The sequence below is a fragment of the Neofelis nebulosa genome, chromosome 6 (assembly GCF_028018385.1).
Source record: "Neofelis nebulosa isolate mNeoNeb1 chromosome 6, mNeoNeb1.pri, whole genome shotgun sequence".
Lineage (NCBI taxonomy): Eukaryota > Metazoa > Chordata > Mammalia > Carnivora > Felidae > Neofelis > Neofelis nebulosa.
The window spans coordinates 25,452,551-25,596,729 of record NC_080787.1 but is presented as its reverse complement, the minus strand read 5'-3'; the positions used below and the strand labels follow the sequence as shown (position 1 = coordinate 25,596,729).

At 41.4% G+C, this 144,179-nt stretch overlaps 1 protein-coding gene and 1 long non-coding RNA gene across 5 annotated transcripts; both read left to right on the top strand.

Moving 5' to 3' along the window:
- The first annotated feature begins 58,075 nt into the window (after positions 1–58,075).
- On the top strand, positions 58,076–118,861 carry LY86 (lymphocyte antigen 86). 4 transcript variants are annotated; one of them, XR_009262816.1, is made up of 6 exons: positions 58,077–58,294; positions 91,595–91,681; positions 93,328–93,456; positions 113,951–114,003; positions 117,271–117,405; positions 118,484–118,861. XR_009262816.1 is itself a non-coding variant. In XM_058733104.1 (5 exons), exons 1-4 carry the CDS (start codon positions 58,168–58,170, stop codon positions 112,615–112,617), a joined length of 387 nt encoding a protein of 128 aa, XP_058589087.1. In that variant the 5' UTR covers positions 58,077–58,167; the 3' UTR covers positions 112,618–112,626; positions 113,951–114,003. The 4 variants fall into 4 exon arrangements, 3 of the variants coding, with proteins under 3 accessions (XP_058589086.1, XP_058589087.1, XP_058589085.1); XM_058733104.1 differs by lacking the exons at positions 117,271–117,405; positions 118,484–118,861 and adding an exon at positions 112,574–112,626; XM_058733102.1 differs by lacking the exon at positions 117,271–117,405 and having other exon boundaries at positions 58,078–58,294.
- On the top strand, positions 60,522–64,372 carry LOC131513831 (uncharacterized). The gene is made up of 2 exons (XR_009262817.1): positions 60,522–61,379; positions 64,038–64,372. It is a non-coding gene; the product is annotated as an uncharacterized LOC131513831 (long non-coding RNA).
- Positions 118,862–144,179: the final 25,318 nt, after the last annotated feature.

Below are 144,179 nucleotides of genomic sequence, written 5' to 3'. Positions count from 1 at the left end.
CTCGTATTAGTCTGAATACTCAGAGAAACAAAATCAATAGGATAAGCACATATATAAAGAGAAAAAGATTTATTATAAGAAATTGATCCATGTGATTAAGGAGGCTGAGAAGTCTCTCAGTCTCCTGTCTACAAACTGGAGACACAGACGAGGCAGTGGTATAGTTCCAGTCTGAATCTGAAGGCCTGAGATCCAGGTAGCTGTTGTCGAAGTTCCAGACTGAATGCAAAAGAAGACCAATATTTCAACTCAAAAACAGGCAGAGAGAGCAAATTCTCCCTGACCCACCTTTTGTTCCATGAAGGCCTCCAATGGATTGGGTTAGGTTTACCCACAATGGATATACACTGTACTTTACTAGCCTACTGATTCAAATGTTAATCTTGCCCAGAAACAGCCTCATAGACATACCCAGAATCATGTTTAACCAAATATCTGGGCACCCTGTGGCCTGGTCAGATTGACATCTAAAATTAACCGTCACACTTCCACTCTGGGTGCCCAAAATTCCAGACGCTTGTTTTCCCAGTCTCCACTGCAACATATATAAATGCTAGCCTATGTTCCAAGGGAACATCTATTAAAGGACATGTAGTAGTTTTCCTCTATTATAAAAAAGATATATGAGAAGATATGCTCCTCATTACCCTTATGGCTGTGATTATGTGATCATGTGATCATCCCATGCCATGGGATGCCCAGGGATGCTACAACCAGCTATGACCATTGGAGAAAATAACACTGACTTATAGAGGAATGGTAGAGAATGAAACACATCTGGATCCTTGATGACATCATAGAGCTGCTAATGTTTCCTCTAGAACTCATGTTATATGAAACAATTTAGGTCATTACTATTTCAGTCACCGTTAAGTAGGGATGCTAAAAGCACCCTTAATTATCCATGTATTGGCCCACTAATCTGAACTCTTGGATATGAATAGGCACATTCACAAGAAGATAGGTAATATAATGCCCATTGCAATATTATTTTGTGGTAGAAAGAACTTGGGGTGTCCTAAGTGTCCACCACTTGGAAATAGACTATTAAAATGTCTACAATAAAATATTATGTAATAATCAGTAGTAGACTATATTTACATAAGAAATTTGCACAGATCTCAAAGATATAAAAGTAAATGTAAGAAAGTAAATAATAAGTAAGAAAAGTAAAACTTGGAATGGGATATATATCACAATGCCATTTATGTATATAAAGAATGCAAACACATAAGACAGCATTGTAAGTTTGCCAATAATTCACATATATTCAAGGAAAAATGTTTGAGATATTACAGTGCATGTTTAAGAGGGAAGGATCTACTTTCAAGCACACTCATGTGATTATTAGCAGGCTTTACTTCCTTTGGGCTGGTGGACTGAAGGCCTTAGTTCTTCACTGGTTGTTGGACAGAAGTCTCCTTCAGCACCTTGCCATCTAGGTCTTCCCATAAAGCAGCTCTGAACATAGCAGCTTGATTCCCTCAGAGTGAACAAGTGAATGGGAGAAAGGGTGTCCAAGATGGAAGCCCTGGTCTCACTTTTGTCATATTCTTTTTATAAGGAACAAGTCACTAGGTCCAGCCCACACTCAAGAGGAAGATGCTGCATACACAAAGGAATGAACACCAGGAGGTAGAGATCACAGAACCGTTTTAGAAATCCTCTACCACAGCCCTCAATACCATGACCAGTGGCGTTCACTTATGAACTGAGGAGTAGGATTAAATCAGCTTCATATAACTGAGGTCCAAAAGTGAAATAAAAGAAAAACCAAATGGCAAAAAGAACCAACGTGCTTTTGGCTTTAACGTATTTGTAAGTCAAGCAGTAGCTAATTGACATTAAATAATGTCTGGAAGACTGAGTAACTATTGGTGCCAAAATGTTGACTATAGGCATGTAAATATTAAGAGGCACAGAAAAAAAAATGTAGCTTTATTACTTACGATCAATACAAAGAGACAGGCAGTGAAAGGGGGGGATATTGGTATAGCTTCTATTAAAAACAGCAGCTCAAATCCAGATTGAAAATTTTAAAAATTCTGGGTGCTAAAACTTTTTGATGTAGATTTGGGTAACTTTATAACAGGAGAAAAACTTATCATTCCTTCATTTAGCAGAGGGAGAATGAGGTCCAGATGGCCAGTGATTTTACTCCAACTATGGCATGTTCCTCTTTCTTTGGTCAAAGCAATTCTTTATCAGACAGACTCTCCTGCCAGAGTAAAAATGTGATCTTTACCATTTGCAAGCAGCTTCCAGTCTGACACTAACTGGGCTAGGCTTGGCACAGTCTTCCTTCCTTTTTCCCCAGCAAATTTGCACCAAAGAGTTAATTGCATTAAAAATGTTCCCTATTTTACTTCTGTCTTTGCTGATGAATAAACTTTCAAAAACAGTCTCCATGTTATATCTCAAACCAGGGCAAGACTTCTTTTATTTTGTTTCAACACTATTTTCTTAAACCTCTCTCTCCTTTTCATGCTCCTCATTGCAGTGTAAGTCCATGAAAAATTAACACTGCTGCTCAGCAGGGAAGCTAGCTCTTTTTAAAAGAATGCTCTGGCAAACCCCAACACCAGGACATGCATCTCCTAGCAGATCTGCCTTAGAAAAGCACAATGTGTTACAGAAGTTTCTCCCTAGAGAGTGTGAATCTCAATGGCTGTGGCAATTATACTAGATTTTCTTTATGTTTTCTCTACCATCCCTTATTTAGTTCTTGATAGCATACTTTGGGTCCAAGAACTTGCAAAATTTAAGGTAAATCACTGTAATGATGTAAGAACCATGCTTTCTTGGACTCCATGGAGTCACTGGAAGGAACGCTAATATCTCAAAGCCCAAACTCCACAAACAAAATGACATTTTCAATTGTTAAATAAAACAATTGAGTTTTATGGGTAAGACATTTGTCCATACCAGAGTACAAAATATCAGCATCAATCAGAAAAATAGGGAGTGTAGTAAGTGGATCTAAGAGCTTATCAATGTCATGAAAGTTCTAGGCAAATACATGGCTAGTGTAGCATTTAATGAAAATTAAAATTGTTTCTCTTCTTAAAGTGAAAATTATAATTTTAATTCAATGCATCAGGTTATTTTTACTCACATTTACAAATAACCATTTTGATCAGAATTTTTCACTGAAGAATTGATTGAGGTTTTCAATTCATGAAATCATAATTATGTCACATTATAAAAGAATTCCTCTTGGTATAATATATAAGAGCAGCCCAACTAAACATCACTTGGTAGATTTGATCCTGTGGCTAAATAAAATCACATTTTTCCATTACAATATCCATCCCTCTTACTTCTCCCATCCTAGACTTTTTGACTTAGCTCACTTCAGATTCACACCTGCTAGATATCATCTCATAAAATCACAAAACTACAAGATGGCTCAACAGCTTTGAGATAGAAGACAGCATGGTCATAGGAAATTGGCACTGGTTGACCACCAATGGAAAACCTTACCCAAGTGAATTTGCTTTTCATTATCTTCATATGCCTCTCTCTTCCCTTTATAGCAGAGCCCACTGGACTCAGCACTCTACCCATCTCCTCCATGTGTTCTTCATCTCTGCTTCAACAGACAGCTCTTAAAATCTTAGTGCTCAGAATCAAGTTAGATACCCAGCTTGGTAAATAAATTTTCGCTCTGCTCACCATTCTTACCTTCCTATCATTGCCCTCTAGGTCTGATATTTTGCATATCCCATCAATAACAATTGCAATAACAGTAACAATAACACTCCAAATGTAAGAGTTCCAACAATTATATTCAAATCAAGTGCTTGATTCTGTCAAGCTAGCTCATTCCCTAAGGCTTCCTCAAAGCCCCTAATAGCACTCAGACTTTAAATGAATGGAATAAACTTTATGTAATTTTTAAGTTGATTTTACACATTAACATGCAATGCTACCTTTTCACAAAATACTTCACCTGTTCACCACCGGCTTTCTTAAGGTTTGCAGGTAATAAAATGAATGAGTATAGGACATCAATTTCTACGATGTGTATGAATTTTGAAACAGCAGTGGTAATAACCATGCCTCTTTGATGAACCAAAAGAATAATCACAGAAACTCTAATAAATCCTCTCTCCCCCTTTCCAAGGTTGTCTATTGCTGGGCTAAATCTCTCAGAATCAGATCCAGCAACCTCTATTCCTCTTATATGTGCCTCAATCATTATATATAGAAAGAATCCATTAACTATCCACTCTATAGGATGCAAAGTGTAAGATGGCTACTAAAATAGCTCAAACCCAGTGCCACACTAATGGAGATATAGAATTCAGAACCCAAAAGAGGATAGTTACACCATGTGGTCTTAGAACATCATATAACAGGTAGGAGGGGAAAAAAGCCATTTAAAATACAATCTTTAAAAATAGTCCTTTAGTCAAAAAACTACTCTGCCCTAAATCCACTTCAAGACTCAATAGAAACTCAAAGGGAACTAAACGCTAATGGATTCTCAAAAGAAAAACACATTATAATTGAACCATCATATTCCTTGGCACACATAACAGCTGGTCTGACCTCACATGGAGTATTAAGTTCGATTCTGGTGCCATATTTTAAGAGGGACAATGATAAACTGGAATACATTCAGAATAGTGCAGCCTATTCTGGAAACTATTTCATATGATAAATGGCTGAAAGAATTAGTGATCTATATCCACCAGTGAGGGAAATAAGATAACTGTCTGAAATAAGAGGAGTGGTTAGCAAGTGGGACTAGAATTATAAAGAGTGGCTTTGAGCATTAATCAAGGAAAGAAGCCTAAGCAAGTAAATGCAAATTAAAACAATAGTGAAATACTATTTCCACATTCTTGCCCCTCAGGAAATTGGGATATACACAAGCATGTATATATTTTCCAGTGGAAATAGCTAGTGTTTCACTGGTAGGAAGGATAGGAAAAGATTTTCTGGTGGTCAATTTGGAAATAAGAGTCAAAAGACTCAAAACTGTACATACCTTGTAACCAAATGTTTTTGCATCTGAGAAGTTATGTAAAAGAAATGACCTGAAATGTTTTCAAAGACTTTTGTAAATGAATGTCATCAGAACATTAGTTATGTTTACAAAAAAAAGGGGGAGCAATACCTAAATACTCAATAAGAACCTTTGAATTTTCTATACTAACAATTGTATAGTGTTTACAATGTACAAGTCACTGCTAAATATTTTCCTCATAACTCTGTAATCCCCACAAAAGCCCTAGGAAGAAGATATTGTTATCCCCATTTTATAGAAGAGAAAACTGAAGTAAAAGATGTTACATTTCTCAGGGTCTCCTATTCAATATGTGGCAGAGTCAAAATTCCAAAATAGGTGTTCTGACTCAACACTCTACACTCACCAATGCTATGTTAGCTTGGTAAAAAAGTCATGACATGTTAAAATATGGAATGTCATCCTTAAAAGTGAAATAAAAAAAAAGGAATACGATGAGCTCACCTGGTATCAGTCATCAATATCTACCTTAATCCCCTTTTTAGAAAACCAAGACCACATTTTCCCTTCTCCAGTCTTCTGACACTGTCCTGTTCTCCTAGTTTTTCAAAGATCTCACCCCAATACCCTTCCAATTCCTTGAGATGAAATTCTTCCAGGCCAGAGGGTCAGCCCATTGGAGTAAGAGTTTGCTCACAGTCTCTGGCTTTTACTTTTCTCTTTCAAGTGCTATTGTTCCACTGGATCAGTGGACACAAGTCACTGTTTGTTCAAAACAAAAATGTTTTCAGGAAAATTCAAACATAAGAAATTAATCATGGGTAATTTTTTTCTTTTCATTTTATTTTTTTTTTAAATTTTTTTTCAACGTTTTTTATTTATTTTTGGGACAGAGAGAGACAGAGCATGAACGGGGGAGGGGCAGAGAGAGAGGGAGACACAGAATCGGAAACAGGCTCCAGGCTCCGAGCCATCAGCCCAGAGCCTGACGCGGGGCTCGAACTCACGGACCGCGAGATCGTGACCTGGCTGAAGTCGGACGCTTAACCGACTGCGCCACCCAGGCGCCCCTCTTTTCATTTTAAAGTAATGAGGAAAAAGAAATTAGATGGTGGGTGCACTTACCAAGAAGAAATTTTAAAACAACTTAAGTCAATGTCAAACACCTTTCAAATGAGGTCACAGTCTGTGCATTTTTCCTCTTCAAGCTGAGTTGTTCCTTGTTATGCTGCAGAGACAAATAAGAAACACTTTGGATGACAAAAACCACAAATACAATTGCTATTTCTTTTGTATTGGAAAATATCTTGGTTTAATTTTTGACTTACTTGTAAATACAAGCGCATGTTTTAAACTCACGCAATTTTTCTCCACCAATTCCCATTAAGGGCTACATAAAAGCATAAATGACCAGACGGAGGGTTTTATAAATCTCTTTATTAATACCAATCAGAAGCAGAAAAAATATAGAGGAGGAATTTCTTTGAATAATGCAAATTAGTTTGTTATAGCAAAGTAAGTATCATGTCAAGAACTGTTCTGCTTACTCAGTATTTCTCCAAAATCTACAAGTTTGATGAATAGTCTGCGAGAGCTGGTGAGAGCCAGGAGTTGTCTGATCTTTTAATTCTTTTGGCTTGAACAATATCTAGATTTGTGGACAGTCTGATGTCCTGCCAAAGACTTATGTGACTTCCCAGGAGAGTCTTCCATCCTCATGGTTACTCCTGGCTGTCAGGCCCTTATTTCTACAGAACTAGTTGCAAATGTGAATCATATCATAATTCCCTACATGCCCTTCTGTTCTGTACCAAATCAATCCACATGTGGAAATGGTGCTTTCCTTCATTTTCACAAAAACAAACAAAATTCACCAAACGAGCAAGTACAACCATGCTCATGCCAATGCATGACATGACAGATTCTATTAGAAGTTGAGAAATATCAAAGAAATTTAGATCATAGCAATGCAAACAACAGAAACTGAGTAGAGTATAATCTTTTTTCCAAACCACTTTTGGTCATCTGGTCATGAACTGTTCACCAACACAAAACTTCTGCTTGTCGACATCTTGCTAATTCTCTTCTCCTCTACCTCTTTTCCCAAACCCTCTCTCGCAGCAATATCAGTGTTATACCAAAAATGGGTTATTTCTAGCACAGAAAACTTAGCTCTTTCATTTCCTTTTCTCCTACTAACCCCATGTGACTTATTATATTATTTTTTTAACAAAGGAATTTCCTTCTACAGGAATGATAATGTTGCTATTAATAAGCTTTTATTATGTTACTTCAGTCGTAATCATAGAATCTTAGAAGTTATTTGGGCTAAGCCCGTAAACTTACAGATGAGAAATCCCTAAAAGAACGACCAACTGACTTACTCCAAGGTCTATACCTTAGTAGTGGCAGAGTTAACAGAAAACAACCAAAACAAACCAAAACAAAAACATGTTCTTCTGATTCTGTCTGGTGTGTTTTCCATCACTAAATACAAACACTAAGACATCTTAATATTTACTAATACTAACCAGTGGAAGAAAATTTTAAATTCTTTTATCTATCTATCTATCCATCTATCTATCATCTATCTAATACATTGTAAGAAAGTAGTACATTTATTTAATGTTCAGCCAGTCCCAGGAACTTTTAATCATCAAATACTTTTGAGCATATAGTTGTGCTAAATGTCAGTGTAGACACGAAGGACTTAAAGTTGAGCAAAATGTCTTTGGCATATAGATCCTCCGTATCATGACCCCAAACTTCCTTTCCTAATTTATGGCTATAAATACCATCTATAGGTTGGTAACTATCCAACTTCAGGTATCTCCACTCCTGACCTCAGAAGAAAACTCCATACTTGTACCCCTAAATGCCTTCTTTACCAAGCCAGCTGGTTGACTGATAGGCAAAATAGAATTCTTGAACCTTTTCTCACTCTCTCCTTAAATAGTTCTTCTTTTGAATTCTCCATTTCCGTAAATAGCATCATAGCTGCCCAGTTACTCATGCCAAAAATCTTCTGAATTATCTTTGACTTGGTTCATTCAATTATAACCTACGCCTACTCTATCAGCTCCTCTTCCAAAATACACACTGAATCCATTCTCTTCTGTCTCCTCTATAACCATCCCTGTCCAAGCTCAATGATCTTGTGACTAGACTACTACTACTCCTTATAATTTTTCCTTCATTGCTAACCCTTTTCTGTTATCTATAAGGTAGACAAAGAGATTTTTTAAAAATATAAATCACGTTATAATAATCTTCTACTCAAAATCCTCCAATCTCTTTCCATGACATTCAGTATAATAATCAAGTTCTTTTCTAGAGCCTACAATGCCCTTCTTGATCTGGCTCTCCCTTCTTCTTTGTGGTTAAATATATCACTTCTTTCTTTCTGAGTTTTATTTTATATCTTAAGAATCCTGGGTGAGGGGTGAAGGAGGGCTCCAAGATGACAGCATAGGAAGATTCTGAACTCACCTTCTCCCATAAACACACCAAATCTATAGCTACATATAGATCACTTCCTTCTGAAAAAAAGATCTGAAAAGTTGATGAACTTTTAACCACAACAAAGGATAAAAGGTCACATTGAGATCAGTAGAAGCAGCAGAGAAATGGTCTCATAAAACACCCGACCCCTGGTGTTGCAACATACAATAAGGAGGGATCTCTCCAGACAAGTGCTTCTCCAGGAAGAATGAGGGTTTGGGCACCCTAGCCCCTGGAATCTGCATCAGAGAGATGAGCCCCAGAATGACTGGCCTGGAAAACCAATGATCTGGGGCTGGATACTGGGGTCCCAAAGTGCTATAAGAACTCCTCTTGGAGGGTTCAAATGTTGTCTTGCTACCCTGAGACCCAACAGTTTGAAAAGTACCTAGCTTGAAATAGTACCCAGATTATACTTGAAGAAGATTTCTTTGCTGATCTGAGAGCAATGGCTGGAGGGGTAGAGGGTGGATGAAATGCTCCTTGGAGATGGAGGGACTGGTGGAGACCATTGTTGCACTCTACACATAGCAGGCTAGCACAGGGGGATGAGCTCGGTCACAGAACCCTTCCAAAGTAAGGGGTAGTGATCCCAGCACTTGTTGATGTCAGAGAATGCAGGAAGTTGTAGTGCTCCCCTACCTCCTGGCTGGAGATGGAAAACACTATAGTAGTGCTTTCTCCCACTCCCAGCCTGAAGACAGCAGAGGCACACAGACTTGCTACTCTCTCATGGCATTACTGAGGCCATCAAGCAGCACACACAAATCAAGACATTTTCCCATTGCCTTTCTGAAACTAGCTAGCATGCTCTGTCCTCTACAACCTCCCACTGCCTTGCTAAAGCAAGCTGGCATGAGCAATCCACACAGGACACAATGTTTGATAAGCAGGCCCTGTGGCCAAGAGGGGCTGGCATTCCACATCAGATAGGCAGTTCTTGGTAGGCCACCACCCCCAGGTCACTTCACTGACAGGTCTTTGCATACTCTCAACAATGGCAGCATATCAAGAATAAATCAAACAGTTTAGACAACCACAAAAATTGAGAGACAACCAAGAGCTAAGGCAAGGTTAAATGAAAAGAATCATCACCACCTAAGGCTACTCCTTCAAGACTGAGAGAAGTAACTGTTTTTGCCTAATACATACAAACAGAGAGAATCACGCAAAATGAGAAAATGGAGAAATATGTTCCAGATGAAATAAGATGACAAAACTCAGAAAATGGCCTTAATAATATGAAGATAAGTAATCTATCTGATAAATAACTCTAAGTAACAGTCATAAAGGGGCTCCCCAAACTCAGAGGAAGAATGCATGAACATAGTGGGAACTATAACAATGAGAGAAATTATAATAAAATACCACGCAGAAGACACAGAGCTAAGGAGTACAATACCTTAACTGAAAAATACACTGGAGGGGTTCAGCAGCAGAGTGGGTGAAGCAGAAGAATGGAGCAGTGAGCTGACAGATAAAGCAATAGAACTCACCCCACAGCAGAACAACAAAAAGAAAAAAGAATTTTTAAAAAATGACAATAACTTAAGAGACCTCCAGGATAATATCAAGTGGAATAACATTTGTATTAAAGGTGTCCCAGAAGAAGAGAGAGAGAAAGGGAAAGAAAACCTATTTGAAAAAAAAGTAATGGCTGAAAACTTCTCTAACCTAGAGAAGGAAACAGACATCCTCACCCAGAATGAATTCCTAAAAGAAGATGAACCAAAACAAAGCCACACCAAGACACATTATAATTAAAATGTCAAAAATTAAAGATAAAGAGATAATCCTAAAATCACCCATAGGAAAAAAAATTGGTTCTATACGAGGGAAATCCTATAGGATATCAGCATATTTCTCAACAGAAATTTTACAGGCCAGAAGGGAGTGCCATGACATATTCAAAGTGCTGCAAGGAAAAAAAAATTCCAACCAAGAATACTCTACCCAGAAAGACCATCATTCAGGTTTGCAGGAGAGATCAAGAAAATAAGCCAGCCACACAGGAAATATTAAAGGGAATATTAAAGACTTGTTTAAGCTGAAAAGAAATGGCACTAATTAATAACATGAAAACATATGAAGGTAAAAATCTTACTGCAAAAGGTAAATATATAGTAAAGATAGCGATTAATCACTTATGAGGCTACTAAGAAGGTTAAAAGAAAAAAGTACTAAAATTAACTATAACTATAATAATTAGTTAAGGGATACATAAAATAAAATGATATAAAAATGACATAAAAACATAAAATTTGGCAGGGTGTTAAAATGTTAAGTTTTAGAATTCATTCAAATATAAGTTGCTATAAGTTTAAAATAGTCTGTTATAAACATAGGATGATACATGTAAACCTCACAGGAACCACAAAGCAAAGAATTATAGTAAATACACAAAAGAAAATGAGAAAGGAATCTAAACATAAACTAGTGAAAGTCATCAAACCACAGAGAAGAGAGAAAAAGAAGAAAGGAATGGAGAGAAACTACACACACACACACACACACACACACACACGACAGAAAACAATGAACAAAATGACAATAAGCAAACACTTATCAATAATTCTTGTATAATCACTTGGAATGTCCTCAAATTATTCTTTTAGCTTCATCCTCAGGTTTTGGTATTTAATATTTTTATTATAAATCTGTTTTATGTCTCTCTGATAGTTCTTCTTTGAAGTTTTTCTAGACTTGCTTTAAGGACTATTAAATGTCAATTTTTGCAAATGCTACATGTACTCTTGAGAAGATGTATTCTCCAGTTACTGGATACAGGACTCAATATGTATTCATTAAATCAAGTTCTTAACTGTGTTTTCTAATCTTCTCTATCCTTTTTTATGTATTCTTAACCAATCAAATGTAAGAGAGGTAGTTTGAAATCTCTCACTCTGGCGGAAGATTTTTGTATTTCTTCTTGAACTTGTGTGGATTTTTGCTTTGTGTATTTTATATCCACTTTATTAGTCCATATACTTAGAATTGTTATGTATTACTAGCAAATTGACTCTTTTAACATTTCGTAATTAACCTCTATAGACTTAATAATTTGTCTTTTGTTTGACATAAACAAAAGGATGCTGAGATGTTTTGTTTTGTTCTTATTCATGAAGTTTTGGACTTCTGTTTGTTTTGTTTTTTGGTCTGCTTTATTCTTTTCTTTTTAACCTTTAAATGTCCTTAATTTGTAAATGTATTATTTCCAAAAATCATATAAGTGGATTTTGATTCTACCCAATCTGATTAAGCTCTGCCTTTTAATTGATAAGTTTAGTCCTTTATATTCATTGTAATTATGGAAATATTTGGACTTATTCCAACCATTTCAAGCATACTGCCTTGTGCTTTTTGGTTATTCTGAATTCCTCATGCTTTTTTTTCCTCTCCTTTTATACATTTATTTTTTTTTAAATTTTTTTTAATGTTTATTTATTTTTGAGACAGAGACAGAGCGTGAACAGGGGAGGGGCAGAGAGAGAGGGAGACACAGAATCTGAAACAGGCTCCAGGCTCTGAGCTGCCAGCACAGAGCCTGACATGGGGCTCGAACTCAGCGACGGTGAGATCATGACCTGAGCCAAAGTCGGACGCTTAACCAACTGAGCCACCCAGGCGCCCCTCTCCTTTTATACATTTAGATTGATTGAGCTTTGTTTTTTTCCTTAGTCGATCTTCTCCCTCTGCTAATTTCAAAATTATAAACTTTATCTTCAACTTTTCAGTGCTCACTCCTTAAATTTTATCATGTAAACTTTACATCAAAAGTTAATCAAATCTTGGGGCGCCTGGGTGGTGCAGTCGGTTAAGCGTCCGACTTCAGCCAGGTCACGATCTCACGGTCCGTGAGTTCGAGTCCCGCGTCAGGCTCTGGGCTGATGGCTCGGAGCCTGGAGCCTGTTTCCGATTCTGTGTCTCCCTCTCTCTCTGCCCCTCCCCCGTTCATGCTCTGTCTCTCTCTGTCCCAAAAATAAAAAATAAAAAATAAAAAATAAAATAAAAATAAAAAGTTAATCAAATCTCTACCCTCCTACCTGAATGGACAATTTTCCAAAGACATATAAAGGAACAACAGGTACATGGAAAGGCACTCAACATCACTAATCATAGAGGAAATGTCCATTAAAAGTACAATGAGATATCACTTCACAACTATTCAAATGGTTCCCATTAAAAATTTAAGAGACAAGTATTGGTAAAGATGTGGAAAGAAGGGAACCAATTTTGCACAGTGTTGGTAGGAAGTAAATTGGTACAGCCACTATGGAAAGGAGTATGGAGATTCCTTTAAAAATTAAAAATAGAACTACTATATGATCCAGTAATCCCACTTCTAGGTATATATTCAAAAGATTTGAAATGACTATCAAAAAGAAATACCTGTATACCCATCTTCATTGCAGGATTATTGATAACATCCAAGACACAGAAACAACCTAAGTTGTGGATGAGTAAATGAATAAAGAAAATGTGATATTAGTATGTATACATATAAATTCATTGGACTATTTTTATCCACAAAAAAAAAAAAAAAAGAATTCTGCCATTTGAATGGGATGGACCTTAAGAGCATTATGCTAAGTGAAATAAGTCAGAAAAAAGAAAAAAACTGTATCATTTCACTTATATTTGGACTCCAAAAGGAGCCAAACTCAGGGTGCCTGGGCGGCTCAGTTGGTTAAGCCTCCAACTTCAGCTCAGGTCCTGATCCTTCATGCCCCATGTCAGGCTCTGTGCTGACAGCTCAGAGCCTGGCGCCTGCTTCAGATTCTGTGTCTCCCTCTCTCTCTGCCCCTCCCCTGGTCATGTTCTGTCTCCCTATGTCTCAAAAATAAATAAACATTAAAAATAAATAAATAAATAAATAAAATAAAAAGATCCAAACTCATAAAAACAGAGTAAATAGTAGTCACCTGGAGCTAGCAAAAAAAAAAAAAAAAAAAAAAGGAAGTGTTGGTGAAGGGTACAAACTTCCAGTTATATAAGATCCATAAGTTCTGGGGATCTAATACACAGTATGGATTATAGCTAATAATACCGTATTATAAACTTGAAAGTTGCTAAGAGAGTAAATTCTAAATATTCACAGCCCACACACAAAAATTATAATTATGTGAGGAAATGGAAGTGTTAACCAACTTCACTGTGATTATCATTTTGAAAAATATACATATATCGAATAATCACACTTATACTTTAAACTTACACAATGTTTATGTCTTTATATCTCAGTAAAGTTGGAGGAAAAAAACTCTACCTCCTCCTGAGAAATATAAAAACCTTAACTTCAATCTCCTCCCTCACCAGTTATATGCTATTGTTTTCCATTATTTTAATTTATCCAGTTTTTAAAGCCTCACAAATAAGACATTACTAACATTATTACTTTAAACAGTTAATTATTGGTATTCTTCTGGTATCATTTTCCTTCTTTCTAAAGCATCCTTCAGACATTTAGTGTGAGTTTCCTAAAGCTAAACTTTCTCTATTCTTGTTTGTATAATAAAATGACATTATTTTGCCTATTTTCAGATGTAGTTTTTTTTAAGTTTATTTATTTATTTTGAGAGAGAGAGTGCAAGCAGGGGAGGGACAGAGAGAGATGGACAGAGAGAGAATCCCAAGCAGGCTCTGCATTGTCGGTGTGTAACCCAACTCAGGACTCAAACTCACGAACCATGAGATCATGACCTGAGTTGAGACCAAGAGTAGGATGCTTATCTGACTGAGCCACTACCAGACATAGTTTTATTGGGATTAGAATTTTAGGTAGTTATTTGTTCCTGTCATTTTGGAGATTTTGATTGTAAGTTTACTGTCCTCTGACTTCCATTGCTGCTGATGAGAATTCTAATGTTAATTTTCTGTATTTTGTAGATGACTTATCTTTTCTTTCTGAAATCCTTTATGATCTTCTAAGATCTTCCTTTTGTGTTTTATATTATAATCTATCAATGAAGTACTATAATAAAACATATTTTATTTACCCTCTTTGTTACTCCTATATTCATGGAAGAATAGCTTTTATCATTCTGGAAAACTTTTAGACACTATATTTTCAAGTATTGCCTCCCATCCTCTCTATTATCATTTGAACTTTGATTAGACATATGTTAGAACTTTTCATTTTATCCTCCATGATTACATACCTCTTTTCTATATTTTTTCCTTTCTTTACTCTGTGTGGGTAGTATATCAGAAACACTCCTCCAGTTAATGAATTCCGTTAGTTTGTATATAACATGTTAGAAATACACACTGAGCTCTAATTTCAATTATTCTCTTCTTTATTTCTAGGTTCTATTTGCTACTTTTCAAATCTTTCTAGTCGTTGTTGATTGCCTTTTTTTTTCTTAACTCATTTTTGGGATTCCATTTTTTTTATTCCCTCAAAAATTTCATATTTTATTTTCTGTCTTTGAGCAATCTAATAGCTAAAGTAATTGGGGTCTAAATCTGTTGTTTACTTCCACTAATTCTTATTAGCTGTGGCTTGCTGTCTGGAGTGCTTGTAATTTTAATTTTGAGCTTATATTTACACCATGGGAATTCAGAGGGGCTTGCAGGGGAAAGTTGTTCTCCAGGAATGACTTATGGGTACTTTTCCAAGGTGCTGGGAGGCCCTCAGATGAACACATGCCAGTGTCCATGACATCTCCACTCACTCTTAGATCCCACTGTCACTTTAAGTTGAAAACACAGTTGCAATTCAGGAACTAAAATACTCCATCGCTGACAATTATCAAAACCCTTTCATTTAATGTCAGATCTCGTCTCCTCTAGCTACCTGAGAAGGAAAGCTGGATCTGAGTATTGTCCCTCTTCTCCTCCACCCCCACCCAAGGCATCCTCCTCTTGCGAAGTTTGCCAACTTCAGTCTTTGATCTCCCTGGATTAGGACCAAGGGGGGGGGGGGATTAGGGAAAAGGAATCATGCAGCATCAGAGCCATTTTTGTGCTGGATGTGTGGCTGGCTGCTTCTTTCTCTCATAGGCACTTTCGTGGGCGCTTGAAAGATTCTCCCATTGGATTTTTCCAATAACAACTCCCAGCACATGGATCTTTCTTCCCAACTCAACTGGCTGCTTCCCCTCAGCCCTGGGTCCTCTGGCAAGTTTGCCTTGCACAGACTCTCACAGTTGGAGTCCTTTATTTCCTCCACCCAGCCCTCTGAAGCAGACCTTAAAATGGCTGCCAGCCAGCTCTTCCTCCCACACAGACCGCATCTCAGCCATGAAGGAGCATCTTATGACCCTCCAGGGAATCAGGGTGACTTTCCCCATGCAGCAGCTCCCCTTTGCTCCACCCTTCCAGCCAGTGTCTCTGTGTCTCCCAGTTCTTGCTGTAAATATGGGTTGAACCAAAACACTGTTGCACTGCAATAGGCTATCTTTCTCCAGAAAGGCTTTGCTTGGCGTGTGGCAGAAGATAAAATACATGAAAGCAATCTGCCTGCATCCTGGCAAGAACTGGGCCCTTTTGAACCCTTGTTGGATGTTCTGTGAAGGCTGCCCGCTGGCTGTTTGCCCTTACTCCCGTGGCTTAATCTTTGGGGTCTCAACTGACAGTCCAAAGTGTTTACAAGACTCCTCCTCTTTGGTGGTCTGAACTGAAAGTTATGTCCACCCAACCCCAGGAGCATACATACCAGCATCTTTGCTCAGCTTTTAAGCCTCTTAGCAGCTGCTTTTGTTTGGTTTCTTGGCCTTTCATTTTTTCATATGCACAGCTTGGAAATCAGGAAATGCCTTGAAGAGAAATTGCCTGCAGACTCAACTCTCTTTGGTTCCCTTTACTCTGTGTTCATGGCCCATCAAGTCCTGGCAACCTTATACTCTAAACTCCATTTTTTTTTTTTTTTTTTTTTTGTCTGTGGCAAGCTATGAGCTGCCACTTTCTGTCTGGGTTCTGTACCCACGACAGGACCTGAATCAGCAAATGCTCCAAGGGGACAAAACAACTGTAAAGAAAGGATTCACTCACTTCAATGCATTTGTCTCTTGTCTAGCATCTTGATCCTTTGAATCCTGGCAAACTTGATTGCTCCTTGATGCTTTCAGACTATTTTACATTTATCTTATTCTGCTTTCAGTCTTCAGCATGAGGGTTATTCTGATACAAACTACTCCTTCATAGATAGAAATGGAAATCCCCTTCAAGATTTTTTCCCCAGGAAATGGGCCTGGGGGTGTATTTTCTTATTTAATAAAAATGTCTTTCAGTTGGCTTTAAATGTGGAAGAAATTTGACACAGAGCAAAATTCTTGGTTCACAAACACCTTTTCCTCAAAATTCTGTGGATGTTGGTCCATCCTCCTTTTGCATTTAATGTTTCAGAGGAAAACTCTTATGTGAGATGGATTTTTGTTTCGTTGTAACAGGTGTTAAAATTAATTAAATTAATATTTTGGGCAAGACACCAAAAAGAATGATATCTACAAAGCAATGTCTACATAGTTTTTCTGAGTAGGTGGTTGAGAAGGGATTTCACAATTTGAACCCTCTCCACAACCAGAGCACAGGGGGATGGGAAGTTGGGATGATTTGTGACGATGAAGGAAGATCTTCCCTGACACTGGAATGCTGTGAGTCTCAAACTCTCACTGGCTGTCTCACCTCAAGTGTTTGCGGGGGGGGGGGGGGGGGGGGGGGGGGGTGGCGGTGCTCAGTGGACCACTCAGAAACCTTGAGATGCTCCTAACCTCAAGGAGACCCTTTTCACAGACCCTTCTAGTAATGCTTATATATATTAACCATGTGTAAAAATTAATAAATATCATATGGTCTCAACTAAACTAAACATGCACAGAAAAAATATTTTAAGGAATCACAACAAAAGAATTACAATGTACTTGGGATCTGGGTGATTTTTAATTTTGTCTTTATATGGTCCCTTATTTTCCAAAAATTTACAAAGATATGTATTACTTTATATAATCAGAAAGTGGTTTATTAGTACTTAAGTGTAAAAATTTTAATATACACTATGTATGTTATATACATATGTATTGTTAAACATACAACTAGGCAAAAAACTTGAATAAACCTCCCCACCACCACCATCACAAAACAAAACAAAAAGCAGTGTTTTTCTCTGGGTAGTGATTTTCCTCTATCTGTATTTTCAAACTGTTATATAGTCAGGGGAGGCGGGGCTTTAAGAAAATACCAGTTTCAGAGGCATGAAAGGCCCATCTGTGCCTCAGGTAGTCTGACTGGTGTTCTTTCCCACCCCACACCCAAAATTGGACCCAGTCAGTCCTAGTCCTGTCTCTTTACTTGGCCCCGTGCTGGGCTCTTTTCCCTTCCCTTCACAACCTCTCCTACTCCCTCCCCCTTCCTCCTCTGGACCCTGTGCTGTTCATGGTCAGTCCTACTTAACAGGCCCTTGGTACATATCCTCCAACGTTTCATTCAACGGTTTCACCCTTATTTTGTAAGTCCTATTTCCCCCCGTTCGGGAATCTCTCCCCGGAGGGCAGCCACAGGTGCCTTTTCTGGGCCGAGCTCAGGTGGGGCTCTCCACTGAAGCGATTAAATTGAACAGGTGCCTCTACTCAGCCTTTTACCGCTTGCACCACGCCCCATTCCATGGAATCCCCAGCCCCAGCTTTCTTTGGAAAATCAAACAAGGCCAAAAGGGACAGAGAAGCGCACGGGTGTGACCAACACTGGCCCTCCCCCAGGTCAGTAATTAGTGAGGTCGGGGGAGGGGCTGCCCGCGCACAGTCGGTCCTTAATGGCTCCTGCCCCAGAGACTGCCTTCAGATCGACAGCGGAGTGAATCGCCATGAAAAATTCATCAGCCTTTGCAGGTCCGCGGCCCAGATCCGGGCGGAGCACACGATCCCGGCAGGAGCAAGGGCCATTAAAGCAGTCGTCGCCGCAGAGGGGAGGGGCGCACGCCGGGAGGGAACCCTGAGCCCGCAGATGGACGCGCAAGGGCCGCGGGAGCCGGCTCAGGCCTCCTGAGAGCCGGAGGGCCCAGCTCAGGCCGCAGCCTCCAGGGCCGCCGCGCCCACCTGCCCAGAAGCGCACACGCCTCCTGGGAGGAGCAGGCGACTTGGCCCGCGGGGCCAAGAGCCTTGGTAATTCTCCAAAATACCAACGGGAAGCACGTCCTCGGCTCCCCGGACCCCTCGAATGTATGTATGATTAGGCCCGCCCGGGTGACTGAGCCTCCCAACAGGGACCTCCTCCCTTGCCACAAGCTCCCGAGGCCACCGCGCATTGCCCCTCGGGGTGCAGGGTGGCCGGACCCCAGATGTGCTTCAGACCAGGAGCTGGGGCGGTGACAGAGGGTGGCGGTCCAGAGTTGGAGAAATGCAACAGTGCCGCAGGTTTCTGGAGGCCTCTGCAGCTCCTGCCATCTGGGCACTGCGCAGACAGACGCTGCGTGGGTCCCCGGAGCTCGCCACCTCCGCGTAGCGCTGCCAGCCACGCCGCTGCAGCTTCAGGAAAGCTCCACGTCGGGGACTGCGGGGAGGAACGCCGGCCCAGGCTCGCCTGCTCCCCAAAGTCTTTGCATTTTGAAGTCATTTTCCTAAAATCAAACTTTAAATAACCACGATGACTTGCCTACGGGCCACGGAATACCAAGAGGGGCTATACTCCGACCTCTCTGTGATGCACAGCATTTTTCTGCTGTTTTGCTTTTGAATCAAATGTGGTGATTAGGAAGTTTTAGATTCAGGTCAGGTTTTCCCTGGACCTCCAGGCTTGGGAATGCGCTAGATTTTAGAGCAACAGCCCCATCTGGTGGTTGTGGTCAACAGGTGCGGGCCTTGTGTGGGGAGACGGGGAGAGTGATGTAATGGTCCACATTTGTCCGTTGGAGAGGCCTCTGCAGCAGGCCCTGCGCCGCCAGGCGTTTTATACTTCAGTTTTTCTTGTAAATGAGCCAAGGGGTCTCTCCACAGGGCCAGTGTTATATGTTGTAACTGAAATTTCCCTCCTTGGCTGTAATCTCTTCTAGAACTATCAGATTTGAAACTGACGGGGACATGGAGATTAAAATCCAACTTCCAGGATTCACAGCCATGAAGTGGGGTGCTCGTGACCTCTCCCATGTCCAGCCAAGCCAGGATATGAAGCCATGCCTCCTGATTCCATACCGGGGAAATGTTTCACTTTTCTATGCTCTTGACCACAACCAGCTCATCATCCTTCGGGCTTGAAGAACAGACCCCTCACTCCCTGAAAAAACTGGGGTACACGATTCCATCTAGGGTCTCCCACAGTGCCTCATCCTCCCCGGCTCCCTTTCTGTCTCACACTCTGACCCCTCCCCCGTTCCTCCCCTCTTTACCCCTCACCCTAATCTTGGCTGACATCCCGAGCTGCGTGTTCTTTTCCAGCACCTCATCGAGCCAAGACTAACGGGAGGTCACCACGCTGGGGACCGGGCCAGCAGCAAATTGCGCCTATTGGACTTTAGAGGAGCCCTCACTACCACTCAGTGCTTTCAACGTTTGTTGACTCCTGCATTGCAGATATTCCAAATGTTTCCTTCCTGTCTTCAGCTCTTGCCCTTACAATACCTCACAGTTTGCAAGACAAATTCTTCTTTCCGGAGATGAAGTTTGCCTCATGTGAGTGTCCCCAATGTTGCCTCTTTCTCACTTAAAATGTTTGCATCATCTCCTACCTTGTCATTCTCACTTACCTCAGGGGATAAAAGTCCTTAGTCTTTTCCAAACCAAATGCATCTACTTTTACTGCTACTATAAAATATTGAGCCCAAACAAAACAGAAAGAAGGAGGAGCTTAGAGAAAATATAATAAACAAAAGGAAACTTCAAGAAAATACCAATAATACTCTCAGGAGAATGAGAAATAAGTGTATACTACATACCTGAAGAGAAGATACCACGAAGAAAGGAATATTCAGAAGTTTGAAAGGACTTCTTGGAGATTAAAAAATATGTATATGATATCAATGATGAAAGGTTCAAAGGCAGAGTTAGAATAGAAAGTTTAGAATAGGGAAGCTCCCAGAAAGTCAAACACAAAGACCAAAAGATTAAAATTGTTTTAAAATAGAAAGAAAACCGCAAGATCTGTCCAAAAGACAGAGCAGCAATGTAATTTGAGGGGCTTGGTGCTAAAGGATAACATGAGGTCTCTTGTTTACAAATCGTTAAGAATTTCAAGATGGTGATAGTAAAGCGTCAACCCAAGCAAAGGGCTGGGGCACTGGGCACTGCTGTCTGGTCCTTGCTCATTCCTCACAGTTCAGGGATCTCAGCAACCCACAGTGTGAGGAATCCTCCTGGTCGGAGTTTTGAGGCACAAGATCACTGCATTTCAGACTGTTTTGGGGTTGATGGGAGGTGAGGGTGCCATATCAGCTCTATGGATGTGAAATTGCACAGTCTAGTACAGGAGCCTTACCCACACATAGATATTGAGATTCAGGTGTGGCTAGTCTGCTGGAGATGTGCTCTAAGTGCAAAAAAACCCCACTGGATTTCAAAGATTTATAGGAAAGAAAAAAAGGAATGTCAAATATCTCGTTAATATTACATGTGGAAGTGGTAATGTTTTGGGTATGTTGGGTTAAATAAAATATATCATTAATTTCACTTGATTCTTTTTATTTTTAAAAAATGTGTCTGCTAGAAAAAAATTTTAATATGTCATGCTGTATTTCTGTTGGATAGTACTGGTCTAAAGAGGCTTATTACCAAAGCACACTCACAAACCTAGTTACTTGTGTGTTTTATTTCCTGCTCTCTTATGCTCTTACAGTCATGGCTATATTCATCAGCTTCTAAAGAAAACAGAGGGGTACTTGGGTGGCTCAGTTGGTTAAGTGAACGACTTCAGCTCAGATCATGATCTCACAGCTCATGGGTTCAAGCCCCACGTCGGGCTCTGTGCTGACAGCTCAGAGCCTGGAGCCTGTTTCAGATTCTGTGTCTCCCTCTCTCTCTGACCATCCCCCGTTCATGCTCTGTCTCTCTCGGTCTCAAAAATAAATAAAACGTTAAAAAAAATTTAAAGAAGAAAACAGAAACAACTGTAGGTATTTCAAAATGAAGGAGATTTAATATGGGGAATTAGGTTACCAAATTGTTATAAAGACTGGAAAAGCAAAAGAGGAAAGTGGTTTTTCCAGAAATCCAAGACTGCAGAAGGCTGCTACCACCCTCTGTAGGAGCCAGTGTTCATGTAGCCCACACCCCTCACCCTATGCTGTTGTGGGCAGCTCCACAAGCTGCTGGCTACTCCCAACAGGAATCTACTCATCTATAGCTGCTGGTAGTAGTATTGGAACTGTTGGCAGTATCGGAGGAGCCAACAGTCATCCTCTGCTGTCACTGAGTTGGAATCTCTGACACTGTTGCCGAGAGAGGGCCTGCCATAAACATAATGACTTCTAGCTTTTCACACCTTCTAATTTCTGTGAATGGCTCCAGTTGGCGGACTTCAGTAGAATTCAGCTAGCAAAGGAGTTGGAAAAATGTAGTTTGTAAGCTCCCAGCCCTGGAGGTAAGAAAGAGAGGATAGTAGGATGAGGCACAGAGATCTTCTGTAGGTTCTCTTCTAGAAAATGAATCCGGTAAAGGTTGTTGAAGGGATGAAAGGGAAGTCTTTGGTTGAATGGGAATGAATTATTGATAGTGAAACAGAAAACCAGAGGGGCAAAAATAATTAAAAGTAAGTCAATTACAAACTCCGGGAAAAAATAAAGTTGGACATTAAAAGAAATATTAGACCGTACTACTTGGTTCGGTTATAAACAGTGTTTCTGTGGTCATAATAATACAAATTCTGATAATTTACTAAGCACTATTTATAATTTTATTGGGATGTAGGGGCAAGCAAGACAGTACATGTGAAAAAAGTAGGTGACTTTGAGCTCCCAGTCTTCATCTCCAATGATAGTAATTTAATGCATACATTCAAACCTAGGGGAGACAATCAAGAAATAGAAGTATAAGTTGGCTGTTTATATGTTTGAAAATATATCCTCAAAAAAAACCACAACTGAACAGTTAAAATAGGGAGTAGGAATCTGAATGGGGGATATGGGGCAATAAGCCTTCCAGATATATAGATAGCTAGATAGCTAGCTAGCTAGATAGATGATAGATAGATAGATAGATAGATAGATAGATATAGATAGATGATAGATAGAGATAGAGATAGAGATAGAGATAGATAGAGATATATATGTATATATATTCCTTTGAAAGAGATAAAATTCAATAAGTTTTTAATTTCATAAATAAGAAAACCCTCTGCACCATAAAAAAAAAAAACACTCCCACTTCTCATAGAGCATTTATTGTGGACACAAAGAATGATGAAAAGAAAATGTCATTACTGTCAGAGTAAGGCCATGCTTGACAGCACTGAGTGTCATGATTTATTTAGGAAACAAAAATTTGATCAAGCAAGAATTAATTATTATCTTTAGCCACTATTCTTTACCATAACTCCACATAAGTTTTGTTATTCTTTGGGGGAGCAATTGTGGTTACAAGTACAGTAGATCCTTGAGCAACATGGGTTTGAATTGTGTTGATCCACTTATAAACATGCATATTTTTCAATAAATACAATACTGTACATGTATTTTCTCCTCATGATTTTCTTAATAAGAGTTTCTTTAGCTTACTTCATTGAAAGACTACAGTATGTAATACATATTACATACAACATATGTGTTTATTGACTGTTTATGTTATTGGCAAGGCTTCTGGTCAACACCAGTGTATTAGTAGTTACATTTGGGAAAAGTAAAATGTTATACACAGATTTTCAACTATGCAAGGGGTCAGAACGCCTTACCCCCACATTGCTCAAGGGCCAGCTGTACTATTTTGGAAGGATATATGGAGCATATTGTTCTAGTCTTCAGCCAAGCCAAGATTATTAGATAACTTTGAAATCTGTGTCAGTTCTTTGAAGCAAAATTGTATCTGGAGAGAGATATTTACTTGCACCAAATATCCACATTCTTATTATTAGGTAGAGCCATGTGACATGTTAGCCAATAGGCTATGAATGGAATTGATTTGTGTCCCTTCTGAGTCAAAGCACTTAGAAGCCAGTGCTTAACATTCCAGCCCTCTCTTCCTTAGCTTTGGTGATTGTTGGGAAAAGCATTACAAGATGGTGGCAGCATCTTGAGTTACTGAGTCACGACGTAGAGGATGGTTGCTCTAAGAGTCACCCATCATTCAGTGGAAGTTGTGTGGTTGAAAAGTAAACCCTTACCGTTTTAAACCTCTGAAATTTTTGGCATATGTGTTAATGAGACATAACCCAACCTATCCTGACACCATGTTCTCTTGTATTGTCTTACTATATAATTTTAAAATGTGCTATTTATAGACATCACTTACTAATCCATCATCATAAATCCATCACAAGATGTATTTAAACCATACATCTAATAGGAGCAATGGACTTATGCTGACTCTCATACACTCCCTTACACAAGGTTTCTAAGATGACTTTCTTTATAGCGATTGTTGGAAAAGGGAAGCACACCAGGTGGGCACATAACAGACCTTTTCTCTGTGTGAAGTTCACTCACCTTTGAGGGAACTGAAGTCACAACTGAAGGGCCATCATGTTCTAGCTAACTGAGGACTCACTAAGAAAACAGAACAAAAGGGGTTAGACTGTAGACTGAGTCAAATGTTTCAATCAATCAGTCAATAACATTAATTCAAAGCCTGCTGAGTTAAGTGTGTTGAACCAAGTATAACATGAGACTAAAAATTAATGGGAGACATATTTATTTCCCCAACACAGGAAAGAAAAAACACCATGGGAAAGCAATGTTAAACATTTATATAAAATGGCATCTCAACAAATGCACAATAATATACTTCAAATTGCATGCTCGTGCTGTGGCCAAGGAATAAGGAGATGGGAGAAATCAATCAATGGAGGATGGTGTTTCCAGCTGGGCTTCATAGGAAACAAAGACAAGGATTAGTAGAAAAGTGAAAAGAATATACACCAGATGAAAATATTGGCACATGAGGAAGTGTAGGAAAGAGCAAGGAATGTGCAGAAGACAAGAAGATCAGTGTGGACAGAGGGAGCGTTCCCCTAAGGGGATAAGAAAATGATACGTGGTAAGGAGACATTAGTGAGGGACTTTGAAAGCCAGTGGTGTAAAGCATTAAAAAGAATTGTTTGGGGGCTTTATATTAAATGATCTGGAAAAGAGAAACAAACACTATAGACTGAGGAGAGAAGACCTGTTAGAATTTAATGCAATGAGTCAACTATGAAATTATGAATTAATGGTTTGGGGTTTGGAAAGAATAGAAAAAATCCCCCCCCCAAAAAAAAACACTCAGAAGGATTTGAAGATTAGATGTGAAAGTTAGAGAAACAGGGGCAATATGACTAATCCAAGGTTTCAGGTTTGGGTAAACGGAAGGGTGTCTGCTTTGGGGCAAATAAGGAGCCTCCAAATTCTACACTAGTATTTTCGTATAATCTCAGGGAGAAAAATTAGACCCAAGGGATAGATGGAGAAGAACAGGTGGGGAGGAAATGGGCCCCAATCTGTTAGCTTTTTGGGGTCAATGATCGTGTTTTCTTATCTTAGGATCTTCTTTGTGTATTTATTACAAAGGCCAGCACCTGGAACCAAATAAAGACTAGTTATTGAGTGAAAGAATAGATTGGTTTAAAATGATTTAGCTTATCTGTATACCAGACATGTCAGCATGATCTCTAACCTTTCACTACACACTGCAATGTTGAGGTCTCTATTCAGGAGTTACCAAAGGATTTCTTATGAGAAACTAACTCTCAGTGGGAAATAAGCCAGGTTTACCAAGATTGAGCTCATAACAAAACCTGAGTCATTAAAGGGAAGTTATGATTCAGGGTAGATGGTTAAATTGTTTCTGTACAATTAACTGAGCACAACTCTGAATCCTCCTCAACTTTGAGTTGAGTAGTTTGAGTAGTTGATAAACTCTTACTGTTTCAAACTCATGAGATTTTTGGCAAATGTGTTATTGAAACATAACCCAACTCATCCTGACACGATGTTCTCTTGTATTGTTTCACTTACTATATAATTTTGATATGTGCTATTTATAAAAAATCACTTACTAGGGGCCTGGGTGCCTCAGTTAAGTGTCTGACTCCTGATTTTTGTTCAAGTTATGATCTGATAGTTTGTGAGATCGAGCCCTGCATCAGGCCCTGCAATGACAGTGCAAAGCCTGCTTGAGATTTTCTCTCTCTTTCTCTCTCTGCCCCTCCCCTACTCATGAGGGCATGCACACTCTCTCTCTTCCAATATAAATAAACATTAAAAAATCACTTATTAATCTACCATCATAAATCCATCACCAGACATATAGACTGAAAGGGGCTGTACGAATGAAAGGGCTGCTTCCCCCCCCCCCCCATCACAATGGAGGATAAGTACAGCTGTGTGTCCTGGGTTGGCTATCATGAAAGCATGAGAAACTACAGTACCTAGAAGGGCAGTGATGAGTGAAAACATGCTGGTCACTTGGGAGAGCAACATGGAAACTGTGGGAGGATTCATAAGTTCATCTTAAAATTCTCCTGACACCTCCCAGAAGTACTTGAAGAAGTGGGAGATATTGCAGGGAACAGAGGGGCAAGCATCAGTAAACTGAGGCCATATTGACAAAGTCAGGACATAATCAGAGCCTTTGGCCAAAGTTCTTGAGACTGTAAAGGTGTGCAGTGGAAACACTTGAAGGTACATTCCAGACAAGAGGGGCCCCTTCTGGGGCGCCTGGGTGGCTCAGACGGTTAAGCGTCCGACTTCGGCTCAGGTCACGATCTCGCGGTCCGTGAGTTCGAGCCCCGCGTCAGGCTCTGGGCTGATGGCTCAGAGCCTGGAGCCTGCTTCCGATTCTGTGTCTCCCTCTCTCTCTGCCCCTCCCCCGTTCATGCTCTGTCTCTCTCTGTCTCAAAAATAAATAAACATTAAAAAAAATTAAAAAAAAAAAGAGGGGCCCCTTCTGACCTGGAAAAGGAGAAGGGACAAAATAACCATGCAAAGCTTCTGATCGATAAAATGTACCCCGTATGTTACACACCAATCTCTTGCCATCATGAAAGGAAATGTATGAAGAATTGGAAAACAACGGACTGCACCACACAGAAACCATTGTACAGACTTTTACTCCACTCCAGTGTTAACATCGCAACATGCCTTGCCCTTTTCTACCTGTGTCTGCCCACCATCCAGTCTCTGCATCTTCTTTACCAATAGAGCTTCTGGGTGATAGTGTGCACAGCTAGTGCTTCCAGCTTGTGTGGGTGGGTAAGGCCACATGAACACATTTCTGGGAGGATGCAGAGGTCTCTGGGTGATGTTTCCTTAGCAGCTTCATGAAAGGGGGCAGACTCCACTGGGACACGCCTCTGCACTGCACCCTTTCTTGCACTGAATGTAGGTACCCAAGCTGAGCTGGAGTTGCCCACCTTGAGACTAATTATATAAGAAAATTAATACTCCAATCAGAGTAAGCCACGTGATGGGTTTCTGCCACACATGGCCAACACCACAGTTCCTAACTGATCACTGCCTTTGCCTCTTTGCTCAAGCGGTTACTCTCTGTACTGCTCTATTTCTTCTTCTTAACTGATGACTCCTTTATATCCCTCCACAAACCCACCTCCCTCCCTGGCCTTCTGTGAAGGAATGATCCCTACCTCATCTCCCTGTGTACCTGTTTGCTGGTTATGGCATATGTGGAGCATTTCCACTTCCCTGTATTTCTAGTTAACTTTTCTTGTGTATGTGATGCATCTTCCCAACTACATTATAACATTTTGATGACAGAGATTATGTCTTACCCATCGTTTCTTCGGGATATTTTTGGACTTCCACTTTTTGGATTTTTTTTAGACTTTTTTTTTTGAACTTTGCACTTAGTAGAACTTGGTTCCTACTGTTTCCCTTTTTATGAAATTCTGGGTTAGAAAGGCAACTTTATCCTTGTTTAAGCAGTGTGGAGGGTGAGGGCAGGAGTGGGAAGCTTGTTTAAAATCTTGTAAAAATGTAATCCCAGAGGACTTTTGCATTATAGTTCATGGGCTATTTGGTCTCAACTTTAATTTATAGTACACTAATTATGATTCATTCAGCATAATAATGCCAGACACTGGCCCACACACACAGCACTAGACAGCACTACTACCAAAGCTGCTCAAAACACCATCTCGGGGGGGGGGGGGGTCCTTTATTTGAGCACTTCTAACTATTTCTGAGGAAGTGTTAAGTGACTCATCCGCTGCCTTCCAACACCTCCACCTCTCCATCCTGTGCCAGATCCATCTGGCTTCCTATGGTCAAAATAGCATCCTGGGATGAATGCACCAAAATGGATGGATAGACAGAATGGTGAAGGCTCTTCAGAGGCACTTGGGTGACTTCCTGGAACAGAATCTTTTGTTTGACACCGTGTCCTAAAGTTTCCCTACTGCCCCCGCCATGTCCTTTCCACTTCATTATTTTCCAGTAACAGTAAACTCTATCCAATGTCCACTAAATGTATTGGTCAAGAACTTCAATTTGTCTCTTCAGATGTTCCTCTCTGAGGTTGAATGGATTGCCACAGTGCAGCTTGGTGAAGGTATTAGATACCTCCACTTGCCTAGGTTACAACACAATTTCATCAATTCTAATTTCCACATGTTGCCTGATTGAGGAAAATTATACTAGAGCCCAGGGTCTGAAAGTGCCAGCCCTGACATGCCACAGCAGCTCCCACTGACCCAGATGCAGAACAGAGCAAGCTCCTGCCTCACAACATCAGCTAAGCCAAGCCAGCCAAACATGCCTCTTGGTTCACCCTGGTTGCCCCACACTACCACATTAAATTTGGACTCAAGTAGGGCCTCCATTAAAAAAAGTCTCTAAATTATTCATTATGTGGCCCTCCAGATATTGGAGTTGCTGCACTTCCAGGAGCCTTGTGAGAAACTGCAGACCAGCCAGATAGCCACTAGGGGGTTCCCGACTAGCATTTGCCAGAGCCAGAGGGCTTGGTCCCCTAGAGTTTTCTGGTATATTAGGCATGATTTATCAAACTGCTATTCTCTTCTTCCACTAAGATTTAGAAAGCAATAATAATGTGCAGATGCCAAGTGGAGAGGAATTTCAATTGTTTTACTTTCATTTGCTTTTGGAAAAAAAAAACCTGAATTTAACTTTGGCCAGCAGTATTAAGCAAGAAAGCCACCAGAATGGCCCTCTAATTGTAGAAGTGTAGGGTACAGGAAATTGTCTGTCTTTGAAGACACAGGGATGTTGTTAGAGCTAGCCAAACACAATATTTTAGTAGGGAAGGCTATGTATTCTTTTTTTTTAATTGAAATTTTTATTGAGATGATTGTAGATTCACATGCAGTTGTGACTTCATGTGTGTTAAGAGACTTAATGCATGTTTTACTCAGTTTCCCCCCCATGACAACATTTTTCAAAACTGTAGTATAATACAACAACCAGTATACTGACATTGATAGAACCCACTGATCTTATTTACATTTCTCCAATTTTACTTGCACTCCTGTGAGTGTGTGTGAATGTGCATGTCAGTGGGATAGCATGTGTTTAATTCCATGCAATTTATCACCTGTAGGTTCATGCATCCACCACCCCAGTCAAGACACTGAGCATTTCCACCACCTCAAGGTTCCCTATTGTTGCCCTTTTATGACCACACCCACATCTCTCCAAGCCCCTGACAACCACTAATCTGCCTCTATTTCTAAAAATTTGTCATTTCAAAAATATTATATGAATGGAATAATACAGTTTGTGATTTTTCAGGATGGATTTTCTTTTTTACCCAGAATAATTCCCTTGGAGATTCATCCAAGCCAGAGTTTGTAAGTACTCCAGGAAGCTTAACCATTCACCTGTTGAAGTGCATCTGGGCTGATCCAAGATTTGGCTGTTAAGTAAAACTGCTATGAACATTAGTGTTTTTAGCAGAGCATGCTAGCTAATGGTATTGAACATTCTTACTTTTTAAATGCATATCTTCTGCATATCCTTTTCAGTGAAATATCTCTTCATGTCCTAGGACTAATTGGATTGTTCTTTTTCTTACTGTCAGGTTTTGAGAGTTCTTTGTATATATTCTAGATACTAATCATTTGCCAGATATGTTGTTTGCAAATATTTTCTCTCCATCTGTAGTTTGTATTTTCATCCTCTTTATAGAAAATTTTCCATAACAAAAGGTTATTAAGCTCCATAAGGCCCAATTTATCAATATGTCCATGATTTATCAATATGTTCATGATTTGGGCTTTTGACCTCAAGCCTAAAAATTATTTGCCTAACCCTAGATCCTGAACATTTTATCCAATTTTCTCTACAAGTTTTATCTTTTTTTACCTTTATTTTTTTAATGTTTATTTATTTTGAGAGAGAGTGAACAAACGCACATGGGAGGGGCAGAGGGAGAGGAAGGCAGAGGACTGGAAGCAGGCTCTGCACTTACAGTGACTCAGGGCTTGAACTTTGGTCTGAGCCAAAGTCTGACACTTAACTAACTGAGCCACCTGGTGCCCCGTGGTTATTTTTACCTTTAAATCCATGATCCATTTTGGTTATTTTTTATGATACCAGATTTAGGTCAGTCTGTGTGTGTATTCCTGACTATTGATGTCCGTTTGTTCAATACCACTTGTTGGAAAGCTATTCTTCCTCCATCGAATGGCCATTGTACCTTTTCTAAGACCACTCGGGAGTATTTCTGTGGGTCTGTTTCCAGGCTCTGTACTCTTTTCCTTTGATCTATATGTTTAACTCCCACCCATTCCTCACAAGTCTTGATTAGCATAGCTAGAGAGTAGGACTTACTATCAGAAAGATTGATTCCCGCCTCCCTCTCTATTCTTTGTCAGGATTGTTTTACCTAGTTTTCTAAGGTCTGTGCCTTTCCATATAAATTTTAGAGTAAACTTCTTTATTTCTATAAAAAATTACATTGTCAGGACCTCTGGGTGTCTCAGTTGGTTAAGCATCTAACTCGATTTTGGCTGTCGGTGCAGAGCCTGCTTGTGATTCTCCTTTCTCCCTCACTCTCTCTGCCCCTCCCTGTATGCACGCATTCCCTCCACCTCTCTCTCTCTCTCTCTCTCTCTCTCTCTCTCTCTCTCTCTCTCAAAATAAATAATTTTTTTAGAGTTGCCTTGCTGATTTTGATAGATATTCTCTTAAAACCATAGGTCAGTTTAGGTAGAATTAACATCTTTGCTATGTTGAGTCTTCCAGTTTATGAACTTCTTCACTTCCTTTTATCAGCATTTAAAAATTTTTCAGTCTACAGGGGCACCTGGGTGGCTCAGCAGTTAAGTATCAGACTTCAGCTCAGGTCATGATCTCATGGTTTGTGAGTTCAAGCCCCATGTCAGGCTCTGTGCTGACAGCTCAGAGCCTGGAGCCTCTTCGGATTCTGTGTCTCCCTCTCTCTCTACCCCTCCTCCACTTGCAGTCTCTCTCTCTCTCTCTCTCTCAAAAATAAATAAAACATTTAAAAATCTTTTTCAGCCTACAGACTGTATATGTAATTTTTACACTTATTGTTAAGCATTTCATCTTCTTCCAAACGATTGTAAATGATACTGTGTTTCTAAGTTCAGTTTATACATGACTCTCTGGGATTTCTTACAGAGACAATTAGGTCATCTGCAAATAGCTTCTTTTTTTCAATCTTTACTCCTCTCCCTTTTTTTCTTGCCTAATTCCAGAGGCTAGAACTCCCAGTACTGTGCTGAATAAGCATAGTAAGAGCAGACATCTTTGTCTTATTTCTGACCTTGAAGGGAGAGCATCCAGTGTTTTACCATTAAGTATGTTTCAGGCCATACGTTTTTTGTAGATGCTCTTTATTAAGTTGCTATAATTCACCTTCATTTTTTATCTTGCTAAAAGGTTTTATCATAAAAGGGGGTTATTTTTTTCCTACATCAATTGATATGATCATATGATTTTTGATTATGGTATGATAGACTACTTCATTGATTTTCAAATGTTGAACCAGCCTTTGCATAGCTGTAATAAATCCCACTTGGTCCTGATATACAATTACTTTTATACATTATTGGATTCAGTTTGCTAATATTTTGTTGAGGATTTTTGTATCTAAGTTCATGAGAAATACTGTTCTATATAGTTTTCTTTCTTTTGTACTATGTCCCTGGTTTTGGTATCAAGATAATACTGGCCTCAAAAAATGAACCAGGAAGTGTTCCCTTCTCTTGTATTTTCTGGAAGAGATGGTGTAAAGTTGGTTTTAATTTTCCTTTAGTTGTTTTTTGGAATTCTCCAGTGTGCAGAAAATAGTTAACATTGCAGACCTAAGGCTGTGATCCTTGTAAGACCTGCTTGCAAGGTTGACCCTTGGCTGGTGTCTGGAAATCTGGGTGGTAAATAGTTCCCCAAAGTTATGTACCCCTTTCCCTAACTGCTAAGAGCACTCCCTAAACAGTGTGGTGTGGTTTGTGTTAAACTACTACTTTCCTTCCGGGCATCTGGAATTTTAGTGACTATGGTCAGTCACACGGGCACTATGTACCTAGATTAGCAACTCTGATAAAAAAAAATCCTGGCCATCTAGGCTCAGGTGAACTTCATATGTGGTATCATAACTCTTTGCTGGAGGAATTAAGAACTGTTTGACTCCACTGGGAAGTGACTCTTGGAAGCCTATACTTGGTTTCCTTAGAATTCACCCCAACTACTTGTCCCTTTGTTGATTTTACTCTGTATCCTTTTGCTGTAATAAATGTTAACCATGAGTACAATATGCTGGGTCCCATGAGTCCCACTCGTTATCCTCGGTGTGGTCTTGAGGACCCTAAATACATCTGAGCCTAATGATTTCTTTTTCAGGATGCTTTTAATAGCAAATTCTATTTCTTTAAAAGTGAGAGGTATATTCAAATTAGCTGTTTTACCTTAGTTGAATTTTGGTAGTTTGTTATTTTCAAGGAAAGGACATTTATGGAAGGTTTTCAATTTATGAGCACAAAGTGTTCATAGCATTCCCTTGTTATCTTTACCATGGCTGCAGGATTTGTAGTGATGTATCCCATTTCATTCTTGATATTGGTAATTGATATCTTCACACTTTTTATTTTCATCAATCTTGCTAGAGATTTTTTAAATATTATTGATTTTTTCCAAAGAATCAGTTTTTTATTTCATAGATTTTCTCTATTATTTTCCTATTTTTCATTTCATTGATACCTGTTTTTTATTATTTCCTACACTTTGTTTGTTTTGGCTTTATCTTGCTATTCTTCTTCTAGTTTGTTTATAGTAGGGATGTAGATTATTGTTTCAAGACCTCTTCTCATTTCTTTCTCTTTTTTCTTTGTTTTTAACTTTTTTTAATATTTAGTTATTTTTTGAGAGACAGAGAGAGACAGAGCATGAGTGGGGAAGGGACAGAGATAAAGGAAGACACAGAATCTGAAGCAGGCTCCAGACTCTGAGCTGTCAGCACAGAGCTGGACATGGGGATCTAACTTACAAACCATGAGATCATGACCTGAGCCAAAGCCAGTTGCTTAACTGACTGAGCCACCCAGGCACCCCTCTCCTCATTTCTAATGAAAACTTTTAGTGCTATAATTTCCCTCACAGTACTGCTTTAACTGCATTTCACATTTTTTTTTTTGTATTTTGTATTTTGTATTTTCATTTCCATTCAGTTCTGTGTCTTTAAATTTTTCCTTTGAGACATCTTCTTTGATCTATGGATTATTTAAAAGCATTTTGTTTAATTTCCATTTTCCAATTTTAAGGATTTTCCTGCTGTCATTATGTTATTGATTTCTAGTTTGATTCCATTATGGTCAGAGAACTGTATAGTTTCTTTTAAATTTGCTGAGTTTTAATTCACGGCCCGGTTTTATGATATATCTTGGTAAATATTCTATAAGAGTTAAAAAAAATGTGTATTTTCTATTTGTCGGATGGAATGTTCTATATATGGCAACTAGATTCTGTAGATTAGATAGTGTGGTCCAGATATTTTATATTCATACTGATTTTCTGTCCACTAGTTCTGTCAGTTGCTGAGAAGGTGATGTTGAGGTCTGCAACTATGAATTTTCTATGTCTCTTGTCAGCTTTATCAGTTTTGATTCATGTATTTTGAGACTTTGATTTTGGTGCATATATATTTACTATCATTATGTCTTCTTGGTAGATTATTTTGTAATGTCTTCTTCTCCAGTAATTTTTTTTGCTCTGAAGTCCACTTTCTCAAACAGTAATGTAGCCACTCCTGATTTCTATATATTTTTTTTTTAATTTTTTTTTCAACGTTTATTTATTTTTGGGACAGAGAGAGACAGAGCATGAACGGGGGAGGGACAGAGAGAGAGGGAGACACAGAATCTGAAACAGGCTCCAGGCTCTGAGCCATCAGCCCAGAGCCTGACGCGGGGCTCGAACTCACGGACCGTGAGATCGTGACCTGGCTGAAGTCGGACGCTTAACCGACTGCGCCACCCAGGCGCCCCCTGATTTCTATATTAATGTTTTAATGAAATATATTTTTCCGATCCTTTTATTTTCAACTTATGTCATTGAATTTGAAGTGAGTTTCTTGGAATCAACATATAAATTGGTCATTATTTTTTTTTCTTTAATCTACTCTGCCAATCTCTGTCTTTTAACTGATATATTTAGACCGTTTGTACTTAAAGTAAATGCAGGGACACCTGGGTGGCTCAGTCGGTTGGGTGTCCGACTTCAGCTCAGGTCATGATCTTATGGTTTGTGAGTTTGAGTCCTGTGTCCAGCTCTGTGCTGATGGCTCAGAGCCTGGAGCCTGCTTTGGATGCTGTGTCTCCCTCTCTCTCTGCCCCTCCCCTGCTCATGCTCTGTCTCTATCAAAAAAATATACTTAAAGTAAATGCTTGTATGTTAGTGTTTAAGTTTGCCATTTAATTATTTGCTTATTTTCTTTGTTTCTCTTTTTTGTTTTGCTTGTTTTCCTATTTCTCTTTTACCTTCTTCCTGTGGGCTATATGGACACTTGTTAGGGTTACATCTTTATTTCTGATGTCTTTGAGTGTATCTCTTTATCTTGTTTTTATAGTGGTGTTTCTCTGAGTGTCATACATATGAGGCTTATAGCAGTCGATTACTAGCAGTATAGACACTTTGAGTGAGATTTAGAAACCTGAGCACTATTTATGCCTCTCTGCCTTCCTCGTTTTTAAATATTATTATCTTGAGTATAAGATGGTGTTATAATTTTTGTGTCAATCCTCTACTATGATTTGTGCAGCCAGGAGTCCCCAACTTCTGACACTGACTCCAGATTTGCCGGTTCCTGAGACCACATTTCCTTATTACACTAACTGCTAGTTTGGGCACTTCCAAGACTGTGGGAGACCTGATATTTTGCTAGAAAGACTCACAGAACATACTAAAGACTATTATACTCACAGTTAGTGTTTATTGAAGCAAAATGATACAAATTAAATTCAACCAAGAAAAGAGGTACTTGGGATGGAGTCCAGGTGTGTCCAGGTGAGTGTGGGATCCAGTTGTTATCTCCCAGTGAAGTCATGGAGAACTCTAACTTCTCCTAGTAATGATGTATGTCAATATTCACAGAGTATTGTCAATCAGGAAGGCTCATCTGAGTTTTAGGGCCCAGAGATTTTATTGAGACTTGGTTATGTAAGCTGGATGGCTGACCTTAGTCTCCAGCTCCTGCAGAAGTTGAGCTGATACCAAGTTCCCAAGGCCCCCTGCCATAAATCACCTTTAGCATAGACTGTCTGATGTGACCCAAGGTCCCAGGTAAACAAAAGCACTCTTGTCAGGTAGGACATTCCAAAGACTTAGAGATTACCTCCAGGGGCCAAGTACAAAGGCCAGACTTCTCTTTAGGTAAGGTAAAATCTTTACTACACAATTTGCAAAACTCCTGAAGAGAAGAATAATCTATTTCATGTACCTACATTTCTACTTTTTCCTTTGTTTCCTCTTCTTTCCTGGTGATCCATAATTTTTTTAAAATCATTTCTACATGAAGAATTCCCTTCAACCAGTCTTTAGGGGTGGGTCCAGTAACAACACATTCCTTTAGTCCTCTTTTGTCTCAGAATGTCTTTATTTCTTCTTTATTCCTGAAGGATACTTTTACCAGATAAAGAATTTGTGATTGACATCTTTTCATTTCAGCACTTTAAAAATATTATGCCACTTCCTTCTGGCTTCCAAGATCTCTGAAGAGAAGTCCACTCTCATTTGAATTGGTGTTCACATACAGATAATGTGTTGCTTGATGTGCTTTCAAGATATTTTCTTTGTCTTTAGTTTTCAAAGGTTTAATTATGGCATGTTGACATGGCTTTCTTTTGGCTTATCCTGTTTGGGGTTTTCTCATCTTCATGGATCTGTTCCTTTGTGCCCTTTGCCAAGTTTGGGAAGTTTTCAGCCATTTTTTCTTCAAATCCTCTTCCAGCCTACTGTCTCAGACTTCTCAGACTCTGATGGTACAAGTGTTGAATCTTTTTTAGAGTCTCATACTCCCTGGTGCTCCGTTCATTTATGCCAGGCTATTTTTCTCTCTGTTGTTCATATTGAGTGAATTCTATTGTTCTGTCTTCAAGTTCATAGATTCTATTCTCTGTCAAGGAAGAATATTTTGCCTGTCTGCTTATTGTTTGTGGGATACCCAATGGCTAGTGGTATTGAGCACACTGAACGTAGTCAGAGGGACTCCTCTTTAAATTTTTTTTTCAAAGTTTTTTATTTATTTTTGGGAAAGAGAGAGACAGAGCATGAACGGGGAAGGGGCAGAGAGAGAAGGAGACACAGAATCGGAAACAGGCTCCAGGCTCGGAGCCATCAGCCCAGAGCCCGACGCGGGGCTCGAACTCATGGACCGCGAGATCGTGACCTGGCTGAAGTCGGACGCTTAACCGACTGCGCCACCCAGGCGCCCCGAGGGACTCCTCTTTAATGTGGGGGAGGAATCAGCTTCCTGGGGCTGCTTTCCATTGGTAGGATGGGAGATGGAAAATGCCAAGTCTGGATGGCTTTCTTTTGTTGGCTGGGGAACTTAAGATACCCTGCCTCTATGTTGTTCCTCCAGTCCTGGGATCCCTAAAAAATTCATCTTTTTCTCTCATTCAAAGTTTTTCTTTGGATATCTCTTGCATTATTTCCAGAGCTTGTAATTGTGCTTCAATGAGGAGGAGCAGATAAAAGGGATTCAACCATCTTTGACACCCCCCTTAGAAACCTAAGAAGGGCTAAGCAGGAATGCCCAGAGACCAGATTGAGGGCCTGTTGGTCAGAAGAGTCATTATAATTGTGTTTGTGTACAAAATTATGTCCACACTTGGAAAAAATCTGATTGGGTAGAAAGACAAATTAGATGTGAACCAATAGCCAAATAGCATAGCACGACCTATGGGTTACTGGGATATATTTGTGCATAAAGAGAACAGTGGGGGAAACTTAGTTTAATGAGATAGTAGGGGCATGATATTTTGAGTTAGAAACTTTAAAAGCTATTATTACACTACTTCAACATTTATAACTAGTGAAACTAAGTTAGGCTCAGAGAGGTCAGTTAATACCTTCTAAAGAGGCAGAGCTGGGCTTTGAAGCCAGGTCCACCTGTCCCTAAAATGTGTATTCTTCCAATACACCTTCCCACCTCCTATGAATGGGTCTAGACCTCTGTCTTTGGGGTCAGAATTCACTTCCTAGAAATGGAGCTACATGACACTTGGTTCTTACTTCATTATTCTGTCCCTGTTCACACTTGGCAGCAGTGAAACATCTGATTGAAAACCAGGGAAGGTGTTGACCAAGGACTCCAAGCACAAGAAAACCAATTCTGAATACTTTAGATATTTTCCAATTTTCTTAATTTACTCATATACTATAAGTAAAAATGTATTAAAATAAGAAAAATATTCATATAAAAAAAGAAGAAAATCCTAAACTTTCTTTTAAAGAGCAGGACTGAAGTGACCCACCTGAGCAGTAATGGCCAGGGGTCCCCCCCTCTCAGCCAATGCATCCTCCTCTCTTTAGAGCACATGCTGGGTCCAGTCTGGAATTGCATGGAATTCTCTTCCCTCCCCCACTGCCAATCTTCCTTACCCTTATGAGGATGCCTCACCTTTGGTGCAAGCAAATATAGACAACCACAGCTAGAATTGGCAAAATGCTGGATGGGCTGGGGTTTCTGTGAAGAAATGGCTAGATTGGCATGAATACAACCTCGTGGGGAGGAAGGAGGTGACTGATTCTATAGGATCATTTGTTTTATTTATTACAGTTAGGATCTGAAAAAGGCTGAGTGCACTGAAACAAATTCTTCTCTGTTCTCATCTCCACTAAGCCCAAATTGAGATGGGTATTAGAACTGAATTTTTAAAAATTTTGCATCTGTTTCATCCTAGATAGAAATAATCATGTGTAGCTGGTGTGCCCTGTAATAATAGTTATAATTAATCTGTTGAAGGTCTGTGCAATTCAAAAAGCAATAGATGGGAGTGATAGCTGCTCTTTGGTTTTGTAGCCTTTGGCTTCAGAACAAAGACTGCAGGTTTGAAAGGAGATGATACAGCATAAAACCCAAGAGCCACCTTCCATCAGCTCCTCTGCTACATCTTCATCTACAATGTCCTGTGGATGTCAATTGTGGGGGGAAATGTTATGTTTTAAAAATCAACTCTCCCGAATTTGACTATAAATCTCTTATGGAAATTAAAGATGAAAAACACATTTCTTTTTCACTGGTCTCATTTGTCTAATAAATGCCTTAGGGACTCACAGCTCAATCAATGTTTCCAATCTCCTGAAATTAAATTATCTTCCTTTCGTGAGCTAGATAAAAATGATTTAAGTAGGTGGAATAATTTGGCTCTTATCTTAGTGTTATTGACTGAATGGCAGTATTATCAATGTTTTTCCCATCCTGTGTTATTTATTTCAAGAACAGCCTGGGATTTCTGGGGGGAAAAACAGAAGATTATTTCACTGAAGAGTGTGTCTCCAAATTAGTCAGACTCAGCAAATAAAGGACATTCCCATTTACCCTTCGAGTAAAAGTGTAAACTTAAGGCCAGTGCCCTTTCTCAAATGAAAGTAGATTTAGTCCTCTCCAAATCAAAGCACTCATAATAAATTTAGAGCTTTCTCATGTAAAATAAGATAGACACACAAATTAGAATTACAGAAGAAACATAGAAAAATGTCTCCATCCTTCCAGAAGAATAGTTTATCTTGGTATATTTCACTTATTTGTTTATTATACAAACATTTGTTTCGCAATCAGTATGTACTAGACTCCAGGCCAGGCTCTGTGGACATAAAGATGAATAATGCAGAGGGCTGGAACTCACTCACTTTACAGATGGAGAAGTACACACATAAATAAATAATGCTGATACAGTGTGTAAATGCTACAGTTGAGATATACAATTGTGCCCTATGTGGGTGGGAGTCAGGATATGAGCAAACCTACATGACGTAAAATTTAAAGCAGCACTGTTCAATAGAAGCTTCTGTGATGATGGAAATGTTTGATTTCAGCACTGTCCAATAGTGCTATAAATTTTTAGTTTTATTTAGTTTTTACCGATTTTAATAGCCACATACCTACCATATTAGATATGGCTACCATATCTACCATGGTAATATGGCTACCATATTAGATAGCATAATTCTAAAGCAATGGTTCTCAAGCTTTTAGCCTGCAGCAGAACCACCCAAAGACGTCAATTCTAATTCGGTAGGCCTAGGGTGGAGTGTAAGAATTTGCATTCCTAGAGGCCCAAGTGACTCTGATATTTCTGGTCCATGGATCTCAATCTGAGAAGCACTGTTGTAAAGGACTCAAGTTCCTGGAAGTCAGCAGAGGGCAACACCTATCCTTTGCCAAATAGACTTATCATGAAGTCAATGAAATGGGCTCTAGGACCCTCACTTTCATGGTCCCTTCCAACACCTAAGAGGGGTTTCCACAGTGTGTGTTGCAGGTAATAATTTGTAAAATTTATCAGCCTGGGATTGGTTAAAACCACTCTGACCAACTCTCCATTACACTTACTTTCCTGATGGGTCATGTGAAGGGGTCAAAGGCATTTGGGGAATGGTGCTAAGGGGAGATTAAATTGAGCATCTATTTTGTTTTTTGTTTTGTTTATTTTTTTGGCCACGAGCAGGATATTTTTGTGGTTTCCAGTCATGTGCACGTATGGAGTTACTATGGATGGCCCTGGAGTAGGAACTGCATCAAGAATGCTCTCACCACCCACTCTATTGACCTGCTGGCACTGAGTAGAAGGTTCAGGCCTACAGGATGGTGCCTTATGCAGTCTCCCCAGCACCAAATAGAAGTATGTGAGTCATGGGAGAGAAACAAGGTTTGAAATGGAATCTGTGGAAAATGTTTCCAATCATCAGACATTTAAAACTGTGAGTGAAGGGTTCAATTCTTATAGGCACCTAGTCAAAATGGAAGCTCTCTTGGACAGATATATACTAGAGGATTAGACAAATACAATTATAAACAAATCAGTCTCTTTTGTTTTCTTCTTGAAAAGAAAACAATGTTTTGATAAAGCTTGAAGACACTGTTTTACTTGCAAAGTGGCAAGAGGTTTTAAAATATATCAATGAAATAAGTGAAAAACCAAAGTCCAAATTTGGATATAGAAAAGGGGTATTTATTTTGGTCATTATTAAATTTATATATTAAAATGTTAAGAGAAAAATCCAACCAAAAATGAATGAAATATAAAAGTTATAAAAATGAGCAATGTATTTAGTAAGGTTTCTTATAATATTGAGAAGCAAGCTGTAGCAAAAAAAAAAAATCTTTATATTAAACCCAAAGTAGTAATTCATTAAGAGAAAGAAATACACTGTGAGTGAAAGTAAGGAATGGGCTCTTTGGGTTGTTTGATATTCCAGTTAAGGAAGAGGAATAAGTCCCATAGAAAAATTGAAAAAGAATGAACTCTTACTGATTTGGCACAAATCATGGATATGACCAACTATAACCTAAAACTTATAAGAAGTCACTGAATGAGAACCGTGGTGACAAAATAGTTTATGAGTGTTGCTAAGTCACAGATATTTTTAGAGATTAATCAGTATATTAAAAACATTGAAAAGTCCTTGAATCTTACAGTATTATATGAAAAAAACTCAGTAGATGCTTTTCCAAATATGACACTAATTCTAAAAATCAGCCAAAAAACAAACTTGGAAACTAATCTTTTCTTTGGTAAACTATCAATAATTAAAATAAAAAAAAAAAACCAACCAACAACGCTAAAGGAAAGACTGAATCATCCTCCTCATCTCTTTATAGGAAAATATTACAAAAGTGCCATCTGAGGAGACTGAAAACAAAAAACTCTAGGAGAAACAAGTACTTAAAGGAGAGTCAGAGAGCTAATTAATTAAAATGTTATTTTTATTTTTGCCATGTTTGTGATACTTGTCAACATTTTAATTTAATGATTTTAAATTTAATAATATATTATTTCTTTTATCATTTTAAATCTTTAATTTAAACATGCATTTGTATTTGCAATTTTTTATTACTTCTTCTTCAAGAGGATCCAAAGATGGTAAGGGCTTTTGGCTCTACAAAACTTGAATTTACCCCTGCCCTTCCCCAAATGCTTAAGAAGTGAGTTGAAATCAGGCTTCTATAAGCAAACGGACTTAGGAAAAGCTTTCTTCACAATTGTACCTCCAGTGCTTACCATGGTGCCTAACACTTAGTAGATGCTTAATAAAATAAAAATTTTAAAGAATAAATGAATATTAAAGCTCATGCTCAAATAATGTGAGCAATTATTCAAGACGGAAATACATGAATGGAAAGGGGGCTAAGGGCAGGGGGATCAGGGGAAACTTCTTTCTGTACATCCTATTTTGATGTTCTTCAGAAATTCAGATTTATTGGTCTTGTGAAGAGCACTCTTCTAGATTTCAAAGGTCTAATGTTATATTTGACAGTTCCTCAAGGAGCTCTAAGTCCAGATGAGGAGACAGACCCTGTGTAAAATAGAGCACAGTCTTCAGTAAATGTCATTGGGATGGTGAGATAGTGCAACGGACATCAGAGGAGAGACATCACCCAAAACCCAGGTAGTTGAGACAAGTTCATGGAGAAGTATCTTTGAAATAGAGAAAAGGAGATGAAGTCAAAGACTGGGAAGGACAAGGGGTGGAGGTGGGAACCTACGTGGTCTACATGGAAGGGGACAGAAGACAAATGGTTGGCATGAATAGGGAGGTTAGACAGGAAAGTGGAGAAAGGAAAAGTTGGAGCTACTTTGGGAAAATTAACTATAAGAGCCAATAATATAAGACCAATAAACTTGGTACCATCCTGAGGATAGAAAAGGACACACAAAAGTTTCTGTGCATAAGAAGACAAATGTCTAGTGGGATTCAGAACTCCTTGTCTCCATGACACAGAAGAGGGCTTGGAAAAAGAGACTGTAGGCAGGGACACCAGGTGGGAAGCTATCCCACTATCTCAGGTGGGAGAGGACACAGGCCCCTGGCTAAGGAGTGAGCATAGTAAAGGAGGGATGAGGCTGAGAAATGATGCGAAAAGGGTGAGGGGAGGCTTGGGTTTCTGATTTGGGGTTTTTTTGTTCACACTTACTCAATGTCCAATTTACAGCAGAAGCTTTTTCATGGACTACTTCATTTAATCACCAACACTACAGGAAATAAAAGCCATCATCCCCATGACACATGTGAGGACACTGAGGCTCAGTGAGGTGAAGATACCACAAGGCAGGCAGATCAGGCTGTGTATGCCACGACATGTCCTTTCCAAGCTCATGCTCTTTCCCCATACCACACAGCCAAAGGAGGAAAGAGAGAGATAAGAGTCAAGCACAGGTTCTAAGGGTGCAGCATGAAAACTGGGATGAGTGGAAATAAAGAGGCATAAAGAAGCTCTCCACCGGAGAGTTGGTAGGGTTGGTGGGGAGGAGAGGAATGGCTGGCTTTAAAGGGAATCTTTTGTAGGCAACAATTTTTATGATTTCTATTTGAACAGCTGGAGGACAGTTTCTTTCTCCTTGTTCTCCAGGTCTGACAAGTATTTTGAGCCCTGGGACTTTGAGAGAATCACTCCACAGCTGTCCCTGACATTTGAAAATCTGTTCCCACTTTGAATTAAATGGAGTCTTTAGTCTCAGATATAAAAACTAGTGCAAAAAAAGGCAGTAGAGAGCAGTTTGTTTGAGCTTCTCTTCCTTGTTCCAACTGACCCTCTAAATAAAAATACACAGTACAAACAGGCCTCTCTGTCTCCAGGGAGGGAAAGTCTAGGAGGTGAGATCCAGAGCCAACCAAATTTCAGTAGTTCCGTATCTGTGCCTTTCTTCCTAAAGGGCCACACCATGGTCACACTTGAGGTTAAGCTAATAAAGTATGAATGTTGCTTCCATGTATGAGTTCTTCCTTTTCTCTGTCTGAAGCTCTGTCCTTGAAGAAAATTCAAATGCTAAGGTATGCTCATGAGAGTTGTATTTCTTCTGTTCAACAGAGGAGTAGATATTTATGTATTTCCACAATTTACATTTTAACAAAGACATGTTGACTTATTCATTTCCTGACAGGTCAGTTTTAACATCTTATGTTCATCTTCCAAAGACAACTCACTATAGAGGCAAAACATCCCCCTCTTAACAAAAATCAAAAGAGATGATCACTTTAGAAGTTCCTCTCGCTACTGAAAGTGTCAAAATCAGAGAAACCCAAAACTGGCGCTCCTACAACAGGAAGCAGACTTTGAAGCCCCTGTAGATATTCTTACAGGTTGAGGAAATGATATTAAAAGTGAAAGTTAACAATCTCAACTTGCACTGACTAGTTGAACACTGTTTTCAAATGTTCTTTTTAAATTGCACCAGTGCTATGGGGCTCACCGTAAAACACACAAATGGTATAGAAATATACCTCTTGAATATCCTTCCTTCACTGCCTATCACAGCTGATTACAGTATTGTGAAAATCACATATAAACATTTAAGCATAAAATGTGTATAGTATATATTCCAGGAATAATGTAAAGAATTCAGGTGTTGTACAGGATCACTCTGGCTCTATGCCACTATAAAATCACCCTGGTGTTGTCAACTCAGCTCAAAAACCCTTTTGGAGGTGATAGGCAATGATGCTGATATACCTACCCACAGACATGAGGAAGTACAAGAAACATTTTTTTTCTAGGCCCAAGCAGAATAAGAATAATATCAAGTCAGTGTGAGGTCACCAACTGTCTTGATTGTAAAGAACTCTTGTTTTAATCTGAGAATGTGCCTTTCTTTTCTTTCTTTCTTTCTTTCTTTCTTTCTTTCTTTCTTTCTTGTATTAAAATGTCCTTTCTGTAAAAATAATTTATAGCAAGAATGGATAATTTGAGGTTTTTTTCTTTTTAAAAAAATTTTTTAAATATTTATTTTTGAGAGAGAGAGAGAGACAGAGCGCAAATGGGGGAGGGGCAGAGAGAGAGGGAGAAACAGAATCTGAAGCAGGTTCTAGGCTCTGAGCTATCAGTACAGAGCCCAATGCAGGGCTTCAACCCACAAACTATGAGGTCATGACCTGAGCCAAAGTCAGATGCTTAACAGACTGAGCCACCCAGGTGCCTGGGGTTTTTTTCTAATGTCATTTATCACAAAATAAAAACCTATCAACACTAGTTTTTTAAAACCATTTACATCTTTAAGTGTACAATTAAGTGGCATCAAGTACATTTACAATGTTATGCAACCATAACCACTTTTCCAGAATTTTTCAGCCCTCCAAACAGACATTCTGTACCCATTAAACAGTAGGTTCCCATTTCTCCCTCCCCAGACCACTGGGAACCTCTGTTCTATGTTCAGTCTCTATGAATTTACCTATCCAGGAGATCCATATAAGTTAAATCATATATTTGTCCTTTTGTGTCTGGCTTATTTCACTCAGCATGTTTTCAAGGTTCATCCATGTTGTAGCTTGTGTCAGAATTTCCTTTATTTTTAAGGCTGAATCACATTCTATTCCATGTATATGCCTGTTTGTCTAGCTATTCTTTTGTTAATAGACATGTGGGTTGCTTCCACCTTTCCGCTATTGTGAATAATTTGCTATAAACATTGATGTACAAGTATTTGTTTCAGTCCCTGCCTTCAATTAACTTGGCTGTATACCTATGAGTGGCTTCACTGGATCATATGGTAACTCTATGTTTAACTTTTTGAAGAACTACCAAACTGTTTTCCACAGCAGCTGCATTGTGTTACATTCCCACCAGCGTGCATAAGGGTCCAAATTTCTGAATATCTTCACCAACACTTGTTATTTTCCATTGTATCACTTTATATATATATATATATATATATATATATATATATATATAATAGTCATTCTAACATGTGTGAAGTGGTATCTCACTGTAGTTTTGACCTAAATTTTCCTGATGACTAACAATGACGAGCATCTTCTCATGTAGCATAGATCTTCTTTGGAGAAACACCAATTCAAGTCCTTTGTCCTTGTTTAAATTGGTGTGTTTGTTTTGTGTTGAGTTTTTGGAGTTCTTTATATATTTTAGATATTAATCCCTTACCAGATATATGATTTGCAAATATTTTCTCCCATTCTGTGTTGTCTTTTCATTCTATTGTTATTGTACTTTGATACACAATGTTTTTAATTTTGATGAATTCTATTTTTCTAACGTTAATTTTCTTACCCATGTTTTTAGTGGCATATCCAATAAACCATTGCCAAATCCTATGTCATGAAGATTCTCCTCATGTTTTCTTCTAAGAGCTTTATAGTTTCTGTTCTTACATTTAAGTCTTTGATCCACTTTGACTTGATTTTTCTATAGGTTGTAAGGTAAGGGTCCACCTTCATTCTTTTGCATGTAGATATCTGTTTTTTTCCAGCACCACAGGTTGAAAACCCTGCCATTTCCCTATGACCAATCTGGGCACTCCTGTCAAAATTCACTATGTATGAGGTGTTATTTCTGTGCTCTCTATCCTATTCCATTGGTCTATATGTCTGTCTTTATGCTAGTATCACATTGCTTTGATTACTGTAGCTTCAAAGTAAATTTTAAAACCAGAAAATATGACTCCTTTAGCTTTGTTCTTCCTTTTCAAGATTGTTTGGGCTATTTAGATCTCTTGAGATTCCATATGAATTTTAGGATGGGCCTTCTATTTCTGCCAAACGTGTCATTGGGATTTTTATAGGGATTGCATGAAATCTGTAACTCCCTTTGGGTTGTATTGGCATTTTAGCAATATTAAGTCTTTTAATACATGAACATAAGATGTCTTTCCATTTATTTAATTTCTTTCCATTTTCTTTAATTTCTTTTGAAAATGTTATGAAGTTTTCAGCATACAAGTCTTTCATTTCCTTGGTCAAATTTATTCCTAAGTATTTCATTCTTTTTATACTGCTGTAAATGCAATTAATTTTTAATTTACTTTTCAGATCATTTACTGTTAGTGTCTAGAAACGCAACTGATATTTGTGTGTTGATTTGTATCCTGTAACTTTGCTGAATTCATTTATTAGCTGTATCAATTTGAAGGGGATATTTTTGTGTGGAATTTTTAGAGTTTTATAGATATAAGAATATCACCTGTTAACAGAGATAATTTTACTCCAACCTTTTGAATTTAAATGACTTTTATCATTTAGCCTAATTACTATAGCTAGAAGTTCTGGTACTTGATTGAATAGAAGTGTTTAAAAGTGGGAATCCATGTCTTGTTCCTCATCTTCAGTAAAAAGCTGTCTTCCACCTCTGAGTATGATGTTACCTGTGGAATTTTCATATATTGGCCCCTGGTTTTTAAAAATTTACTAAGATATGGAACCTACCATCCTGGAACTACTATATAGGGGAAAGTGCAACAGCTTGGATGTCAGGTAGACTCAGATATAAATAAACCAACCTTCCAAAGTTTCTAGGGACTTTTTGCATGGAGAGAATAATAAGCATAAAATTTACCCACTTCCCTAAACGACTGTAAAGCTAGATAAAATATATGAAACAATTATCTTCAGGAATAGGACAGTAGGCACCATGAGGCTATGGTACTTGAAACAAGGGAAACACAGATATGATCCCATTGCCTTAGTTTTCTGTTGGGGAGGAAGCAGAGTACTTTCTAAACGGTGGCACAAGACAGCAATACTCAGAACAGCAGAAATCAGGGGATGATGAGGTAACTAGATTTTCATGGGGTCCTCTTAACTTTTTGCCCGAATGCTATTGTACACATACAGGGCAAAATTTTACAAAGCCTGACAAAGAAAAAGTAAGAAGAGTTTGAGAACTGATAGAGATTCTGGAGGTCTCAGTGTGTTGGGAAATAATAGAGTTTCACCTGCCAGCATAGAGGTACTATTGGAATCCAACTGAAATCCTAAAAGAAGACACGTACCAGAGATAGAAGCTCTCTAGCCACCCAAGCCCACCTTAAAAAAAGCCTAAAATCAGATTTTGACATGATCAAGCTGAGCTTCAGTGGGTTACTTGCTCAATAATTTTTTGTTAGCAGCTTCAATATTATTTGAAGGAAGTCAATACAATTCAAACTCTCAACATATAGTATCTACAATGCCCAGGATAGATTGGAAAGTAACTAAACACTGTAAAGGAGCAGGAAAATGTAACTCATTATCAGTTAACAGAAACACTTAGAAATGACTCCTATACTAAAAGTAGCTCAGAAGGACTTAAAAACAGCTATTATAAATATAATTAAGGACTTTAAGGAGAAGATTAACATAATGAGAGTAACAAGGTAGTCTCAGCTGAGAAATGGAACTGAGAAGCCACATGAAAATTTTAGAACTGAAAAATATATTATTGAAAATAAAAAATAGTAGATTTTGAACTTCAAGTAGAAACTTTCTTAACTGAAACAGAGATAAATAAGATGGAAAAAATGAATAGAGCCTCACTGATCTGTGTGATAATACCAAACGGTCTAACATGTAAGTGATCAAAGTCCCAAAAAGACATGAGAGAAAAAAAACAAATTTAAAGAACTAATGCCCTAACTTTTTCCAAATTTTAAGTAATCTAACTTGAAGCTCCAAGAGGCTCAAAGAACTCCAACCAGGATAAACATAGATAAAACCATAACAAGTCAAATTGGTGAGAATCAAAGATAGGAAACCTTAAGTGCATCCAGAGTAAAAGAAACATTACAGGGGCATCTGGATGGCTCAGTTGGTAGAGAATACAACTCTTGGTCTCGGGGTTGTGGGTTTGAGCCCCATGTTGTATGCAGAGATTACTTAAAAATAAAATCTTAAAAGAAAAAGGATGAAATAAAGACATTTACAGATAAATAAAAGCTGAGAGAATTCATTACCAGAAAAGATCTGCATTTCAGGAAATACTAAAAGTTCTTCAGTTTGAAAGGAAATAATAATAGATGGAATGTAGGATTTTCACAAAAGAAAGAACTAAAATGTCAAATATGTGGATAAATAGGAAAGATTTGTTTTCTCATTTCTTCATTTCTTTCAAAGACAATTGACTGTTATTGGAAGAGGCAATCTGTGGTAGGCTGTGAGAGTCTGTGAAAGTTCCTGCTGCATATACCAGATTTCAAGACTTATCTGTCTAATAATATCTAATAATACCTAATATCTAATATCTAATAAGGAATAACTAATTTTGCTAAGCAAAACAGCCAGTAAGTAGGTCACGGCTATAGCCATGGATACTGGAGAACTGCTCATTTACCAGCAGTAGGAAGACTGGCTTTTGTTTTCTGTTTTTTATGTTTTTTATAATGTTTACCTCTTGTCCCAAAAGTTCCAGGCCCTTGACCATGGGTTCCCTGGCTGCATCACAAACCCTTTATATGTATTGCATCCATCTCGGCCCACCACACTGCCTATGTGAGACTTGGGAGTGGGAGGAATCAATGTAAATATGCTGATTTTCATACTGCTCATTATACTGTGAGTAATAAAGCCCTGTATCTCTGACCCAGAAGTTTCATGTCTTCTGCCAGCTTTCATGAAATAATAACAGGTTAATTTATTAGCTTGCAAGGAGGGTGATATCTCTGAAACTTCACAGGCCTTAATATATGTTTAAGCAAAAAATTATGACAATGTATTATGAGGTTTATACCATATGTAGATTTTAAATGCGTATTGTAGAATAAAGAATGGAAGGGATTAAATGGACATGTACTAGTGCAAGCTTCTTACAGATGCATGCTATAATCCCTAGAGCAGCATACTGTCTAATAGAAACAGAATACAAACAAGCACAAGACACCTATGTCATTTTAAATTTTCAAGAAGCCACATTAAAACCATACGATAAATAGAATGTTTATTTTGATATTTTATTTAAGTCAATATCTTCAAAATACTATCATTTCAACATGTAGTCACATGAAAATTATTAGTGAGATATTTTACATCCTTTGTTTATATTAATTTTTGAGAAGTTAGTGTGTATTTTATTTTTTAATGTTTATTTATTTTTGAGAGAGACAGAGAGACAGAGAGAGAGGAAGGGGCAGAGAGAAAAGGAAAGAGAATCACAAGCAGGCTCCATGGCTGTCAGCTCAGAGCCTTATGTGGAACTCGAGCCCACATACCACAAGATCATGACCTGAGCCAAAATCAAGAATTGGACACTCAACTGACTGAACCATGCAGGCACCCCATAGTGTATATTTTAAACAATGAGCACATCTCAGTTATTGTAGCCACATTTCAGGTGCTAATGGAGCTAATGGCTAGCCTGTTGGATGACACACCTCTAGAGCAACCACTAACAACATAAAAAAGAAGGGAGAGCTGAAAAGCAACAGAGGAGATAAAATGGAATACCAAAGAAATACTGTTTTAAGCCAGAAAAAGGCATAAAATTTAAAAAAGTCAAAGAATAGGTAGAACAAAAATGATTTCTAGGTATGGCAGTTCCGTCTGTCCTCACCACCAGACAGAATAGAGCACAGGAAAGGTAGGCAAGAAAGCTCAAGTAGTCCTAACATTTTAAGTCCCAAACCCACCCATAAAAAGCTCTGTGAATTTATTCCTTTATTATAGAGCTTGTTTATCTGTTTGCTGGAGCAGTAGAGTGCTGTAGTTAAGAAGATGGATTTGGATATTAGCCCTAGATTTGAGTTTTGGCTCTGCCATTACATGAACCTTGGACAAATTCCCTCATTGCTCCAAGCTTCAGTTTTTTTATCTGCATAACTGATATTATAACTACCTTAAATCCGTGTCAAAAGTGCCTGCCATCTTGGAAACCCTCAAAAATATTACTTGTTTATTATTATCATTATCCAGCCATCTAACTCTAAGGACCATGAACGATGGGCTAGACACCATTCAAGGCAGCAAAGACTCAAGGGTGAATGGCAAAATTCTTTTATTCGATACAGAAGTGTGACACATAATATCTGACTGTCTACTTACATGGCCATCATTAGGTGGAAGTAAGAGGTAGAGAGAAGCAGTAGAGTAAATATATAAACATTACTATGTCAGTGTTCACAGGAGGATGTGTAATCTGTTTTCCTTGACAAAACTCAGTAACCAAGGAGCCTGGAAAAACCATGAGTATCATGAGTATAGCTCTGTTCCAATCATTCTTTCCAAAAATTAGCAAGATTTATTCTACTAGTGAATGGAAAATAAATTATTCACGTTTAAGTTAAAAGAAGAGTTTCTATTTGTTCACCAAAAAGTTTGAATCTTTTTAATCTTAGTACTGTTAGGAACCAGTTAGTATTTTATTGATAGTCTTCTCCATTAGCTTCTTTTTGCAAAAATATTGTGTTTGTTGGCATATATAACCCAACTCAACCCCTAATTCACAGAGAGTTATTCTCTAATGAGGACTACCAGGTTTTTTAATGCCAAATGTATAACAAGCACTTTCCATACATATTTAATCTAGTTTTGTGTCCAAGCCTGAAACATGGCATCAGAAAGCTTCTTTTGACAGATGAGAGTCTGTGATCTGCCAGGGTCATATAGTGGTCAGTGCTGAGGTCAGAATGCAGAAGATCAATCTGACTTCACCCACATCATGCAAACCCTCCCTTATATAGTTTCCTCTTCCGGTGGGTACTTAGGAGAGAGCAATTGCTAAGCAACGGTATTTCCAATCTGTTCAAAGTGTAAGGAATCGGTCACACCTCTTCCATTTTCACACAACATTCAGAGGCTCTCCAGAGAGACCATATACTTCCAGCAGGAGTGCCGACCTGGAGTCACATGTTCACTGTCAAGAGTGGCAGCCAAGCAAGGTAGCTGAGAATTCCCCTTTTCCCACACGACTCCTAAGTTAATCATCTACAAATATAAAGAAATTATCTGAGCTAATATAATGTCTTATATCAAAACTCCTTTTTATTTGTATTTCTGTATTATAAGCACTGTATATTTTATTAATAATCTGCCTCATCCTCTGAGTAAATTTAAGTCTCAAACAAATCTCATGGCAGGATCTTCTTTACTGGTACCATCTCCTGACACAGTTTATCCAAGAATAAAGAGCACCATGCAAAAAGGTGACGATAAATGTTTGTTGATTGGATTTTCATGAAGGTCTAAATTCGGCCATCGCTCACTTTCAATTTCTTCTATTTAAATTTGAAATCATGATAGAAAAATAGGCAATAGTCACTTGCAGGCATTAACAAAAGAAGAAATACAAATTACCAATAATAATAAAATACATAATAAATGAAATACATAATAAAATAATACATAATGAAATACAAATACATAATAAAATAAAATAAATAATAAAATAAAATACAAATGACCAATAATAATAATGTGAAATATAAATGACCAAAAAAATAGCTCAATTGTATGAACTATAAGAAAGAAATATAAAGACAAGGAGAAACCAATATTTATCTACTCAGTTGACGGAAACAATTTTGAAATAATAATGCCTAGCTGCTGTTATATTGTTCAAAGTATCTGGAAAACAATATGGTAGCATGTACCAAAAGCCTTAAAAATTTGGTAATTCTTTTCACCAAGCATTTCACTTTTAGGAATTTATGTTAGGGAAATAATTATGGATGCACAAAAATATAACAATAAGGAAATTCACTATAGCATTATCTCCTATTATTTAGTGATTAATAGTCTAAATGTCTAAAGCTTAAATTGACTAAATAAATCATGGTCAATCCATATGACCATGGATTAGAATATGATACAGTTATTAAGGATTATGTCTTAGAAGAATTCTAAATGACCAGTGTAAATACTGTAGTATGTTACAGTATGTATGGTTTGTACAATATGACCGTGTGTGTGTGCGTGTGTGTGTGTGTGCGTGTGTGGACTCAAAGAAGATTTCACAAAATTTCAGGAGGGGTTATCTCTGGATATTGAGATTATGGATGATTATTTTTCCTTTCTCCCTAGCTTCTCTGCCCTACCTCCCTACAACAGAGGGTTATTCTAAATATCTCCAAATCCTTCAATTAGAATATATTCCTTTAAGAATGAGAAGCAAAAAGAGAGAAAAGGAAATTGTGATATACTTTTGAAAAAAGATGACATCACACTTTGCTAACTTCTTTGAGCATCATAGACTCTCAGAGGAGGGACAAAACTCCTTTGCTTTACTTGTCCCAGTCACCAAGGCCAAAAAGACAAGCTTTCTGGGTCATCTTCATTCTCTGTGTCATCCATTAAGTGTAAAATATTTTACTGAGTACCAATTATGTGCTAGGCACTGGGCATATTAGAGTCAGGGGGAAACAGAGAAAAAAAAATAGAAGGAAGGATGGGAAGGAGGGAAGAAGGAAGAAAGCTTTCCTGATACATTTTGAGGGAATCTGACCTCAATCGAATGATGGCTTATGAGCAGTGCTGTGAAGAGGTGAGGTCCACCGGCTGCATAAGCCTACTTAGGGGACTTTCCAGGGTCAGAGCAGCTTTCTCCAGGAAGCCAACATTAAGCTAAGCTCTGAAGGAAACATAGGCATTAAGACGAGGAAGGGGATAACAGAATTCCAGGGCAAAGTAATAGCGTGTGCTGGAGATGCTGGGCAGGAAAGAGCCGGGTTGCTATAGGAACTGAGGGCTGGCAGGGATTGGAGTAGGGAAAACCAAATCAGACAAGGTCTTGTGGACACACACAAGGGGCACCACTGAAGGGCCTTGGTCAGGGTGGGGAGGGTCCTTCACAGATTTGCATCTCAGCAGGAAGACTGGGTGCCAGTTGGAGCGTGGATTTCAGAGAGGCCTAGGGTGGATCCTGGGAGACCATGAGGAACTTGTCTAGGGTGGCAGCAGTAGGGACAGACAGACACAGATGGGATGAAAGACTCTCATGCAATCAAATGGAAAGCCCTTGGTGACGGACAGACTATTTTTAAGTGACTTCATCTTTGACTCCCTGATGGGGAGTCTCCAATCTTATAGTTCAAAAGCTTGAGCAAAAGAAAGATCAGCTTTTTGAACAAAAAGTGACAACTCAGGGCCATGACTTTTTAACACAATTAAATTCCAGGTGAGCAGAGGCCACAGCCATGGAAAGCACTGTTTTGCCTGAAAAGTACAAAGTGCCTTTTCCCTTGCTTTATTCATCAATAACCTTACAATTGGAGCTGACATATCCAGGCTTCAAAGAAATAGAAAAGACCTCAATTTCTGAATATTAAGCAGCTTGCCATGAAATTGTCTGACCCTTTGTTTCAACAGTGTCCAGTGGAGATAGGAGACGTGCCATTCATTAGACTCCTGTAGGGGCTCGCCATTTTACTGGCTGCCTTCCATGGCCTCTCTCTCCTGGACTTTGAAGGTCCTGTTCTTCTATTGTCACTTCACATTGCTAATGGGAAGATATTCTTCTAATAAGATATTTATGTCCCACATAGGTCCATCCATTTTGTCACTGGCCATGTGGTATAGGCCTGGCTTTGGCTGAAGAGCAAAGTCTACAAGCAATTTCCAAGTAGTGGGGTCATTTGCTTTGACATCACTGGAGGGGAAGATAAGGAAGCATAAAGGCACCGTAATAAAGACACCTTTTTCTCAGGAGTCAAGAACTTGGGTCTGAAGCCTAACTGTCTGCTTTTCAACTTGGCCCTACCACCTGTGATTTTGAACTTGTTACTAACTATGCCTCAGTTTCTTCTTTAGAGAACGAGGACCATCATAGAACAAGCCCAGAATCTCTAAACTAAAATCTTTGAGTACAGATGTATTTAAAAAATTTTAAGTTTATTTATTTTGAGGGAGAGAGTTGGTCATTGATACCATGCTATAGAGAATTTTGCGGCGATGTGCATCAGTGATTTCAGACTAGACCTGCATCTTGGACCACGATATTCTGCCTTAATCAGAAAATGCCATTTGTTGCCCTTTCATTATTGGAAATTGATCAGATTGACCTGGAGAACCCACGTCTTCCCAGGCCAAGGTACAGATTCCTCAGACAAATAAAAACCATTTCTGTTTGTACTTTGTCATAGAACTTACAGACCCATTTATTTTTATTTTATTTTTTTAAGAAGGCTTTTTTTTTAACGTTTATTTATTTTGGAGACAGGGAGAGACAGAGCATGAACAGGGGAGGGTCAGAGAGAGGGAGACACAGAATATGAAGCAGGCTCCAGGCTCTGAGCTGTCAGCACAGAGCCCAACGCGGGGCTAGAACTCACGGACCGCAAGATCATGACCTGAGCCGAAGTCGGCCGCCCAACTGACTGAGCCACCCAGGCGCCCCCAGACCCATTTAGAAACCAAGTACTTTGCATATTAAGCCCCTCAGAATAATGATAATGAATATTAATATGATACTACATGAGGCAATAATAAGGAAATGGGGGGTAAGAGTGTTAGGGTTTTTTTCAGATAGTCCTGCTACAGTTTATCTGTTGAAACAAACAGTTATTGGAAAGCCCTGATGAGCTGCCTCATTTGTCTGGGGCGAGTAAAACAAAGTTTAGTAGACATATGTAATAGTTGAAAATATTTCAGAAAACTCAATCCCATTTTCTACGTGAAACCCAAGCAATTTTTCAAGGAGCAAAGTCTCTTTTATTAAACGATAGTACTAAACAAATTTGTTGATCGTCATCTCCTTCCACTAGAAAGCAAGCTCACTGATAATAGGGACTTTGCTGCATTCCCAGTGCTTGAGACCATATCTGGTGTGCTAGAGTGCTTAATAAATACTTGCTGAATAAATAAGTGAATGAATCTGAAGCAAGTAGACAAATAGTTGGATTTTTCCTTGTTTTCTGTAGAAAGCAGGCTGTTTCTATACTTTTCTATCAGGTACATACACATAATGTAATGGTAATAAAAATCCAAGGGGTTTCTTGGATCTCACATTTTCCCTGGGATGAGTCTTCCAAAAGTCTGGGAGATACTATGGAAAAACTCAGTAGTTGGCACATGTAGCCCACATAACAGTGGCATGAAAATAGTTAAATAGTGAAACCTCAGCAGGCAGCTCAGGGGGCTGCTAAATGATGTAACACAGGAAGTGGCATGACTTCCTGACTGCTACACACTGGGGAGTCATTTTTAGTTTGCACTCAATCTGGAAGCCAAAAACATGAAGAGATCAAACCTCACTCATCCAGCTGTAGTGTGGCAGAAACACAGACACAGACCAAAGTGGCAGTGCAATACAACAGGAAATTGTTGCTAATAGAATAAATATCTGAGGGTCATTGAAGGAAGAGTGGCCATAGTTGAAGACAAGGGTTGATGAAGACACATTTGCCATTGGAGACAGTGCCACATCATCAGCCCTCAGTGATAAAGGAGAGTTAGGGCTATCTGCCACCTGCTGGCACATGAAATGTAGGTAAAATTGGCCTGAAGCCCCTTCCATGTATGCAGAAGTGCAGTGCCCACACCAAGATTGAATCACTTTCCCAAGGGAATTGTATTCCCATGTCCTCAGAGTCTCACCTTTTATTCTGAAAATCTCTGCTTAAACATCAAGAGTTTTCTTCTTAAGAACACTTCCAGGGCCACCTGAGTGGTTCAGTCAGGAAAGCATCCATCTGTTGATTTTGGCTCAGGTCATGATCTCATGGTTTGCATCAGGTTCTGCGCTGACAGAGTGGAGCCTGCTTGGGACTCTCTCTCTTCCTCTCTCTCTGTTTCAAAAATAAATAAATCAACATTAAAAAAAGGACATTTTCAGTGATGGCCATCCTGATAATAACATCTTACCCTGCAAGAAAATAAAGGCACCATCCATAAGCAAACCCCTATGAAAAGAAAGCAGCTTGAAACGCAGAAGAAGGGGATTACAAAAAAAAAAAAAAAAAAAAAAAAAAGCAAAATAAAAAGTACAGCTTCTTTGGCTAAGATTGGTAAGGTGTTGGAAGTCAATATGAGAGCCTGATGGTATATTTAGTTACCATTTACATCTATAAAAGCATATTTTACATAACTATCATAAATGGATTCTAATTCTATTTTATAGTTCAGAAATAGGACATTGTTAATGAATTCTTTTGTTGTCTTTATAAAGCTTCTAGTTAAAGAACTCCTCAAGACATTTTGGATTGCTTGAACTTGAGCCATAGCTGATGATTTCAAGCAAATCCTCATCCTCAGTAAGCAGAACTCTGTAGAACAAGTGGCTCACTCTGTATTCCTATGTGGGTCTACTGTGTGTTATACAAAATGTCTATCATTTAGCACAAGAATGTTTGGGAAAAACTAAGATGATTTAAAAACAAAACAAAACTGAATGCCACGGACCAAATCTTATAGAGTAGCAGAGGTTCTCGGACTGTGGCCCCAGACCAGCAGCAATGGAATCACCTGGGAACTTGTTAGAAATGCAGGCTCTCAGGGCCCACCCCAGGTTTCCTGAATCTATAACCTAGAAACTCTGGGTTTAGGGCCTGGCAATCTATGTATTAACAAACCCTACACCTGAAGCTGATGCCCACTCAAGTCCAACCCCCACTGCCATTTCCAAATGTCAGAACAATTCCTGAGTTATGCTTCTTTTCATCACTAGGTCCTTTGCTTCACAATCTATAGCTGGATCTTCAGATGGCATGTTGGCAGCCACTTTTAGCTCTCTGTCGGGATACCTGCTCCCTGCTCTGCCATTCCGGAACCTTCCACTGGTGTGTTGGCTATGCAGTGCTATGCATGAGTGGAAGGGCGTAGCCTCAATTGCTCTCCTCATTCACTGGTCAGAGTTCTCTCAACACCTTCTAGAGCACTCAAAGTTCCCTAGGGACAGCCTCCATGTTCCCATCCTAGAACTACCAGCGGGCTTATTAAAACACAGTGCCCACCCCCATTGCAGAGTTTCTGATTCACCTGGTCTTGCATATAGCCCAAAGAATTTTCATTTCTAACAAGTTCCCAGTTGAAGTTGATGCTGTTGTCTGGGGACCACATTTTGGTAATCACTGTTGAAAGCCAACATCTCTAAACTTATTTACAGATGAGTACCTAAAAAACAAAACAAAACAAAACAAAACAAAAAAATCAACCCAGACCTCCCCCTTCCCCAAATGGCTACTTTGTGATGTCTCCCATGAAATCCTAAATACCCATCAATTAAGTCAGTGTATTTGTTTTCACTGGTAATTAAGTTCCACTTACTTCAAAAGAAGTTTGAGGTAACTAAAGTTACCTATCAGCAGAAACAATTTATCTAGTGAGCTCAGAGAAATGCTTTTCCTCCCAGGGGAAATAGTGTACTCTGTTACTTCTCCAATCTGCTTGCCTTGGCCTTACTCTGGTTCTCTTAAACTAAGTTGAGGTGGGAGGCGGGGAACCAGGGTTGGTAAATTTTGCTGTTATGATGCAGAGCAACAGAGGTAGTGGAAGAGGGGGACAGACTCTTGGCTTTGAAGAGAAAGTGGGATGTGACATTAATCATCCCTCCAATGACCAAAGAAATTAACCTTCCTCCACACCATCTTAAAAAGGAGGCCTTCACTTCCCCCTCCTTCACCACCCCTTTCACGAAGCCAAACCTAGAAATAGAACACAGTTCAGCTCTCAGGGCCATTCCCTCCACCACACCTCCAGAGGCCACATCTGCTGCTCCCAGAACAAACTCTGCTCTCACAGCTGCACAATTCACTGCTGAAACCCTAATCCTGAGAGTGGGCTGGAGCCAAACGGGAGAAAATGCCAACAGGGCAAAAACCTCATTCCAGATTCCAAATGTTATTCTGTAGCCCTCCAAAAGCCAAATGCTGCCTGCTGGCACCCCCGCCAGGCCCCTGGTCCACAGCCTACATAGGAGCCTATGGAGACATGGGGGTACTGTGGTGTTGCTTTCCTGAGTTCACCACTCCACCTGGGGGTGCAGGACTCTAAGGGGGCTGTTTGGAGGGGGACCATGGCATAAGGTCATGCATCACTTCCTGGCTCCTTCCCATGAAAGTGGAACATCAACATCCAGGCTACCTTAGACACAAGCTATCCTCACCGTGCTCATTCAAGTGTCAAAGGTCCTGGGGGAACAGTATTCAAATGCATCTCACAGTGGTTCCTTGGGAGAATAAAATATGAGAAGTGAAACTGAACATTCACTCCTGTAGTGAAAGGACAGAGAGGACCCGGAAGACCCTTTGCATTGGGACCGCTAGTTTTCTGTGGGTCACACGCAAGGTCTCTCATGGAGGGGGTCACGGTGGTCCTCCTCCTTATCTGGACTCTGATATCTCCCAGCAGCAACGGCAAAGCCTGGCCCCCACACACGGTCTGCCGGGATGGAAACTTGGAAGTGTTCTACCAGAGTTGTGGTAAGGTCTTTCAAAACATCATTGTTTGTGTTTATGGGAAAATGAAGGCCCATGGAGGGTGCCACTGAAGTGCTTAGTTGGGGTGGGGAAAGGATGAGGGGCCCAGGGGCTAAACACTTTCTCCACTTGAAGTGGGTCTGCAAGGTGATTCGAGAGCCCTTGGGGGAAGGAGGGGTGGGAGGTGTGAGTAGGAAACAGCCCAAAGAGAGCCACGAAAAGGACATGAAAAAGGCCTTGAGTCTAAATGGAGCAGTTCATTAATACTGCAGAGCCAGAAAACAACGAAAATGACTAAGGAGTCTACCAAATCCTGACACCCCATCAGCTCAAAATTAAGAAAAGATGTTTTCAGGGCACCTGGGTGGCTCAGTTGGTTAAGTGTGCCACTTTGGTTCAGGTCATAATCTCACAGTTGGTGGGTTCAAGCCCCACATTGGGCTTTGTGCTGTTAGCTCAGAGCCTGGAGCCTGCTTCGGATTCTGTGTGTGTGTCTCTCTCTCTGCCCCTCCCCAACTTGTGCTCCCTTTCTCTCTCTCTCTCTCTCTCTCTCTCTCTCTCTCTCTCTCCCTCCCTCCCTCTCTCAAAAATAAATACACATTAAAGATTTTTTTTTAATATAAAAAAATAAAAAGTCCTTCCAATAGTCACCACCACCCCAAACTGTATACCTGGGCTATCTTTCCAGTTTATTTAGTTTGCAAATTGAGTGAAAAGATCGCATATGCCCAAAGAGTAGATTCCTGCCTTTTGTATGACACTCCAGAGCAATGTTGCTCATGAATTTAACACTTACCTGATCTCTCAATGCCAGGGTTTTGTCCAGAGCCAGACATAACCAATGAGAATGAGCCATGGTTATTACCCCAATGGGACATATGTCTTTGCTAACAAAAAACACAATGTAATCAATAGAATGCAGGGAGCTGCTGCAGTCAGAGTCAGAACCAACACTTTGGAGCAGAGTACCACAGACTGGGTCTTAAACAACAGATATTTATTTTCTCACAGCTCTTTGGCTGGAAGTCCCAGGTCAAGGTGTCAACATGGTCGGTTTCTCCTGAGGCTTCTCTCTTTGGCTGGCAGATGGTCATCTTCTCCCAATGTCCTCACGTGGTCTTTCCTCTGTGCCTTCTTGTCTTATAAAGACACCAATCCTATTGGATTGGGGCCCACCCACAGGACTTCATTTAACCTTAATCACCTCTTTAAAGACCCCATCTTCAAATAAAATCGCATTCTAAGGTACCAAGAGTTAGGATTTCAACATATGAATTGGCAGGTGGGGAGCAGGGAACAATTCAGTCCACAAAGGGGGCCTGAGTGGGAAAAATGAACTCAGCCTCAGGATCACACCTTGAATGAACATTAGAGGGACAGGTTCATGGAAAAGTATGCCAGTATGAAATATGACACTTTGGAGGTAGACAGGAAGCAAAAGGCAGTTCTGATTGGAGGAGTTAGAAAAAAGATGCCCTTTAAGTATTTAAATTGGCCCCTTGATAAGCTGGGGAGTAGTGGAGATGTTGCATTTGAGCAGATAGCTGATCCTACAATTGCCACCTCAGGAGTTTCCTTGGAGAGGCTGGGATGGTCAGGCTGGCCTCCAGGACCATTTGTCCAACTTGACTTCACTCTTTTTTTTTAAAAGAAGGAACATTGAACATTGAAATACACAAAAACATTTTTTTTTCTAATGTAAAAGACAATGAATGGCTCAATGCTATAGGACTTGATCTCATTACTCTTGCTCTTCCCATGGGAATGAGATGCTTTCTGCTGGCATGTATGCATTGTAGGTGCAGGATAAGAAGAGAGCCTTGAGATGAATGGGCTGCTCGGAATTTGTTTTTCTAATTCATCCTCCCATTAAAGGTTGCCATGACTGATCCCTCCCCCAGACCAGCCTGCAGCCGGCAGCCAAGCCTGGCACAGCCTTTCAAGTTATTGCCAAGAAAGGCAAGAGAAGTGGATGCACCAGGAAAAGAAAAAAAAGCATATCACCCTCCTCTGGGGATAACTCCTCCCTATGGGTAGCTACTCAATGGAGTCAACAAATGTCGGCACAAGTCTTGCTCTGGTCACTCAGGGAAAAATAATGAAAGAGACACAGTTCTCATAAAAGGGTAGTGAGAAGATCAGACAACTAAACAATAGGGGAAATGCTCTATGGGAAGCGCCAGAATAGAGGCGTGCGTCATGCACCGAGGTCATGGTAGTTGGAGAGGGTGAGGTTGAGGATTTTAACCTACCAGGGAAAGGGTCATCAAGCTTGACCTCAGCCTCAAAGAATGATAAAAATGGCAATTATAACACCTTATGTCCTTGGAAAGTTTACACGTGCCAGGCACCATGCTAAGTTCTTCCTACACATTAATATTTTACAGATGTGTAAGTGAGAGTTAGAAATGCCAGGTGACTCTTCCAAGGACACACAGGTAATAGTGGCAGAATTACATCTTGGGGGCACAGAGAAGGCATGAAGTCAATATCTGTGGAATTAAAATGAGTTGATCCCAGGCCTGGCTGACTCTGGTATGCTTTAATCTCCTGCTATCTGAAGGCAGGTGGGGTAGAGGTAAGGGGTAGGAAGGATAACTCTGGCACGTGTGTGACAGCAGGGAGATGCCAGCAGGCAGAGTTCAGGGGACTGCAGAAGGACTGGAACACAAGAGAGGATGAGAAATGAGGTAGGGAATGTGGGCAGAGCCCAAGAGTGATGGTGAATTTCATGTGTCACCTTGCCTGGGCCATAGGACACCCAGGGAACTGATTAAACACTTTCAGGGTATGACTGTGAGAGTATGTCCAGGGGAGATTAGCACCAGAATCAGTGGCCTGAGAAAAGCAGATCACCCTCCTCAGCATGAGTGGGCACTGTCCAGTCTGTTGAAGGCCTGAACAGAAACAAAAGGTGGAGGAAGGAAGGACTCACTCTCTCAGCCTGACTGTCAGCTGGGACTTGGACCTCCTGCATGTAGCTCTTCTGGCTTTCTGCCTCTCTCTCAGGCCTTCAGACACCACCAGCCTTCCTGGGTCTCTGGTTTGCAAATGGCAGATCATGGGGCTTCTCAGCCTCCATAATCATGTGAGTCAACACCTTATGATAATTCTTTTTCTATTTTATAGATATAGATATAGATGATATAGATATAGATATAGATGATATAGATGATATAGATGATATAGATAGATATAGATATTTCTCCAGAGAAACAGGAGAACCCTAATACAAGAGACATGGTGGAGCTGCATCCCTTCGGCAATGAGGAGATTGCATTTTGGAAAGATTTCCTCGGGGAATGGGTTGGAGCATGGATATTAGAGTCAACAGCAGGACTCTTGAAAGCTGTTTGAGGCCACAGCCAGAATATGTAGGCTATAGAATCAATAACCCAGGAAAGAAATGATAAAAGTCTAAACTAGTATCATATCAACAGCCTCAACTTCAGAAAGATTCTTGGTATACTTTAGGATCAGCAGAAAAGAAAGCAATGCCCTGGGGGCTTCTCCAAAGGTGGGTCCTGCCTCATCTCTTGAGAGCCATTGAGCTCTCAGGCACTGAATGGTCACATACCCCTCCCAGATGGAAATATTCCTCCCTTTAGCTGCTAGATTCATAACAGGGCAGACCCCTCACCCCCAAGATGTTCACATTGTTAACATAGAGCAAAGGCCATGTGTCGTGACCCTGTATCCAACCCTGGTATCCAGACATCCTCAATGCATATCAGGGCTTCTAGAATCCCTACATTCACACAGATGTGGGGATGTCATCCTACAAAAATAAAGGATCTACTGTTTTCTGAGTTTAGTGCTTCATTATTTTCCTTCTTGTTTTGTTTTGCAATTTTAGTGGGAGGGAGAGCTTTTAGGCTGGACACTGTTTTAAATAAGACAAAAATCCTTTGGGAGAAAGAAAGAAGCTCACAAGCAGTTACTGGGCTCTGAATACTGATTAGGAAGTGAGCACGATTTTCTGAAAAAGCAGAAGTCCTGCTCTGTCCAACTGTTTATGCTATGGTAAAGAAAAGAGTGGCAGTCTTTACAAAAGCAGAAGGAGGAAGAGAAGCAGCTGGGGACCTTTCTTTTGTTAAATCATAAGACAATCTCCACAGCTAGCAAAAGCCCAGGGACTTCACTCCATTCACATGCCACAAATGTCCACTGATGTATTTATTTATATGCTGCTTCTATCACACCATGGCATCAGGTGGATTGCAAAAGTCCACAGGATTGGAGGATGGAGGTAGTGGGAGAATCAGGAGGGGGGCAGGAGGGGAATAATAAATCCAGGAGAGGTCAGGACACATACAACAGATGAGGCAATGTCCAAGATAAACTATGGGGGTCTGGGATCAGGAAACCTCATTCCACCCCTTGGGCAATACTCTCTGCCTCCTGTCTTTGATTGCAAAGTGGAGTATGAGTTTCCTATGGATGCACTAATGGTTACCACTTTCTGGCTCAAAATGACATACATATATTCTTTTAGTGTTCCAGAGGTTAGAAGTCCAAAGCCAACTTCACTTAGTCAAGGGCCACGCTCCTTTGGAAACTCCAGGGGAGATCTCTTTCTTTGTCTTTTCCAGCTTCTACAGCTGCATTCCTTGAATCATAGCCCCTTCCTCCATCTTCAAAGCCAACAGTGTCGCATCTTGCTGTAACATCTTGTTGTCACATTGCTTTCATCTATGCAAGATTTCCCTCTGCCTCCTTTTTAGGACACTGGGATTAGCATTATCTTCCTGTCTCAAGGAGATTTAATCACACCTGTAAATTCCCTTTTGCCACATTAGGCAGCATTTGCATGTTCTGGGGATTAGGACATGGGTATCTTTGGGAGCCATCATTCAGCCCATGACAATAGGGATAATAATTTTATCTACCTCTCAAAGGCTATGTGAGGATTAAGTAAAAAGCACCACATACAAAGTGCTTAGTACATACTATGCACTTCAATAAATCTTTGCTGCTGATGGCTTGTAAGATATTTTACAGTCAGTATAGGTATATTTGACTATGAGCTTCCTTGAAGCCAAATCAAATGAGGAGATTACATTGTTTGCAAAATAAAACCAGTTTTTAAGGAGCTGTCTACATTTTCCTGATACTGGGATGAGCTCTGAGAGGAATCTCTCCCTGGACAGATGTGACTCCCATTCGCTGTTTCTCATGGTGCGCTTCAGTGGGAAACAAGGGCTCATCACAAAATGCAAATCAGGGTCAATTTTGCAAAGGGCTGCAGTAGAAACTTCCATGAATGTAAGCACTTGCAGGTCTGAATTGCTCAAGGGAAAGTTAGACTACCTAGAGGAATGGATGAGCCACATGTGCTCCAGGCAGCCACCCATAAATAGTGTTGTCATTGTTGTTGCTGCTATTTTGGTTTTTTTGATAAGGGTTGGCAAGCAGAGGTCTAGGTTGTATCTTTTGGCAAGGACCTTGAGTGTGAACCTCAGGGTTGTCCTTTAACAGACTTTAACATGCTGTAAGATGCTTTGACATCAAACAGGCAGAGAAGAGGATCATAAAAAATAAGAGACCTATGATACATTGCTTAAATGACTTCATGTCTCCCTTTTGATATGTTTGATACTCACAGTCAACCTGGCCATGCAAGTGGCTCCTGGGATAAGTCTAGGGCAGCAGTTGGCAAGTGAAGTCTACACACTAAATCCTACATGCTGCCTGGTTTTTTGTTTTTGTTTTTTTAATTTTTTTAATCTTTATTTATTTTTGAGAGAGAGAGAGAGAGCGTGTGAGCAGGGAAGGAGCAGAGAGAGAGAGACGCACACAGAATGCGAAGAAAGCTCCAGGCTCTGAGCTGTCAGCACAAAGCCTGATGCGGGGCTCACACTCACAAACTTTAAGATCATACCTGAGCTGAAGCGGGATGCTCAACCCACTGAAGCCACCCAGGCACCCCTACATGCTGCCTGGTTTTATATGGCCTGTGAACGAAGAATTGTTTTTACATTTTCAGATGGCTAGAAGATTCAAAAGAATAATAATATTTGTGACATGTGAAAATTATATGAAATTCAAATTTCTGTCTCCATAAAGTTTTATTAGAACACAGTCATGCTCATGTGTTTACGCCTTGTCTATGGCTTCTCCCATAAGTAGTGTGATAGTGACGGTATGGGCACAGATCCTGAAATATTAACTGTTTGGCTTTTTATAGAAAAACGTTCCTGTTCCCTGGTCAAGGTTAGGAAAGAATCTTTCAAACTCTTCACCAGTTCAGAGCCTCAAGTTCTGCATCTTCTGGATAATTTTAGCCATAGAGAGGCTATGTGGCCAAGTAATCTTGACACAAAACCACCATGAATGCAGGAAGTCATGATACCTTTGAGAGAATCATCATTTCCATAATAATCTGATTTTCCGTAGTGTTTTATAATCTATAAAGTCCCTCCATTTATAAGGTCTCATTCGATCCTTATGAAGAGTCCTATGAGGTATATAAGATGTTTGTCTCCATTTTCCAGGTAGAGAAATTGAAGCACCTACATATTAACTATCTTATCTAGTAACATACTGAGTCATGATACAACCCTAAGTGTCTGACTCCATGCCCAGTGATTCAAAGCCTTATCATGGAATTCCAATATGGCACAACCTATGCCATCTGATCCCAAAGATGTAGGATAGGGACAGGGAGAAGAGGCAGCTCAAAGACCAAGTCTTTGGGTGAGGAGGATAAAACCTTACACTAGTAAAAGAAGGAGGAAGAGTATGAGGAGGAAGGGAGGAGGAAGTGAATGAGAAAGGAAGGAGGAAGAGGAAGAGGAGAAAGACTTGTCTTCTGATTCAAGGATTGTTCCATCTCTACCTACACCAGCCTCCCCCTCTCTGCATGCATTCAGAGCTGGACTAGTTTGGCTCTTCCCAAGTATCCATCAGAGACCCGTAAGAGTCGTAGAAGAGAAGGAACACTCACATCTACATTTTTCAGCCACGTGTATCAAGTTCTTTTTTGTTGCAAGGTGTTTGGAAATAACATCTACCAAATTTTTAAGACAAGCAAATGGAAGGCCATTCTCTTGTCAGTAAGAATAGCAAATTTTTTGATCATAGCTCTCCTTTGCAGTTGGCTTGCTTATTTTATAGGGAAACCCTATTTCCTCTGCACCTGACAGCAGTTTTCAGTGTGGAGAAGTTGGTGAGTGGGGAGAGCAGGGCAGGGGGAGCCCCATCTACAGCAGTAAGTTAAGGGTGTGGGTGGCCCCTAGGGGATCTGGGCCAGTCACCTGGGAGGTTCTAGGGTGACTGGTCACCATGCTTCACACTTAATCAACACATACTCTTCTCTCCTTGAAGGCAATCAGCTTTGTCCATTTCTGCCTAAATAGGTTTTGCATGCTGCTGGAGTTTACAGTAGGGCAGGCACTTTATCTGACCTCCAAAAAAATCTTTAATTTCAAAGTCAAAATCAGGTCACGTGCATCTGAATAATCCATCAAGATAGTCAAAGAGGACAATTAATCAGATTTTAAAAATGCGAAGCAATGCTGGCGACATCTTCTCCAAGATAAAGGGTAAACTCCAAATGACCTGGCTGCAGAGGAGGGCATGTTGGTAAAGTGTTTGTAGAAAAATTATTTTAAAACTGCCCTGGAAGGAAAGGGAGTGGGGGGAAAAATCTGCTTTCCTCAAAGCCTAATAATTCTGAAATAAATGAAGCATAAAACAACACAAAAGAAGGAACACAATTAAAAGAATAATAATATTGGAAAATATCACAGGCTCATAGTCACTTAACAGTACTTTAAAATATTGCACACAGAAAGTCATTTCTCCCTTAGTTTATGTTCCTAGATTAATAGGGATATAAATATTGTACAATTAGAGAAAAGTAGACAAACAGCCAGGGAGACAATGATGCCATTTTAAAGGGATAAGTGGGCATGCAAGATTAAACAGCTAGCTTCTGGGAGCATAGCGAGGCCTTACTGCTCAAATTTAAAGGCAGAAAGCTGATTTTAAAATATACAATTATTTGGGGTGCCTGGGTGGCTCAGTCGGTTAAGCGTCTGACTTCAGCCCAGGTCATGATCTTGCAGTTTGTGAGTTTGAGCCACGCGTCAGGCTCTGTGCTGACAGCTCGGAGCCTGGAGCCTGCTTCAAATTCTGTGTCTCCCTCTCTCTCTCTACCCCTCCCCAGCTCATGCTCACACTCTCTGTCAAAAATAAATAAACTTAAAAAAATTTTTTAAATATGCAATTATTTTTAAAATGTATATATTTTTAATATATTATATATATTAAAATAATATATATAAATAATATATAATATATCATAAATTAAAATGAATATATAAATTTATAAATATATATAATATATATTATGTAAATAAATATATGTACTAGAATATGCATATTAAGTTAAAACAAAATATATATGTTATATATTATGTTAGATATATTAATATATATTATTAAACATGGGAACAAGAAAAAGTTGACTGTGAACAGGAGCTGGACCAGAGCAAACTGTGTAGGTGGGTTCCGGCTAAGCCACTGAGCTCCTCCCCATTTCTGTGAGGTTGTTAGAGCCAGACTTCCAAGGCAGAGTTAATTCTCCCAAGCACTTTTCAAAAGAGATCCTGAGTCCATTAGTGAATGAGGACTTAAAGAGGGGAAAAGGCCAAGAGCCTGTGAGTCTAAGAGGCTCTTCTGCACAGGCAGGAAATGTCTTCTAGGGTGCTGTTCACTGCTCTTCCCATTCTCAAGCAAAATCGTGATAAGCAGCCTTGTTCATGTTTTGGAGGAGAATCTTTGAAGGGGCAGAGATGGGGGGAAGGATGTTGTTGAGCTCTGTGGCTATTTTTGTGCAAACAACAACATAAACCATATATTCCCCCAAGCCGCCCCCAGTGCAAGGTCCCGGGCAAGGCTTCAAACCCAGGACTACGGGTAGAGGGAGCACAGGGGACCAAAGCAGCTTGCTTGCTCCAGGCCAAAGAAGGTGAAGGTGAAAGAGCCCCTTTCCAGCCCCAAATTATGCAGCTGGAGAACCTGGCAGAGGCTGACAGGCACCAGGCTCCCAATGATGAAGGAGTACCGAGCCCGGCAGAGTCCTCTGCAATGCTGATAAGAACAAGCTGGAAGGCACAGTGCAGGAGCAATGTTGGTCACACATATGCGGGGGCAGATGCTTCCTTCTAAAACCCAAACAACAGGGCTGGTATTTTAATGGAAAGGGAAAGATGATCCACCCAGGAACTCTGTGTCATGTGAGTTGGTGTTTGGTATCTTTCTGGGATACCTTGTAAAGTGATATACCAGGCCCCTGTACAGTAGCTCTGTTCTGGGACCCTAGAGGAGCCAACCAAGCATTGGAAGGGGTTCTCTGGGGTCCACCAGAAACAATTATTTGACCATCCATCTGGGTGCAGTCAAGGGATGATTCATGCACAGCAGGCAGTGTGCAAGTCACATCTGCCAGCCTCCTTGTGGGATCCAAGAAGGCGTCATTGTGTGTCCCTTCTTGAAATTCTGTACCAGTTCCCTCCATGCCTCTCCGCCTTCAGGACAGAAGTGAGTGGTGACCAACCCAATGGCTAGGAGGAGGAAGAAAATATCCTCAGCCTGGAAAATGCTGCTTCCAAGCACAATTAACAGTCGAAGAAGAGCTGCCAATGGGCACCACTATTTGAAGCCTGGTGTATCCCCTTATGGCCAGGTGGGAACTGTGCCAGCTCCTGCTGTGGAGAAATCCACAACAGAATGATCAGAGTTCCCTCTGCCTGTTAGCTATTAGAATCTTTTCCCATAGCTGGGATCTTTCCTATTCAAAGGTCCTCCGTATGTTTTCATGCTCAATTCAATCTTCCTACACCATATAATAAAATCCCTTAAGCAATTAAATACTACTTGGACAATTAAGTCAGAATTTTGTAAGTTAAACACTAATTTTATTGCAGACATACATACATTGGTCACCCATTTATTAATAGAATTATCTTGAACATTTAACCTAATACAACAGATTTCCTTAAATGCTTTAAAATCTTTAAAAACAGGCAAAGCAGATACAAATTATCACAATGATGTTTCCACTTACTACCCTTTTTTCTTAAACTACAGTATTTTTCAAATATTGGTAACATGGGTTTACATTTATGTCTCTAATATGGTTACACTGATATTTATTCGTACCTGTATTCTTACACCTTCCTGGGGTTATAGCCATACTTAGTTCAGTATCTTCCTAGGTATCTGGGATGTCCCAGACCAAAGATAAAGACTATGACCTCAGACTAGCCAAGGACACAGGTTCTGAGTTACCAGTCAATTGATTCTGGGTTTGATGGCTGGTTAGCAAGCTCTCTTTACTTAAACTTGACCTATTGTGTCCTGAAGACCCTAAGGCCTTTCTTTGCACAAAGTTCCCTGTATCCTAGTGCTTTTTCCTCAAATGGTACGTGTTTCGCAGGGTCATTGTGCTGTTACTGTCCTAGCATTATTATACATTAACCTGGGCTGTCAGCATTGCAGGAAACTTTGTGGTAATGTCAAATGTACAACTAGAAGGGTTGTATAGAAGAAATGATGGGTTCTGTCTGTACAGGTGAGACTAATCTGCACAGCAGTTAGCTGACACATCATCTCAGAACATACACTGAATTGTCTTTCTACTTCTATCTTCTGTGTGAAAGCTGGTGCCAATTTGATTGCTGTTGTTGTCTGGCTCTCTATCCAAATTTTATATGAGACCCCTCAAGTTCATCAATCCTACTGTCCCATTTTTTTTCTGGCTCAGTCATAACTCTTGGTCCTTACTCTTACCTACTTCCAAAGGGAGAGAAAAGTGTTTTGTTCTCTGTGGTCTGTCCATAGGGGTAGAAACACTCTGCACCTCCAAATAACTATGAGGCTACGTGCGCATCTAGTGCTTGGGATGTGACCCGACTTCCTTCCTGCTATTGTTAGGGCTGCAGCTCCCAGACATGCTTGTTAAGTCATTCTCAAAGATAGAGTCATGAGAGATGAGGTCTTCAAGAGCTCAAAACGATAGTCACTGTCTTTGCTGCCTCTTTCCAGCTACTGTCTGGAATTGCTGATTGCGGTTCCCCAACCAGCAGGGAGGAAGTTCCCAGTGGTGTCCTCCCACCCTAATGCCTCTCAGTCAGGGATGAGAATGACAGGTCACACTAGCACTTCCTTGCCATCTGTTTATAGTTCTGTGGCCAATGTAGCCATTGTAGTTCACAGTGGTAGGATAGCAACAAATTGAGGAGAAAGATGCATAGGGTAAAGTTCCTGGTGCAGCTCTACTGCTCTGTGGGGCCAAGGATCAGTTTCTGACATACTGCCTCATGGCAACTGTTATGGTCATGGATGTCACATGACCATCTATTTCTCCACAAGAATGGAGAGAATGACACATAAAGAGGAGTCAGAATTCTACCACCCCTTTCCACAGGCTCAGGGTAGACTGGAACCTCACACAGCATTGTAAATATTCTGGCCAGAAAGAACCTCAGGGCTTCAATACCAAGTGCCTCCTTGTTCAGAGCAACTTGAGCCAGAGAGGCAATGTGTCCTAACCACAGCCACAAAACTGCATGGCAGTTGAACCCAACGGGACCTCCCAGGTCAGCTCTGCTTCCTCTTTTAGCCTAAAAACCATGATGGGTGAGCTCACCCAACTTCAGGTCAAAGATACCACATACAGGGGTGCCTGGGTGGCTCAGTCAGTTAAGCGTCCCACCCTGGATTTCAGCTCAGATCATGATCTCACAGTTTGTGGGTTTGAGCCCTGCACTGGGCTCTAGGCTGCCAGTGCAGAGACAGCTTGGGATTCTGTCTCTCTCCCTCTGTCTCTGCCCCTCCCCTGCTCACACCCTCTGTCTCTCTCTCTCAAAATAAATAAATAAACTTATAAAAAAAAGATACCACACGCAGCAAGATCAGAACCTCTCTTTTATACCAATAACCTCAAAGTGCAAAACATCCTCTTCCTATGCAGCCCTTCTCTTAATGCAATTTGTCCATATCTTTTCTTGTCCAAGCTCCTATAAAACAAGAGCCTTTGTATGTACAGAAAACCTATGGGGGCTCATTTATAATATCGAGAAGACCAACGGCTCCATAAATGTACTCTGATTGCAGACCTTACCTAGAAATGACATGGTTTCATAAAGCAGTAAAAGCAAGAACATGTTTATAATAGAGATGCCTTGCACTGTGATGTGAACCTTGTTAAGTAATCTAATCACAGTTAGTAAACAAATAACCAGGACAGGGGACACCTGATGAAAATATGACAGGTCACTTGGGACCCTAAAGCCCTAACGCTTCATGCCAAGCTGCCTGCTTTTTCTGTTCTTTTCTCCACATGTAGAAAAGCTTCCTCAGTGCAGCCAACTTCAGCCATTAGGCAAATTCCCAAATGCCTAAATCCTTCTGCCCCCACTCCACTGGGGTTGACTGGCTTGGGTCCGAATCTGAGGTGGAGGTTATTCCAAAAGGGAAGTACGAGGAGCCTCAGTTTCCCCAGACACTCTAATTTCTAGCCTGACTTACACTGAGTTGTTTGGGATACAAGTAGTGTGGAGAGTGGGCAGGAATATAATTTTTCCACGGTGAACAATAGCCTTCTGCCTCACATTTGGCTTTGGTTTTTGCTAAATTGAAGAGCAATTCTCATGTGAATATATTCATTAAAAAACAAACAAAAAAAGACCTGAAGAAAAATCGCCAGTGGCTCTTGGTTTATTTGAGCCAGTGGTTGAACAAAGCACAGGATTACAAGCAAGTATCAAGTGTCCTGATTTTTAATGCATAACTGATCTTACAAGAAAATAGAGGAGGTCTTTAGGAACTAAAGCAGAGAAAGCCTAAAAGCAGAGGAAAACCAACACTGAAGCCATATCCGCCCTCAGAAAATTTGTCTCCGGGAACTAGAACTCAGGCTTCAGTAGCTGTGTGGGAGTCTGGCAACACAGTCCTATGCTGTACAAGATGGAAAATTGACCCCTCCATGAAGCTCAGTCCTTCAAAAAATTACATCCACAATCTTAAAAGTGGATAAGAAAAAAAATGATTTGGCAAATATGGAAGACAAGGAAACTTATCTAACTTACCTGGCCTCTGGAATAATAAGTGTTCCCTTAGAATTAGTAGCTATAGACCAGAGAGCCTATAGGCCTGGGTCCAAATGTATATTACCTTCATGATCCAGGAAACCCCAAGTCTAGAAATTAAATTTCAGATGTTTTTTGAACAAACAAAATCTAGAATTTCCCCCAAAAGACTCAGTAAAGGAACTTCCCAAGGGATACTTCAGAAAGAAACACAATGATCTCTCAGAAGTAAGTTTGGAGGGGCACCTAGGTGGCTCAGCCAGTTAAGTGTGTAACATTTGGTTTCAGCTCAGGTCATCTCAGTTCATGGGTATGAGCCCCACATTGGGATCTCTGCTGGTGGCACAGAGCCTGCTTGGGATTCTTTCTCTCCCTCTCTCTCTCTCTGCCCCTCCGCCGCTCACACTGTCTCTGTCTCTCTCAAAATAAATAAATAAACTTTAAAAAAAGAAATACTAAAAATACTTTTAAAAAAAGAAGTAAGTTCAGATATGCAAGATGGACTAGCAAGAAAAGAGTTGGCAAATTCAAATAAGTGATGAGTATAAGGATGATAATAATGTCTAGTTTGAAAAGGGAATATATTTGTTTTCCATTGTTGCATCACAAATTAGTCTAAAACTTAGCAGCTTTGAACAACAGACATTACTGTCTCAGGTTTTCTCTGCAGGAGTTTAGGCATGGTTTCATTGGGTGTCTCTGACACAGGGTGTCTTAAAAGGCTGATCAAGGTGTTGGTCTGGACTGCAGCCGTCTCAAGGCTTGACTGAGAGAAGATCTGTTCCCAAACTCATATGAGTGTGGCTAGAGTCAGGCCCCAGAAGGTCACTCCAAGCTCACTCACATGGCTGTTAGCTGGATTCAGGTCCTCAGTGGCTGTTGGCCAGAGGCATCAGTTGCTTGCCACGCGGGCATCTCACAACATGGCGCTGTGCTCCCACAGAGCAAGGGCTCCAAGCAAGAGAGTAAGAGAAGGCAAGAGAGGCAGATTTTTTTGTAGCCTAATTTCAGAAGCAACTTCCCAACACATTCGCGATGCTCTACTGCTTAGAAGCAAGTCACTGGGTCTCTCAGGGGAGAGCTTCACACAAGGGCTTGAATTAGGAGCAGGGTCCACTGGGGGGCGGTATTAGAGGCTGCCTACAACAAAGCCATAATTCAGCACAAATAATAGCACATGGAGGAGGGGGCTGGTGATGGCATAAAGCATTCTGATGTCCTTATCCTTGTATTTATCAGGCAGAGAGTAAAGACCACGTTTACTTTTGCAAAATGAAAAAGTTCTGTTGTCCTATGGTAGTACAACAATGTGAATATACTTAACACTACTGAACTGTGTGCTTGAAAATGATTAAATGTAATAAATCTAAATGATAAATGATAAATCTAATATCATGTGGTTTTCACCACAATAAAATAAATAAGTAAATAAATAATGCCAAAAGGAAAAGGAAAAAGGAAAAAAAGCTAATATTTAATTTTAAGCTTTATTAAGTGAAATATTCATGTTAGAAATTCAAGGGCAACTATTTAAAAACTAGCCATATAGTATATTACTTTCAAACTTGTAAAAGAAAAAAAAACACTCCAATCAATCCAAAAGAATGTCAGAATGAAGGAGACAAAGTAGCATGGAAGGATCAGGGCATTAAGAAAATCCACATGTAAATGAGAAATCATTACAAATATATCAGAGGTCCTAATATATATACACTGACTAAGGTAAGCGGATTTGTTTTACAAAAAAGAACACTAGCTTGAACTTTAAGAATCAGCTCTCTGAATTTTACACCTACACTACAATCCCAAAGCACACCTAAAACACAGACCTACAGTGAACATCACATTTAATGGTGAAACATTGGAAGCATTTCCTTTAAATATAAAAATGAGGCAAGCATGCCTACCATCATTATTTCTATTCCACATTGCACTGAAGGCAGTGAGACAAGAAAAATAAAACATTTAAGCATTTGAAAAGAAGAAACAAAGATGTTATTATATGCATACAATAGGACTGTCCAAGCAGAAAAACCTAATCTAAAAATCATTGGAATTAATAAGAGCATTGCTTGAACAATTTCTTTGGGGACCTATGCATGACATTTATTCCAGGAGATAGCTAGCATGCATAGCTTTGGTTAATTCATTTTCACAGCTGTAGAGTATATAATTATTTGTGTAGACTGCAATTGTATCCACTCTCCTTTTGATTAATCTTTTGGTGGCTTCCAATTTTTTATAATTATAAACTGTTGGCAGCATCTATGATTTATGTCTCCTTGTATCAGAAAAGGTTTCCCAGCCCAGGACTTTTTTTTTTCCTACCTCTCAGGTTTAAGGCCAGGCAAAAGTATTTAGAATTGCTCTAGGGTTCTTATCTAGGAATGTTTCCCCACAATAACATCTTTCAAATATTATGTTCTGAAAACATATGAACAGATGCAAGAAAAGGCTGAATAATATCTAAGTGGTTACAGCAATGATGTGAAAGAGAAAGGTGAAGTGTTGAATCAGGGGTCTACTTAAAACCTTGCTACCATCAGGGGAACCTGGGTGACTCAGTGAGTTAAGCCCCTGACTTTGGCTCAGATCATGATCTCACCAGTTTGTGAGTTCAAGCCCTGCGTTGGGCTCTGTGCTGACAGCTTGGAGCCTGGAGCCTGCTTTGGATTCTGTGACTCCCTCTGTCTCTGCCTCTCCCCTGCTCTCTTTCTCTCTCTCTCTCTTTCTCTCTCTCTCTCTCTTTCAAAAATAAACATTAAATACAACAACAAAAACTTCGCTGTGATCAACGTGCTGCATTTAACTTGAGTGTGGGTGGGGGCAGGAAGGCTGTGGGTATACAGCAGGTACTCTATCCTCATTGATTAATCTGAAGTGAGGTTTCCCATCTTATTTTTCCTGTTAGTTTGCTATCTTCCAATATAATTCTTTTATTTTATTTTTAGCAAAAGTATTTTTAATCCTTTAACCAGGAGGGAAGTCGTAGGATTGTGTTGATTTGGGAAGCAGAGAGATAAGCCCTTTGTTTGCTTAGGAGTTAATTTTGTTGACAGAAGGGTCAAGCCAAAGGCAGCTGGTTCTCTTCTCCTCCAGCATTGACCTGTGAGTGATCGTAGTCCTATATCATTCATGCCATGGGATCTTATTCCTAGGGTGGTCTGTGTAACACAAGTGACAAAGTGCTGGAGAAGTGTGGGTTTTCCCACAGAAACATCTCCATCCTTCCCAGCAGGGAGAGCTCAATTGCAGAGCTGGGACATCCAGCAGACCTATTCTGGCTCTGTCTCCCAATGTGGGGGACACAGGAAGGAATGGTGAACTGGTTTGGGGAATGAGGAATCCTACTTCCTTGATTTCACTACAAGACCCTCTGGAAGAAACTCTGGTTGGGTACCCACTTCATCTTCTCAGGAAATCTCCAAGGCATCTTGAGGAAAGGTTGATTCCATGCCCTAGAGATACTGTGCCTCTTATTCTCTGAAGAAAGAGCCAGTGATCCTCCTTGAACATGTCTTCTTCCTTCAAATGCCTTTCTGTGAGTGAGCCCTTCTCTTCATTCTCAATCAAGGTGGTCACATTTGGAGACAGTGTCACTGAGTGACCCCTTTACCAACCCACTAACAGCGAAGAGGAGGGTCTTTACACATATTATAGACTGTTTGTGTCCACCACAAAATTCTTATGTTGAAGCCCTAAACCACAATGTGAAGGTAGTAGGAGGTGGAGCCTGTGGGAAGGTTGGATGAGATTATGTGAAGGGGGTTCCATGATAGGACTAGTGTCCTTATAAGAGGAAGAGACCAAAGAGAGCTTGCTGTCTCCCTCTCTGCCATGCAAGCATACATTGAGAAGGTGGCCATCCGTAATCCAGGAAGGGGGCCTTCACCACAAACCACATCAGCCAGCACCTAGATCTTGGACTTCCAGCCTCCAGAGCTGTGAGAAACAAATGTCTGCTGTTTAAGCCACCCAAGCTGTGGGATTTTGTTATGGCAGCCCGGCGAACTAAGACAACACGTCAGCTCTGTCAATAGGATTGCTTCCTTGAAAAAGTGTAAATTGATTTTTTCCTCTTGTGGGACTGATTGGAGGCAGCATGGACAATTCATTACCACATGTGGGGAGAGCAGTACCCAAGGGGGACAAAAAATATATCAAGTTGATCTCATACCAGACAGCATTAGGGAAACAGATCTCAAGAATGAACACTTGCCCTGCAGGCCTCTATAAGACGGAGTGTGGCCAAAATTGCCTCAGGAGCCCCAAGGGCAGCATCGGGAAGGAAGGCGGGTGGCAAAGTAAGGAAGCTCCCTGCCACAAGTATCTAAGCCTCCCAACCCACACATTATTACCAACAATTACCATGGCTACCCCCTGCACTTCATGGCTCCTAGTACAGTAAAACCTTGGATTGCGAGTAACTTGTTCTGTGAGTGTTCTGCAACATAAGCACATTTTTCTAACAAATTTTAACTTGATAAACAAGTGCGTGTGATGTCTTGCAATACGAGTAGTACAAGACGCCAAACATCACATGATCACAACAGAGAAAATGGCTCTTCTTCCCCACCCCACCCCCTCTTGCTATGGGATTGTGGGTGATTGTCTCCCATGCTCTGATGCTCAGTCTCAGGCTGTGGTGTTTGGCAGAAATCAATGATTTTTCAGAACGTTGGAAGGTGCCCACAACTGGCACTAGTGTATTTTTTGTCACTTCAAAGCACCTATGGACAGTCCTTTGCTTTTTCATACAAGAGGAAGCTTAGGAATGCTTTGCTTCATTCTAGGTCAGGCTGCCTGCAGATAGAGATGCTTTCCTCTGCTGCCTTATTGCCAGTTACATTAAATACAGTAGATGACAAGAGTTTATTCATACTGTACTGTAGTCAACATCTGTGCGAGTGTATACAATGGCCCCATGCAGAAAAAGATTCCATTGAGCCAATAGATAGCAGTGATTCTGTTAGTGACAGTGAAAGTTGTCCTACACAATCACCCTCCTCTCTCTTGTCTCCCTCACACCAGCCATGAAGGTTTTCAAAGCTAAGTGCAGGTTAATTTATTTTTCTTTATATTTTGTATTTTTTGCATTATATTACAGTATTGTAATCATTTTTATATGAATATTTTGGTGTTGTAGGATGACCCATCTGAGTTTCCATTATTTCTTATGGGGAAATATCAATATACAGGTGCTTTGGATTACAAGCATGTTTCTGGAACGAATTATGCTTGCAAACCAAGGTTTTACTGTATTTGAATCATTTCTGAGAAATTCTTCTCACGTCACAGAGGGAGTCTGGTCACAATCTCCAAGGCTGAGCAGGTATAGAAGCTATCGACCCCATATTGGACCACAAGCTCCTTCTCTGATTTCTCCCTGGGGAACAAGCTTCTCTAGCAAGAATTTTCCTTTAACAAGACCTGCTTACATTGCTGGAGAGAATGTAAAATGTACAGCCCGTACGGAAAACAGCAAAGCTGTTTCTTAGGAAACTAAATATACGTTTACTGTATTACTCAGCCATCTCAGTTCCTGGTACATATCCCAGAGAAATGAAAACTATGTCCATATAAACCTGCATGTGACAGATCATAAGAGCTTTATCTGTCATAGCCTCAAATTGGCCAAATGTCCTTCAGTAGGTAAATGGTTAACAAACCATAGTGCATCCATACTGTAGAATAGAGCTCAGCAATAAACACGAATTAGCTGTTGGTACACACCACAACCTAGATGGATCTCAAGGATGCTATGCCAAGTGAAAACAACCAATCTCAAAAGGTTACACACCATATGCATCCATTTGTATGACATTCTCAGGATGACAAAATTATATTGATGGAGAGCAGATTGGTGGTTGCTAAGGGTAAGGAAGGGGATAATTATCAAAGGGAGCCTGAGGAATATCCTTTGTATCTGTGTCTTGATTAGGGTGGTGGTTACACGCGATAAAATTACGTAAAACTGCACATGCACATGTGTTCACATGTGTATGCACGAGTGCATGTAAAAACTGGTTAAATTCAATTATGTAAAATGTTAGCATGGAGGGAGCCAGGTGAAGGATACACAGGACCTCCCTGTACTCTTCTTGCAACTTCCTGTAAATCTATCATTATTGCAAAATAAAAAGTCAAAAAAAAGAAAAAAGTCCCAGCTCTAGGTTTGAGCCTAAGTCCCTGCATCTCACTTTCAGCAGTTCTGTCGACAGCACAGGCTCTGAGCCCCACATGCAGGCTCCACGGCCTTGGCCTCTAGGGCATCTGAGAAACTGGCACCAGAAGGAAGTGTAAAGCTTAAAGCATGGGCATCTGGGTGGCTCAGTCCGTTAAGTGTCCGATTCTTGGTTTCAGCTCAGGTCATGATCTCATAGCTCATGGGTTTGAGCCCCGCATCAGTCTCAGTGCTGACAACGCTGAGCCTGCTTGGGATTCTCTGTCTCTCTGTCTCTCCCTCTCTCTCTGCTCCTCCCCCACTGGCGTTCTCTCTCTCTTTCTCTCTCTCTCCCTCTCAAAATAAATAAATAAACTTAAAATTTTTTTAAAAAGAAAGCTTTAAGTGGTGCCAAGTTTTTCCTTCTACAGATGAGGAAAGAGAGGCTCAGTAAGATGGCTGGCTGTCGCCTTGACTTAAATTCTGAGTTAAGTAGAAGTAGCTATTCCTATTACTTCTAGAAAGAGTCCCCTAAAATGGTTAGCCTAGAAGACCACAGTGACACACAGTTGCGGTTTTTGTTCTTGTGGAGTGTGGGATGGGGGGAGGAGAGTATTTAAGGACTGCAAAGGACAAACTGGTTTTGGGTCAAACTGGACATCAGCAGTACAGTTATTCAATTCCACATGATGGGAAGATGTTTGGCAAAGTCTGAGAAAGGGTGAGAACTCAGAGCTTACCTGCAAGATGCAGGCCAGTGATGACGGTGCAGTCTTCTTAACCCCAACAACCACAGAAGCATGTGCTTCACTGGGGCGCTTCAGTGGCTCAGTTAGTTAAGTGTCTAACTCTTGATTTTGTCTCAGGTCATGATCTCATGGTCTTGTGCTGACAGTGTAGAGCCTGCTTGGGATTCTCTCTCTCCTTCTCTCTCTGCCCTTCCCTGGCTCATGCTCTCTCTCTCCCAAAATTAAAAAAAAAAAAAAAACAAAAAAAAAAACAAAAAAAAAAACAGAAACGTGTGCTTCACTAAGGTTGGCACCTTCTTGGGAAATACATAGGAAGAAAGCAGAAATCTACCTTTCCAGTGCCTTTCTAAACAAGAGAAGAAAGAAAGTTAAGTATTCTGGCCTTTTCAGGATCCTTCCTGAGGTGACTCTAGGATCTTTAAGATCTGTGTATGTTCCTACAAACACCACCCACCTCTGACCTCAAGTCTTCGAAGAATCTGAACTGACTGCATATATAACATTCAAGGTGAATGCCACAAATGAAGAACTTCCCTGATTTCACAAAGGGCTTTGTTGGCAAATGTGAAGCTCCCAGAAATTACATGCTCTTGAGGCCTTCAGAGTTTTTGTATGTGTTGTTCTCTCTGCCCAAGTTTCTTGGAAAAGAGTACCTGTGTATAGACAGTCTCTCTGGGTTCATACTGCAGCCCCTTTCAGGTGTGTGACTCTAGACACTTTCCTTAAGCCCTCCTTGCCTCAGTTTCCTAGACTCTAAAATGCAGATAATAATACTATTTCTCTCTTAAGGCTTTTGAAAGTATTCAAGCTAATACACACATAGTGCTTCGAATAGCACCTGTCTGTGGTCAGAGCTACAAAAATGACCATTGATTTCATTCTCCTGCGTCCCCTGCAGCTGGCAAGTCTGAGCGCTGGCATCATCTCCATTTGGTGGCCATCTCTGACCACTCACACTGGATCATGCACACCCCCCTTGTTCTTTGTTGCACCTTGTAGCTATGCTGTGTGGAGATTGTCTATTCACCTTTCCTTTCTCCTTCTACACTCTGTGTTCCAGAAAGTCAGGGGTTATGCCTAAAACTAACTCATCTTTGTATCTTTCACAGTGTTCAGCCCATGGTAGGAGCTTCAAACACGTTCGGGATTTGATCAATAGACTGGTATTAGAGTTCTTGTCTCCCCTGTTGATGTAGCATCTCCTACTCTATTTTCTGGTCACCCACAAAAAATAGGAAGAGTCCAAATGCTGGCAGGCTCTGATTGGTTGGTCTGACTTCAAGTGTGTGTCACAAACACAATCTCACCAGAAGAACGTTGACCGCCCCCCTCCGTCCCCAGTCTGAGTACTGAGAACTATAGGGGGAAGTGATCTTTATGTCCACTTGTATTAGGAGAAGACAAATTAAGATTGAGACTTATTAAAACAGAAATGTTTTAGCAAAACATCTGAGGAGATAAAGGAGCAGGCAGACCATTTCCAAAATCACTTCAATCCCTTACTTACCCCTGTCTGATTGTTTTTCAACGTTCCTTTATTCACTCAACAATTATCCAGTACCTATTACATAGTGCAAATCAGACAAACAAGATATTGTCGGAGTGTGGAATTCAGAAATAGTAAAGGGACTGTATGTTGTTGTTGTTGTTGTTGTTGTTGTTTTTCATTCTCAAATTTTTATGGAAATATTTTCTGGAGAGTTTATAGCTTAAACCTTACCTCTCTTCTGAAAATGAAAAAGTTTTTATTTCTTGGTAGCCTGTACTTGTGCCTGTGTTCAGGAACAGAGGCAGCCTCTTAAGAAGAAAAAAAATTCAATAAAAAGTAGATGGACCCAGGAAGTTTGGTGGCTCAGTCAGTTAAGTGTCTGACTCTTGACTTCAGCTCAGGTCATGGATCTCATGGTTAGCGGGTTCGAGCCCTGCATTGGGCTCTGCACTGGCAGAGCAGAGCCTGCTTGGGATTCTCTCTCTCTCACTCTGCCCCTCCCCCACTCATACTCACCCTGCTCTCTCTCTCTCTCTCTCTCTCTCTCTCTCCCTCTCCCTCTCTCTTTCTCTCTCAAAATAGATAAATAAACTTAAAAAAAAAAAAGTAGATGGACATGTTGACATTCCATCCCCAAAGGTCATGGAGGTTTATGGAGAGATACCAAACACATACAACATGACACATTCTGCCGACAATGACACCCAAAGGTTCTGAGCCCCACCATGGTGGACCTTGGTCAGCTTTGTGGACATAAAGGGTATAGGAAAGTAGAGCCAATTAGGCCACAAAAGACACAACTAATCGTTCAATTATATACTTAATTAAGGCCAGAATGTCTTTTATTGTCAATCACAAAGTTTTAGTATTTTTAAGTTTATTTACTTATTTATTTTGAGAGGGTGTGGGGTGCTTATGGGAAGAGCAGAGAGAGAGACAAAGAGAGGATCCCAAGCAGGCTCTGAGCTGTCAGTGCAGAGCTTGATGTAGGGCTCAAACCCACAAACCATGAGATCATGACCTGAGCAGAAATGAAGAGTTGGACTCTTAAACAACTGAGCCATCCAGACACCCCAAGTTTTTAGTATTTTTAATTTCAGGGATTGCTTGGATCCCTACACACAAGTGATTGCTCCCCCCTCAGCACAGAGGTCTGAGTGAGCCCTGTAGGCAGCCCACTGGTCCTGGATGGCCAGCTTCTCTGAGCCCACACTTTCTCTTCCCCTCACATGCCCCCCACCCTATGCCCACTCTCTCCCAACAGCCCTCAATGTCCACCTTTTTACCTCTATCCTCTTGGTCCCTGGACCCCATCTCAAACCTTTCCATGCCTGGGTTAGTGTTTGGCATTGAGTCCATGTTCCTGAAATGAAGCAGAAAAAAATTCTCTTAAGGGGCTGTTCCAAGAATTCTAACTAAGTCTTTCTTGAACGAATTCCTTTACAAGCCACTGGGGTGGCTACTGAAGCCCTGGAGCACCTGGTGTGCTTCCAGACCCTCAGCATGGAGACAATGGGAAATAGTTTGTCTAGAGAAAGAAGTTAGAGAGAGGAAGACAGGTAGGGGGGAGCCAGGAATATGGTGAAACACCCTCCCCCTCCCCCCCGTTTCTGCATACAATCTATAAATTTGTGAAAAGTTTTGTGAGGAGATTTCTTAGGAAATCTGTGAAATGATTAAATTTTCAGCCTGGAATAATAGCACAATAGATCTAGAAGCCCACCCATGCCAACCCAAGCTCAGGGAATGAGCACACAACTTAGTGTGGCTTATGACCATGGTTTTCACAAGTCGCTGAACAATAGAATCACCTGCGGAGTATATACGAATCTTGAGGCCCAGACAGTATCCAGAACATCTGAGGCAGGACCCAGGCATCAGTAATTTTACAGAGCTCCCCAGGTGACTCCAATGTGCAGCCAAGTTTAAGAACAAGGGACAAAGAACATCTCCAACCTCTAACCGTGTTCAGTGTGATCCTATTTATATCTCAACGGCTGAGAGGCTCTAGCTGACATCTAGGTTTTGTTTCAGAAATATCTATTGAACTTTACTAAATTATTTTAAACCCTAGAGTGCTCTTAATGTGACAAAGAAAATTTTAAAAAGAAGTTAGTTTCATTTTGAATGGTCACAAGAAGTATAGTCAATGTTGCCCTAACAGAATCCATCCTTTTTTGCCCAATGATTGAAAATCTACTATGTAGTTACCACTGGCCTAGATGCTTTACATGAATTATTTTTAGTTTTTTAAATGTTTATTTATTTATTTTGAGAGAGAGAGAGAGAGAGAGAGAGAGAGATCAGGAGAAGGGCAGAGAGAGAGGGAGACAGAATCCCAAGCAGACTCTATGCTGTCAACACAGAGCCTGACTTGGGGCTTGAACCCATGAACCATGAGATTATGACCTGAGGTGAAGGTGGACCTTCAACCAACTGAGCCATCCAGGCACCCCTTGGATTGCTTAATTCCTACAAAAACCTTCTAACACCTCTGTTTTTTCATCTGTGCTTTCCCAGAGTCCTTTGGGTTGGGAAACAGCCACCCAGCTTTGCAGAGTAACATTGAGCTAGGCAATCCTAGCAAACAATCCTTGCAAGGAAGTCTAGCCAGCAAGCCTAGCAAAACTGAGGACTCGGGTCTGCCTTGCCTTGTCCCTCCTCATGATCAACCTGAGACACAAGAGGAGCAGTCTTGGTGCATGTATCTGGGTTCATTCCACTTCTGTCCAGAGCTCTGTTTCCTTCTCTGAGTGAGTTGACCTCTCTTGCTGTTTGTCTATCACACACAGCTGTGTGAGAGCAGAGCCACAGCAGGCTGAGTCTGGAGACTGGAGTCCATTACTTTGCTGCCCTAGATATCAGCCTCTTCATCACAAAATGGAGATATTAATACCTGATGTCCTGGCCACCCACAAGACAGGGGCCAGAGTCAATGATTCATATATATCTTAGAACCTCCTGGTTCTTTGGGTGCAAGTCCAGTTCTATAAATAAGCAGACAGGGATGATGTCAGATGTTCCCTCTCACCCAGTTTACTGGCCCCTACTCACTTATGCTTCATATTCCACAGCATCAGACGCCAAGGACAAAGTCCTTAGCTTTTTCCCAGTTCATGATTTCCAGAAGCAGGAGGGAATTCCTTTTCAGCGTGCCCAGCATTTGAAGAATAGTCCCAGAGTTTATCTTCAAAGCCACACACACCATCAAGTAAACCACCTGTACATCATAACCCAGTCCTTGTGCCCTGTCAGAAAATAGAAAGATTTGCAGGAAATGCAGAAGTGAAATATGACAGGTATATCCTGATTGTGTCTCAGTGTCACCAAACACTGCCATGGTTTCTGACATACCTAAGCCAAAGAGTATGAAACCACATGTGTGCTCCTTCCTGGGAAAGAAGTTTACCTGCTGGCGAAATGTAAATCCCCACCCTCAAAGTGTAGTGGAGACTCATGCTCTGAAGTCTAATTTTCCATTAAAAGGAAAAAAAGACATTTTAGCTTTTCTCCATTTTTCTATCCCGTATGGATTAACTACAGATTAGCAACAGAAAGTTAAATAATTTTAAATACTAAACAGAATAGGCAAGTTCCTTGGATGCTTCTAGACTTGGGGGAGCCTACTCAATCAACATCAACAGTAGGGCTCTGGGTAAACTGGCCTAGTCAAACACAGTTTGAATACACCATCTGCCTATCCAAGATAAAATGAGAAGTCAGACCATACATCTGACTTTGCCTGTGTGAGTCAATTCCCAAGGAAATACCTCCAAAGAGACTGGAACATGGTGGGACTGCTATTATTTGAATTAATGGCCCATTGGGGGGCATCCCTGTGCTGTCCTAGAGTAACAAGATTTGAAAGGCAGAAATAAAAAGATATCAGGAAATAACAGAGCAACATAGGTAAAATACGTTTGCCACATTATAAGTCACTTCTCTATCTTCAAAGGCAGAGAGGGAGTCTGAGGGAAGGGGTAGAAGGAACGTACCACAGTGGCATCAAGGACGAAAAGAGGAAAGTTAATTTTATGTTGCCATGGTAATGAATTTCCAGCAAAGACATCTCACTTACACATGAAACCTTACACACCATCCTCTTTTTAGGGATCCACAGTGACCCTTGACAGTTGTCCTGCGAATCGCACAAACAAATTAAAATACCCCAGTCAAAAAAGGCAGACTTCCAGATCCATGTACAATTAGGCCTGTATAAGATACAGAATACAAATTTGCAGAATTGGTAATCATGTAACTTAAAGGAAGAAGTCAAAAGCAAGGCCTATTTGTTGTTTGGAGTTTTTTGGGGGGAAAGAATTCTGAAAGATGGCAGAGGAATGAATATCTTCTACTATTTGGCCTGGGATTAGATTTTTGACCACACTCTGAAACTCCATCCTAAGTGCCAAAGCAAAATTCTTATTATGATGATGATAAAGTTAATGTACTAACACCTTCCAAGAGAAACTTCCAGGTATGGGGAGAGGTTTGATATCACTGGCCTTCCAACTCAGTCTTCCCCAGTAATTGCTGGCACCCACCAAGCCTGGAAATAAATGCTCAATTTCCCTTCTGTTATCATCAGACTAACTGACTTTCTGTCCTTCCCATCTATTTATCCAACCAACTGATATTCTGAGATATGCCTACTAGACTAGATTCTGGTTATGTGGTGATGAGTAAACAAAGCCTAGCTCCTGACCACTCACAGCTTATACCCTAGTGCAATCTACTAGAGTGCAAACTAGTAATAATTCCCACACTCACGATGATAAAAATATACACAGGGTACCATGAGAGACCAGGGGAAGGACAGGTGAGAAAACCCCAGTTGGAATCCTGGGGAGGGGGTAGTTGAGCCGGACTGTGAAGGTGTAGAAAACAAAACAAAACAAAACAAAAAGTAGGGGAGGCAATCAAAGTTTTCCTATGTGGGGTCTAAACTTCTCACAAGACATTTACTGGAAATTAGCCAAATTGATTTTTACACTGCAGATAGAGGGAAACATGCTTTCGGAAACCAGAGAATAAAAGTAAGACTGATTTATCAGCAAAAACTGAGTTAGCACCTGCCATTGGAGGTGACGGGAAGGGGAGGAGTAATCAAAATACAAGGGAGGCGAATATGATACAATAATATACAATAGAAAGGTCCTGCCCTCGAAGATCTGACATTGGTTGAGGAAGCAAGACATTATCATATAAAGCATTGAGTAACTATGCAATGTAGCCCATGTTACATGCTAAATAATCAGCATAGATCATAAATTCATAGGAATAAAAAGAAAGAAGCTGGTGGAATGAGGTAATATATTTCCCAAAGAGGTCAGGGTTTGGATAGAAGGGAGAGAAACCATTGCAGGTAAAGAAAGCACGGATCATATCATGTCACCCTCTCCTTCTACAATCATCAATGGCTCCCCAAACATAGTTACTGGCTCACTCTTTGGGCTTCCATGGGCCAGGACATCCCTACTCATATACTCCTGAAAACTAAGATGGCTTCTTTGAATCTCTATATCCCAAGCATTAAGCACAGTGCCTGCCACTGGTAGGGAGTTCAATATATCCACCCCAGAAACATATGGAGCCAGTCAGAGATATTTGAATCCCAAGTTACTTTGGACCGTATAAGAACAAGAAGGATTGTGAAGGCACAATTTGAAGGGCTATTGAGGGTTCCAGCAATACAACACAAAAGGCCCCCCATAATGATGAATTCTATGCATCCACTTGGCTAGGCTCTGGTGCCCATTTGTTTGCAAGGTGTTGCAGTGAAGATCGGGGCACCTGGGTGGCTCAGTCGGTTAAGCATCCGAATCTTGATATCGGCTCAGGCCGTGATCTCATGGTTGTGAGATCGAGCCCCACATCAGGCTCTGCACTGAGCATGGAGCCTGCTTGGGATTCTCTCTCCCTCTCCCTCTGCCCCTCCTCTGTTTGTTCATGTGTGTGTGCAAGTGCTCTCTCTCTAAATAAAAAAATAAACTTAAAAAATAAAAGATGCTCCCTTGAAGGTATTTATGGATGTGATTAACATTTATAATCAATAAGCTTTGAGTAACGCTGGTTATCCTCACTAATGTGGGTGAGACTCATCCAATCCTTTGATGGCCTTAAGAGAAAATTCTGAAGTTTCCAGAAGAAGCAGCAATTCAGTTGCAAGCCTGCCACCACAGAAATGCAACCTGAGTTTCTAGCCTGCTGTCCTGCCCTGCAGATTTCAGACTTGTTAGCCCACATCCACTCATAGTCACACAAGGAAGAGAGAGACAGAGAGAGACAGAGAGAGACAGAGAGAGAGATTACCTTCGTGCAGCAGGAAGAACATGGATAAGCCTAGAGATCGACTTGGCAGAGACATGGGAAGGCCAGTGGAGGTGAGGCTTGAGCTGGCACTGCCATAAGAGCAGAAGAGCCAGTGCTTCACCCAGTTTTTTAAAAATGTTTATTCATTCTTTTTGAGAGAGAGCAGTAGTGGGGAAGGGACAGAGAGACAGACACAGAATCTGAAGCAGGCTCCAGCCTCTCTGAGCTGTCAGCCCAGAGCCTGACATGGGGCTTGAACTCACAAACCACAAGATCATGACCTGAGCCCAAGTTTGATGCTCAGCCGACTGAGCCACCCAGACGCCCCAGTGCTTCACCCATTTTGCAACAGTTTGTAAAACCTAAGCAATCAAAATGTAAAGGCATCCATGTGCATGTGTGCATACACACACACACATGCACACACACACACACACACACACACAAACACACGCACATAAATGTGTATAAAACTGGTACAGTCTGAATAAACTCTGTTCATGGTACCAGTGTCAGAGTCCTGGTTCTGATGTTGTACTCTATTATATGTAAGATGTTGTGATGGGGGAAAGCAGAATGAAGGGTGAGTGAAACTTCTCAGTATCTTTTTGCAACATCTTGTGAGAATATAATTATTCAAAATATAAAGTAAAAAGTAACCCTCAAGCAGAGCTATGAGATATTTAAAAAATAGTAGCATGAGATTTGGCCCCTCTGGTAACCCTCAAAGCACCCAGCAATACGGCTGCTGCCTGCCAGGTGACACCCATGGACTCCAGGACTCAGCAACTGATGCCTGAGAACAAAGCAGCAAGGAACCCAGCAGAGGGCACTACCCGCCCCCAGACCCATCAAGCTTGCATCCCCACCACCCTCCAGTAAGGAACTACATTTCCAGAGCCTGTGCTGTTGGGTTTAGTGTTCTATCCTGATTCTAGCTGAGGCTTGGCACTGACGAGAAACTACCAAGGAGAGCTTGTCCTCTCCTGGACCATCCAATTCTGGCCAAGACCAGGCGAACGCAGGCCACCAACAGAGATTAAGGCACAAAAATTGTTCTGGAGCTGAGATTTGTTAAGACCCTGCTCACACTTAGTCCCACCTGTTTATCTAATTCTATTCTACTCTATGGATGAGCAGGAAAACAGCTCCAGGACCACTGCCCTTAATATGCAAGGCAGATGCAGCCAGCTGCTTTCCCGAAGCCTCTTCCTCACCCCCAGCACCATTTGCTTTCAGCTGTTTAGAGGAGCCTGCCTTCCATATGCACATGTGTCCCAGAGGCCAGGGACAGCAGAGGCAGTTCGGGGCATCCCCGGCTCACTCCCTGAAACTTGGGCAGAACCCATAGATGTCAACAGAACAGACAGAAGGGGGTTATAACACAGAGGCTAAGGAAAAAAAATATTCAAAATGAAAAGATTGTATATTTCACGATGAAGCTTTGGCTTTTTCTCAGCTCATTTGCCATTCTACAATGAAGTGTCTAGAGGAAACATTTATCTCTGCCCTCATAGCCCGGGAACACCAACTCTCATTAACTTTCCAATTTCATTCTTTCAGAAGATCCAAGTTCAGATAATCCAATTTATATGTATTAAAAATTACTTGAGGCAAGTGTCCAAGGGACTCTCTCCTCTCACCACCACCACCCTGCCCCCAGCAGTTTTCAAATTACATAAGAAGAACTACTTAAAAAATGCAATCCGCCATCTTTTATTTTGGTAGGCGATTCCAAGCCACTTGCCTGGTAAGCGACAAAGAAGTTCTTGAAAATAGAGGTTCTCCACCACAGGCGGATTTGTCCTCCAGGACACATTTTGGCAATGTCTGGAGACATCCTTGGATGTCACAATTGGATTTAGGGGTAGGGGGTGCTGCTGGTATCTGGGGGGTCAAGGCCAAAGATGTGGCTAACATCCTACAATGCACGGGACAACTCCCACAAAAAAGGGTTATCTGACCCAAAAAGTCAGTAGTGCCAAGGTTGAGAAAACCTGTCTTAGAGTTCTCTACAAGTTTACTATATACAACATTTATCATTCAATTCATCAAACAATCACTTGGAACTTAGCATAATCTTAAAGCATTGTGCTATACCCTGAGGCTGGAAGCCTGCCTTACAGCATCTAGTAGAGGGATGGCAAAGGTATAAAGAAAATACAAGGCAATAAAGAGCCTGAGTGAAAACACAAATCTGCAGAGGGAAGGCTAGCCTCTGAGGATGAGACTGGGGGACAGGAGGAATTGATGTCACTTTTCCCAAGACAACTACAAACTGCATGTTCACTCTCAAATATAAAATTCGATCACAAATATAGAATAAAAATAACAGCTAGGAAAGATCACCAAACCCCTAAGAGATTTTGAAGCAATCTGTCTTTTTTTTTAAGTTTATTTATTTTGAAAGAGAGAGAGAGAGCTGAAGGGGCAGAGAGTGAAGGAGAGAGAATCCCAAGCAGGCTCTGCACCATTAGCACATAGCCGGATGTAGGTCTTGAACTCATAAACCAGGAGAGCATGACCTGAGCTGAAAGAGTCAAAAGCTTAACCAACTGAGCCATCCAGGTGCCCCTGAAGCAATCTATTTTAATGTTTTTGTGTATCCACCCTCAGAGAGAAGCAATCTACTGCTTTCTTTGTGACTTTGTTCCCTATTAAGATTATTCTCCTGGGCATGTCTAGATAGCTAAGTCAGTGAAGTTGTTCACCTCTTGATTTCAGCTTAGATCACGATCTCACAGTTCGTGGGATGGATCCCCATGGCCCTGGCCCCTAGGGCATCTGAGAAACTGGCACCAGAAGGAAGTGTAAAGCTTAAAGCGAGGGTGCCTGGGTGCCTTAGTTGGTTAAGCGTCGTGATCTTGGTTTTGACTCAGGTCATGATCTCACAGTTCGTGGGTTTGAGCCTGGCATCAGGCTCTGTGGTTACAGTGCTGAATCTGCTTGGGCCTCTCTCTCTCTCTCTCTCTCTCTGCCCCTCACCCCCCAAAGAAATACAATTTTTTAAGATTATTTTTCTAACAATATTTTTCCAGTATCAAGATGTTTTATTTCCTTCTCCTGCCCTTTGTTTATTTTTTCTATCTAAACTTTTAAAACATCAGTAAACATTCAGGTGCACTTTCCTAAATGTCTGTTCATTGGCCTCTTTTTGTCAATACTGAGTGCCAAATACTGAGCAGGGACGATTGTCTCCATACCTCCTTCTCCCATTCCCCAAGCTGAAAGAATCCCAGGACCACACAAAGGTGCTTATGAAGGAGTAAAATGAGCAAGACAGAATGGCCTTTCCTCAGGAAAATGAGTGGCCAGATCAAAGAGGGTTTGATCAAACAGAAGTGCACCTTAGATTAGATTTGCAAGGCAAAATAGCCTAGTGATCATTTCCATCCACAGCAGATACCACAGACAATCACATATCTTCCAGGTCAGCAGTGTGGATGATAAAACTGTCTGGAACACCATCATTGACAAATGTGAGCTCATAGCTAAGCTGAAATTAAAACCAGTTATGAAACAGAATTATCACATGCCATATGCCTGCGCACAAAATATTCCAGGCCATCTTACAAATTAAATCATTAACATACATCTTTGAGGCTCTACTTCATGAATACTTCTGCACAATACTGGGCTGTAATTTTTTGTTTGTTGTTAAGTCTGGGCTTGAATCTTGACTCTACCCACATGATAGAGTGGGACCTGGATAAGTTCATAGAACCTCTCTGAGTCTATATTTTCCCATCTGTGAAATGAGGAAAATCATAGTTCTCTCTCAAGATTGTTGTTTATTCAATTGGTCTAAGTCCTATCAGGAAAATACAGATCATGTCAGTAATTTTCACTGGGACAGCGAGGAAGCAGCAACCACCAGGAGGGTTGGGAGAGCAGGGGGCAGAAGTTGGAGTTACCAGAACCTGGAAGCTTCAAAGAAGGACGCTGTGAAGCTGAGGCACAGATTGCTGGGGAAAGGGAGACAGTTTCTGCAGCAGAAACTATTGTAGCAGAAGCTTAGGAGCCCACAGAGATGAGCCTCAGCTCATTCTGGGAAGGTGTAGAAGAGAGCTGGACACTGGAACCTATTGCCACTGCCAGGGTGACAGGCCATTTCCAGGTGACACTCTTAGGAACTAACAAGTATGCAAGAAGGAGCAGATTCCTTCCCTCACTCAGCCTCAGTCTTCCTCTGGCACTTCTGCTGGTGGGTGGCAAAGGAAAAGCATAATTGCAGAGAGCCCTGGTTTACACAGCACAGTTTGGAAGACTGGATCTGGAGCTGAGGAAGAACAGCTTAACTCATGGCCCATTCAATCCATTTGTTCCCTATAGGTACAGGGTGTTTTCCATGCAGCCGACTGCAGGGCTCTGCTCTACACACTAGGGAGTCGGGAGGATGAAACAGAAAACTCTTATAAAGTGCACAACCCGTTGACCATTACAACTTAGACTCTCAGTTAAAATCAGTTCTCTCTCTCGGGCCCAGTGGGAAACAAAAAGAAAGGACATAGAAACCAAACCAAAACAAAAACCCAGCTCCTTTCTTTCAGGAGCTTCCAAGTTTAGATTGAGTGTTGTAGGATGAATCCAAGAGCAGATTACAAAGTAATATGTGTTGGTACATTTTGAAATAATATTTCAGACAACTGTTTTAAGAATTTGGAGAAGCCAAAAAATATTTGGGGGATAGTCAGGGAAACGCTCACAAAAAAGATGGGAATGAGCAAGTCCTCAGTATTAGACAACAGCCAAAAGGGTGAGACCATTACATGTTAGAGAAAGCACCTTAGCAGGTAACTTGGCAGGAATTTGCTGGGTGATTACCTGATCTCAAAACATGGAGGATGAACTAACGATATGGAGTATGGAAGGTGGGGCCAGTAGGACATTTCCTGACTTTATTCTGAGGCATAAATGAACTTCTGGAGATTTCTGATGAGCAGAAGTGCAAAGATATTATCTTTGCAGTCCCTATCATATCTAGCACAATACCTCACATATAATGGAATATTTGGGAAAAAAATATTACATTGAATGATGTGAGATGGCATGAAATTACAAAGGCAGGTCTTAACTTTGAAAATTTGTATAGATTTCCCTCTGTTTTAATTATAATAATGCTTTGTGAAATGTTTAGAATAACCAATAAGCAATTTTAAGGCCAAAGGTTCAGGAACTAAAAGAATTCAAGTAACGATAAAAATGTCAAGTCGGATTGTCACCCACCCATCAAGACACCGTGCTCATTTCAGATTGACAGCCTTCCATTGGTGAACATCGCGTTGACCAATATTGGCTTTGGAGAGACTTGGAGGGATTATTGAAGACATTGTGAATTTATGCAAAAAAAAAAAAGTGCTGGGCAACATGGTGTTGAATCCATTTTAGTGATTCACATAGGAGAAAAAAAAATATCATTCGTGTGAATTCTTAATGTGAGTTTGCAGAGTATACAATGTACTCACACCTAATCTGTTGTGTTCTTCTTGGCAGATCCACTACAAGATTTTGGCTTTTCTGTTGACCAGTGTTCTAAACACTTGAAGTCAAATCTCAACATTAGGCTTGGAATCGTTCTGAGTAAGTGAAGATTATTGACATGAAATGAAACATTGCACCATCTCTTCCTGCTCCACACACCCCCATTTCTTACATTAACTCTAGTGGCTAGCTAAGCCACTGTTGCCCACCATTCTGTGGGATTAACTCTATTTCCATCTCCATTTTCACTTCTCTTCCTGAGTGATATCCAGACACAGTAGAACTCTCACTGAATGCTGTGATTTTGTACTGAAAAGACTCTAAGCATTCATTTGGATGATATAAGCACCTGGAATCAGTATATCCAACAGCAACAAAAGATAACACGTCAAGCCTAAATATTGATGTCTATGCAGGAAAGAGCTTTTGCTTTGTTATCCCAGCAGCAAACAAGTCAACCTCCAGCAGCATAGCTTATAATTTGCTTTATTTCATTTCCCAAAGAGTTAATGTGATTCCTGAAACTTGTGACAAAGGTAAATACCTTCTCCCTCCACCCCAATCAATGAGCTAGGTAGATGTCTGATTGTTTGTTTTTATTTAGCTATGCCTTTAACAGTTAATCATTATATTGCTATAGCTACTAGAGTATCTCCTTTCTAAAGTGGTTTTATCAAAGCCAGAACAGAAGGATTCAATAAACTTCATGTGTGGAACCATTCCAGAGAAATGGAGGGAACATTGCTAGGGACCAAGAACTCTCATGCATTTTGCATTTCTGGAAACTTGCACAATATCTGGATTCTATAGCAGCAGCTGAGTAAAAGAGAAATGGAATAAGAAGTAGGTGCAACATAGAAGGGAAAAATGGAGGAAAAGGCACAGAGAATTAGAAGCCAGCACTGAGAAGCACCCTAAAGCTTCCTATATAACTGTGATATAGTATTTACCTAGCAACTGTGGGGGGTGACCAAACCCCACCGCCCTCAGGGGAGGCACACAATACTATGCAGCTGAGAAGTTGTAGAAGCCAGAGCATCAGGGCTGGGGAGCACAGAGAGTGACTACCTTCCTCCAAAAAGAGAACGTTCATAAAAGGGTCACAGTTCATACCGAGGGCTTCTGCCATTATCCCCTGTAGCTTTGCCTAAGTGTTGTTTTACAAATAAATGAATAAATAAATAAATAAATAAATGGAAGGAGAGAAAGAAGGAAGGAAAGAAGGAAGGAAGGAAAGAAGGAAGGAGAGAAGAAAGAAAGAAAGAAAGAAAGAAAGAAAGAAAGAAAGAAAAAAAGAAAGAAAGGGGGGAAGGAAAGAAGGAAGGAAGAAAGAAAGAAAGAAAGAAAGAAAGAAAGAAAGAAAAAGAAAGAAAGAAAGAAAAGAAAGAAATAGAAAGAAAGGGAGGAAGGAAGGAAAGAAGAAAGAAAGAAAGAAAGAAAGAAAGAAAGAAAGAAAGAAAGAAAGAAGAAAGAAAGAAAGAAAGAAAGAAAGAAAGAAAGAAAGAAAGAAAGAAAGAAAGAAAGAAAGAAAGAAAGGCAAAGAAAGCAAGAAAAAGGAAGTTAGGAAGGAAGGAAGGAAAAATGGAAGGAGGGAAGAAAACTTTCCCCATACAGAGCAGACTTCTGGAAATAAAGGCCCTCTGCTCATTCTGGAAATAAAGGCTCATGCTTCTATAAACGTTGAATGCTTTGATACACAGTGAAACCCACACTAACAATAAAGCTGGTCTTCTCTTACCTTTAAGGAGAGGACATCAAAGAGCTGTTTCTTGACATAGCTCTCTTCACTAAAGGATCGTCCATTTTGAATTTCTCCTATCCCATCTGTGAAGAGGACCTACCCAAGTTTTCCTTCTGCGGGAGAAGGAAAGGGGGTAAGCTGTGTGTCTTGCCGACTGCTTGCTTGGGGTCTAGAGAGGGATGAACAATGGCTTCCAGTTGAGGCTGGGGCCCTGGTTCCACCCCTCACTTTTGGACCAGCTTAACCTTGCTTAACAGCATGTGTTATATGAAAACAGCCCTAAAGCCCATTTCACAGGACCTACCATATACAGTGTATGTGAAAATCAAATGCAACATGCTTCTGAGGCACTTTACAAACAGAAAAGCGTTGCTGTTAGTGGTGGCACCTTATCAAAAAAGGGCTGGCAACAGAAAGAGCCAATAGCTTTGCCAAATCCACTGAGATTCAAAGTATCTCCAGGTTTCTGCTCAGTGATCTCCCAGTAAACAGGGTCTACTCAATAGGTCAATGGACTCCGAGAAAAAGAAAAAAAAATGAAGCTTTCTAAATGTCACTATTTTATTGTGGTCTTGCCCACTCGAGTCATTGACTGATAGGGCTATTCGGTAGCTAGGCTTAAAGTACAAAGCATAAAACCATTACATCATCCCCTCCTTCCTTTTTCAATTCACTAGCTGCCTACCCCCGTGCCATATGTACCTAAGGAACACAAAAACTCTACTCCAGCCTGTCCTCACCTCGCTCTGAGCCTTGTCCTCACCCAGCATCTTCACCAAGGCCTTGAGATGCCTCTGTTTATTTAACTAAAACTTAGGTCTGATCTGTGAGTGTCCTCTCCAGAACCACTCTCCTCCTCCTTCCCAGTCCCAAGGGGGAGCGCACACCTAACCCCTTATGCCAGAAGCATCCGCTTATTTATTTATTTCCTCATTCAGATAGGGCAGGGTGAGATCACCCAATTATGCTTTCTAAACAAAGGATCTAGGAGAAACTGGGGTCCCCTTCCCACAGTAAAGGGTGCTGACAGAGGAAGTTTGTGCAGGAAAAGGAAACAGGGGATTAAAGGGAGTGTAGGCCCACTGAAGCCCAGTGGGCTTTGCTGTGATGAGTAGGTGACAGGCCTCAGCTCAGCCTTCCCTCATCATCCTCCTCTCTGTTCTCCAAAGCATGGGGTGCTTACTCCTAATGTAGCACTTGCCATATTGGCCTACAATCATTTATTCCCACTTATCATCCCCAATAGACTATGGGCTTCTTGAGGTTGGAGTAGGAGGGTCTTAGTCTCTAAAGCCAGGACTTCAAATGTACCTGCTACAATGGGAGTGCTCAGTACAGCGTGCGTGCAGATAGAAGGAACCCACATCAGTTAAGCATTCTGTGCTGCGCACTGTTCTAGGAGCTTCACATCCAGTAAGACATGTACTTACTACCCCAACCTTTTGAGCACAACCTTAGTACTATTAATACGCCAATGCACAGAGAGTTTCAGCAACTTGTGCCAAGTCACAGAGCCGGTGTGAGAGCCATGGCTCAAATCCAGGTGAGCTGGCTCTGAGACCCATAATCTCAGTGAATAAACAAAAGAAGAAACAAGGAATTGTGCCTTTTGGCCAGGAGTTTATTTAAAATCATCATTTAAGAACTCATTCTGGCCAGTGATCTGACTTTGTTTTAAATGGGGACATTTTTTTTTCCCTCCTGGCTAACTTACCATAGACTGGCCAGTCAGCTTTCCTCTCTGAACTTGCTGGAAATATTTCTGATTGATCGGATGCATTCGTGTACTTCTTCTTCACTAGCTGATACCTATTTAACCTTTTCCATAGGCAGCATCTACAATTTTATTGCCTGTATTTTGCTTATCTTCCCAATTTTTCCCCAAAATAAGTGTTCTTGAACCCACATGTGGAAACAAGTACACTCGGAAGCACTATGAGCTTAGTAAGAAAGAGCACATACTGGGCCAACCTTCAATCATACTTCTTTCTATTCTCTGAACCAAGACTCCCTCACTCCCTCCTGAATGATGGAAATGGTGTCCTACCTGGTTTTCCTCCTCCCTACTGCAGCCAGGGCAGTCTTTTCTCAAATAGAAGGTCTAATGGGGCTTGAGAGGCAGGCTAGAACCAGCCGGATGAATTACTCCCTCTGGATGTTCCTGGAGCATCACACTCTACTTACCTCAGCTAGAATCGTATCCCATAGCATGTGTGTGTGTATCTCCCTCCTTAAACCATGAACTCCTTGAAGGCAGGAATATTTCTTGCTCCTCTCTCTGGAGATTTGGCAAAGAGAGCCTGGCACAGAATAAAGATGCGATAAATACTTGCTTTATTGAATTTTTATATGACAGATTGAATGTAAGTTTACCAGCTCCCCTTAAAAGTGACTCTCTAATAATGCTTATATGTGCCACAAAGATACAGGTGCACCATATCCTAGCAAAGGGTGAATTATCTTGATCCTCCAAGTTTAATAAAACCTGGTTTTTCCTCCTATGAATAGTTTTAATAGAATTAATAAAATAGAAAAGATATTGTTCTCCCAAACTGAGGTGTCCAATTCAGTATAAGAGCTCAAAAGGCTGGTGTTTACCTTATCTGAATGCTGGGCAGTCCTGCAGTCATTTATTTGCTTTATTGCCATGGGATGAAACCTGCATACTCAGTCTGAGAAGCTGGCATTTGGGGAATTGCCAGGAAATTTCACATCGTATAAAGCAATCAGAGAAGTGATATACAAATGCGGCATGAACAAATAATTATGTAAATTATATAAGCCAGAAAAACTAACACCTTAAATTTTGAGGCTTCTTGGGTTATTACTTTTTTTTTCAACCCGCCCACAAACCTATTGCAGGAATGATTCTATTGAAAGAAGTGATTAATTCTAAGACCAGAGAGAAGCCAATTCAAATCCAAGCACAAGCTGCTGTTGACATATTAAGAGGCAGCAGAGTCCCTCTGGGGTTTGCAGGTCCTTCTGAGCAGAGCAGTGAGAAAACTTGGTGTCTGCTGAAGGTGGCACAATGGTGTTCATTATCATTTGATGTCATTATTTCCACGGCATTACTATGCATTCCTCTGCACCCTGCACCCTGCTGGCTGTTCTCTGAGCCAGAAAAACTACAAAATGGGGGAGGGGCGCCTGGGTGGCTCAGTTGGTTAAGTGTCTGACTTTAGCTCAGGTCATGATCTTGCAGTTCCTGAGTTCGAGCCCGGCATCAGGCTCCATGCTAATAGTGCAGAGCCTGCTTGGGATTTTGGGGCACTTGGGTGGCTCAGTCAGTTAAGTGTACAACTCTTGATGTTGGCTCAGTTGGTGAGTTTGAGACCCACATCGGGCTCTGCACTGACAATGCTAGAGCCTGCTTAGGATTCTCTCTCTCCCTCTCTCTCTCTCTGCCCTCCCCACACCCTTCCTTTCTTGCAACAAATAAATAAACTGAAAAAAAAATGTTTCTTAATGTGTTAGGCTTAGTGAGACCGTGTGGATAAAACAGTGTGTCCTTTTCTTCTGCATCTGCCCAGCTAGCTCTAAGGCAAGAGGTTGTCAGATTTAAAGACCAAGGAATGGGTGCCTGGGTGACTCAGTCTTCGGGTGGTATCAGACTTCAGCTCAGGTCATGATCTCACGGTTCATGGGTTCGAGCCCCACAACAGGCTATGCACCTGGAAACAGCTCGGAGCCTGGAGTGTGCTTCTGATTCTGTCTCTCTTTCTCTGTCCCTCCCCTGCTTGTGCATGCTTTTTCTCTCAAATATAAATAAATAAACATTTACAATAAATAAATAAATACCAAGGGATGTTCTTCTTTTGGCATTAGCATTTGTGGTGTGATTAGCAGTTTGAGGGAAACAGCCTATATATACAGTTATAGGGGATTGATTAAGTAGATCGTTGTCCAGCCAAACACAGGTTCAATATGCTGTTGCAGGAGATTATTAAATTACTTGAAAATATAAAAATGTTGTTAAGTGACAAAGAATCTTGCTATAAAAGAGTGCTAACTCTTGGACACTGTTTTTATTAAAATATGTGTAAGTGGATGCACCAAAAAGCTCTGAAATAGTACACACTTGGGTGCTAATAGTGGTTATCTCTAAGTGGTAGAACTACAGATCTTTGTTCTTATCTTTTTGGAAATCTCTTTTGCTTTTACAATAAATTTACAAGGTTATTCTTTTTGAAGGTTAGTTGAGCACTGTAGGAAAGAACGGAGAGGGTGAATTCTCTTCTTCTTCCTCTTCCTCTTTTCAAAAAGCATCTTGACCTACTTAATATTCAGTGATATTTGGAGTCAGAAAGTTCTGAGTCAAAATGTGGCATAGAATGTCAAGGGATTGCTTAATATCTGCTTCATATTTTTTTTCTGGGATACTCAACACCCCTTCCCCCTTTACCCAGCTATGGGTTCATTGAGAAGGAACCAAAACAGATCACTGTTTTACTTTGTCCTCTGTTAATGTTCCCATAGTGTCTTTCTCGCCTCTGGTGGCATCAGGTCATATAGATTCATTTGCTTTACTTGATCTTGCTGCTTTCAAATTGACATCAGTTTTTAAGACTAAACTTGGATTAAATTGAATGTCCTAATGGCCACACCTGATTACTAACCATAGAGAGAGAAGCTGCAGTAAACTTTATACTCAAGTTAAGAACAGTAATGTCAGAAGAAGCTCCATGGCTTTGGGCTGGTCCGCAAGGGCCCTTACCCCAGTGGATCTCAATCTTGGTTGTACATTAGCTACACCCACGCTGTTCTATGCAGTGGCCACAAGCCACAAGCCGTGGCTACCCAGCCACGGAAATGTAGCCAGGCTAATTGAGATGTGCTATAAATGTAAAGTACACACTTAATTTCAAAGACATAATACGAAAACAAAGAAAGTGAAATATCTCAATTATTGTGATATTGGTTATGTGTTGAAATAATAATATTTGAGACATACTACGTTAAATAAAATATATAATTACTATTTTACTTATTATTTATCAACAATAAAACATTGTTATTGGCATTATTAAAATTAATTTCACCTTCTTAAACATGACTACTAAAAAATGTAAAATTACACATGCAACTGCCATTATATTTTTATTGGGCAGTGCTCCATTTTAATTTACCTTTACAATTTTGAAGATCCCAACACCCCACACCACAGACTAGTTAAATCAGAATCTCTAGAGGTACAACCCAAAGCAGGTGGTTTCAACACTCTGCCAAGGTTGAGGAGTACTACCTTAGCCCCAGGCAGGGATGACTCCATAACATCTGGCATTATCACAGCATTTAATACATGCCAGGGACCTTTGCAGATGTGTTATGTATATTAACCAATTTACTGTTTGTATCAACCTTGTGAGGTATAGAAGCTATTATTGTTATTATCTTCATATTAAGAGAAAAGGAAACTGAGTCCCAGAGAGGTTAAGAAACTTACCCAAGGTCACAAAGCCAGAAAGTGGTAGAGCTGGGCTTCTCTCCAAGAAGCTGGGCTCCAGGGACTCGCTCTAAACCTGTCTGCTACATAGTCTTTTTGAACATCAAGAAAACTCTGCTAGAGAAGTATGACTCATTTCAGCCCTCCACTAGAATTGGAAACAAGATTTAAAAGGCACAACAAAATTATAGGAATCAAATAATCATTTTGGGCATAACCAGTCATTATATACAGTGGTGGTTCCCAAAGTGTGGTCCCTAGACCAGAAACATCAGCATCATGTAGGAAATTATCAGAAACAGACATTTTTGGCCTCACCCAGACTTATTGAATTAGAAACTCCAGGGTCGGGGCTTAGCACTCTGTATTTTAAAAATCCCTTTGGGTCACAGGTCAGCAAAGTTTTTCTGTCAAGGGTGAGGTAGTAATTACCCTTTCTGTAAAGGGTAATATTTTAGGTTTTGCAGGCTATATGTTCGTCTGGCTTCTGCAGGATAAAAGTATTGACAATATGGAAATGAATGGACATGGCTGTGTGCCAATAAAACTTTATTTATGGACACTGAAATGTAAATTTCATGTAACTTTCCTGTGTTGTTAAATATTATTCTTCTTTTGATTTTTTTCTATCATTTAAAAATATAAAAACAATCCTAGCTCATGTCTGCTGAAAAACAGGCCATTAGGGGTATTTGGCCCACAGACTATAGCTTGCCAGTCCTGCTCTAGATGGTTCTGTTGCATGCTAAGTCTTGAGAATGACAGCTGTAAGGAAAATAAGGATTCAAGGCTCTTAGCCAGAATTGCCGAGCACAGGTATTCTCTAGCTTTCACTGTGGTGAACACTCACCTAAGGTTCAGGATAAATTAAGATTAGGTTACTTTGGAAAATGTAACAACTTTGCTTTAACCTATGCTTTTCCAGTGCCAACAAATTAGATTTGGGGCAAAGAAAGGGGCATAACAGGAAGACAAATGAGAGAGGCCAATTGCAGAGAAGAAAGAGAACTGTTTAAAAAGCCAAAGGAGCACCTGGCTGGCTCAGTCAATGGAGCATGTAACTCTTTATCTTGGGGTTGTGACCTCAAGCCCCACATTGGGTATAGAGATTACTTAAAAATAAAATCTTTAAAACAAAAAAAGAGAGGAAAGAAGGAAAGAAGAATGGAAGGAAGGAAAGGAGGAAAGAAAAGTCATAGAGTAGGACTGATAGTCTCCTCCTCTCTCCACAGCTGCCATTTATAGGCTGGGGATAGAAGCCACTTCTTTCTGGAGAATCATTTGATCTCTCTAGTTCTCAGTTACTTCATCTATGCAATGGGAGTAACCATAATTCTTTTTCAGGTAATAGTGCATATTAAAAAAAAGAACATGTCTGGCACATTGGAAAGCAATAAACATGGCAATGACATGTCTCTCTGCCTCCTCCTCTACCTGAGGGACCTCGAGGCAGGGGTGGAGCAGCTTGAGGGACCCATGGCTGGTTTACCCAGGCTAGGGTTTCCCACAGGAATGAACCTAGTAAGGATCCTGACTCAAATCAGCTCACCAGAAGCTGGGAGCAATTGACCTAACACTCTGCCACCTGCTCAGGATCCCAGGACTTCCTGTGGAGTAAATGAAGAAGTCTCTTCTTGTGTCTCTGTTTTGTTTTGTTTTGTCTTGTTTTGTTTTTTCTTGTGTCGGTCTAAAGTCAGTCTCTAAAGTTCTCATTTTATGCCCCTGACTTGACTTCTTTCCAGAATGAGTGGTGGTGGAAATGTCTGCTTCCTTCCTGGAAACATGACATCTACCCACAGAGGTATGGTTTGTCCCCAAGGCCCCAACAAGACTATCCCACAATGGTCTCAAATATAAAATTTTTCCAAAATTTGGATTTGTCAGCACTGATCTCCACCATGAACAAGACCCCACAGCTTTGTCTAGCTTGGAAATGAGTTGAGCTCATCTCAGTCCCTTTCATCCCCTTCTGATTTATCATGAGGTCAACATACTTTGATATCCATTCTCAACAAACTGGGGTTCACTTTGTTCAGCAACTTTCCTGTAATATCCTGTCTCAGGAAGATGAGCATAAAATGAAAAGAAGAGAATAAAACTTATTGTAGGACTTACTGTTGAACATGAAACTGAAATACCAATCTGGGAAGTAGGAAGGATCCCCTGCCGGACACACTCCACCCAAACAGAATGTGAGGTGGGGATACTCAAAGGAACAGAGTGGCTTGTGCTTTGGCTGTCCAGAATATAGTGTGCAGGGCTATGTAGAAACAAGATTCTCAACTGATAATGAACCTGGAGCTTTGGCAAAAACTTATATTAAGACCATAAAGTAAATAGAGTGAACACAGGATTTTCATTCTTGATGACAAAGACACATCAACTGTCAGACTTGACTCTGGCCAAACTTCTATGAGTTCTGGTCAGGGTGGGTCAACCCAGGTAAAGGGTATTGGTTTCACAGCGCTAAGTACTAACTGGCCTTCAAAACTAATTTGTTTATTGTTTCATGGATTAACTTGTGAATATCAGTTGCACCCAAGCTCTTGCCAAAACCAACTGAAATTAAGATAGAGGTTTGGGGCACCTGGGTGGCCCAGTCAGTTTTGGCTCAGGTCATGATCTCACGGTTCGTGAGATTGGGCCCCATGTCAGGCTCTGCTCTGACAGCGAGGAGTCTGCTTAGGATTCTCTCTCTACCTCTCTCACTCTGCCCCTCCCTTGCTCTCTCTCTCCCTCTCTCTCAAGATAGACAGATAGGTAGATAGATAGATAAATAAATAAATAAATAAATAAAAGCTTGAAGAAGTTAAATAACAACATATGTGTGTGGCACACACTCATGTGTGTATACCGGGTATATATGATTATAAAGTAGGACACCTTAGGTCAAGGGGAAGGAGACCTTGGCAGCTGTGATTGACATGGCTGAAACACAATGAAAAGCTGAGAGGACTTGATGTCACATGCATGTCAGAATCCCAGAGAGGGGCAGAACTCAACAGTCTTCAGAAGATCTGCACAGTGCACTCGTCTCTCTATGTGGAGGCTAGCACCTTCCAGGAAGAGCAAATCTATTAAATAAATACATACAACAAGGAATCTACCCCAAAAACCAAGAGCACACTTTACACACTGTATGTTAACCAATTTGACAATAAGTTATATTTTAAAAAAAGAAATACACACAACAGATATTGATATACTTCATGCAATATGTGAGAGACAGATAAAAAAAAGTAGTTGTGGGATTAATTTCAAATGCATTTGGAAAGCTTGTAATTAAAACAAATATTACAGGGACACCTTTTATAAGCTGAAGAACCCTTTAGTCAAGGAAATAATTGCTCCCTGGTTTATCTTTTATGTAAATCTGAAGGTTCCTGCTTTAAGTATTTGTCCAAAGTGAGGAATGCATTGTAATTAGATGAATTTCAATAAACACAGAGTAGGTCCCCTGAGTACTGTATATAAAGTCTGACATGACATTTCCCACAAGGTAGATATTATCTCTGACAGCAGCTAAGGGATTCTGTTATAATAGTCCCTGATTTTACTTGTACGAATAAGACAAAGCCAGAAGCATAGAGGATGCTTAAGTTGGCTACCTGCCCTCCTTCCTTTTGGTTAGTTGGGGTGTCTTTCATCTGTCCTGGTTTATGCCAAATGAGTGCACTTGGCCATCCTCCGAGCATCATTAATATTAATTACAGAATCTTCTCAATCTCACTGTCTGTAACAATGCAAAACTCGGTCTGAACATTCTATCTAGATCAGCAATTCTGATTCCATCCATCAGATTTCTATTGCCCTAGCCCTCTATGTGTGCCTTTTCACAGGTCTATGAAATGGAGGAAATTCGGAAATTGACTAGATTTGGAAAAAGTCCCAAAAATGCTTTCTGCAAAATGCCTTATGTCTTGCATTGCTGTAGCAGAAGACGCAAAAGCACCTTCCAGGCAAGTGCTTCCATGGTTAATCTACACCAATGGTCTCAACAATCTCTATAAAGCATGCTCCCAACCAGGCACCCCTACCATGAGCCTCACTTCTCAAGCATTTGGGGTTCACTGCACATGGATTAATGAATGTGAGCCCCAGGAGCACGGTCATTGATTTCTGCTATAAGAGAAGGGGAACAAGCAATTTTATCTGAGGCTTCACTTTTAAGATATGTCTTCTCTAGGTCATCTGTCCCACCTATTTGCTTACCCCTGATATGTGGGTCATCTTAGGCCACCTGCTTCAGGCTTTCTGCTCTGCTGTCCCTGTACCTCCTTCTCAAACTCTCATGATCCCAGGTTTTTGTCCTCTTTTCCTCGATGACAAAGTGGCTTAGATGGGAACTCATGTGTCTTGGTTCCACTTCACTTGGATAAATCAATAGACCCATGGAGGGGTGATACTTCTTAGCCACCAGGGACAGTACCAGGTGGGGAGCCTGTCATTGCCGTCCCTACTGTCATTCTTTCGCTGCAGGAGCACACTACCAAGCCTGATATTATTCTCCAGGAATTTACTGCTGCCTACCTTATCTCACTGCAGAGCCAGCTTGGAGGGGGGCAGGGGGGCATAGCCCAGGACAGTGGTCCTCAAGCTAACACATACATCACATCACCTGGAAGACTTTTCAACCACAGATTATTGGACATGTCCACCCCCATTTTCGATTCAGTACATCTAGAGAGGAGGTTTAACATTTGCATTTCTTACAAGTCCCCAGGGGAGGCTGCTGATGCTGGTCCAGGGACTACACTTTGAGAACCACTAGCCTAGATAGGGATAAGCCCAGAGTTTGAAGCTAAACCTGCATGGAGTTGGACCACCACTGTCACTTGCCTGTATACAACTTCAGGCAAATTACACAACCTCTCAGAGCCTCACTCTGCTCATGTGTACAATAAGGAAAATACGAGACACCTCATGGGATTCTTACAAGGATAAGATGGGGTGATCCACACAAAGCCCTTAGAATGGAGTTTGGAGTGATAAATGGAAGTTACTTCATGCAGCTGATAAGGGGTTTCTCAAGCCAGGGCTCTGGGCCCCTGAGGTCATCCATCTCAGAATGGAAGTCTGCGTTTTAGCAAGGCAGGCAGAGGCAGTAGAGCTTTCGAGGGTTGGAAGTTTAAGACCCTTTCTCTCTGAGGTGGCAAGAACATGACTGAGCTGTGTATTCTCTGGTGGCTGACAGAGCCGAGTCTCCGTGGCCCCTGTGTGCCCCTGGGGAGACAGACCCATTTGCATTTCTCATGGAACTGGACATTTGGAGCATCATCTCCTCAGCCTTTGGCCTTTCTTCTCTTCATGTTGTATTCCTCATCTGCACCCTTCAAGCAGCTATGGATTTGCTGGGCAGCCACCACTGCTGCAGACTGGTGGGGAGTCTGCAGAAGCTGGGGTGTGCTACTGTGATAGCAAAAAACCCCCCTCTTAACACCGCAAAAACCAAAGTGGAAACAATGATCACCCTGGAGAGGGCACCAGCAAAAACCAAGCAAAAGAGGACTTTTTCATGGAGGAGGAGGAGGAGGAGGAGGAGAAGAAGAAGAAGAAGAAGAAGAAGAAGAAAGAAAGAAAGAAAGAAAGAAAGAAAAGAAAAGAAAAGAAAAGAAAAGAAAAGAAAAGAAAAGAAAAGAAAAGAAAAGAAAAGAAAAGGAAAAAAAGAAAAGAAAAGAAAGGAAAAAAGAAAAAAGAAAAGAAAGGAAACCTACGGCCTATTAAGGAATCCCATAGGCCTGGGAGATTTCCCTCTATCCACAAATTCAAGCCCATTTGTAAGAGCCAAGAATGTTTTGAAACTCTCCTATGACATCACATTTTCCCTTCAGTTGAGCCCAGCATATTTAGACTAATGATGACCCAGGACCAAAGCATTTTTAATTTTCTAAGGCAATACAAGCTCCTTTACAAATTCTCAGCCTGTTGTAGATTTTGCATAAACCTGGCTCAATGACTCCCACACTTTCATGTAATAATCATTTTAAGAACCCAATTAAGAAGGCCTTCTCCCAGCTCCCCGGACTGCTCCAAAACTCTGATCCCACGGATGGCTGATATTTGCATATTAGCAAACATCCTGAGAGCTCCAATCTGTGTGGACCCCGGAGACCCCCAGTCTGAGAGAGGCCACCCTCTGTAATGTCTATTTCATTATTTCCCTTCACACTGCTGTTTCCTGAGTCTGCCCCAGGTTCCTGGAGATCAATTCAATTTCTTCTCTTTCTCCCCAGCATCGCCTTTTTTATTTCCATTTCTGGAAATCCAATCAGCCCACCAATTCACAGGCTATATTTTGAGAGTTACATTAAGTATTTATCTGCAGGAATTCAGAAATAAGTTGGTAGGGACAAAAACTTAAACTTTCTTTCCTTTCTGATTGTCAGAAGTTATGTATCTCTTGGAGGGAAGCTGAGCAGCCAAGACCAAAAGGTCTTACAGGAGAAATAAACTTGGAAGCAAATCATTTCACCTTTTGGGCCCCAATTCCTCATCAGTGACTTAATATTGGCATTGTTTGCTGCAGTAGCCACTAGCCACATGTGGCTATTGAACACCAGAAATGTGGCCAGTCCAGAGTGAGATGTGGGCTTTGTTTTTAACTTTTGTTTATTTTTGAGAGACAAAGAGACAGAGAATGAGCAGGGGAGTGGCAGACAGAGAGGGAGACACAGAATCTGAAGGAGGCTTCAGGCTCTGAGCTGTCAGCACAGAGCCCAATGTGGGGCTTGAACCCACGAACCATGAGGTCATGACCTGAGCCAAAGTTGGACACTTAATCAACTGAACCACCAAAGCACCCCTGGAATGAGATGTGTTTTATGTGTGGAATACACACTAAATTTGAAGACTTTGTAAAAAAAAAAAAAAAGTATGAAAAAAGGAATTCTAAATATCTCATTAATACTTTTTATATTGGTTACATATTGAAATTACATGTTTAAGGTGTGGGTTAAAATATATATACATTACTAAATTAGTTTCATTTGCTTCTTTTTCCTTTTTGTCAAATGTGGCTACTAGAAAATTTTGAATTATGTATGTGGCTCACGTTATATTTCTATTAGACGGTGCTGACCTAAAGCTATCCAATATGATCACCACTTGTCACATGTCTGTATTTAAATCATTTACATTTAAATTAAATTAAAAATTCAGGTCATCAGTCACACTAGCCACATTTAGCTAGAGGCCACCATATTTGATGATGCATATGTAGAACATTCCCATCTTTTCAGAACATCATTAGACATCACTGATCTAGTAGTTTCTACATTGCTTTAATTTTTTTTAACAGTCTATCCTGAATTCAAGTGTGTGAATTTGTGTTGGAAATTTCACTCTCTAGCCCAAGACGTAAGCCCAACCAAGTACCTTCTCTTTTGCTGAAATCTTGGGTTATGCTGGTGTCATGGTTCTGAAGGGCCCTTTGTCGGGGACCCAAATCCAAACAAGCCATCACTCTTGACCCGTTCTCAAGTTGATCACCTGGAGTCTCTTTTCTTTATCCAAGACCACTGTTTCCTACTACTGTAACAAATGATCACAAATTTAGTAATTTACAACACAAATTTATTCTCTTACACTACTGGATGTCAGAAGTCTAAACTCAAAGTGTCACTAGGGCCATGTTTCTTCTGGAGGCTTTAGGGGAGAATCCATTTCCTTGACTTTTTCAGTTTCTAGAGGATGCTGGCATTCCTTGGCATTTATCCATCCTTGTGATCTCACTGAACTCATCCAGGTAATCCAGGTTAATCTCCCCATTTCAAAATCCTTAATGTAATTGCATCTAGAAAGTCCCTTTTGCCATGGAAGGTAACATACATATTCTGGGGATTAGGATAGGGACATCTTGAGAGTAGCACTCCTAGCCTGCACAACTCCAAGTGGAAAACCAATCCATCCTGTCTGACCTCTGCATACCATGTGAAAAGGTCAAATATTTGGGGTGCCTGGGAGGCTCAGGTGGTTGAGTGTCCGGCTTGGCTCAGGTTATGATCTCACGGTTTGTGAGTTGGAGCCCCGCACTGGGCTCACTGCTGTCAGCACAGAGCCTACTTTGGATCCTCTGCCTCCCTCTCTCTCTCTGCCCCTCCCCTGCTCATTCTCTCTCTCTCTCTCTCTCTCTCTCTCTCTCTCTCTCAAAAATAAACATTTTAAAAAACCTTACTTTTTATTTTTTAAAAAAAGCCAAATAATTGTGTATAATCCAAGGAAAACTCAAACTCTATATGTTTTCGATGAAAATACCCTCACAGAAGTCAAACAGTTTGGAGACTTCACAGATGATACAGTCACTGATTTACCTGAGGAGAGATAACGAGTTTTTCTGTTAGGGGACCATATCATTGCTAAGAAAAGGTTTGCCTTGTTGGGCCATTATTGTCACCCTATCCAAGACCCCATAAAGCCCCCACCTGTCATTGGACCCTACTCACAACAGAAGCTATTTGGCTAGAAGTCAATTCCATGACCCATTTGCTGGAATCATTCTGGCAGAGAAAGAAGATAAGATGGCAATGAGACATTTATAAAAATGTATTATTAAGAGGAAGCCAGTGTGCTATTAGGAAAAAAAAAAAAGAATAGGGATAACAACAGGCACATCTCTGAATCACCAGAGAAGTGTAAATCACAGGACCATGAACGAGTAAACCTTGGAAGGCTTCTCACTTCATAGTTTTATAAGTGATCCATTGCAAGTGCACAGTGAATGTTTCCAGATGTAAATAATAATAAGTTTCTCTAGTGGAAAAGGCCAAAAGGAAGTTCTCATAAGCCCATTTGAAGGAACAGGTAAAGATATCAAAGTAGCGTAAGCAAAGCTAAGATGTAGTAATCCAAACTCTAATCAGATACTTATGAGCTCCAAAGTACAGCTGTTAATTCTGAAAAAAACCACAGTTATGATGCCCAGAGCTTTATGGGGTCTCAGACAGAGTGACAATAATGGGCCAAAGGGGCCAAATGACATGCTGGACATCTCAAGATACGTTTGGAAATAAAATTGAACATGTTCGAACTACTGAGCTCCTAGTAGCAACAGAAAAAATTCTCCCAATAAAAGGGTCATGTGATATGCCAGGGAATCCCAAAAGTTCGAATCAGTGAATGGAAGACACTTTGTTTATTACAATGCTCCACTGCTCAGCGACAGGAAGTGTCCATGTGACTGAATGAAGAAACCAGAAACCGAGAGGCTAGCTGTGCACCTCTCCCTCTCCTTCTCTGCTCCCTCTTCCCTGAGCTTGTCGGCTCCCTCACCTCCACACACCCAAGGAGGTCTTCACCTCCTTGTCCCTTTCTCCCAACTCCCGTCCTCTCCAAAGCACGAGGCTCCGAGCCGTCTCAGGGACAACCAAGGCATTCATTCTTCTTCCTGCTCTTTGGCGTAGAAGCCAGTCAGAAAGCAGCTTTCAGGGTGCTCACATTGTTTCTAGGCTGGGTGGCTCCAACATTAGACTCAGACCCAAATATATCAGCAGCCAGCTTTCTAGGACTAGCTTTTATGGGGCCTCAATAAAAGGTTCACCTTCTGCCAGGAAGCGTTCCTAGTTTGGGGTCCCCCCGCAAAGTCAGAGACAAGGACTTGGGGGTGAGTAGTTGTGCCAGAGAGGAGGAAAAGCCAGGAAGGGATAAATGGGAAGCTGATTTCCAGTGTGAGAACTGGGGCTCAGTCCCACTGGGATCCTTCAGGAACTGCTGTGTGCGTCTCAGAATTTCCCCTCTGAAAGTCAGGAGGCTGCAGAATACATCCCCAGATTCCAGTCCTTGTGGGTTGAAGGCCTGCAGAGGATAACGTCCCTGCACTTCCTGGTTGTCCTACATGGGCTGCTGTGCAGTGGGAAAGTGTAGAGAGGTGTGAGCTCTTGACCTGGGATAATGTCAGAGGCATGGCTGATGCCACCAAGGCTGCCATGATTTCAAAACTGGCTAGGGAATGTGGCCGGGACACCAGAAGTATCTGCAGGTGGGGCTCAGCCCAGCCCCAGCCTGCACAGTCTGGCCCCATGGGGCAGGAGCTGTGTTTCTGCTTCCAATCACCCACCCCCTCGGCCAGGGCTGCCTGTGCAACTGTACTCAGAGACTGAGATCACTTGTGAAGTGATACAGGCATGCTTACTTGGTGGCAAGCCCTCAGGAGGGACATAAGAACTGCAGAGGCTCTAGAGACTAATAGGTGAAATGGCCCAGGAGATGGAGAAGCTGACAAAGTACCACACCACACACACACACACACACACACACACACAATAAATAAATAAATTAATAATAATAATGATGATGATGATGATAGTAAATAAAAATTGGGCCTGGGCCTGAGCCTAGCCTGGGGCTATCTGCCCAAACTATCTGGAATCCATCCCTTGAAACCTGGATGAAACCTCCAGGCTTTCAGGCCCCCAGGGAGTCTATCTGCAGCCACACTCAACCTGGAGGCAGGGGACCCTGTTTCAGATCCCCACACAGGCAGGCTCATTATCAATTTAAATGAGTGCCCTAACCAGCAGCTAGTGCCCTGTGGGACCAAGAAACACGTTCCACACCCTGCAAGGTCAGAGACTGAAAAAAGCAGAGCTAAAACCAGGGAAGAGATGAGGACTGGTGCCTGGGCCTGTGCCACCTACAGACTTGGGCCTCTTTAAAGAAATGCCCAGAGGCAGAGAGAGGAAAGAACAATATATTTAGAGCTCACCAAAATGAAGTAATATACTCACTCCCTCTCATTCCTGAGACAAGGCTTTTGGTCTGTTTGGAATGTTCTCTTCACTGTGGGACCACTGCCCACAGGAGCCTTTGTATGGGGCCTTCCCAGGTCCTGAGGTGCTCCCACTCCTGGAGGACAGGGTGAGGGCTGTGCCCTCCTAGTTCAACACAACCCCCCAAAGATTCCCCCGACTGGGCCTGGCAGGTGAGAAAAGGCTCAAAGCTGAGCAAATAAGTAAATGATCATTTTTTTAAGTCTTTGTCAGAATATACTAATGGGCCGACTTATCATAAATTATAACTCTAAGCAGTTTTACACTGTCGAGCACCCTAATAATGCTGAAATATTGATGACATTTTTGTAATAAATTTGGAAGACTGGAGGCAATTGCAAGAAGGCACTAGCAAGGGCCAGGAAACGGGGAGGACTTCTCCCACAGAACCCATGCCTGCAGGGAGCACTTCCAGGCCAGCACCCGCACTGGTGGCTGAGGACAAAAGGCTATAGAGTGGGAGGCAGCCCTGAGCCCCTCATCCATCTGATCCAAAACCCTTTGGGAACTTTTATTTCCACAATTTAAAAATCAATTTCCTTTCTGAAAAAGACACTCTGTGCCAACCACACAAAGATTTGGGTCAAAAACAAAGCCAATTCGCAGAAATGACTTCATGGGCTCAGAACCGGGGAGGTGGATTTCTTTAATCCACAGCACACTAAAAACTGATAAAGATTTCAAATGGAGGAAAGGAAGGAGTGGGTACAGATATACTGGGGCTCTTTTTATAGAACGGGAGTGTGAGAATGTTAATTAAAGGAATCTCAGAATCAGGGAGGATCTGAGAATGGAAGGGGCGAGAATTTAATTTTAGGTGTTGTTTCATTAGGTTAAAAAAAGAAGACAGTTTCATGAGCTACCTGCAGCCATGCTCCGGAACTTCATGGACCCCCCAAAAAGCTCTAACTGAAACCGTAAAGTGTAAGAGACAGATTTAATGAAAACCCCCTTGGCCCAGTAAAGAACCCCTTTATTTGAAACATAAATTTGCAAATCTTGGAGCATTAAATAAGCATAATAGAATGTTAGATGTCATTCTAATGTTATCCTTCAAAGAGTTGTCCTCATGCATTTCTTTAAAACAAAGGCACCCACAGAATTTACTGGTTGTTAGCTCTGCCAAAAGGTTCCAAAACCTAGGCCTGGTGTGTTCCTCAGTAGAAGCACAATCAGTAGAAGCACAAAGCAGGGGTAAAATGTTTCCAGGGGAACCCAACCAGACCAGACACAGACAGGCACACTGCCTCTCTCCATTCTTGGGTTCTGCTCCTGGGCTGCACTGCATTCCCATACCTTGATGGCCAGCATGAATGATTTTGACTGGTTCATGCCCACAGCATTCACAGTCCTTGAATTGTGGGTAGCAGAAACAAAAGCAGACAACAAAAGCAAAGGGATTTTCTGAAAGGCTATCTAGGAGTCACAGACGCAGTAAGAAGGCTGCAACCCCAGGCAGACAGTGAACAGCTCTAGATACCAGTGAGTCTAAATCAACCATCTTTTGACAGAATAGATTGGTCCTGGGTCTCATTGTCTTCTTGCTCAGATTATTCTGGCTTGGGTAAAATAACATCCCCTGGGGAAGAGAGAATTTCCTAAAAAGGAACAGTGTACTGGTAGTTGGGCCACTGCATTGCACAACTCCAGGGGGCACCACTCACATAAATTATAATGTGAATGGTACGCCCTCAGGTTGTACAGTATGCCAGCACTACAATCCAATCCTAGGCAGCCTGAGCTCTCTGCACTTGTGAGATACACCACCCACATAGGTATTCAGCTCTCCTCACACAGTTAACTCACTCCTCACACAGTTAACATTCAGTGTAGCTAGTCATTGTATCTTTCTCAGTTGCACCGGAAGATTCTCAAGGATAAGATCCAGAAGTTCAATATCTCTATTTCCAAAATCATCTTGTATGGAAAAGTAGTTTCCAATTAAAGTTTTGGTTATATCCACAACCAAGTATCAGTTTCCTTTCAAAAGTAAATGGATCACTTCGTTTAGTGCAATGAAATAGGAAGGCTGTCCATCTGGCATCCACCATGTTTGTGCGTTCTCCTTGTGAGGTACAAGAAATTGACCAAGGGAAGGAAGGATGGATGTGTTGGGGGCACGAGCATTTAACAGAAGCCAAAGTCTATGCAAAGAATGGGTCTCCTGGTAGAAGTTGAGGTTCAGATTGCCTGGAGAGGCCTTTTTCAAAAAAGGATTACCCTCATGCCCCTGATAGTATTCTGTGTGGGCAGCTGTTCACACACCAACCATGCTGCCCTTGGCCCAAAACCTCATTTCATGGAGATTTTGTTCTGTCTCCAAATATTTACTGAGCAGTGGTTAGGCACCAGGGGATATATGAGACAGAAGTCACTGTGCCATTAAAAGAGCTGAATACCTAATGCCACCAATAAGGGTCACCTGGGTGGCTCAGTCAGTTAAGCGTTTGACTTTGACTTCTATCATGATCTCATGGTTCATGAGTTCAAACCCTGCATGGGGCTCTCTGCTGTCAGCACTGAGCCAGTTTCAGATCCTCTGTCCCCCTTTCTCTCTCCCGTCCCCCACACATTCTCTCTCTCTCTCAAAATAAATAAGTAAACTTTTAAAGAATATATTTTAAAAACGCATAATGCCATCAATAAACTAATAAGCATTTTTTTCTCCTCCATTCTCCTCTACCATCCCTCCACCCTCACCACCATATTGGCTGCTCTGCTGGCTCATTCCCTAATCCGGTCTCTCATGTAAACAGCCCAGGTCCAGAGCCCTCCAGCAGGGAGAGGATTACAATAGCAGGAGCAAGAATGAAGTTGCTTGACAAACCCATGTCCTGGCTCTGTATCTGCTCATTCAACAACCTCTACAACAACCCTATATTGCACCCTGCTGTGTGTTAGATTCTGCAATGTACCGGGAGCTATGCAAACAAGAAGGCACGGGCTACTGCAGGAAACAGCCTGTAAATAAACGATTACAATTCTGGGTGGCCAATGATTCAAATGTTTCACATAATATTCTTGTCTCCTGTTGTATCTAGCACCTGGCACAGTGCCTGGCCTGTATTGGGCGGATGCCCTGTAGAGTGGATTGGTGAGTGAGTATATTAATGGCAAATACTTACTGACTGCTCCCCATGCACCAGATCTATTAAAAGAGTTTTACTTGTATTAACTCATTTGATTCTCACAACAACTCTGAGGTGAATATTATTATAACCTGCCCATGTTTCCTGATGAGGACACTGAGGCCCAGAAAGATTAGGTGACTTGGCCAATTAGTAATAAGAAAAGACAAAATTCAAACCCAGCACAGACAATCTGACCCCAGAGCCTGTGCTCTTAGGCACCGCTTATAATGTGTTAAGTGCATGGGGCTGGGGAGTCACAGAGGAGGCAGTCACAGCCCATCACCACCATAATGTCTCAGCTGATTCACCTCCACTACCATTTTCCAACTACCGTTTCCATCATTCCACCTCAACCCCTGACTCCCACGTCAATGCTGTGTGTTGTCATCATCAGAAAATGCACCACTTCTGAAATCTCATTGTGAAGCCTTCTGCCATCTGCCTTCACCATGTCCTTCCAGCTCACCCATTCTAGGACCTTGACAGCCATGATGGAAACTCCATTCAACGAACTCTACCACTGTTTCTACTATCAACCCCCACCCCCACCTCCATTTTCTTCCTTACCTTCCTTAGATTCCATGGTCTGTTATTACAAGCTTTCCCCAATCTATTCCCAACAGTCTTGACTTTCTCTCCTTACCATTCTTGCTCGGTAAAACTACCCAACCATCTACCCTCTCCATTATTGCATCAGAGCTACTGAATGTTGTCTCATTCCCTTCCCCCAGGGCTTAGCTCAAATATCATCTCCTTAGAGATAACCAGCCATCCAACCAAACTTGGCGTCTCCTAGTTTGTTATTTTAGCAAATTACTTATTGAGTGCTTTCGAGACACCGGTATTAGAGATTTACATTGATTAATCCTTTGGTTCCTCAGAGCTCAGGGAAGTGGACACTGTTATTATCATTATTATACCCATTCTGAAAACAAGGAAACTGAGCCCACAGAGATAATGACTGTCCAAGATGAAACAGTTATCACAGGTGGTCTCAGGATTTAACCCCAGGCAGTCCAGCTCCAGCCTGGCCTCCTAACCATCTCACCATCTGCCTCTCTTACACCACCTACATGTCTCCTTCTAGCACTTTCAACAATCCAGACACTGCCTTGTTTAGTTATTTACATGTTGTCGATGTTCTCCCTAGAATATGAGCAACTGTGTGAACAGAGACCTTCTTTCCCAATCTTAGATCCCTATTGAATAGCGAACACAGATAATAGGAGCAAATCATTTTTGTTTAATATGACTGAGTAACATTTGTCTGTTTTGTATATGTTTCAGAGCAGATTTATTATGCTGGCCCCATCAATAATCCTGGATTTGAAATTCTCGAGGTAAGGTTTTGGTTTTCTGCTCTGTTCTGTTACTTAATTATTGTATCGAGCAGTTTCTTGAGTTTAAATTTCAATAGTTTAAACATTTTCCACTGACCCCTACCAAGAAAACCATTCTTCAGTAAAGCTGATACCTCATGATGGGTACTCACAAACGCTTAACACACTGGTTTTACCTTTTTGGTTATAACATTTTATGTCTGTTGGACCCTCTGGGATCCCCTGGGCAGACAGCTCCCATGGAGAGGGAGGCCCTCATCCTGTCCTGCAGGATGGTTGGTATCTGAGGGTACTGCATGGGCTAGAGCTGCTGGGGCGTGAGCTGTCTGTGAGGCTGGCTGTTCAGAGAGAGGAAGACACACACACACACACACACACACACACACACACACACACACACACAAGCGTGAAGGGTAAAGGCCCACAGGTACCAGCCTTACACTATTATTAGTGGGCTGTCACCAGGTGAATAAAATGCCCCCGCCCTGAGCATTCACCGGCAGGGCTCACAGCTAAGGGTCCAGTTTTCCACAAATTCCTTTCCGCAAAATAATGTGACCTTCTTAAATGGCTGAACTCAAGCAGCTCTGACATGAGCAATACATTTTCAATATGCTACTCCTGAGAGAATCTTACGGGACATCATAAAAGGAATCACAAGGTTGTAATAACTTTCTTTTTTTGTTTGTTTGTTTCAACTTTAACCTCTCTGCTTTCCAGATGCCAAAACCCATCTATGGCTCTGGGAAAGGGTTTCCTTCTGCGTAAAGAATCTGTTTAACTTTTCATTTATCTTGTGTGTGTTTCCTTTCTGTCCCAGGCTCTGGGTTCCTAAGGTGCAAGCCGTACAGTCTCTAGAACATTCTCTAGCTGTTGCTCCCACAGATGGGAAGTTTGCGGCTTCACCTTCCCCTGTGGGGTTCTCCAGAGTCTTCTCTACTGGCCTTTCATTGAAATATTAGAGTCTTGCGAACTCTCTTCACTTCTAGGATGTGGAACCAAAATTCTCCCAGTTAGTTTTTTCTTTAAGTCTTTGCTACTTGAATTCTTTTTTCTTCCCCGATTTCCTCCTGAACCCCTCCCTTCCCCCTTCCCCTGGCAATTGGCTTAAAATTTGCAAACAATTGATTTTCATCTGGCATTACTGGCTTTTTAATTTTATATTATTTCAATTTATTTATTTATTTTGAGAGAAAGAGCGTGAGCAGGGGAGGGGCAGAGAGAGAGGGAGAGACAGAATCCCAAGCAGGCTCTGCATTGTCAGCACAAAACCCGATGCGGGGCTTGAACTCACGAAATGTGAGCCGAAATCAAGACTGGGACACGTAATCGACTGAGCCACCCAGGTGCCCTGCATTATTGACTTTAAAAAAAAAAAAAAAAAAAGCAGCTCCCGTCGGGAGTTGCTATGACCTGGAGAAGGGGAAAAGAACTTCCTAGAGGCACAGAATCCTTTTGAAAGAAAAATCTGGCAGAGATGTAAAAAAGCTTTACTGCATTCCCCTAGGACACTTGGATGAGCTCAGGATCTGCATTCCTCAACCAATAAGGGGTGCTCAGGCATGTCACCCGGTGTGAGGACAAAGCCAGACTCAGGTGTCCTGGCCATGGGCATGGCTGCTTAAGCATCTACTGGTCCCCTTTGGCTGGTCCTCCCACCTCTTCCTCATCTTTGGGGCCTAGGAAGCAGAAGCCTGGCCAGCCCTGACTGTGCCCCAGCCTGCTGACACCTGGCCAGAATCAACAGGGGACATCACCCAAGTGGGACACATGCAACCTGTCACGTATGCAGCAGAGGCAGCTGGAGGCCTTAATCTCAACAGGAGCTCCCACGCTGGCGGGGGACCAGCTGCAGCCAGCCCAGGCTTCCTTGGCAGCCAGCCAGCCAGCAAGGCTCAGAGACTTTGCTTCCTAATATGGGACAGAGACAGTGTGAAGCCTTCTGGTTTTAAAAGACCTGCCCCGGATCCCCTCCTCCCACCAAATCCCCCAGAGATGGGCCTCTGTGCTAATTCTATCCCTGTTCGGCTGAAAACTTCCACTCAGCAGTCAATCTGCAGTGTCTTGGTATTATTTGCTTTTCAACACAGCCAGTCCTTTGGCCCAGACTGAGGTCCTGCCTGGAACCCTGCATCTCCAGGACTGCTGTTTTCTGAATTAGAATTTAGAGGCCTTTTGGGGTTCCAAAGTACGTGGACAGCTTACAGGGATGGTCTAATTTGCGTAAGTGCTAAGGATATAACTATAAATTCCTGACTCGCAAATTTAGTGCTCTCCTCAACAGCACAGAGGCTGCTGCTCTCTGTCCCTTGTCCCTCCCTACTCTGCCCCTCCTGTCCTCCTAGCATGTCTCTCCACCTGCCTGAGGATGAGCACAGTTGCCTAAATACCCTTACCTCTAAAACCAGACTATGCATATCTTGGAGGTAGGTATGCACGTATGTAATGTAAGCAGTAATTCATCATCTAGAACCTTCCTGCAAACACTACATCTTTTCTTAGGCTTATAAAGCAATAATGAAAAATTCATTTGGTTTTCAATAATTATGTAGGGTGTGTACCTGAAGGCACAGGGACTCTAAAAGAAAAGTGGACAGGAATGATGGCAATGATGGTGGCACAAACAGATGAGGGTTCCCATTGCTCTTTACTCAGAATTAATTCTCTAACTTTTACACTGCTTTGGTGAAATTCCTAAACTGCTTCTGAAATCACAGCTGCTCCTGTTTGGGTGATCAGCCTCAGGGAGCCCCGCTGTCGCTGTCGCAGGATCCTCCAGCTGAATGGTGCCCTGGGGGACGGCTGTAAGCAGCCTTCCCCCCTCAGCCACCATCCAGTGCACAGCCTGGCTCTGCCCAACGCACTTTTCATTGTTGGGGAATCCGCTCGCTCCTGGACCTTTGCTCATTGCTAGAGAGTTGTTCTTTTCTTTTCTTTACTTTTCTTTTCTTTTCTTTTCTTTTCTTTTCTTTTCTTTTTATTTTTTTAATGTTTATTTATTTTTGAGAGAGAGAGAGAGAGAGAGAGAACGAATGGGGGAGGGGCAGAGAGAGAAGGAGACAAGAGCATCTGAAGCAGGCTGTGCTCTGACAGCCTAACTTGGAGCTGGAACTCACGAACCCTGATATCATGAACTGAGCCGAAGTCAGATGTTTAACTGAATGAGCCACCCAGGCGCCCCAAAAGTTGTTCTTTTCTAACAAAAACTACCTCTCACGCAAACTCCATCCAGTGTTCTGATTTCTTCCTTCCCTCTGGCTTCTACAGATTAAACCCCTTTCCTTCTCTGGATGACAGGCACTTCAAAGATGTGCCAGGAATCTCTTGAGATCCTTCCCTCTTGGGCCCTTTGCCCTGCTTCCCACTAAGTCGTGCCACCCAGAGTGTCTCTTCTCCAGACGGGTGAGTCTGCAGACCTGCCACCACCGTGTGGCCTCTGGGGCTTGGGGCGGGGCTTAGCCGCTGAGCAAACACATGGGTTTTTCTGTGATTCCATATATAGCCCAGCTGCTAACCACAGACGAAGGGAGTCCTCTGTGGAGTGTGGTTGCCAGAAAGGAACCCTAAAAGGTGGTAGTACTTTTTCTGATAGAGCACTGTGGTTTCGTGCGGGTGAATCTTGTGTCTGGAGGTCTTCTCTGTCTTCCCTGGATCTTCCGATTGCTCAGGCCAGAGTCTTCAGAATCACCCACAGCTCCTCTCTTTCTCTGCCACCCACATGGGTTTCCTCAGTAAATCATATGAGCTCTTCTTTCAAAATCTATGCAGAATCCAATCTCTCTTCTCACCTCCCCCATCCACTACAGGCCCGAGTGGTCTCCTACCTGGTCTTAACTGCTTATACTCTCTGTCCCTACAGTCTTTTTTCAGAGGGCGGCCAGAAGGATCTTCTTAACATGTACACATGATCAGGCCACTCCTCTGGGGAGGAGGCTCTCATGACCTGCGACCCTTTCCAAGTGAAAGCCAGTGTCTCCCTACCATGGCCTGTGAGGCCATCCCTGATTCATGTCCTTCCCCCACTTCCCGTGGTTCTGTCTCCCTACAGCCCCTTGGGCTTCCTCGCAGTTTCTGGAATGTGGGGCCCAGCCCTCAAAGTAGCTCTCCATCTACTTCAGGTCTTTGCCCAAAGGTCACCTTTGCAGCAAGGCCTGCCTTGACCACCCTACTTAAAACTGCCAACCGGCACAAGCCCAGCCCCACCCGGCCCGGCCCTGCTGTCCATCCCCTTCCCCACCTGCATTCTCTCTGTGGCATCAGCACACACAATGCATGCACAGTGAAGTATCTCATGCATTGTCTGCCTGTCCTGGTGAGGCCCATAAGCTCCACAACGTGAGTTTGGTTTCCTTGGTTCTACTTCATCCCCAGCGTCTAACACACTGCCTGCACATAGAAGGTGCTCAGTGACTACCTGTCGAATGATTGACTGATTGCTCTGGGAGTCACACACGTCATGCTTTCCCTGTGTCCCTTCCAGGGAGAATACCAGGTCTTGCTGGAACTGTATAATGAGAAGCGCTCCACCGTGGCCTGCGCCAATGCTACGGTCATTTGCTCCTGAGAAGCTAAGACGCGGAGCATGCTCTGTCTCGTGGGAACTGCAGGCTGCCCACACTGAACCTGCTCTGGAAGAAACACCAGTCGACGACAGAGAGGCTCACCAGAGGTGCAGGTGCAGATTTTAGCCCTGGGGGCCATACGTCCCCAGACTCCACAGGTGTACGTGCCTCTAAAGGAGCCTCCTGATGGTCGCCAGCCCGTGGGTCCACCCTCCTCCAAACCGCCAGGCTCTCCTGCTTCTCAGCTCCTCGGGAGCACTTCTTCAGTTACCCAGAATAAAGAAATCTGGCCCACAGTTGCTCCTGATGGTCTGTTCAAAGGATCTTAGTGCCATACTTGAGTTACAATGTAATTTCCTCCAGACAGGGTGCCAGGTGCTGGCGCAGCGTAAGTACTTCTGAGATTCAGGAAGCTGACGTCCTGAGGATATTGGGAAAATATGCCCCTTCTCCTCCTCCTCCCAGGCAAGTCCCAGGCCCTTTGGCTGCGAGGGCCGAGGAGCCGATGAAACCCTACAGAGTGACATCAAAGTCCCACCTACCAAACCTCATTATATCTTCACCCCAAAAGCCTTGGCTACCCCTGGCCTCAGCACACCATGGCTCTCAGTAATGCATTCATTCATTCTCCATGTGTAACTACTGAACACTTAAGTACCAGGCCCTGTGCTCAGCACTTAGGATTCTCCAGGGAGCAAAACAGACACTGTCCCTGCCTCGTCAAGTGTGCAGTCCCTTGAAATATTAAAAAGTCATGTTGATCGGTGTGGACACATCCATTCACGCACAGAAACCTCTCCTTCAATGCCCTCTGCAAAGGAGCCGGTTGCTGTCTGCTGTTAGAGCCGTTTTGGCAGCCCTGTGTTTTTCTGTCCCAGGATGTGCAGAATCGCACGGTGGGCTCCACATCCCTGACACCATCCTGTGCTCTCCTCCCCTACCCCAATCCTTCCAGTGTCCCTCAGCCCAGCATCTGGTCCTCTTGCTCCTACTGGGGAACTGGCATAGGGTGACTGGGTTGACTTTGTAGGTCTTTGATATCCACACAAATGCCACTATGTTAGAGATTAAGACAGGAAAACTACAGAGTTTAAAAATGTTCATTGCTATTAATTACCATCCGCACATAATTAAACTACCCAGGATAGCAGGCTGTAAATGCCTGGGGATTTAAAACTTTAAAACCAGCATCTGAGGTTTTTTTGGCTATGGAGAAACAAAATTATAGCAGTGTCCTCACCTACACCCATAAATGCTCGGGAGAAAAGATATACTGTGGTTATGCCCCGCTGGGGAGCAAAACTCTGAATCCACACACGGGGGTGATCCTGTTATGTACACTGATGGCATTCCCTCAAGAGAGACATGCCCCTGTTTCCTTTCCCATAACACGCAGTAAAAGTCATGTGGAGATTCTGGGCACTCACACGTTCCAACAGCTCAGGACAGTGGTCACAGCCTTCCAGAGGCAGGGACAAGTAGAAACAATCTCACTTCTTATTTTTCTGCCATTTCCCTTCCTATTCTTTCGTCCTCTTAAAATTCATTGACAGTGCGTGTGTACGTGCATGCGCGCACATGCGCGTGAGCATGAGACAGAGAGAGAAAGAGAGAGAGGTTCAGATCTCTGGGTTTGGGTTAAACAGGGGTTTCCGTGTACAGGGCTGGCCCTAGCCATGACTGAGTACACATGAATGAATACACAGAGGCTGCACTAAAGGATTGACTTGAGAGGAAACCAAAATGTTTCTGTGTCCTGTCACGGGCCTTAAATTTCACCATGAGTTTCATTCCTGCAAGCTGAGAAAGTTTTTCACTGGTTCCGCATCTCCTATTAAAACACAAACTGGGGCCGCCTGGGTGGCTTAAATCAGTTAAGCATCCAACTTCGGCTCAGGTCATGATCTCGCAGTTTGTGAATTTGAGCCCCATGTCAGGCTCTGTGCTGACAGAGTGGAACCTGCTTGGGATTCTCTGTCTTTCCTTCTCTCTCCGCCCCTCTCCGCCCTCTCTCTCTCAAAAATAAATAAGTAAATGAACATTTAAAAAAATAGTAAAATAAAATACAAACCATCTTGGTCAGAGAAATGCCAGAATAATTATCACTATTAAACACTCTGGCAGAAAATTAATAACTAAGATGAAGTTTGGAACTGCCCCTGCAGGAAGCAAGAGTTATTCAGGGAGGGGGCTGGGCAATACCAAGGCAAGCTCTCTTGGGGTAACCCCCCCACGTGTGGGGAGGGGGGTACACTGACAAAGAACTTAAGTTGTGTCTCATCTTCTCACAGAGTTTGCTGCTGTTTCAAAATCACTATAAAACATCCTAAATAAACTTCTCAATAAAATTCCCTGAAAAAAAAAAATCAGTTTGATTCAAGATGATGCTATGTTTCCAAAGAACTCTTGTGGAAACAAGACAGTTCTAGGCATTTTGGTGCCCACAGTTCTCTCCTTATATTTTAAATCTCTGTGTTTACATATACAGTTAGCCCTTGAACAACACAGGGATTAGAGACACCAACCCTTCATGCAAGTAAAAACCCACATATAACTTTTGACTCTCCAAAAACTCAACTACGAAGAGCCTACTGTTGATCAGAACCCTTACCACACAATAAGTTAATACATATTTTGTATGTTATATGTATTAAATGTTGTATTCATACAACAGAGTAAGCTAGAGAAAAGAAAATGTTAAGAAAACATAAGGAAAAGAAAATACACTTACAATACTGCACTCTATTGAAAAAAAATCAGCAAAGACATGGGCACTGGCAGTTCAAACCCATGTTCCATTTTCAATTACACATATGCATGCTGTTCCAGGGTGTGTATCTATATATTTGGTGGGAAGGGCCCAAGGCCAGCACTCAAGCACAAAGCTGAAGATCGATTTGGGCAGTGTGACCAGGTCACTTAGAATGTTTGAGCATAAGGAACAGAGACTCAACTCAGTCTTAGACATACAGGGGCCTCCTTGGCCCCTTGATTGCTGAGCCCCCACGTGTTTCTGGCACCAGCTTTGATTTGCCGCAGACACTAACACTTCTCATGGTGCTTCACCTCTATTTCTCCATGGTTCTTGCACCTCTGGCCCTCTGAATACTGCTTTCAACTCTCAGTCTTTCCTATAACGGCAAATAGTTTCACACCCTGTCCAGTGTACAAAAGGAGAGAGTCACCCTTCTCCCAAAGCCCTGCATTCCTTCTACGTGTAAAGGCTTGGGTCACATGACCTCTCCGGGCCCTTTGCTTTGGCCCTGCACTGATTGGCTTAACCTAAGTCATGTGACCCGGTACTGTGCGGGATCAGCCTTAACCCGGCTGGAACCACACTTGTCCCTAAGTGTAAACTGGGGGAGTTGGACAGGGGTAAAAGGAGAAAGGGGGGAAAGATGCCAGGAGGCCCTAGCATGTCTGGAATTAGATCAGCACTGCAGTCCTAACCCTCCCCTAGCTGCTAACCGAGTGACTTAATTCTCTAACCTTGGCTTGCTCACCTGCAAGTGTCAGCGGTGACACCTGCCTTATAGAAGTACTGAGACTTAAGAAAGAATGCATGGCAGACACTTAGAACAGAGCTTGGCAGGTGACTCAATAAAATGGAGTTATTGGGGCGCCTGGGTGGCTCAGTTGGTTAAGGGGCGGACTTCGGCTCAGGTCATGATCTCGCGGTCCGTGAGTTCGAGCCCCGCGTCTGGCTCTGTGCTGACAGCTCAGAGCCTGGAGCCTGTTTCAGATTCTGTATCTCCCTCTCTCTGACCCTCCCCCGTTCATGCTTTGTCTCTCTGTCTCAAAAATAAATAAACGTTAAAAAAAAAATTAAAAATAAATAAATAAATAAAAGGGAGTTATTATGCCAAGGTGGTGCCTAGTCCCTTTGGGCTGCTGTGACAAGAGTCCCTTAACCCGAATGTTTTGTAAACAATAGACATTTATTTCTTACAGAATTTTGGAGATTGGGAAGCCCAAGATCAAGGTGCTGGCAGATTCAGTGTGTGATGAGATGCTGTTTCCCGGTTTATAGGAGCTGTGTTCTTGAACATGGAGGAAGTGCAAGGCAGCTCTCTGGAACTTTTTTCTTAAGGGCACTAAGCCTATTCATGAGGGCTAGACCCTCATCACCTAATCTCCTCCCAAAGGCCCCACCTCCAGATACCATCTCCTTGGGAGTTAGGATTTCAACATGTGACTTAGGAAGGACACAAACCATTTGTCAATAAGAGGTAGGAAGGAGATAAAGCCCCTTTCCCTAATTTACTTCTCCTGTCCCTCCTACGTGATTGAGGCAGTCTTCCAGCCCTGCCCTAGCCCATAAGCCCACATTCCTTTTTAAGTATTCAGATGATTCCTTGGCATCTAGATTTCTTTCTTCTAAGTGCAGCTAGTTTTATCAGACCTGGCATGGGGCATGTCCACTGAGCCTCGTCCTGGAACCATGAACTCCAAAGAGGATTGAAGAGAAATATCCAGGTCCAAATTTCCCCCAAACAAAAACATTCTTTTTTTTTCTTTTTTTACATTTATTTACTTTTGAGAGACAGAGAGAGACAGAGCATAAGTGGGGGAGGGGCAGAGAGAGAGGGAGACACAGAATCCAGAATCTGAAGCAGGTTCCAGGCTCCAAGCTGTCAGCACAGAGCCTGACGTGGGGCTTGAACCCACAAATTGTGAGATGGTGACCTGAATCTAAATCTGAAGCTTAAAGGACTGAGCCACCCAGACGCCCCTTCCCTAAACAGAAACATTCTAACCAGGCCAAACAGGCCCAGGAAAGAAAATGTGCATAATTCTTAATTAAATTTGTTTCTTGTAAAAGGAAAAAAGCAAAGAAAGGATACACATGCAAAAAGGAGGAACTAAATGTAACATCTGCACATTTAACAATTACATCTGCCTTCAGCGAAAATAACCCAAAATAGCTAGCAAGAGAAGGGAAAGGGCCACATCCTGATTTTAACCCAAATTGTGAGGGAGGCAGTTCATCGGGTCTCAGCAGTTCAAGTTCAGATTTGAATCAGCTGCATTTTTTGTCAGTCAGCAAAACAAGTTCCTCTAATTTCCTGATCATTTTCTCTGGCAGGCAGGGGCTCCAGGAGAATTGGGAAAGAGCTAGTTTACATCCAGTTTGTAAATAACTTCAGTGGCTCCATTTGGAACTGAAGGCTTCAGCTACCTTCAGATGCACCAGACTGAACTTTCTTCCCACCCTCCCCTCCGCTCTCCTCTCACCCAGCTTTCCTTTAAAATGTGTGGCAAAACCAAATTCTTTCCCCCAGTATCTTGGTCTCCTCACTCCTGTGGAAAAGAATTTATGCATGGATGTTATTTCAGCTGAAAACAATGATTTCTTCCCTTAGCTGATATTTTTATGGATTCCCTGAAACCCAAGCAAGGTCTAGAAAAAAAGAAAACATCCATGCCGCAGAAGGCTGTACCATTTTATTGTGGCTTTCCCTTCTTCTATTCAGAAATGGAAGAGAATTTGAGAAGGGGCCAGAGAATATTATAGAAATGATCAAAGGGATACGACCAGTCTTCAGCATAAAGAGAAATTAAAAGGATTTTAAATGAGCGGGCTTAGAAAGATAGCATCTGAGAAGTCAGAACAACAACAATAATAAAAATAATAATACCATGGCTTGAAAGCTAACCATTATTTGAGCATTTGCTATGTGCCAGACATTGATACATATACACATATTTTTCCTATCTCAATAACAGCCGGTGCGCAGGTGATAAGGTAATTCAAGTTGTAGAAGAGAAAGCTGGTGTTACAGAAGGGAGGTAACCACCCGCCCCCCTCCCCCGCTCCTGCTTCCCATGAGCCCAGCAGGCTGGGATTTAAATCGGTCTGACTGCAAACTCAGGCTCTTGCTGGCTGATGCTGCCCCTGGTTGCTTGGTTGGACGTCATATAGTAGGGAGCACTTTATGGGTTTAGCTGTGGGCTTGCAGAATTTAAGTCAAGAAGCAACCAGGCTATAAACAAAGGTGGGCTAATAAAGAGTTCTATTAACCCATTGATGAGAGCAGAAAAGAAAAAAAAGAGAAAAAAAAAGACCATGAATGTTTAAGGAATATACTGAACTACTGAGTTTCATGATTTGAAAGAGCTACACTCTTCAACAACAACCAACACACAAAACAAAACAAAAATCTCTTGGTCATTCATGTCAAACCTGCCTGGATGAATTGGATGAATAGTCCAGGAGAGGCTTGCTTTTTCACTTTCTCCCTTCCTCCCTCCCTTCCTGCCTCCCTTCCCTTCCTTCCTTCTTGTTTTCTTTCTTCCCTTCTTTTCTTCAGTAAATTTTTTATCCAGCACCACCTACTTGCTGACCACTGTATTAAAGATAGTACATAGAATATAGAAATGAATAATAATATAATTCCTGTCTTATATTTTAGGCAAAGGAAAGAAGCAAAGTATCAAAAATCTTATAGGATGGGTAGTCCATGGTAGGTAGCAAGAAAGAGGAACAGAACACTCTGGCTTCATGGGGAGGGTGTACAGGGTTGGCTTAATGCTGGCCCTTGAAGGATGGATGACATTAGAGAGCCTGGTGCCCATGATGGAAGCAGTCCCAGCTCTCGCTTCCTGGCTATCAATCTGGTGTTTCATTCCCAGTGACTGGCATACTGTATTTCTGCTATCATTAGGCAATGAATTTGATTTTAGATGAAATGAAGTATATAATAAAACACTCTCACCCAAGCACAGGCTTTTCTGTTAATGCTTAGTTACAATCCCCAGAACTAAAAGAATCAGCAAGCGTTTCTTGAAGCTTATTGTGAACCCACATCTCAGTCTGAGCCCATCTCCCCATCAAAGGGTGCCCTTGCCTCCCTCTCGAGGAACTCCTTTCCATCCCTCCCTGGTGAGAAGGTATTCTCTTCACCAAGTGTACCCTCACCCCTGTCATGTTTAACTCATGTTGTCTTCATCCCTGAGTGTTGAGAGGTGTGGGTCTGACCCAGTAAGTGAGGGTCCTGTGTAGGTTCCCTGAGGATGGGATGGCTGAAGGAGAGAGAGGGGATGCCAGCCTGAGAAGCACCTGGAAAACAGCATGGTAACCTGAACAAATGCAGTGAGAGGGGACCAGAGACTGGAGATGCAGGGGGGCAGGGAGCAGAGAGAAGCTGTTTTTGAGGGTAATAAGCAGCAGGTGTGAGGAAATTCAGGGCAGACATAGTACCCACAGAAGCCAGGAGGCCTGGATGGGCAGACCCATAGCACCTGGCCCTGTGCCCGTCAACCTTCTTCCCACATTTGTTTTCCAGAGCCCACGTAGTCATACTCATGTACCATGATATTCACTGGAGCCAAGATCATGGTCTTTGTAAGTTCTCCCCTGGGTCCCATCCCTTTGGACTGCTGTAACAAAAATACCATAGAATAAGGAGCGTATAAACAACAGAAATGTATCGCTCATAGTTCTGGAGGCTGGGAATTCCAAGATCAAGGTGCCGCCATATTCAGTGTCTGCTGAGAACCTGCTTCCTGGATCGTTGGTAGCTGTCTTCTTAGTGTATCCTCACTGAGGTGGCGGGGGCGGGTGAGGGCATTCTCTGGGGTCTCTTTTTTAAGGGCACTAATCCCACTCCTGAGACTTACACCTTCATGACCTAATTATCTCCCAAGTGCCCACCTCCAAATACCATCATCCTGGGAGGTAGATTTCAACATATGAATTGGGGGGGGGGGGGGGCGGGGCACAGACACTCAGACCACAGCACTTCTTTCCTTTCCTCATCTCATTCTTGGTAACAAAACGGAAATACAGTAAAACCTTGGTTTGCGAGCATAAATCGTTCCGGAAACATGCTTATAATCCAAAGCACTTGTCTGTCAAAGCGAATTTTCCCATAAGAAATAATGGAAACTTAGATGCTTTGTTCCACAACCCAAAAATATATATATATAAATAATTATAATACTGTAATATAATACAAAGTCACAAAGAAAATACAAAAAATAAAGAAAGACAAATTAAATTGCACTTACCTTTTGAAAAACTTCATGGCTGGTGTGAAGGAGTCAAGAAAGGAAGGGTTATTGTGTAGGACAACTTTCACCATCACTAACGGAATCACTGTTATCTATTGGCTTAATGGAATCTTTTTCTTTTTGAGCAACTTTAACAAGGAAACTATCCATTGACACTTGCTTTTGCCTCCTGAGGATTTCATGGAAATGCAACACTGCATTCTCTTTAAACATATTCATCACTCGCACTGCTATAGCCTTATTTGGGTGGTGCTTTTCTACAAAATTTTGCACTGTTTCCCATATTTGACATATCTTCCTAATCTCATTTAAAGTGAGGGATTCCTCTGCTTTTTTCCTCCTCCTCCTCTGCAGATGAGATGCAGATGTAGACTTCTTATAAAATCTTGCAATTTCCACCACACACATACCTTGTTCATACTTCTCGATGACTTCCTTCTTAACTTCCACCATAATCATAATCTCATAGCCATGTTCAGTGCACTCAGAGTCTTAGAATCAGAAACAAGCCACTAAAGTCATCCACTGAGAGCTGCATCACACCTGTTCTCGCCCTCGAGGAGTTGTTCCCAGAGGACTTTCAAGGCTGGGGAAGCAGCTCTAAAAAAAATAAAATAAAATAATAAAATAAAATAAAATAATAGTGGGGCCCCTGGGTGGCTCAATTGTTTAAAGGTCCAGCTTCGGCTCAGGTCATGATCTCGCAGTTCGTATGCTTGGGCCCTTCATTGGGCTCTGTGCTGACAGCTCAGAGCCTGGAGCCTACTTCAGATTCTGGGTCTCTCTCTCTCTCTCTCTGCCCCTCACCCCCCATCTCTCAAAAATAAATAAACATTTAAAATTTTTTAAAGTAATTAAAAATCAACACAACTTTGGAAAGAAATAAATTCTCACCTTAGCAAAGGACACCATGTCATCTCTGCTGGATATCTTCAGGGTGGAAACCATGAGGTTGGCATCATGTTGTAGCTGAGCTCATGAGCACAAAGGTACAGTCAAAAGGCATCCCATCTCCCCACCCAGCCCCTTGGATTTGTGGCAAAGCCTCAAGGAGAGAGAAGCTGAGCCAGAAGCTGACTTTATAATGTCAGGGATCCCGTGGCATTTTGTAGGGTCCAATAACCATGTGGCACCTGGGCAAGTGGGTAGAACACAGCATGGCTTGTTCCACAAACTTGGAAGAACCCAGCACAAAGTGGGGGAGGAGAGAATCAGGCCTGGCACAGGCTCCATGCTTCTCCAAAACACACAACAGTAGCTTTAAGAGCTTGGACAACAGCACCAGGGGAGGGTGGTGAAGAATGAAACAGGAAAGAGCTGCTCTTGAGCTGACACGAGGTGCCCAGAAGTAACCAGCCTCAGATAAGAAGAGAGTCTGGAAAGATTCTGTAACATGCATGTGGAATGATAAGTCAGTGATATTTATTTAAGTTGTGATTGTTAGAGCATCTTCATATGAATCCACAGACTAACACAGAAATTCCAATTTTACTAGTGGGCAGGATTTCCCTTCCCCAGAGCCACATGGGAATAGGGAATCCCATTACCTTATCGTGTGATCCCACCCCAGCTCCTTCTGTTTCCCCACTTACATCTGGAACTGCATGTGGACCTACTTATAACCTTTGCACCATCCCCATACTATTGTTTTTCCCTCTGCTGGAAGACAGACAGGTGTATTGTTTCTATTGTGAGGAGAGTTCCTTCTTCACCATCCTCCTGACAATAGCATCAGAACCTATAGTCTGTTTATATTCTGGCCTGGAGCACACCCCTCAACCCCCACAGCACTCATTTACTTTACTTGTAAAGAAAATCCGTGGTAGGGTCTGCAGGAGAATAAACTCCGAAGTCAGGGAAATTTGCAAAGTGCTAGACAGATATGTGCATGACAAGAATGGAATTTGTGGAGAACATTGTCCTAATTGCACAGATAATATTTATAATGAACATTTATTAGCCAATGGCTTAGGGCTTTATTATGTCCCTTCCCCTCTAGACTCCACAAAAACCAGATATGGTCTCAAAGTCAGGAACATGAGCCAGAATCCATATAATAAAGGTTCAGACTTCAGCTACTTTAGCTAATGAGAAGGGAATACAGTTAGTTGTCATGGATCCAGTCTCTAACTGTGTCACAAGGACTCCTTGGGCAGACTTCCACCATGTAAAATAGGCTTTGTTTCAAAGGAGCAGCTGCCTTGTCATGCGGCAAGATCAAATTCCATGCTTGGGACTACCACTGGGATAGATAACATCAATTATATGTGATTATAAAACATTATATGTGATTATAAAAAGGTACCCCTGGTGAAGCCAGAATCAGTGTCATATGACTTGGCAAGAAGATGACACTTTTGTACCAAGCAGAAGAGTACTTGTCTTGTAGACAGACATGGGCCTATGCCCAGATACATGGCTTTGTAAGTGGGCACACACTGGATTTCAGTCCTCTGTCTCTGTTTGTGCAGTCCACAACCTATACAACCTAACCTAGTTGTCCATATCTAGCTTTGGAATTGTCTCCCACCACATAGCACATGTTCAAGAAAAAGAGCCAAATAAAGGGAATATTCTGACTCAAAGAGACATCATTTTGTGCCTATTGATTAAAGGTCCCTGATATCATCAATTACTCTACCCTACCCCAGTCCCCACTCACCACTACCAATAACCAACCTTAATAATGAGCCACCCTAGCTAAAAAGTTATTCTGGAGGTAAAACTGCTAAATGAAACAAATACATAGGCTTCCCTCTAATCTTGCTTGTTCCTGTCATTTTTCATTCCAACTCAGAACTGAGCTTGTTCTATTATAACAACAAAAAAGTTGTTAACATCCTTGTTCCATGACAGCCTTGTCCTTATCGAAAATACTGCTACTTCACCATTTTTAGAGTATCACTCCCTCCAAGAAGCTTTCCATCTCTGATACCCAGGCTGGGTTACAGGGGCTCCTGTAGTGCCCTCCCCTTGCCTTGACCATGGGGTTGCAGTAACCACATTCTCCTGTAATTACATGTTTACTTTCTGTCTGCCATACTGAGGCATAAGCAACCTGAGAGTAGAAACAAGGACTTACTCACCTTTGAACAAATCTCTCGCACTTGGCTTAAAATGTCTGATCAATGAATGGTCTAAGGAAGAAAAGTAATCTGGATTGCACACTGTATTAGTTTGCCAGGCTTGCTGTAACAAAAGTACCACAAATTGAGTGACTTAGAGCAACAGAAATTTATTGTCTCACAGTTCTGGAGGCCAGAAGTCTGAAATCAAGGTATCAGCAGGGCCATACTCCCTCTGAAGGTGCTAAGGAAGGACCATTCCATGCTTCTCCTAGCTTCTGGTAGTCTGGTAGCCCCAGGCATTCTTTGGCTTATTAACACCTCCTCAATCCTATCTTCACATGGCCCTCTCCCTGTGTATCTTTCCATCACCTTCCCTCCATACATGTCTGTCTCTATGTCCAAATTCCCCTTCTTATAAGGACACAAATCATACTGGATTTGGGCCCCCTCTAATGATCTCATTTTAATTTGGTTGTCCATGTAAACACCTTATTTCCAAATAAGGTTATCCTAAGCTTCTGTGGTTAGGATTTCAACATATCGTTTGGGAGGATACAATTCAATCTGTAACATGTGCCTATTATTTGGCCAACTTTAACATGTGGGTAATTTTGCTTAATACTCATAGCAATCCCCTGTAGTAGGTAGTATAATTCCCGCTATTCATAATATTGCAAACTGAGACTCCATGGGAGAGCACAGGGTAGTAATTAGTGCAGCCAGGTTTTGTGCCCATGTGTATGTGGCCTTAACACTGGACAGAATGTCATGGTGAAGACGAGCATGGACTTGGGGTACAGATGGTCCTTAGCAGAAATTCTGCCCCTGGACCTCTGGGCCATGTGGCCTCCATGTCCTCACTTGTTAAATAGAGGGACTAATAGAACCAAAGTGTTCACGTCATTTGGAGATGCGGGGCAAGTAAAACAATCACCATATATTGTCTAGCACAGAAACTGACAAAAAAATTAGCTAATATTGTATCATGATGTCACTCTAACTGCATCTTCCGGAAAAGCAGCCTCAGAGACAGCACCAGATTTCAGTTAGAAATGAAGCATGAGTCTCCAGTTCATCTGTGAAGGGTGAGACTTTTCTAGCAAAGTCCATCCATCCTGTATTCACGGAGAAGCCATCTGTTTCCTTTCCAGCACCTCCTCCTCCAGCTCAGATATGGTATTCTGAGCAAAACAGGAATGTCCAGGAACAGCAGCCCAGCCCAGACATCCTCCCCTCTGACACAGCTTGCTGTGCCACTAGCCTTCTAATCTGCTCCTTGCTTATCTTTGTCCCTACTGTCACCACTTCACAATAACTTGTAACAATGGGGTACTTTAATGCAACCACGGGGATCCTCCAGAGAATCTTTCAGTCAAAGGATACAGGAGGCAGGAGAAGACCTGAGTCCTGAGTCCTGAGTCCTTAAAAATCTCCAACAAAGTTGGGGCGCCTGGGTGGCGCAGTCGGTTAAGCGTCCGACTTCAGCCAGGTCACGATCTCGCGGTCCGTGAGTTCGAGCCCCGCGTCAGGCTCTGGGCTGTATACTTTTCTAAAAGGTTTTTTCATTAACCAGCAGCTTAACAGTCCTAACGTCTTCATCTCACCCAAATTCCTTTCCTTCTTTTCTTTGCGCTTAATGTGGTCTAAACTTGAGAGCGTGGTGCCATTGAAAACAGATCAGGGGTGAGCATGAGCTACATCACTTCCGGGTTATGTGACCCTGGGCAAGCTACTTAATTTTTCTATGCCTCGGTTTCTGTAAAATGGGATAACAGTTTCTGCTTCACAGATCCTTGTGTGGAATATGTAATATGTAGGGCTTAGTGGGCACTCAATACATATTTTCTCTTCTCTTTCCTTCCTCCTTTGAGCCATCTATAATTGCTCATATGCAATCATGCAAACGCATGATATTTATATAGAACATCAGAACAATTCTAAATACTGACTGGAAGATGATATAGACTCTAAATCTACTGATGCAACTTGTATCTTAAAATACAAAGGTTAGTTTGGTGAAAAAATTTGAAGATAGCAGTGATGGTTAAACAACCAAGTGAATGTACTTAATGCCACTGCAAACTTAAAAAATGGCTAAAAGTGCACATTATGTATAGTTTACCAAAAATTTTTTTTAATTTGGAAAAAATTAAAATGAGTTCATTCTGAGTCTATTCCTTACTGGGCCAGAAAAAGAAAATGGAACCATAAGTGTTTAATACTTGACATGGCCTCCCCATTAATCTAACATTTTTCACAAAGTGTTGACTATTGTATAAATCTTTTCAGATTTCTTTGATCCTGAAATTTTGGCAGACATTAACGCTATAATAAAAACGTGTTCAAAGGCATTGTTTAGATTTTTCTTAAAATGCTTTGTTCTTTGTAAGGGTAGTAATCCCTTCAACTGAAGCTGGGAACAGATTCAAACTCTCTTAATGGAACAGGAAAATATCTCTTATCAGGGAAGTGCAGAAAGGGAAGATCTTGGCCCTATTGAGTTCCATATTCCCAAGAAGCTTCTCCCCCGCCCCCATGCTCCCCCCCCCCCTTTTTCCAAAGGAAAGAAAAGAAAGGAAGGTCTCTGATGCAAAGCAAACAAACAATTCTGTTTAAATATCCCAGAAAGAGTGAAAAAGGGAGAAAACTTCATTCAGAATCAGTTGCCTTGAGCACTTTGACCTTGGATTTACCTGCAATGTTTTTTTTTCAGTCCTTATTATGGGCTTGCTTTGAAGAGCACTGTGCTAGATACTTTCTCACAAGTGAGGTAGTTTAAAAGTCACCACTATCCTGTAAACCAATATCCCCATTTAAAAGATTTTTTAATGAGGTTCAAAGAGGTTAAAATCAATTATCCAATTATCATGACTGAAACTAGTACGGTCAATAATTAAAGTAGAACTATTCTTAGCAGAACTACATTTTTGATAAAGTATGGAAACCAAGCATACGGAGTTGTGCAGAGTATCAGCCCCCAACCAGGACTCTTGTCCAAACCCTTGAAGCTATGCGAGGGTAGAGCCTCCTGCTTTAGGGCAGCACGGAGCCCTGCCTGGTGCTGGCTTGCCCTTCCTCATCATTTTGCTGACATACTTGTAACCTAGTCACCCATGTCTCTTCACAGAGTGTTCATCGTGTCTATCCCACCAGGCCCTGGGATAGAGGCCAGGTCACCATGTGAACGAGGTGGACACAGCACTTGCTCTTAGGGCACTTCTGATTTGATGGGCAATAGCAACAGGGGAAGTACAAACTGTGAACACAGGACCCTACGGTCCCCACCTGTGTGAATCTCCTGCCATTGCTGTGTTAAATCACCACTAACTTGGTTTGCACAAGTGTATTATCTTTCAGCCTGGAGGTCTGAGGCCTGAAATAGGCCTCTAGGTCTAATACCAAGGTGAAGACAAGACTGTGTTCCTTCTTCAGGTCCTGGGGAAAAATCTTTTCCCTTGCTTTTCAGCCACCCACATTTCCTGACTCCTGATCTCTTTCCCTGTCTTCAAAATGTTGCCTCTGTGTCTTTCTTCCAGAGTCACACCTTCCTGGAGTGTCTTCCCCTGACCACTTTAGAGACCCTTGTGATTACATTGGACCCACCTGGATAATCCAGGAGGCTTTCTACATCTCAAGGTCCCTAATCGCACCTGCAAAGTTTTTATTTTTTCCATATAACATAACAGGTTCTAGGGATTGAGACAGAGACGCCTTGGAGAGCCTGGGTGGCTCAGTCGGTTGAGCATCCGATTCTTGCTTTTGGCTCAGGTCATGATCTCACAGTTCGTGAGCTCGAGCCCTGCATCTGGCTCTGTGCTTACAGTGCAAAGCCTGCTTGGGATTCTCTCACTCTCTCTCTCCCTCTCTGCCCGTCCCCTGCTCTCTCTCTGTGTCTCTCATTCAAAAATAAATAAATAAACTTAAAAAAAAAAAAAAAGACAGAGACACCTTTGGGGGCTCATATTCTGTCTTCCTCAACAAACCAGACTGAGGGACATACCTAGGCTCCCAAAGGAGAGGATGATTTCAGAAAGACCCTTTCCATTTTTTTAACAAATGAAATAAACCCCTTGTTAAATTATATTCAATCCCAGTGCTACCAAGTAACAGCAAAACCCTGATAATCTTGAATCATTCATAGTTATGGAGAGATAATGGGTTTGTCTGAACTGCCAGAATCAATGTAAAACTATTTGTGCATGGTAGAGCAGTTTCTCAAAAAATTAAAAACAGAACTACCACATGATCAAGCAATTTCCTTCCTAAATAACTGGGAAAAAATTGAAAGAAGGGACTAGAACAGATACTTGTATGGTCATGTTCATAGCAGCAGTATTCACAATAGCCAAAAGGTGGAAAAAACTTAAGTGTCCATTGATGGATGAATGGATTTAAAATGTGGTCTGTACATACAATGGAATATTATTCAGCCTTAAAAAGAAGGAAATTCTGACACGAGTTACAACACTGATGAACCTTGAAGGTATGCTAATTGAAATAAGCCAGTCATAAAAGGGATGAATACTGTATGATTCCACTTCTATCCAGTACTTAGAGTCATCTAATTCATAGAGAAAGAAAGTGGAGTGGGGGTTGCCATGGGCTGGCAGTGAGTGAAATGGGGAGTTAGTGTCTAATGGGGACAGTTTCAGTTTGAGAAGATGAAAAAGTTTTGGGGACAGATTGTGGTGATGGTTGCACAACAGTATAAAGGTACTTAAGGCCATTGAACAAGTGGTTAAGATGATAAATTTTATGTTATGTATATTTTACCACAATATAAAACAAAGGTCTTTGTGGATTTTTAATAGAGTTTTGATCATTAAAAAATGAAATAGAAATACCAAACAGAGGGGAACCTGGGTGGCTCAGTCAGTTAAGCATCCAACTTTTTATCTCAGCCCAGGTCTTGATCTCAGGGTGGTGAGTTCAAGCCCTGCATTCAACTCCACACTGGGTGTGAAGCCTACTTAAGAAAAGAGAGAGAGAAAGAAAGAAATATGAGGCAGAGAAGCTTTGATGAAGTGTACATACAGCCTTTTGCTCAATTCTTTGTATTTTTCAGGCCTTCTACTCCCAAAGTTTACATTGATCTAAAGGGTCAGACCAGGTAGAGACGGCAAAGGGGCCAGGCTGTCCCCAGAATGCTGTCCTCTGCCTTGGAGTCCAACCTAGGATGTCCTTCTTTTTTATTTTGCCACACCCCCACCCCACATCCCCCATTTCAGTCCATTTGTCAGGAACTCTTTGACAGCCAGCTATTCCACAAGTACCTGAGAAGTAATAGCTTTTCCACACCACCCACCTGCCTGCCTCAGAGTCCAGGGGAACACGAGGGGATTTGCCTACCATTTGTCCTTGCAAAGGGACCCACAGAGCTCCAAATCTTGAGGTGTAGACCATAAATCTCAACTATTTATGTGCACTTCTCTGTATTATGTTTGTTTCTCTGGGAGATTACGTTTCTCTTAAATGTTTCCAATTTTCATTCAGTACCTTTATTCTTCCTTTCTTGTTGAAAACATAACACAAGTCTGTCTCAAGAAGCTCACCAGCCTTGCACATAAGCCAACACGGAGTTTCGAACCCATGTAAGAGAGAAAGTGTGTGCCTGACAGAGCCTGGGTTGGCCCCAAGAATTCCCAGGGCTCTCAGAGCCCTCCAAGACACAGGCATGTGGGATCCCTGTGGGGTGAGAGAGAAGAGTTGGCATATTGAGAAAGCTACATGAAACATGGCTGCTGATGTGACCCATAAGCCACGCTATTCCACACAGGCCATGGAGGCCCACAGGTGTGGAGAAAAAAAACACGTTCTGAGGTAGAAAATAGTAGACCCTTAGGGATATTTTGTAAGTCTGTCAATAAAAAAGTAATAAATGTAAAGTACTCAACACTAATACCTGACATATATACAGCAAATGCCCAATATGGGGACCTATCACTACTAGCTATTACTACATGACTTGGGACACATTTTGATCCAATCAAAACTGTGTTGGGCTTATCATGCCACTCAGAGATAATATGCCCTAAGCATTTATGGCCTCAGGAGAGACCCAGTGGTCTTTCTTCATGGAATTTCGAAAAAAAAAGAAAAAAGAAGCAGAGAATCAGCAACTGTGTATCTGAAAAATGGGCCCGTGGGAGATTCCCATGTGTTTGGCAAGTGGAATGAAGTTCTTGTTCTAACTGCATGATTGTTAAGCTGCCTTCCAACTGTGACATGGTTCCTCACATAGACTCTTCTGCAAATGTAGCAGTGGGGTAGAATCCTAGAGTTCTCACTAAAATGGGAGTGGGGCCAGAGTCTGAGTTCCAATCCTGCCATGGACAATGAGTTGCCTAACTTTGAGTATGTGTTTTTGCCTCCTCAGGTCTCAGTCAATGGGCTAAATTATCTCAGCTATCTTTTTGGCCCTAACATCCTACATCTTTGAGCATTCTAGTCCACTGGCAATTATATTTTTCATAGCAACTAAATAAACTCAGTATTCTTTATCAAGTCACCTCTTCTGAGTTCAAAATGAACCACTTCCTCTGATCCTGGTTATTCCAGGGATAAATGATAAAAATTTAGTTTCTGGAATTACCAGTCTGACAGCAAAGCCTTAATCATGGAGAGGCACCCAAGATGTAGTCTTTCTGTCTTCCACTGCAATAGCCCCAGCTTCTTTTCCATCTGCAAAATAAAGGTGAGGACAAACCTTGATTTGCAAAGTATGATTGAGCTTAAAAAAAAAAAAAACTCTAGGGAATGCAAGCTGGTGCAGCCACTCTGGAAAACAGTATGGAGGTTCCTCAAAAAATTAAAAATAGACCTACCCTACGATTAGTTAGGAATTGTACTAGCAATTGCACTACTAGGTATTTATCCAAGGGATACAAGTGTGCTGTTTCAAAGGGGCACATTCACCCCAATTTTTATAGAAGCACTATCAACAATAGCCAAAGTATGGAAAGAGCCCAAATGTCCATTGATGGATGAATGGATAAAGAAGATGTGGTGTATATATTCAAAGGAGTATTACTCGGCAATCAAAAAGAATGAAATCTTGCCATTTGCAACTACATGGCTGGAACTGGAGGGTATTATGCTAAGCAAAATTAGTCAGAGAAAGACAAATATCATGTGACTTCACTCATATGAGGACTGTGGGAGACAAAACAGATGAACATAAGGGAAGGGAAACAAAAATAATATAAAAACAGAGAGGGGGACAAAACATAAGAGACTCTTAAATATGGAGAACCAACTGAGGGTTACTGGAGGGTTCGTGGGAGGGGGGATGGGCTAAATGTGTAAGGGTCATTAAGGAATCTACTCCTGAAATCATTGTTGCACTATATGTTAACTAACTTGGATGTAAAATAAATAAATAAATAAATAAGTAAAATGTAACCAAAGAAAAGACTACCTAGAAAATTACTTTGGAAATACAGTGTATTCTGAAATAAAGTCTCAAGATATTAAAAAATAATAATAATAAATAAATAATAAAATAAAATAAAATAACCTATATTTAAAAATAAAAATTAAAAAAAATTAAAAACTCATGAATTATAAATTGTACATTTAAATAAACACAAGTTATGCTCTTCATTTACTTTACAAGTGTTGCTGGGTGACAAATTTACACTACCAGCCAGATAGGAAGAAAGAATGTGGTCTGTTTTGTTTGGACCTGTACCTGATTCTGTTTTCCTCTTGATCTCCCACCTATCAGGTAGCAGAGGAAAGATAATTAATTATAGACTGATTTATGACCTTAGTTAGATGCAGTAACTTAAACAATCCCTTTGATACTCATTCTTGAGAAAATTATATCTCAGTGCCCTCACTTCCATGTCCATCCCTTCCAAGATGTACTGGGTATATGGGGGTAGAGGCCTCCTATGACCTCATGGTGGTGGAATAAAGGGGTCTGGGGATCCAGGAACTATCCTCAGCCCCATTTTGTCCTGGTCAATCTGGCACTAAGGTGGCCTGATTTTGTCTGTTGGATCTGCCAGTCTGCTGATGACATTTGTGCCTCATGACCCTGAGGCCCGTTCCTTTCCGGTGGATCCTCCCACTGACTTAGCCTTCTTTCAGCTCTTACTGGTTGACAGCTGAGTCTGAGTTCCCTGACCAGGCTCTGTCGTGGGGTTCCCCACCTTACCACAGCAGACCATAGCTTTCAGCCCAACATTTACACTATGTGAGAAACTAGGTAAGGTTGAGAATGTAAACCAAATTTGCTTTCTGTCCAACTATGTCATACCACCATGCTGGATCACACCATGCTAGTGTGGTCCCTGCATAGCATTGTCCTTCAGGGTGCCAAATGGTAAAGAGGGGAAGCATATCCCACCCTCTGTTCCCCATGTTCCCTTTGATCCATCTGTCACCAGTACTCTGCTGATAATTTAGCAATAGACTCTCCAAGAGTTTGAAATGTTTGCAATTATCATGGTGCAAATATCCCCACCATGTCAAATTTTAAGAGTTTGTACAAGCCAGCTCCAACACACTTCTGATACTCAGACACTCTCAATCCTCCTCAGCATAAAAACAGAAAATTGCAACACACTTCCAACCAACCTCTCCTACCTCTTTTTCACTATTTTTTTTCTCTCATCATCTCCTAGGATGGAAAGGGATAGATTTTCCCTCTTTCTCCTACCCAGAGCAGCAAGCTGCACAACTAAAGCATCTTCTCTATGCTATGGAATGAATAGAACCCCTCCACCCAAGATACTAAATAAGAGATAAAAATATTAGAAAATGGTTTCCTTTACCAAAACATATTGTCAGGCTGGAACAATCAATTTTGAATGTCAGAAGCTGAACATCCAGTTATTCATATTAGATTGTTTCTATCAATCATCAAGTTCATTGATTCTTTTCTCTATCATTTCCATGAAGCCCACTTAGGTTTTAAAATGTTGGTTACTGTATTTTTCATTTCTAAAGTTCCTGTTTGGTTCTTTTCACCATTTAGTATCTTTTGTTTGTTCACTGAGACTTTCTATCCTCCCACTGTTTTCAAGAGGGTTTGCCATTACTTCTTGAAGCATTGTTATATTACTGCTTTAAAGTCTGCCAGATAATTCCAACATCTGTGACATCATGACTTTGGCATCTGTTGGTTATTCTTCCATGCAAATTAAAATTTTCCTGGTTCTTAGAATGCTAAGTAATTTTGGATTATTTCCAGGATATTTTGGATATTATGCTATAATACTCCAGGTCTTATTTCAAACCTATGGGGAATGCTGATGGTTTTGTTTAGGCAGGGAAACTGCTTTGTTTAACAGACTCTGTTGGGTTCAGCTGCAAGTTGTGAACAGCCTTCTGTCCGTGTGGTTTAAATATCAATACCATTTTCAAAGCTTTTGCAGAGTTATTCAGATGTGTCTCCCATGTGTGTCACCCAGTGGGCAGTCTGGGTGCTGGGCTGTGGTCTATCTAATGGGTCAATGCTCAAAGTCTGTGTCTCAAAGTCTCAAAGTCCGTTCTGTTTAGGGTCAGATCCATGCATTTGCAGCCCAGTGGTGAGCCCAGCAATTCATAAACAATTTTACAAGATTGCTTTTCTGAGTTCCTTTTTCTCTGTGATCTCCCCAATACTTTCTGGTCTTTTCAGTCTCCAGCCAGAATGTTGGAGCTTATTTACTCACTATGACACACACTTGGTGCAACTGAGTCCATGCTTGGGACCAAGCAATGAAAAAAAGTTTAAAAAATATTAACAAGTGTTCAGTGCACCTTCTTGGACCACAGCTCTTCTGACTGGGGTTCTTCCTCCCTCAGAGTTTTGGGGCCCCCATTGCTGCCACTATTCCTGCTGCCACCAAAGAATTGCTTAGGGGCTGAGATGCAAGAGAATGGAGAAATGGGGGAAAATATGGGGAATTTCCCACTTTCTATTAGCATTAGGAGATCCCTTATCCACTCCTCAAGTCAGACCCAGAGAGCTTCTCCTAGATCTTTCTCTGTGCTGGTGCCACTTTCCAGGTTGCAGGTTGTGTTGAGTCCAGGAAACATTGGAAGGGAAAAAAACTCACAACTGGCTTAGTGGCAATTCAAATGCTAGTCTTCTTCCCTGATTCACTTGCTACTATTTACCTCCAGAGTCCTTAAATAGCTGTCCAAGTTTTATACTGATTTAAGGGGAGAGACTGGATGAGCTATGTTTAATTCATCTTATCTAGAACTGGAACCATCACAATGTAGTCAGAGAAATCTTTCTAAAGCACAAATATGCCCAGGTCACTCCTGTGCTGAATGTTCCGTAAAGTTCCCTCAAAGCCCTCCATCTGTGGTACCATCCACTCTATAATCTGGGTTTTCCTCCTCTCTCCAGCTTCCAGCGACTCCCACCTTTCAATCTACACTGAAGCAACACTGAGCACTTGAAGCTCCTGGAGTACACAGTACTCTCCTGACCACCTAAGCTTTTGCCCATGCTGCTCCCTTACCTAGAATGTGCTTACCCTTTCTTTCTTGGCTACTTCCTCAGAGATCTTAGTTGAGAATTGCTTTCTCTAGAAAAATGTTCCTTACCTACAAAATGGATTAGTTTTCCCTATAATGAGCTCCCATTGTAGTTTATCATAGCACTTCATCACTCTGTGCTAGAGTGTGAGCACCTTGAAGGCAGGCACAGTGATTTCATGAGTTTCTAATAAAGGATCTGGAGAATAGTATGTTCTAATCAGTACCTGTGGAATTGAATTGTATCCATATCAACAGTGCCCCTGAGAAATTGATTTTCCACTCTTGAGCTGCTGCCTCCCTTGCCATTTGGTTCTGTGTCAACAATATGCCCTACCCTGGATCTTAGACTCCACCCCAGATCCTGGTCTGCACCTCTCCAAACTTCCATTGTCAGAACCCCCAGATTTTTGGTCCCATCTTTAGACTCAGGTGACTGAGTGCTGCTCCCTCAGATGTCCACCCCTTGACCTCAGTCACTATCTGTAGAATTGAATAATATAAGTAAGTATTCACCATGCCCTAGGAAGAAGATTTCCTCCCCCAGACCTTTGTCCAAGCCCTTGGTAACCACCAGATAGTAATCACATGGAACATGATTTTGGGGGTTCACTTTACCATCCCACCCCATCTGCCTGCCTAGACCTGCAGAGTACAAAAGAAATCCGATGTGCAAGCCATAGGTATAATTTAAAATTTTCTAGTAGTCACATTTTTAAAACAAGAAAAAGAAACAAGTGAAATTACCTTTAATAATATATTTTATTTAACACAATACATCCAAAATGTATCATTTCAACAAAACAATATTTTAAAAATTATCCAAGAAATATTTTACATTCCTGTGTTCATACCAAGACTTCAAAATCCAGTTTGTATTTTATATTCACACACTTCTCAATTTGGGCTAGCCTCATTTCAAGTGCTCAAAGGCTACATGTGACCAATGGATGCTACACTGAACAACCTGTGACTGGAGACTGGGTATTAAATTGTTAGCAATAGCTAATGTTACTTACCCACAAGAATGTGTACTTACAACATGACCAGCACTCCATACTGAGCCTCTAAGACTTTTTTTATGCATTATCAAATTTAATTCCCACAGCAATCCCACAAGCTAGGGACTGTCACAAATGAGGAACGATCTCAGAAATTAAGCTCTTGACACAAGTGGTTCAGTGACAGAGCCAAAGCTAGAACCAGACTGGAGTAACTCCAGGCTCATGTACTTACTCCTCTTCTACTGCCTTCTAACCTGTGGGGCACTTAATAAACATGGAATTTGCTAACCCTCAGATGCCATTCATTGAAAATACACATAAGGGTTAAAAATTCTATGGATAGCATAGCCAGAAAGTTTAGATGGGTAAATTCATGTTTTGAAAGTCATCAGAGACAACAGTCATATACTTCTAGAAAATAGCTCATGTGCCTGGTCAAAGAATAGTTGAATCAATGACAAGTCCAGTGAAAGGTAGTGTTTATTATGTTCTAAAGCTTTGAAAGCTTCAAAAGGAATTAGTTTAGAAAAAGTTAATTTTCAACAGATTTGACAGACAATTAAAATCAAGCTGGTTTTCTTCTTGGTCCCCTCATGCAACAAACTGTTAGCCTCTGGGGCCAATGTTTTTAGCCTGGTACACAGTGGGGTGGTTTAAGCTGCTTTCTCACATGCTGTTTTCAAAGACCTCTCCATGATGAACATCAGTGGTTTCCTTCTCTTGTCCTTGCTAACTAAGAGGGACGCTGTCCTAGAAACAGGAATGTGAGATCTACTAGTACTCTCAGCCTATGGAATAAATATCATCTCCCAGTAATAGTCCTGGGTGATTAAGCTTTTCTTTTTGCCATCATTCATTACATGGGAATTATTTACTCCTTTAACCTTCAGGATTTATATACAAAATGTATATCTTTTTCAATCAGGATTAAGTTCTGTTTTGAAGAACAGAAAATCAAGCAGTGAGTTACACAAGTTGGAAGTTTATTTTTCTCTCCCATGAACCTAGGCTGTCTAAAATCAGTGGTGCTTGGGTTTGTTTTATTGTGTGGCTTCATATCCTCCACAAAGGGCTTCTGACTCATGGTCCAAAATGGCTGTTTAGGGCCAGTCATCTCATCATAATCCAGCCAGCAAGAGAGGAGAAAGGGCAGAGAAAGAGTGCACAGTCCCCTTCATTTAAGAGCCATTTCTGAAAGTTGTTTATGCATCTTATACATATACCATATGAACCAGAATTCAACACAAGACCATCCAAATTTCAAGAGAGGACAAGAAGTGTAATCTTTGCTCTGGGTGTCCGCAGCAGCAATGAGAATGTGCCTCTTGGATCTGTAATGGCAGGAAGCATAATTTTCCGAGAGCCCCAGCTCCTGTGCTCTGAAATCCATCCCCACATTTGCAGTGAGGCCGTGCTTCCCACAGGTTGCTCCAAGCCAATGACTGAGTGCATCAGAGATACCAAGGCAGGCTCATGTGTAGGAGTCGTTAAGATTCTCTATTGGCAACAGTGGCTTGAGAACTGTATTGATTATCTGTTGCTGCACAACAAATTACTCCAAAACATAGTGGATCCAAACAACACATATTTATCTCACAGCTTCTGTGAGCCAGGAATTCAAATGTAGTTCAGCTAGACACTCTGCTTCAAGAAGTCTCACAAGAATGAAGTCCAAGTGTCAGCCAGGGCTGTGGTCTCATCTGAGGCCTGGCTGAAGAAGATCTGCTCCCAAACTCACTTAGCAGTTGTGGTCAGAATTCAGCATCTCATCGGTTGTTGGACTGAGGGCCTCAGCTCTTTCCTAGCTGTTACTTGTTACATGGGACTTTCCAACATGGCAGTTTGCTTCATCAAAATCAGCAAGAGAGTCCAGTAGGATGGAAATCAAAGTCTTTTGTAACAGCATCATGGAAGTGACATCCCATCACTTTGCCATATTTTCTTCATTAGAAACTAGTCACTAGGTCCAGTCCACCCTCAAAGGGAAAGGATTTCACAAGGGCATATGTACCAGGAGACAGAGGTCATTGGGGTTCTGGAATCATTTCTGGAATCTGCCTATCACAAGGATCCCCTACAGCTTTGCCTAACTTTCCTTAGAATTGTGCTGTAGTCTAATATGCTTCCATCCAGCCTGCTTCCTTCCTTCCCCTTACTCCTTTCCATCTCTCCTGCACTTCGGGTCAGACCTGCATTGCAGTCCGGTGGTCCTTCCAGACTTCCTCTAGCTCCCTTCCTATCTTCTCTAACAGATATTCCCCTTAATAAATCCCCTCTTGGCATCTGCTTCTCAAAACACCCAGAATAACAAAGTGGCCATGAGCCAGATAGGATTCTGCTGTTCCTGTTGTTGAGGAAGAAGGGGAGAAAAGATTATGAGAAGCCTTTTCCAGCATACTTAATGTATTTATGGACCTGTGGACCTCAGCACATACTATGTTAAAGGTAAAATACAACCTCCCCCCTCACCGAAATAAAATTTAAATAACCGGAAAAATTTATTTCTACCTTTGACAATATATATGTATTGTGTGTGCTATGATAAGCCTTTACCTAACACAGAACTTAAATTTCTAGAGAGTAAGATCCTAATAATAAAACCACTATGAAATAATGATAAAGACTGGTATCAGATTTGGTATTTGTTATTGCATAGCGAGAGGGGAAGATGGTAGCAGAGTAGGAGAACCCTAGGCTTGCCTTTCCCATGAACATAAGTAGATAACTATCAAATTATCCTAAAGACCCCAGAAATCAATCTGAAGACTGGCAGAACAAACTCCCCAACTAAAGGTAGAGAAGAGGACACACTGAAGAAGGTAGGAAGTGCAGAGAGAGGGCTTGGAGAGAAATGGATGATGGCTGCTGTAGCAGTGAGGGAGCTGCAGTTGTGTAGAAGGGTCAGAGGCAGACTAACACCTGGGAGCACACAGAGAAAATGAATCTCCATGGCAATTGGCTTGGAAAAAGAGAATGCCTAAATTTCATGAGTTCTTGCAACTAGCAGAGTTTAAGCCTAGAGTTTAAAAGGTCAGCATGCTTGGCTCTGG

Excerpts from the sequence above, each read along its gene's own strand:
- LY86 (XM_058733102.1), top strand. The coding sequence starts at position 58,168 with ATGGAGGGGGTCACGGTGGTCCTCCTCCTTATCTGGACTCTGATATCT. Across the intron at positions 93,457-113,950 it reads CTGCGGGAGAAGGAAAGGGG|AGCAGATTTATTATGCTGGC; the intron begins GTAAGCTGTGTG and ends TATATGTTTCAG. Across the intron at positions 114,004-118,483 it reads CTGGATTTGAAATTCTCGAG|GGAGAATACCAGGTCTTGCT; the intron begins GTAAGGTTTTGG and ends TGTCCCTTCCAG.